Source organism: Bos taurus, chromosome 2 (genome assembly GCF_002263795.3).
Source record: "Bos taurus isolate L1 Dominette 01449 registration number 42190680 breed Hereford chromosome 2, ARS-UCD2.0, whole genome shotgun sequence".
In the NCBI taxonomy this organism is placed as follows: domain Eukaryota; kingdom Metazoa; phylum Chordata; class Mammalia; order Artiodactyla; family Bovidae; genus Bos; species Bos taurus.
Window position 1 is genome coordinate 135435416 of NC_037329.1, and position 111085 is coordinate 135546500.

The following is a 111085-nucleotide window of genomic DNA, read 5'->3' on the forward strand; positions in this document are numbered from 1 at the left end:
CTTCTTAAGCTGTCTTAGGAACACAAGGGCAGAGTCTGACTGAGCATGGAGCTGACGTTGAGGCTGCCTTGAGCAATTGTGAGCTGCTGGGTCAAGCCGCATCTGAAGGGTGAGCCTACCTCTGGCTTTTCAGTACCACGAGCCAACGAATTCCCTTTATCAGTGGAGTTGGGTTTTCTACAACTTGTAACTGCAGAAAAGTATCCTAACAACTGTAAACAGCTTCAGTAGTATCTCCACAATAAATGCGATGACTGCTTTTATAGGTCCTCATAATCCCGCTTGTTATCAAGGTGGACTGCAGGCGAGCAGGAAGCGGTATGAGGACTCTTCCTCCAGCTCCTTCCACACTTCTCTCCACAGTTTTGTTAGATAATGACCTCAAGGCTTTACCTCCAATGCAAATCTAGGGTGAAGCCCCAGAAGCTGTTACGTGAGTGTGCGCAGCAGAGGGCCGCAGGCTAGTCTGCCCAGCCCCACCTGGAAGGAGCCACAGGGCCCACGAGCAGGTCCTGTCTCTCCCGCAGCCTTGGTGGAAAGCTTGGGGGAAGATCCCCAGCTTTCCATGGGCAGTGGTGGTATTCACAGTCTCATCCTTCCAGCTCATCTTCCACTCTGTCCTCCACTGATCTTATCCACTGAGTAACTACCTTCTGAGATGTCATAGTTTCTCAAACGACTTATCAGTTTAGAAGTTCCCTGGGGCTTCCCTGGGGCTTCCCTGGTGATCCAGTGGTCAAGCCTTTGCCTCCCAATGTCAGGGGTGCAAGTTTGATCCATGGTCGGGAGCTAAGATCTCACGTGCGTCTTCAATAAAGACTTTAAAAGTGGTCCACATCCAAAAAAAAAAATTAAATTAAATTAAAGAAAAAAGAAGTTCCCTGAAACCTTCAAACAAACTTCACTGAGTCAAGAGGAGTTAGAACCAAGGCAGCAGCAGAGCCCAGTGACAGAGGCCACTGGGACGGGGCTTGCAGTTTGGGGTTTGGGTTCAAGTCCTGGCACTGCTGCTTCTGGGGTGCGTGGCTTTGGGAAGATCACATCACCCTCTTTGTGGGAGGCAAAATAACAGTCCCTCAAACATACCTGCATCCTAATCCCCCGGACCTATGAGGATGGCGAAAACTAGAGATGATGAGATTACCCTGGATTATCTAAGCGGGCTTTCCTGGTGGCTCAGATGGTAAAAAATCTGCCTACAACACGGAAGACCTAGGTTCAGTCCCTGGGTAGGGAAGATCCCCTGGAGAAGGAAATGGATACTGATGCCAGTATTCTTGCCTGGAAAACCCTATGGACAGAGGAGTCTGGTGGGCTATAGTCCATGGGGTCGCAAAGAGTCAGACACGACTGAACCACCAACACACACACACACCCCTAACCAAATCAGCCGTTAAAAGTGGAGAACTCTTCCAGGCTATGATCAGAGGGAGACGTGACTACAGAAGAAGGATCAGAAAGACACAGCATTGCTGGGACTTCCTGGTGGTCCCATGGCTCAGACTCCACGCTCCCAATGCAGGGAGCCTGGGTTCGATCCCTGGTCGGGGAACTAAACCCAACAGGCCACAACTAAACGACACATCACTGCCGACTTTGAGCTGAAGGAAGGAGGCTATGAGTCAACACAAGTGAGTGGCCTTGAGAAGCTGGACAAGGCAAGGAAACAGACGCTCCCCCAGAGCCTCCTGAGAAGAATGCAGCCCTGCCGACAGTTTAAATTCAGCCCAGCGAGACTCATGTCAGGACTCAGACCTCCAGAAGTCCACGAGGATCCGTGGGTGTTGCTCAGCTGCTGAGGTTGTGGCAATTCGCTACAGCAGCCACAGGACCCTAATGCAGACCCTGAGCCTCAGTTTGCTCATTTGGGACACAGGTAACAGCCCCGAACTCCACGGAAGCCTGGGAGAGCTAGAGGTTGAGAGCTCAGCCTCGAGATACCCAAGTCCTAGGTTCAAACCCAGACTGACGCAGGGGTCCAAACTCTCACCCCAAGTCGGACAGCCCTGGGAAAGCTGTTCCCCACCTCATGAGGCACCACCCCGACACTTCTGGACCTTGGATCTTGAGCTGTCTCACCGGGCCAGGCCGGGGGGGTGGGTAAGGATTAAGGGAGAGTCTTGGGTGGGGCAGGAAGTCCTGAGCAGGGCCGGGGTGCTGGCCCAGGTGTCAGGGGCCGCCTGGGAGTCGGCGGAGGGGAGCAACGCCCCGAGTCTCATCCCTCATGCCTTCCATCAGCCCTCACAGAACCTCTCTCCAGGGAATAAACAAAGGGGAGTCTGTCCCTCACCTCAACCGAGACCCAGGTCAGCCTCCCGTCTCCCCGGTTCTTTCACTAACCACTGCCCCCAGAGGCTTCATAAAGAGGGAACGGGGTCACACGTGGGGCAGAAAGATAAAACCAAACGCCAGGTTGGCCCCCTACTGGCTATGAGAACCCGAACCGAGGACTTTGTCTCTCTGAGCCTCCTCATTGTTCCTCATCAGAAAAACGGGGACAAGGACATCCCTGGTGGTCCCGCGGTGAAGGATTAGCCTGCCCCGGCTGCCTGGTTGGAGACGGGCGAGTCAAGCTCGTTACATTCAGGGCAGCGTGCTAATGACTTGTTCACTTTAATAAAGACAGATTTTGGTAATGTCAAAGAAAAAAAAAGAATCTGCCTTCCAACGTAAGGGACCCGGGTTCGATCCCTGGTCGGATAACTAAGGTCCCACAGGCCACGGAGCAATGAAGCTCATGCCCCACAAGTACTGAGACCGAGCGCCATGACGAAGAGAGGCCACGCACTGCGGCTACTGAGCCCCAAGCTCCAGAGCCGGGCACCGCAACTGGAGGAAGACCACGCACGGCAATGAAGACCCCGTGCAGCCAAAATTCAAAAAAAAAGGAAAGAAAAATGGAGATCAGAAGAGTACCTGGACAGCGTGTTAAACAGTGGAGACGTCACTTTGCTGATAAAGGTCCATCTGGTCAGAGCTACGATTTTTATCCTGACAGCCATGTACAGATGTGAGGGTTGACCATAAAGAAGGCGGAGCACCGAACAATTGATGCTTTTGAACTGTGGTGCTGGAGGAGATTCTTGACAGTCCCTTTGACTGCAAGGAGATCAAACCAGTCAGTTCTAAAGGAAATCAGGTCGGAATGTTCATTGGGAGGACTGTTGTTGAAGCTGAAGCTCCAATGCTTTGGCCACCTGAGGATAAGAGCCAACTCACTGGAAAAGACTCTGATGCTGGCAAAGATTGAAGGCGGCAGGAGAAGGGGACGACGGAGGATGAGATGGTTGGAGGGCATCGCGACTCAATGGACATGAACTGGAGCAAACTTCAGGAGACAGAGGAGGACTGAGGAGCCTGGCATGCTGCAGTCCACAGGGTCACAGTCAGACACAAGTTAGCGACTAAGCAACAGCAGCAACCTTACCACTCAAGTTGTCAGTTTAGCACTACGTGAATAGTCATGTAAAGTATTTAACAAGGATTAGAAACGTAGTAAGTGTTAAATAATGGTTCCCATTAAGTACCCACCCCCACACGCACACAAAGGAGAAAGACATAATTTCTAGGTCAGCACAGTCAGACCTGACAAGTGCTTATTAATGACCTATTCTGTTGTTGCTCAGTAGCCCAGTGGTGTCTGACTCCTTGTGACCCCATGCGCTGCAGCGCACCAGGCTTCCCTGCCCTTCACTATCTCCTAGAGTTTGCTCAGACTCACGTCCGTTGAGTGCCACCCAACCATCTCGTCCTCCCTTCTCCTCCTGCCCTCAATCTTTCCCAGCATCAGAGTCTTTTCCGATGACTAGCCTCGTCTTATCAAGTGGCCAAAGTACTGGAGCTTCAGCTTCAGCATCAGTCCTTCCAATGAGTATTCAGGATTGATTTCCTTTAGGATTAACTGCTTTGATCTCCTTGCTGTCAAGGGACACTCAAGAGTCTTCTCCAGCCCCACAGGTCCAAAGCATCAACATGACTGCAGGAAAAACCATAGCTTTGACTACACAGACCTTTTTGGCAAAGTGATGTCTCTGCTTTTTAATATGCTGTCTAGGCTTGTCATAGCTTTTCTTCCAAGGAGCAAGTCTTTTAATTCCATGGCTGCAGTCACCATCCACAGTGACTACGGGTAAGACCCAATCAAACCCTGACAGAAACTGGAAGACACACATCCTTTCCCTTCCGGGGGACTCGGCCTCAGGGAAAAGGGAGACCAGAATTCACAGCCCAGCGGGCCAGGGTTCAGGGCGGAGCTGCTTTCTGGGAAAAGACAGCAGATGGCAGCCAGCGGTCGCAGAGGGCAGCAAAGGTGGGACACGAGAGCCCCTCGTGCTTGGCAGCTGTTTATGGAGTTGATACTCTGTCCCAAACATGGTCCAGTTCTTAAACCTTTAGGTGGTATAATCCTCACAACAGCTCTTAGAAAGCACACTATTATTATACCCATTTCATAGACAAGGAAACTGTGCCCAGAGTAACCTTCCCAATCTTGGATGCTGGTAGGAGGCAGACAGGGTCTACGGGCGGGTCCTGGCACTCCAGTGCTTCTCAGACTTCAGCACACACTGGAGTCTTCTGGGGATCTTGTTAAAATGCGGTCTGGCTCAGCAGGGCTGGCCGGAGGTCCAGCCACCCTATTTCTAACAAGCTCCACAGATCATACTTGGAGCTTCTGGCTCTATACTGCCCCTTACTAAGTGTCACTGGAGACTTAAGAGATGTGGGCTCGATCCCTGGATCAGGAAGATCCCCTGGAGTAGGAAATGGCATGTCTGACTCTTAGTGACCCCATTAACTGTAGCTCACTAGGCTCCTCTGTGCATGGAATTCTCCAGGCAAGAATACTACAGTGGGTTGCCATTTCCTTCTCCAGGGGAATCTTTCCGACCCAGGGATCGAACCAGGGTCTCCTGCGTTGCAGGTGGATTATTTCCCGTCTGAGCCACTGAGGAAGTCCCAGGAAATGGCAACCCGCTACAACAGTCTTGCCTGGAAATTTCCATGGACAGAGGAGCCTGGCAGGCTGCAGTCCATGCAGCCGAGTGAGAGTGGAACATGGCAGCACAGCACACACGCACACGTTATTGTTAACAAGGGGTTTTGCTGTGGTTCCTGTAAGGGGAGTAGAGGCTTGGAGAGCTTCATTTGCCAAGGTCATGGAGCCAGCAAACAACAGATTTAGGACTTGAAGCCATGGCTCACGATCACATCAGTACACCAGGCTGACGTAAAACAGAAGGACGCCCGGGAGGAAGGGTGCCTGAACCCACCGACAAGAAGGGAGTCCTCGGGGGCCTGAGACCTCGGTTTGGCAACGCCAGATCTTGGTCCCGGGGTTGGGACCAACCTTGGTCCCTTGGTCCCGGGGGCTTTGTGGGGCTCCAGCAGGTCCGGAGAGGTGGGGGTGCCTAGTTTTCCAGACAGAGACGCAGCTGCCTTCAGCCAATCAGTTCTGGCTTTTCATTCTCATCCCGTGTGGTTGGAGGAGGGCACTCCCCACCCCACCTCCAATCACCCAAGGGCGCCTCCGCCACCCACCGCCAGTCCTTAGGGGCTGGGACACCTGGGGCGGTGGCTCCTGCCAGGAATCTGAGCTTAGTCACTAAGGCCCTTGCCGCCTGCACTCATCCTGCCTAATCTGTGCTGAACTCTGCTGCGGGCTCACTCCTGGCGTCGTGGATCCGGGCTTCATGGGGCACGCCTCTCTTGCCCTGCTCACACCACGTGCTTCGCGCTTCCCCGACCCCAGCCCCCCAGCAGCACCAGCCGACCCCCGCAGGGAGCACCAGAGAGGGCTCCAGCAGCTCTTCTTGCGCAGGCTGACAAACCCACGTCACAGATGGGAAAACTGAGGCCCAAGAGGAAGGAGCTTGCCTGGGGCCAGCAGAGCTGCACTCTGTGGAATTCTGTTGACTGCATCTCCTATTCCCGTCTAAACGCATGCTCTCACGCTTAGGCCAGGCCCTGGCGGGTAGGTGTTGAATGAACCTGGGCCTTTGGGATCATCTCAAACTGCACAATGAACAGGCGAAAAAGACAAGACTGTGGCTGAAAAGTTAGTGAGAGAAATGAAGGGGCAGAATATTCTGGAAAGCTCAGGGAAAAACAATAAAATGTGCCTTTTTATATGAAATGCACGCGTGCTAAGTCACTTCTGTCATGTCCGACTCTGTGTGACCCTATGGACTGTAGCCCGCCAAGCTCCTCTGTCCATGGTATTTTCTAGGTAAGAACACTGGAGTGGGTTGCCATGCCCTCCTCCAGAGGATCTTCCCGACCCAGGGATCCAACCTGCTTCTCTTACGCCCCCTGCATTGGCAGGCGGGTTCTCTACCACTAGCGCCACTTGGGAAGTCCGTTTTATATGAAAACCTGCTAGAAATACTGGTTGTTGGAACCAGAATGTGCCCGCTTTTCTTTGCTTTTGCTTTCACTTTTAAAAATGTAAACTCGCGGGGCTTCCCTGCTGGCCCAGTGGTTAAGGATCCACCTTGCAATGCAGGGGACATCAGTTCCATCCCCAGTTGGGGAAGATCCCACGTGCCACGGGGCAGCTAAGCCCGTGGCTACACGCACTGAGCCTGTGTCCCAGAGCCCTCGCTCCGTAACAAGAGGAGCCCCCCTCGGTGAGAAGCTGAGCTCCACAGCTGGAGACGAGCCCCCACTCTCCCCAGCCAGAGAAAGCCCGCCCAGCAAGGAAGATCTAGCACAGTCATAAACAAATTTTAAATAAATAAAATGTAAATTCGTATTTTCCATGTCAAGCTGCTGGCAGTTTGCTTGCATATTTCATCTAATCCTTTTAGCTGGAGATTATATTACCCTTGTCTTACAGATGCAGAAACTAATTGGAATCAGGTATCAGGTCACTTGTAGAGATCACACAGCTAGACACAGACTTAAGATTGAAACCCAGGTCTGTGCTTCCCCCCACCCCACAACTGAATTGAACTAACAGTGTGTTGAGAGCTTTCAGACCTGAAGTTCTGTGGCTCTGTTGGAACAGTTTATATTTTTGGATTGGTCTTCTTGCAAAATCCGCTCTTCTGCAGCCTGGTGCCTGAGCCTGTCCCTTGCCTCTTCCCAGGTCAGCCCATGGCTCCCAGGAGGAGGCACCACTCTGTTCCCCAGCCTCCTCTGGAGGCCGTTCCTTTGTGGGAAATCTCCCAGGAAACATGCGAGAGTCTGTGCACCAAGCAGCCACTTGTCCAGGTAGAGTAGAGAGAGCATGAAACTTGGGACTCGGGAGAACTGGGCTATTAATCTCATATAAATTAATCCCCTGGCGTTACAGGACAGATACTCTTCTGAGACCAGAGATAGAAAAACCAGTGAGACACTTCTGCTCTCTGCTCCTCAGTCCGCCCACCTGTAAAATGAGAGCCTTTGACTAGGTCAGAGGTGGCAGGAGGCACAGCACACCGGCCACTTCTCTCCATTCCAGCTCTCGTGGCAGACATTGCTAATCGATCCCGGAGTGCTTTCCTGCTGAAACACATCAGCCTCCGCTATATAAATGCCAACAGTCACCAAACACCAAGGAAAGAGGTGCCAGAGGAGATGAAATATTTAGCCTTCCCAGGACCAAGGCAGCTCAGCTTCTGCCCAGCTTCTGCCCAGCTCTGCCATTCAATCACTACCTTCCACTCCCCCCAGGGCCCTCAGCTGTGAGGTTTGTCTGCTCTAGGAAAGTGTTCTCCACCGTGATGAGTGAGACTGCTGGGCCAAACCAACAGCCACAGGGCAGGCTCCTCTGTCTCTTTCCTTGTGCTGACAGGAAGGACACTTAGTAAGCCCTCTGAAGACCTGCCCCCTGCAGCACTTCCTGGCAGGCCTGCTTTCAGGCTTGCCGCAGGGAGGCTTAGCCCTCCTGCAGTCAGACGTCATTCAGCTGCCCCCGAAGACCACACTGGCTCAGACCGAAGTTCAGAAAGGAAAGAAGTAGGAAGTTGGGGTGAGCCAGGGAGGAATCCCACAAAGCTGTAGCTTTCCCGTATCCATCAACTGCTGCATACCCCCAAGCTTTTGCACGCACAGTTCCCTCTATGCTGACCGCTCGGCCCCTTTGTCGGTCCGACGAGCTCCTGTTCATTCCTTGAAACCCTACTCAGATATCCTCTCCTTTGGAAAGCTTTCCTTGCCTCCCCTTCAGGCAGTCACCTACTTATTCTTGGGTATGATGTCTCTGTGTCGTGTACAAACTTATCCTTTCTTGGGGTCACTGTGTACACACTTCTCCTCTCTCGAGGTCACTGTGTACACACTTCTCCTCTCTCGAGGTCACTGTGTACACACTTCTCTCTCAAGGTCACTGTGTACACACTTCTCCTCTCTCGAGGTCACTGTGTACACACTTCTCGCTCGAGGTCACTGTGTACACACTTCTCCTCTCTCGAGGTCACTCTGTACACACTTCTCCTCTCTCGTGGTCACTGTGTACACACTTCTCCTCTCTCGTGGTCACTGTGTACACACATCTCCTCTCTCGTGGTCACTGTGTACACACGTCTCCTCTCTCGTGGTCACTGTGTACACACGTCTCCTCTCTCGAGGTCACTCTGTACACACGTCTCCTCTCTCGAGGTCACTCTGTACACACTTCTCCTCTCTCGTGGTCACTCTGTACACACTTCTCCTCTCTTGTGGTCACTGTGTACACACTTCTCTCTCGAGGTCACTGTGTACACACTTCTCGCTCGAGGTCACTGTGTACACACTTCTCGCTCGAGGTCACTGTGTACACACTTCTCTCTCGAGGTCACTGTGTACACACTTCTCCTCTCTCGAGGTCACTCTGTACACACTTCTCCTCTCTCGAGGTCACTGTGTACACACTTCTCACTCGAGGTCACTGTGTACACAATTCTCCTCTCTTGTGGTCACTGTGCACACACTTATCCTTTCTCAAGGTCACTCTGTACACACTTCTCTCTCGAGGTCACTGTAGTGCAGTTGCTTACTTGCCTATTACTCTCTTTAGACTGTAAACTCCTTGAAGGCAGAACTACGACTCATCAGTCAAGGGCTTGGTACCGAGCCAAACTCACTAAATATTGATCCAACCCCAAGCCCTACCCCCTGAGAAGTTTAAACTGTCTCAAGTTAATGAACCAGGAACAAGTATCATTATCCCCAATTTGCAAGTGACTCACTCAGGTCAAGAGGCATACCAAAATGTCACCTGTTCATGCCACTAACTAAGTCAGGGCGAGGATCTGGATGCCCGAGCTCACCAACATTCCAAGGAGGGGAAGCTGTCTCTCCTTTTGGTGCTGTGTAAGAGTGGACCAACCCTGAGCATCCGTTCGTGTTTTTCCATCATTTACAGGCTGAGGCTGCAGCCGTCACTCCAAGAGGTAGGAGCTACATGTGCATGCTACCATCGTCGAAAGTTTGCAGCATTTGTTTCGGCAAATGCCTTTTAAGAAATCAAAAACAAGGTGCTAACATCCTTGATAAACAAAGAGCTCTTACAAGTAAATAAAAGTAAAAGCTCAGTAGAAAACAGATAAAAGTCACAAACAGGCAAGCCGCAGAGTTTTAAACAATTCAGTGAGCTTCACTGAGCAACTGTATGCATCAGGCACTACCCAGACACTGCAGGTCCAGTGAGCAGGACGAGGCCCCTGCTCTCGCGGAGCAGCCTGGCGAGAAGGGGGCGACATAAGTAAAGAGCAAACATGTATCTCATACAGAAGGCAGGGTAAGTGCTGAGAGAGTCGATTCCTAGGCGTCCGGAGGTCCCCGAGGAGAGAGTGGTCTGGAGTTCTCAAGGAGGAGGAAAGGACAAACATCTGTTTTCTCTACATTCCTTAGTCTTAGTCACTTAAAACACTTTTTTCTTTAGGCCCGGAACTGATGATTACACCACAAACAACTCAGTTTAAACTCTGTTCTAAGGATTATAGAACAACAGTGTGTCTTGCTTGAGGACAGTTTCTCCTTGAAAACCTTCGGGCTAATCCTGTTATCTTAAAATGTAAACTATGGGAGTGGGTCTAGTGAGATCATTACAACCTTGAGACATTCTTTTGATTTATTGTAATAACTAATTTAAAAAGTATTTAACTCCCTTGCTAACACTAGCGAGGGGAACACTCTCCATCCCCCTTCTGAGTCTATGTCAGAAACTTTCTCTGTGACTTTTCTTACTTTAATCAAACTCTGCTACACAAAAGCTCTTGAGTGATCAAGGCTCGTCCCTGGTCCCAGAGCTAAGTCTTCTTCAGAGATCACAAATCAGACACATTCCCCATCAGCTCTTGGTTCTGCGTAGCAAAGTGAGAGAGGTGATGCGATGGCAGTGACAGAGCTAGAGTGGGTAGGCGGCCGGGAAGGATGTCTCACGAAGGCGGGAACGATTATAATGGTTAAGACGTGGAAGTGACACAGTGTCCATCAACACAACAGATGGATGGATGAAGAAGATGCGGTGTACATACTGACTGGCCCAAAAGTTCATTCAGCTTTATGCCGTCTTAATGGAAAACCCAAATGAACTTTTTGGCCAACCCAATACACACTGGAATACTACTTAGCCATACAAAAGGGTGAAATGATGCCATTTGCACCAACATGGATGGCCATAGAGATTATCAAGGTATTAAGTGGTGGTATTAAGTGCAGTAACACATATGATATAACTTGCATGTGGAATCTAAGAAATGATGCAAATGAACTTATTTACAAAACGGGAACAGACTGGGAATCCCCTGGTCCTTCAGTTGTTGGCCCTCCGTGCTTCCACCGCAGGGGGCAGAGGCTCAGTCTCTGGTCAGGGAACCACATCCCTCAAGTCATGCAGCACAGCGAAAAAGAAAAAAAACAGACTAACAGACACAGAAAACAAACCACATACGGTTACCCGAGCGCATGGGGAGGAGTACCCTAGGGCTCTGGGATTAACATCTACACACTGCTGTCTATGAAGTGAACAGCAGGGACCTACGCGGGGAACCATGGTCAATATCTTGTAATAACCCACAATGGAAAATAATCTGAAAAGGAATATATGTATGCACACAGATACATTTGCGTGCTCAGTCGCTCCAGTCGTGCCCAGCTCTTTGTGAACCTATGGACTATAGCCCGCCAGGCTCCTCTGTCCATGGAATTCTCCAGACAAGAATACTGGCATGGGTTGCCATGCCCTTCTCCAGGGGATCTTCCTGACCCAGGGACTGAACCCCAGTCTTCTGTGGCTCCTACAACGCAGGCAGATTTTTTACTACAGAACCAGCAGGGAAGCCCATGTATACATATATATATATATAAAATCTTATAAATGAATCGCTTTGCTATATAACATGACATTGTAGATCAACTATAATTTTTTAATGGTTAAGAAAAAAGGAACTGCTGATATGTGAATGACAAAACCACTCCTGAGGAGAGGCCAGTGAGGCAGGACAAGCTCTCTAAGGAGGAAGGAGCTCAGACTTTCAAGAAGCCAAAGGAAGGTGAGTGTGGCCAGAGAGGAGAGGGTGAGGAGGGGCGAGTGGACAGAGAGGAGGGGTGGGGAGGGCAAGTGGACAGAGAGGAGGGGTGGGGAGGGTGAGTGGACAGGGGGACAGAGGGGAGGGGTGAGGAGGCGGCATGTGGACAGAGAGGAGGGGTGAGGAGGGGCGAGTAGACAGAGAGGAGGGGTGAGGAGGGGCGTGTGGACAGGGGGCAGAGGGAAGGGGTGAGGAGGGGGCATGTGGACAGAGAGGAGGGGTGAGGAGGGGCGAGTGGACAGGGGGCAGAGGGAAGGGGTGAGGAGGGGGCATGTGGACAGAGAGGAGGGGTGAGGAAGGGCGAGTGGACAGAGAGGAGGGGTGAGGAAGGGCGAGTGGACAGAGAGGAGGGGTGAGAAGGGGCGTGTGGACAGAGAGGAGAGGTGAGGAGGGTGAGTGGACAGAGAGGAGGGGTGAGAAGGGGCGTGTGGACAGAGAGGAGAGGTGAGGAGGGTGAGTGGACAGAGAGGAGGGGTGAGGAAGGGCGAGTGGACAGAGAGGAGGGGTGAGAAGGGGCGTGTGGACAGAGAGGAGAGGTGAGGAAGGGCGAGTGGACAGAGAGGAGAGGTGAGGAGGGCGTGTGGACAGAGAGGAGAGGTGAGGAAGGGCGAGTGGACAGAGAAGAGGGGTGGGGAGGGGCAAGTGGACAGAGAAGAGGGGTGAGGAGGGCGAGTGGACAGAGAGGAGGGGTGAGGAGGGCGAGTGGACAGAGAGGAGGGGTGAGGAGGGTGAGTAGACACAAGGGCCCAGCGCACAGGGATGGGTGAGCTGGGGAGAGAGTTGAGACATGAGAGAGGCGGGAATCACCAGAAGCAGGAGAAGGACATGATCTGGTTGCGTTTTTTCATCACTTTGGCTGCTGAATGGGAAACCACAGAAGAGGGGCCAGAGGGAAGCAGGGAGTGCAGTCAGGAGGCACCTCATCTGTCCAGGGCAGACAGGACGAGGACTTGGACTGAGGGCGTGCCTGGGGTGGGAGTGTCAAGGTCTAGGGGAGTAAGTCACAGGATTTGCTGATGATGGACTGGATTTGGGGGGGAGGGGGAAAGGGGAGTCGAGGATACTGTATATATCTTGCCTGGGGCAGACGGTGGTACTTTTTCTTGGATGGGAAAAATGGGAGAAAGCAGGAGGGAAGGAGCTGGTTCAGACAGAAATTTGGATTTTAGTTTCCCAATCAGGGATGGAACCCACGCCCATTGCAGTAGAAGCATGGAGTCTTAACCACTGGACAGCCAGGGAAGTCCCTTTAAAACAATAACATTAGCTGACATCAGCTGAGCTGTTCCCCTGTGCCTGGCACACTTTCCATCACGGCTTTGAGGCCAGATAATTCTTTGTCACGGGGCGGTCCTGGACACTGTAGGATGTTTAGCAACATCCCTGGCCTCTGCCCACTAGATGCCAGGAGCACCTGTGTACACACACACACACACACACACACACTCAGTTGGACAATCAAAAATGTCTCCAGACAGTGCCTACTGACTCCCTGGGATAAAACCACTCCTGATTGCAAATGCTGCTCTTCATAGATGCTCTCTCATCTAATCCTTGCAAGCACCCTATGAATTCAGCCATCGTCAATTTACAGATGAGGCCCAGACTAGCTAAGCTCTTCTTTGGCCAGGTGACCGTCCATGCTGAGATACCTTGGAGTCGGGTGTGTGGCTGTGCCTGTGGCTCGCAGGGGCAGTTAGGGTGCCGAGCATGTTGCATTCAGTCGTCACTGGTGTCCCAGTGGGCTGACCCCATGGACTGGGGGAGGCCGTCCCACTGCTGCCCGCCTTGCAGGGTCAGTTCTCCAACCAGGGCCTGAGCCTGGGCTACAGCAGTGAAAGTCCCGAATCCTAACTACGGGGCTGCCAGGGAACCCCCGCTTTTCTTCTGAAGAACGTCATTCCTCCTGGTATCACTCCTGTTTCCTGAGTCAGTTTCTTTCTCTTCTGAATGTTCCCCGTGAGCAAACACAGGCAACGCCACCCTCCCTGTATCGCACTCCCCTCCAGCTCCCACCCCGTTTCTCCGCTCCCCTTCACAGCAGCCTTCCTGAAATAGCTGGCACAGGCTGTCTCTCGCAAACCTCACTTCCCATGCTCCCTGCCACCTTCTGTAATTCCTGGCCTCCATGCCGACTAAGCCCACCAGTCACTCCCCTGTCCCCGTTTCACTGGCCCTCTCAGCAGCCTTGGACACACCTGGCCTCCCTCCCTCTTGAAGCACCTTCTTTCCTGGCCATCTTTTGTTGTTGTGGTTTTATAAAGTTGCTAAGTTGTGTCCGACTCTTTGCAACCCCATGGACTGCAGCACACCAGGCTTCCCTGTCCATCACCAGCTCCCAGAGCTTGCTCAAACTCATGTCCATTGACTCAGTGATGCTATCCAACCATCTCATTCTCTGTTGCCCCCTTCTTTTGCCTTCAATCTTTCCCAGCATCAGAGTCTTCCAATGAGTCAGTTCTTTGCATCAGGTGGCCAAAGTATTGAAGCTTCAGCTTCAGCATCAGTCCTTCCAATGAATATTCAGGACTGATTTCCTTTAGGATGCACTGGTCGGATCTCCTTGCAGTCCAAGGGACTCTCAAGAGTCTTCTCCAACACTACAGTTCAAAAGCATCAATTCTTCAGCGCTCAGCCATCTTTAGGGTCTAACTCTAACATCCATACGTGATTAGTGGAAAGACCACAGCTTTGGCTACATGGACCTTTGTTGGCATCTTGACTTTCCTCAGCTCCTCTGTCCCTCCTCTAAACGTTAAAAGGGTCCAAAAGGGACTATCCTGGTGGTGCAGTGGCTAAGACTCTGCACTCCCAATGCAGGGGGCTCGGGTTCCATCCCTGGTCAGGGAACTACATCCCACACACCTCAACCAAGACTTCAAATGGTGCAACTGAAGATTCCACAAGTGCAGCCGACACCTGGGACAGCCACGTGAATAAACAAGTAACTCTTAACAAGTAAAGTACAAGCGTCCAGGGCCTGGGTCTGGGTCCCCTTCGCTTCCTACTTACACAAAAGAAGAAAACATACATGGCCAGTACACAAAGAAAAATGTGCTCAGCCCCAATGTAACAAAAAGAAATGTCCAATAAAACAGATGAGATATACTTTCAATTTATCACAATGTCAAAGACTCACAAGATGAATAATACTCAGTGTCAGTGTGGATGTGGGGAAAGAGGCATGTCCAGTCACCGCCGGTGAGAAAGATAAACGGGACCTTTTGTGGACGGCAGTTTTGCAATAGCTATCTGTAGACTCGTAAAACAGAACAGAATGGTCAGTCCTCTGCTTTGTCCTAAAATTGTTTTATTGACATAATTTAAGATTTACAGAAAAGTTGCGAGAATAAAACAAAGAGGGAATTCCCTGGTGGTCCAGTGGTTAGGACGCCACGCTTTCAGTGCTAAGGGCCCAGGTTCAATCCCTGGCCTGGGAAATGAGGTCCTGCAAGCCACACATACACAGCATGGCCAAAAAAGTGTAAAAAGTAATAAAGATAAATAAAAAAAGAACAAAGAGTTTGCAGATGCCAGGCTCTAGACCACCTAGAGTCCACAGATGATAACGTCTTACTACGTCGGTGCTCTCTCTCTCTCCCCCACTGTATGCATTTACTTATAGTTCACATGGACTTATATCCTGGGTATTTACAGTCCATGTATCACATGTCTGTTTCTTTCCCAAACCACTTTGTGGTGAGTTGCAGGCATGATGTTCTTTTTCTGTAAATATTTAAGTATGCATCTCCTAAAAGTACAGAATTCCCTTCCATAACCACAATACAATTATCAAAATCAGGAAATTAACACAGTGATACAACACTCTGCTCTAACCCATGGATCTCATTGCGATTTCACCAATTGTCAAAATAACATCCAATTCAGCAAAAGAAAATCCAAGATCATGTGTCACACCCAGCCATTGTATCTCTTTAGGGTCCTTAAATCTGGAGCAGCTCCTCAGACCTTCTTGGTATTTCACGAAATTGACCTTTTTGAAGAGTCCAGGCAATTTTTTTTCATAGAACGTCCCTTGGTTTAGGTTTGTCTAATGCCCCGGGGCTTGGCGAACTGCAGTTCACAGGCCAAATCTGGGGCCCACCTATCATTTTTCTACAACCCGTGAGCTAAGAATGGTTGTCGTGTTTTTAACTGGTGGGGATGCGAGCAAAAGACTAGTCCACGACACCTGAAAACTGAATGAAACTCGGGCTGCACGTCCACAGATAAAGGTTCCCTGGAACACGACCAGGCCTGTCCATCACGCTCTGCGTGGCGCTTCAGCCTGTGACTGAGTCCTTATGACACAGGCTTGTCCTCTCACCCCTTTGCCTGGCTGCTCAGAGCTCGACGGGTCACTGGCCCAGCTACACCGTGACAGCGTGCGTATCACCGTCACGTGGCTTTTTACTGTTACCAGTGCCCGTCCATCATGTCAAAACAAGAAGAGGCCACTGACTGGTCTACCTTTTTTTATTGTGGTAAAATACACAACATATAAAATTTGCCACTGTAGCCACCGTTCAGCGACCAGTTCAGGGGCTTTCAGCACAGCCCCGGGCTGCGTGGCCACCGCCCCCACCACCTCCAGAACGCTTCATCTTGCAGAAGTGAAACGCTGCCCCCATTAAGCAGTAACTCCCTGTTCCCCAGCTGCCAGTCCCCGGCAACCACCATTCTACTTTCTGTATCTATGAGTCTGACTACTCTAAGGATGACTTTTTCAAAAAATGCTTCAGGTATGTATTTGGCAGTGCCACGTCTTAGTTGCGCCACGTGGGATCTAGTTCCCTGACCAGGGATCAAAGCCAGTGCCCCCGCACTGGGAGCCCAGAGTCTCAGCCCCTGGGCCGCCATGGAAGTCTCCTGTAAGTACCTTCCCGACTGGCTTCTTTCCTTAACCTTCTCGAGATCCGTCCATGCTGCACCATGTGTCAGAACCCCCTTCCCGTTTGAGTACTTATTTACTTTTGGCTGCTCTGGGTCTTTGCTGCTGTGCACAGGGGCCTTTCTCAGCTGCGGAGAGCGGGGGCTGTCTCTAGGTGGGCGTGCGGGCTTCTCATCACAGTCTTGTCCCCTCTCTTGTTACGGAACATGGGCTCTAGGGCACATGGGCTTCAGTAGTTGCTGCAAGTGGGCTCAGGAGACGCGCCTCGTGGTCTCCAGAGCACAGACTTAGTAGCTAGAGCGCACGGGCTCAGTTGTCCCGCGGCATGTGGGATCTTCCCCAATCAGGGGTTGAACTGGTGTCCCCTGCACTGCAAGAGGGATTCGTAACCCCTGGACCAGGGCCGCCCTCCTTCCTTTTAAGGAAGAACACTCTGTTGTATGAATGAATCACATTTAGTTTATCCACGCATCCACTGGTGGGCAAGTGGTGTGCTTCTGAGGTCCGGTGGGCCGTGCAGTTTTTAGTCTAATGAGATGGCAAAGCGCTGTCCTTACTGTGCAATGACACTGCATCTGAGCTAAAAGAATCCACTGCGCCTAAAGCGTTCACTGTCAGTCATCCATGCGCACGCTGGCTGACCCTCGTTGCTCACCCTAGCTTCCCAGCAGCCCTGGGGCTTTCCTGCAGGTAGGACTCCACTGCACACCCGTGCTGGCATGGTTTCCACTTCAAATACAGGCTCATGTAGGATTCCACTGCACACCCGTGCTGGCATGGTTTCCACTTCAAATACAGGCTCAGGTGCTCAGCCTTTTTGTCCTCAACTCTGTACGGGTTTCCCACAGATGCTCTTGACTCTTTCCTCTCAACGGTGACCACACAAGCCCTGTACCTGGCCCCAAACCATCCCAGCCCCCGACTCCACCCCCAGCCAGCCCTGTTCTTTTTTACGCAGACGTCAATCATTTCTGCATTTCCTGATTCCTCTGCTGTACCCAGCCCTGGGGAAGTCAACACTGGAGGAAGGGAGGGGTGGGGGTGGGGTGGGGGAGTGCTGCTTAAGGACCAGAACTCTTCTTGCCTTCCCCACCCACACACCCAGCATTTTCCTGAAATTAATCATAGAATCTGCAAATTACAGGATCTGAGACACAGGGCTCCTCAGTATGTGTGAATTACAGAACTTCTGAGTTTTCTAGTTCTTGGGTTAATAGAAGTTGAGAATGCAAGAAATACAAGACCTTAGACCTGTAAAATGTTGGGGTTAAGGAATCTTAATGTGCTAAATTGTTAAAAAAAAAAAAAAAATTGGGCTTCCATGGTAGCTCAGTGGTAAAGAATCCACCTACCAATGCAGGAGACACGGGTTCGATCCCTGGTCCTGGAAGTTCTCACAAGCTGCAGAGCTACTAAACCCGTGCGCCCCAAGTACTGAGCCTGTGCTCTGGACCCAGGAGCCACTATGACTGAAGCCCGGGGGCCCAGAGCCTGTGGTCAGCAACCAGAGAAGCCACCACAATAAGGAGCCTGCCCGCCGCAACTGGAGAGGAGCCCCGACTCGGTGCAACCAGGAAAAGGCCAGGCTGCAGTGAAGACCCAGCACAGCCAACAGATAAATTATTTTTAAAAGTAAAATAAAAACCCTGAAACCTCCAAGCCCTGACCACATGGCCTCCCCTGCCCAGCTTGCCCGTCCCCTTTCTCCTCACCTCCCTACCTCTCCCCACTGACAGACTAACGCCACCCCCACTGGAGTGTACCCCGTCATTCCCCTGGGCAGAGGCCACAGCCCCTCTATACTCAGCTTCACTTCCAGACTACAAGGCACTTTAATTCTCAGAGCTTCAGTTTCCCATCTGGAAAATGGGGAAAAAAACGTGCCGCCTCTCAAAGGGTTGCTGTGGAGTGAAATCAGAGCACACAGGCAACGCTGAGCCCAGCGCAGGCCGCGAGAGCCGAGGCACTCCGGGCAGCGGGGGAGGGTGCTCCGGCTCCAGGGCCCTTGCTGAAGGCTCCGGGCACATGGCCGCCGGGGGCACGTGCAAAACCATTTGATCGTGGTGTTGAACCGGAGCCCAGGAAGAAGGAGGGTGTGCGCCTGGCAGGGAGGTGCGGCCAGCGGGTGGATTACCCTTAACTGGCCCCATTTAGATGATGGCGGAGGATGAGGGGCAAGGGTGGGGTGAGGTCAGCGTGTGATGTCAACCTGCGCCGAGGTGGCCGACTGGTCAGAGGGAGGGGCGAAGGGGGACGTCTGTCATGAGCCTGCTGGGGAGGGGTTAAGGTTTCAGCTCTGAAAGGACTCACCCTAGCAGGCAAGAAAAAGGAACAGTACACTTACTGAGCATTTGCTGTGGGCCTGGCTTCCCAGGCGGCGCTACTGGTAAAGAACCCGCCTGCCAAGGCAGGAGACCTAAGAGACTTGAAATTGATCCCCGGCTGGGGAAGATCCCTGGAGGAGGGCATGGCAACCCACTCTCGTATTCTTGCCTGGAGAGTCTCACGGACAGAGGAGCCTGGCGGGCTACAGTCCATGGGGCCACAAAGAGTCAGACACGACTGAGCGACTTAGCAGGGACACTGTGTGCCTGGTGCTGTGCTGAACATTTGATAGGGCTGGATTGGTCCTCACCAAGTCCCAGCGTGAGACTGAAAGTGTAGCAGGAGAGCCAGGGGGGTCTGGGTTCAAATCTCATCTCTGCTGCTTCACGGCTATGTGACATTGGGCAGGTCACAGCCTTTCTGAACCTGTTTCCTCATCTATAACACAGGGATAATGATATGAGGTTAAACTAAATAAATTGGTCAACATTTCACTGTTTTGACCTACAAAAATGGTCATTTCGTATGGTTCAAACTAAAATCTATCCTGGCAGGTTGCTGGGAAGATTAAATAAATTAATGCATCTAATATCATTGGCCCAGTGTCTGGCACCCAGTAAGTGCTTGCTTTTCTAATTGTCCCCAGAGAGCATACTAAAAAGCAAATATATCACTTTGCCAACAAAGGTCTGTATAGTTAAAGGTTTTTCCAGTGGTCACATACAGATGTGAGAGTTGGATCATAAAGAAGGCTGAGAGCTAAAGAATTGATGCTTTGAACTGTGACTGAAAGTTTAGCAGGAGAGCCAGGGGGGGTCTGGGTTCAAATCCCACCTCTGCTGCTTCACAGCTGTGTGACATTGGACAGGCGCTGGAGAACTCTTGAAAGTCCCCTGGACAGCAAGGAGATCAAACCAGTCAACCCTAAAAGAAATCAATCCTGAATACTCATTGGAAGGACTGGTGCTGAAGCTGAAACTCCAATCCTTTGGCCACCTGATGCGAAGAACTGACTCGATGGAAAAGACCCTGACGCTGGGAAAGATCAAGGTAGAAGAAGGCGACAACAGAGGATGAGATGGCTGGATGGCATCACCGACTCGATGGACATGGGTTTGGGTGGACTCCGGGAGTTGGTGATGGACAGGGAGGCCTGGCGTGCTGCAGTCCATGGGGTCGCAAAGAGTCGGACATGACCGAGAGACTGAGCAACAATAACAAGCAATAGGGGAAAACACGGAGGCTCGGAGACGTTAAGTGACTAGCCCAAGCTCACCTGGCTGGCAGGCAGCAGAAGGAAAGTGCTAACCCAGAGGAGAGCCCCCTCCTCTCTGGAGCCAGCAGGGTAGACTCGACGGCGCTGTTCTGGCTCGGCTTTCCTTCCAAGCTCAGGGGCAGGATCCCGCGAGCCGGAGCCCACGTTCCATTGACTGCCTCCTCCCGCCCCTCCGCCTGGGGCCTGAACCACAACCTCGGGAGAGACTGGCGGCCACTGCCGCCGTCCTGGGAGGGCAGGGGGGGCGGGAGACCCCCGCAAATGGCGGAGGGAGGAGGGGGCAGCGACAGTCAGAGGTACCTCAAGCTTTTCCTCGGACTCTGCTTCCTTTCCGGCACAAAACAGTGTGACTCGCAGCGCCGGGAGCGCGGGGCGTGCGTGAGCGTGTGCACGGGGTGGGCGGGGTGAGCGTGTGCACGAGGGTGGGCGGGGCGAGCGCGTGCGCGGGGGGCGGGGCGCGCTCACGCCCTGGGACGAGCCTCGAAGCCAAGGGTGTTGCTGGCGAGGGCGCGCGAGCCCTTGTTCCAGGACGCGGGTTCCTCACGCATGTTTCGTGTGTGTGTGTGTGTGTGTGTGTGTGTGTGTGTGTGTGTATGTGTGTATCTCCTGGAGTCGTGTAGGCGGTAGGGCCCCCAACAGATGGCTTAGCAGAGCTTCCGGAGCAGGAGGCCTGGGTCTGAACCCCAGCTCTGCCACTTGCTGTCTGACTTTGATTAAGTTTTGTTCAGTTCAGTTCAGTTCAGTCGCTCAGTCATGTGCGACTCTTTGCGACCCCATGAACCGCAGCACGCCAGGCCTCCCTGTCCATCACCAACTCCCGGAGTCCACCCAAACCCATGTCCATTGAGTCGGTGATGCCATCCAACCATCTCATCCTCTGTCGTCCCCTTCTCCTCCTGCCTTCAATCTTTCCCAGCATCAGGGTCTTTTCAAATCAGTCAGCTCTTCGCATCAGGTGGCCAAAGTATTGGAGTTTCAGCTTCAACATCAGTCCTACCAATGAACACCCAGGACTGATCTCCTTTAGAATGGACTGGTTGGATTTCCTTGCAGTCCAAGGGACTCTCAAGAGTCTTCTCCAACACCACAGTTCAAAAGCATCAATTCTTCGGCGCTCAGCTTTCTTCACAGTCCAACTCTCACATCCATACATGACCACTGGAAAAACCATAGCCTTGACTAGACAGACCTTTGTTGCCAAAGTAATGTCTCTGTTTTTTAATATGCTGTCTAGGTTGGTTATAACTTTCCTTCCAAGGAGTAAGCGTCTTTTAATTTCATGGCTCAGTCACCGTCTGCAGTGATTTTGGAGCCCAGAAAAATAAAGTCTAACACTGTTTCCACTGTTTCCCCATCTATTTGCCATGAAGTGATGGGACCAGGTGCCATGATCTTCGTTTTCTGAATGTTGAGCTTTAAGCCAACTTTTTCACTCTCCTCTTTCACTTTCATCAAGAGGCTCTTTAGTTCCTCTTCACTTTCTGCCATAAGAGTGGTGTCATCTGCATATCTGAGGTTATTGATATTTCTCCCGGAAACCTTGATTCCAGCTCGTGCTTCTTCCAGCCCAGCGTTTCTCATGATGTACTCTGCATGTAAATTAAATAAGCAGGGTGACAATATACAGCCTTGACGTACTCCTTTTCCTATTTGGAACCAGTCTGTTGTTCCATGTCCAGTTCTAACTGTTGCTTCCTGACCTGCATACAAATTTCTCAAGAGGCAGATCAGGTGGTCTAGTATTCCCATCTCTTTCAGAATTTTCCACACTTTGTTGTGATCCTCACAGTCAAAGGCTTTGGCATAGTCAATAAAACAGAAATAGATATTTTTCTGGAACTCTCTTCCCTTTTCCACGATACAGTGGATGTTGGGAATTTGATCTCTGGTTCCTCTGCCTTTTCTATAACCAGCTTGAACATTTGGAAGTTCACAGTTCACATATTGCTGAAGCCTGGCTTGGAGAATTTTGAGCATTACTTTACTAGCGTGTGAGATGAGTGCAATTGTGTGGTAGTTTGATCATTGTCTGGCATTACCTTTCTTTGGGATTGGAATGAAAACTGACCTTTTCCAGTTCTGTGGCCACTGCTGAGTTTTCCAAAGTTGCTGGCATATTGAGTGCAGCACTTTCACAGCATCATCTTCCAAGATTTGAAATAGCTCAACTGGAATTCCATCACCTCCACTAGCTTTGTTTATATTGATGCTTCCTAAGGCCCACTTGATTTCACATTCCGGATTTCTGGTTCAGGTGAGTGATCACACCATCATGACTCTCTGGGTCATGAAGATCTTTTTTGTACAGTTCTTCTGTGTATTCTTGCCACCTCTTCTTAATATCTTCTGCTACCATTTCTGTCCTTTATTGAGCCCATCTTTGCATGAAATGTTCCCTTTGTCCAGTAAAACCCAACAAATCCAGACTAAGAGCCTTCAAAGAAGAGGACTGTCTCAGGGCAGATGCCACTGCAGTGCGCATGGTGGGGCCTCTGGCGCCCTGGAAAATGCGCTGACTGTAAATGCTGCAAGCCGCTCGAGAACTGGGCAAAATGAGGTTTTCTTTTATAGCGAGGCGCAAACAAGGCTGCAAGGATCAGGGGTGGGAAAGTGAATAAAAAGGCTGGGGGGCGGGAAGGAGGGTCTGAGACTGTTCTATCCTGAGGCCGGCCTGTCCTCAGGAGGGGTGGAGGCCACAGCACGGGCCTAGACGGAGGAAAGAAGTTCAAGTTTGGGTAACGAGCATTTTGTTCTGATTGATCAGCAGAGGCAAGCTATTCAGCTCCTCATTTATCCAGTAAAGAATGGGAGTTCAGAGGGTCTCCTTGGCACGGAGAAACCAGGGGGGCATTCGTGAGTCTGTCATATGGGTGAGAGGAGGGCTTCCCGAGTGGCGCTAGTGGTGAAGAGCCCGCCTTCCAGTGCCAGTGACATAAGAGACGCAGATGCCATCCCTGGGTGGGGAAGATCCCCTGGAGGAGGGCCTGGCAACCCGCTCCAGTCTTCTTGCCTGGAGAACCCCATGGACAGGGGAGCCTGGAGGGCTACAGCCCATGGGGTCACAAAGAATCGGGCACGACTGAAGTGACTGAGCACAGCACGCACGCGTGCGGTGGGCGCACACACACACACACAAACACACACACACACATATACAAACACACACACACACACAAACACACACACATATACAAACACACACACACACACATGGGTAAGCGGGGCTCTGCCCAGCAAACCATTTTCTGAAAGAAGAGGGGAGGGGATTTCTTTCTCTGTTTTTGGGTACAAAGATCCTGCATGCTGCATGGCACCGCCAAAAAAAGAGAGAAGTTAACTTCTTCCACTTGGTAGGGGTTTCAGTATCTACAAAACAGCTCAAAGGACATGGCTCAGAATATTATATATATAGGCCATAAGGTGGAACTGAAGATCCTGAGTTTGTTTTATCTCTAAACTATTATTTTTCCTTGTTTGACTATTTTTCTTTAATTCTACTTTTTTTTTTTTCATTTCTCTGATTAAATTTGCTCTTTGGAACTCAGAGAAGGCCTAGGAGGCCAACGCTTTTCTACAAACAGGAGGCAGGGGACACAGCAGGGTCCTGCTCAGTCACCACACCTCTCTGGACTCCTGCATTCATTACGTCGCTCATTCATTCGTTGAGCACCCACCATGAGTTGCGTCCTGTCCTGGGGCCAGGAGCACAGCAGTGAGCGAGACAGAGACTGAGCCCTCCAGGACCACAGTGTAGTTGGGGGAAGGGTGCAGGCAGACAGTTACCAGCACACATCAGCAGGGCTGCCAGATAAACTGGAGAAGGCGATGGCACCCCACTCTACTCTTGCCTGGAAATCCCATGGATGGAGGAGACTGGAAGGCTGCAGTCCATGGGGTCGCTGAGGGTCGGACACGGCTGAGCGACTTCACTTTCACTTTTCACTTTCATGCTTTGGAGAAGGAAATGGCAACCCACTCCAGTGTTCTTGCCTGGAGAATCCCAGGGACAGGGGGAGCCTGGTGGGCTGCCGTCTGTGGGGTCGCACAGAGTTGGACACGACTGAAGTGACTTAGCAGCAATAGCTAGATAAACTACAGGACACCCAGTTGAACTTCAGATAAACAGTGAATAATTTTCCACATTCCAAGCACTGCTCTGGGGTAATTATCCATTGTTGATCTGAAATTCAAATTTAACTGCATGTCTTGGCTTTTTACATGCCTAGGTATTTTCCATTAGTAACAATCTGAGGAAACTGAGCTAGTGTGACTTTTGTGTTACAGAGTGCTGGGGGCTGGGGTCTGCCTTAGCCAGGTTGTCAGGGAGCTGAGACCTGAACTGGGGGGAGGCCCTCACCCCAAACTCCACCTCTAACCCATTCACCTCCGATTTCTTCGTTTCTTCAGCTGCATCCTGGCTTCTTAAGGTTAGATTCATCATCACTATTAAAAGAGAAATCTTACGGACTTCCCTGGTGGTCCAGTGGATAGAATTCACCTGCCAATGCATGAGACAGGGGTTCGATCCCTGGTCCGGGATCGAGAGCCCGTGAATCGCAACGAGAGAGGCCACTGCAGCGAGAACCCTGAGCTCTGCAACTGGAGAAAGCCTGCACGCAGAGACGAAGACCCAGCGCAGCCAAAAATTAATTAAAATTAAAAAAAAAAAACAAAAAACCCTTAGAATTCTTCCCAGGAGCCAGGCAAAAGCAGAGAGATTCAGTAACATCTTTTGGGTGGCCCCAAAAGAAAATCTTTGAACAAATTTCAGAACAGAATCAAGCAGTAAATTCATCAGCTGAACCCAAACCCATACACTGCAACTCAAATCTGACTTGAGAAATGGGGACTACATAAACTGAACTCACAGGAGCCAGGCTATATAATCACTCATGTTTTAGATGATGGGAAATCTTGTTCAAGAGATTATAAGTGGACTCATGTCCCAGCAAGGTCACGGGAAAAAGCCTATATCTAAGCCTGAGGTTTCTGTGGACATGAGAGAATCTTAGAGGAGAGGATTACCCCAGAATGGCTTGGGAAGTCAACCCCAAAATTTGCTTGGGGTGGCAAAATCTTTGACATATGAGCCCACATCCCTTAAGCATGATAAGAATTGAGTTAAAAAAAATACAGAATCAAAAATATAGAAGTTACATACTTGCGTTAAGAAATCACAGGTGCTGGCGCTTCCCTGGTGGCCCAGTGGCTGAGACTGTGTGCTCCCAGTGGAGGAGGCCCAGGGTCAGTTCCTGGTCAGGGAACTAGATCCCACATGCCCCAACTTGAGAGATCCCTCGTGCCGCAGCTAAGACCCAGTTCAGCCAAGTAAGTAATTAAAAATAAAGAAATATTTTTTTCAAAGAAATAATGGGTGCCAAAGTATATTAGACATGGCAAGGGCATGCCGAACTCTCTTAGAGACTTCATTTAACCTCATGTTAAATTGCTCAAGCTCCTAAGAAAACGAAAATCATGGCCAGATGTGAATATAATTATAATGGTACATTGCTTTCCAATCTTAGAGGCAAAAAATTTTAAAAGACTCATAATGAGATCAAATAAAACAAAGAGAGATAATGTCCAAGATTTAAAAAAAAAAGGTGCATGCTTGAAATTTAAATATTTGTAATATTTAAAAGAATATGCTCTATGGGAATAGCAGATTAGTCTTTAAGTTTCTAATTTAACATGCATAAATGAATCACTGATTGATTTAGACTTCTGATTTTCAAGTCAAAATCTTACTAAATTTGTCAACAGTACTAGGATAGCTATGAGAATTTAAATTCACCCCATTTATAAATGCAATTATTGGATTTCTAAGATCTATTTAAGTGCTTGAGTGAGTTTTGTTTGTCATTAAAGCAAGTGAAGTGTTTTGAAAAGAAACAATATGTTAAATTTACATGTAGTTTAAGATGTTTAAGCATATTTAATTAACCATTAATTATTTTTATAATTATAAACACTCATCTAATGTCCCCTTAAAATTATTTTCAAAGTTGCTATATTCATAAAAGAAGCTTTTTAACCTAACTCAAAGGCCGAACATGAGAGTGTTGGATTTATAATAAATTGAACATCATAAACTAATAATTTTTTTAAAGGAAAGGGGAGTCCGAAGACTTTTTTCTACTCAGAAGAGCTACCCTCAAGGGCACCAAAAGCTCACACTGACATTCATGTAACAATAACTATGGAAATTAAAACCAGGCCACCCACTCCCACTGTCCCAGTGACTGTCAGAGGTCCCCAGGCTGTCTGGAGGGACTGGACCCCTCAGCAAGGCCCGGGGCTCCGGATGCTCAGCTGCCTCCTACGGTCGAAGGTCCTCCGGGCCTCAGCCCTCCTGGGCAGTGCCCTGTCCAGTCCCTCCCACCAGGGGCAGCTGCAGTGACTCTGGGCCGGGGGCTCTAGGTGACTAATCTCCTCTCATCCTTTTAACAAACATGTGAAGAAGATACTTTCAATCGTCTGCATTTTCAGGTGGCAACGTGGAAAGGTCAGGACACAGGCAAAGCAGCACTAGGGTCCAACCAGGCGGCCCGACTCCAGGGTTCTCCCGGCTGCGACACGGCAAGCTCCCCCCTGGAGACAGCAACCCCTCCGATAACGGACTCAGAACGAGCCCCTTCCCTCTCTGAGTGCTAAGAGGTCACGGCAAGCTCCCCCCTGGAGACAGCAACCCCTCCGATAACTGCACAGAAGCGCTGAGAGGCTGAGGGCTTTGTGTGCTTGGCACCCCTGCCGGAAGCTGGACATATGGCACAGCCGTTCACAGCCACTCAGAAAAGCGCTCGCCTGAGATTTCTACCCAGGAGAGGGACAGAAAGATCCCCAAGCCCCACGGCTTCTAGAACTCACCCGGGAAAGTCTTTCGACCTCCAGCCTGCCCCCAAGGTCAGCTCCACTGTCCCACCTAGACGCTGGCCCCTTGCCACTTGGAGCACAGCCTCCCACCTGCTCTCGGGAGTCCCTCCCGCCTACCAGCACCTGCAGCAGAGAGTTCTACTTTGCATGGCTCACCACTGCCCAGGGAATCCAGCCAGAATTCTCTCTGGCCTGGCACTCGAGGCCTCCATAGCTTAGCCCTGGACAGTCTTCCTGGCCTAGTCCCCGAAACATCCCCCCATAGTTGACCCAGAGCTTCCACCTTCCCTTTCCGTGGCTGTGCTTGGCCTCCTGACAGAAAGGCCCCTCCCCCACCTCTGCTTGTCCAACTCCTACCCAACCTTCACAGGTGAGCGCAAAGGCCACCTCTTCCAGGAAGCCTTCCCTTCTTTCCTTAGCTTGAATTAACTTTTCCTTTCTCTGTTGAAGCAGAGGCTGTACATACCAGTCAGACTCCTAACAGCACTTGTACCTCTGCCTGGAGGTTTTCTTTATGAGCAGACAACAGACCAGGAGTGCTGGGAACTACCCCAGCCCCCACCCAGACACAGCCCTCTACCTGTGATTCAGTTGGAGGGTGGAGGATGAACACCCCAGCTCCCTCACCCCTCGCTGGAACAACTTTGAGTTGTTTTTCAGTCGCTCAGTCTGTCCGACTCTCTGTGACCCCATGGACTGCAGCACGCCAGGCTTCCCTGTCCTTCACCATGTCCCAGAGTTTGCTCAAGCTCATGTCCACTCAGTGTTACTGCTCCACAAGCTACAGTAGCCTGCCAAGGTAAATCAGCTTACCTTAAATTGCTACTGTCCTTATTAATTCCTTAACGTTTATGCATTCACTTCTCATTCTCCGACTGGTGCTTTCTGGGACTGCCTCTCAAACAAACAACCCGTGCTGAATTCCTGCCCCGGGATGTGCTTCCCAGGGACCCCTCGCTAGGCCGTCTGGGCATCCCCATTCTGGTGCTTAGCTGATGCCTTTGCTGCAGCCCTGCTCGGCAGGGGCCTTGTGTGACGACCGTTAAAGCCACAGGCGAGTGACTGACTTCCCTGGTGGTCCAGTGGTTAAGCCTCTGCGCTCGCAGTGCAGGGGGCCGGGGTTCCAGCCCTGGTCAGGCAGCTGGATCCCACGTGCCAACTAAGCAAGACCCAACACAGTCAAGTTAAACAAATAAATACATTAAAAAAGTTTTAATCACAGGCAAGATGAATCCAGCATTTTCTACTTTTCCTTAGCCCTACATATGTGTTATTTCATTTAAACCTCATGACAACCTGGGAAGTAGCGATTGTGGTTATCCCATTTCACAGATGAGAAAATCAAGACTCAAGTAAAATGACTTTTCCAAGGTCTCAAAAGCCAGCAAGTGTCAGAGCTGAGGCTTAAATCCAAGAGGACTGCCTCTAGAGATGGGCATTTAACCATCTCACGAGGTGGAGCGGGAATAATTACAGCACCCGTGTCCAGGTAGCTAGAAACGCCTATTCTTATAAGAGGGTGTGTGTGCATGCACCTTCTCCTGCCCAGCCCAATGCGTGGCACTTACTCAGTGACTACTTATCTCAGTGATTATTTATTAAGTGCTTGTCAGAGTGAATCAACAACTCAACAACCAAGGCCCCAGGACCAAGGCCTTATGACAAGAAGACCTGTGAAAAGGACGAAGCTCACGGGACCTGCTGTGCTCTCAGTAGGCTTGTGCAGGGCACTGCCGCTCTTTCGGCCTCACTCCCCCTTCTCTGGGTTCCCAGGTGGCTCAGTGGGTAAAGATTTGCCTGCAGTGCAGGAGACGCAGGCAGATGTAGGTTCCATCCTCACTTGCCCCTCTGTGGAAGAGAGGGCCCCCCTCTAAGGAGTCACACCGAATCCCTGAACCCTGACCCCAGCCCCCTGTGGGAGATAGGGTCCCAAAAGCTAGAGAAAGGAGCTGAGTGAGGCTGGGCCGAGGCAGGAGGCATCCTTGCGGGATCAGCTTCTTGCAGGCTAGGTGAGGAAGAAAAAACAAAAACACCTCCCTCCTTCCTGCTTCGAAAGTGGGGATCTGGCGCCACCTCGTGGGCACCACCTCTTCCACCCTCCACCTTTTCTGGTTTGCATCTTCTTACCATAGACTCCACTGATGCCCTCGGGAACTCCAGAGCAATTCCACTCTCCTCACCAAATATGTACCTACTGTGCCCAGGCACCGGGGCTCAGCCCAGGAGCGATGATCACAGACAAGGTACCAACAGTTCCTGCCTAACAGTTTAGAAGCGTCTGGACCAGCACTTCCCAGTAGAAATCTAATGCAACTCACAAGTTCATGCCTCGTGTACTTTTAAATTTTCTAGTAGCCACATTTCAAAATTGATGGGTGAAATTAATTTGAATAATATTTTATGTAATCCAATACATCCAAATTATAATCATTTCAACATGTAGTCAATATGTTTTTAATTACCTTTTCTTTTTCTTACAAACTGTTTGAAACCTGTGTATGTTACATTCACAGAGCACCTCAATTTGGACTAGCCAAATTTCAAGTGCTCAGTGGCCCTGGATGTCAGCAGCTACCTACCATGCTGGACAGCACAGGTCTGCACAGACCAGTCAGCCTCCTCTGGCCCTTGGCAGCTCTTCAGAGATTCGACCCATCTGCGTCTTCTTCAGGCCTACGTTTGTAGCTTTGCTTTAGAGGCGTGGAAGGAGTAAGAGGCCAGGTTCCTTCCTCCCACTGAGCTGGGTTTGAATCTCAGCGCTTAGGAACAGGACCACATGCAGGTCATTTCACCCTTTGAAATGTGGAGGAGGCTGCCTCTGGGGTTGTAGCAAGAATGCCTGGCCAGAAGGACATGACCCATAAATGGGATGCTGACCTCGGCACCAGAGCCTTAGCCACTTCTTGGCATGGTTGCAGGCATGCGTGCTCAGTCACTTCAGTCGTGTCCGACTCTTTGCAACCTCAGGGACTGTAGCCCACCAGGCTCCTCCGTCCATGGGATTCTCCAGGCAAGAATCCTGCCGTGGGTTGCCCTTTCCTTCTCCAGGAGATCTCCCCGACCCAGGGATTGAACCCATGTCTCTTATGTCTCCTGCATTGGCAGGCAGGTTCTTTACCACTAGTGCCATCTGGGAAGCCCTCTGGCATGGTTAATGATGGTTAATTTTACATGTCAATGTGGCTTGGCTTTGGCTCCCCAGTTGTCTAGTCAGACACAGACTAGGTGTTGCTGTGCAGGTCAGGAAGCAACAGTTAGAACTGGACATGGAACAACAGACTGGTTCCAAATAGGAAAAGGAGTACATCAAGGCTGTATATTGTCACCCTGTTTATTTAACTTATATACAGAGTACATCATGAGAAATGCTGGGCTGGAAGAAGCACAAGCTGGAATCAAGATTGCTGGGAAAAATATCAATAACCTCAGATATGCAGATGATACCACCCTTATGGCAGAAAGTGAAGAGGAACTAAAAAGCCTCTTGATGAAGGTGAAAGTGGAGAGTGAAAAAGTTGGCTTAAAGCTCAAGATTCAGAAAACGAAGATCATGGCATCTGGTCCCATCACTTCATGGCAAATAGATGGGGAAACAGTGGAAACAGTGTCAGACTTTATTTTTCTGGGCTCCAAAATCACCGCAGATGGTGATTGCAGCCATGAAATTAAAAGACGCTTACTCCTTGGATGGAAAGTTATGACCAACCTACATAGCATATTCAAAAGCAGAGACATTACTTTGCCAACAAAGGTTCGTCTAGTCAAGGCTATGGTTTTTCCTGTGGTCATGTATGGATGTGAGAGTTGGACTGTGAAGAAAGCTGAGCACCGAAGAATTGATGCTTTTGAACTGTGGTGTTGGAGAAGACTCTTGAGAGTCCCTTGGACTGCAAGGAGATCCAACCAGTCCATTCTGAAGGAGATCAGCCCTGGGATTTCTTTGGAAGGAATGATGCTACAGCTGAAACTCCAGTACTTTGGCCACCTCATGCGAAGAGTTGACTCATTGGAAAAGACTCTGATGCTGGGAGGGATTGGGTGCAGGAGGAGAAGGGGACGACAGAGGATGAGATGGCTGGATGGCATCACTGATTCGATGGACATGAGTCTCAGGGAACTCCGGGAGTAGGTGATGGACAGGGAGGCCTGGCATGCTGCGATTCGTGGGGTCGCAAAAAGTCGGACATGACTGAGCGACTGATCTGATCTGAACATTTAAATCCGTAGATTCTGTGTAAGGCAGGTTGCCCTCCCCACCACCACCACCTCATACTGTGGATGGGCTTCATCCAATCAGTTGAAGGCCTTATGAGCAAAGACTGAGGTTTCCGGAAAAAGAAGAAATTCTGCCTCAAGAATACATCACACAGGGACTTCCCTGGTGGTCCAGTGGCTAAGACTCCGTACTCCCAATGCAGGGGCCCAGGTACGACCCCTGGTCTGGGAACTGGATCCCACATACGACAACTGAAGATCCCGCGTACTGCAACCAAGACCCAGTGAAGCCAAACAAATATCTTTAAAGGCGGGGAGGAGGGGACTTCCTGGAGGTTCCATGATTCAGAGTCCACCTCCCAATGCCGGGCACACGGTCAGAGCCCTGGTAGGGCTCACATGCCACGGGGCTTCTAAGCCCTCACTCCACACTACTGAGCCCAGGCCACAGCTAGAGAGAAGCCTGTGCTCGTGGATGAAAGCACCTGCACACCACAGCAACTCAGACCCAACGCAGCCAAGTAAATAAATTAATTAAAAAAGAAGAAAACATCATAGAAACCCTGCCTGAATTTCCAGCCTGCAGATTTCAGACTCAAGAGTGCAGCATCAACTCTCCCCGAATTGCCAGCCAGCCTGCCTACTCGACAAACTTCAGAATGGCCAGCCCCGACCATGGCATGAAGCAATCCCTTAAAATAGACGTCTGTAGGTGACAGCAGCCCCGGAAGGCTTTGAAGGATGAGTATAGAGCAGGACACACGTCCCTCGTTCTGAATACCGATGGTATTAGCGGCTGAAGAACAGCCTTGCTCCAGCCGCTGGCATTAATAGTGCAACACCCCAGCCCTGTAACTGTGTTAGTTGCTCAGTCCTGTCTGACTCTTTGTGACTGCACGGACTGTAGCCCGCCAGGCTCCTCTGTCCATGGAACTTTCCAGGCAAGAATAGTGGAGTGGGTAGCCATTCCCTTCTCCAGGGGAGCTTCCTAACTCAGGGATCGAACCTGGATTTCCTGCATTGCAGGCAGATTCTTGACCATCTGATCCACCAGGGAAGCCCGAGCCCTGCTCTTCCCCTAAATGAAATATCCAGCAAGAGCAAGGGCTGGGACAGAAGGAGAATGACTCCCTCATCCCAGTGCCCGTCCTTCACTGGCTGGCCAGAGACCCCTCACAGGTGGGATGAGAGGGTGGGCTTGGCTGGGGAAAGGGCTATGAGGGCCCAAAGAGAGACCCAGGATGTGGGGAGCTGCTCTTGAGGGCAGAGCTGAGGGTGGAGGAGGTCCCTGGGCCCAGAGAAGCTGCCCTGGGGACAACGACCCAGGGCCCATCACCTCACCACTCTGGCCTCCTGTCAGAACTCCTGTTGAATTCAGCCCTGCGTGGCAGGCAGAGTGGCCTTTCTAAAGCATCCACCACGTCATCGCCGTGTTTCAGGGTCCTTCCTCGGCTCTCCTGTGACGGCCCAGGCCCATCACCTCACTGCTCTGGCTGGCCTCCCATCAGAACCTGTGGACTTCAGCTCACACGGCAGCCACAGTGATTTTCCTAAAGCACGTATCAGGTCATTGCCACGTTTCAAGGTCCTTCCCCAGCTTTCCTGTGACCTTGAGATAAAGTCAAAAGTCCTTTACGTGACATAAGATCAGCCCTGGTGTGACATGGCCATGGCAGGCCAGCCTCTCCCCACCCTCAGCCTGGCCAGATGGAACTCACCGCGCCCTTCCGTGTGTGCGTTTCCCTCTGTCACCAACACCTTTCCCGTCTTCCCCTCCCCATAGTCAGCCCACCCCTCCGGGACCACCCAGCTCCACGCCCTTGGTCTGCATGGTGCCTGCATCCCCTCCTCTGGACCCCCGGGGCCCTGCTCAGTGGCCCCGCCAGAGCTTCCGTATTTAAGGACTTTAGACACAGCCATCTGCTTGGGTGGCTTCAGGGGGGCCTGAAGATGATCACCGGGCCCCCCACCCCTGCCCTCCCCTCCCTTGAGGCCACAGCTGTACGGTGGCTGCTGTACCAGCTCTCGGACCACCTGGTACCCGGGACAGCCTGGCATACAGGGCTTCACTGAATCATGCCTGCTGCTCCCTACCCTGGGTCGCTCCATCTGCAGTCTGGCTGGGACACCCTGCACCCATCCTTATCTTCTCTGAGTCTCTTTAGCTTATTAGAACCCTGCTTTGGTTTGCAAACTATGAAGTCCTAGACATTGTGAACAGGGATTGATGCCAAAATCTTGGTTCCCTGTTCACCGACGCTGAAAAGAAATAAGGAGACAGATTGGAGGGAAAATAAAAAAGGAAGAGTGGTTTCATTCTTTGCCAGGCAAAGGGGACACCGGCTTGCTAGCGCCTCAAGAAACGTGCCCTCCTCCCTGGGGAATAGGGGAGCCTTCACATCCTCATGAAGGTACTGCTTTTTTTTTTCCTTTTGCAGAACTTCAAACCAGCCACAGCTGGCATCAGGTAACTCCGTAACTGGGGTTGGCCTTCTTTCTAAAATGAAGAACGCGTCTCCGGCCATATCAGCCTGAAGGCGCCCGATCTCGTCTGATCTCGGAAGCTAAAATGAAGAGCTCTGTGAGAGGCTTCGGGGTGGAGAACGCCAGGCGCAGAGTGTAGTTCAGCGGGTCGGGGCGTCGGTGGCTCGTGAAGGCGAGTCCGGCTACAGTCGTTTGTTAGCTGTTGTCGCCGTCGTTTCAGTTGCTGTTGTTTAGCCACTAAGTCGTGTCCAACTCTCTGTGACCCCATGGACTGTAGCCCGCCAGGCTTCTCTGTTCATGAGATTCCCCAGGCAGAAATACCGGAGTGAGGTGCCATTTTCTTCAGGGGATCTTCCTAAGCAGGCATCGAACCCGGTGAGCCACCAGAGAAGCCCAAAGAAGAACCAAGACTGCTTAACTCTCTCAGGCCTGCTTACGTTGTTTGCCTGGCCTGTTCATTATGTCCTTGTTTTCTTTGTTTATTAGAAAAGAAGGGCTTCCCAGGGGGCTCAGTGGTAAGAAATCCGCCTGCAATGCAGGACATGCGGGCTTGATGCAATGCATTAGATCCCTGGGTCTGGAAAATTCTGTGATGAAGGAAATGGCAACCCACTCCAATATTCTTGCCTGGGAAATCCCATCGACCGAGGGAGCTGGGCAGACAACAGTCCATGGAACTTAAAAAGAGTCAGACAACTTAACGACTAAACAAAATCCGAAAAGTCTCATTTTTGTTTGAGAAAAGTCACACTTCTGTGTTTGCTGCAGCAGAATGAATGCCTGCTTGGGACGCACTGCAGAGGTTCTTAAAGTGTGTCATTAAATAACACGTACAGTTCGAAGACAGTTTTTATAAAAACTTAACTGTATACAAGCGTAGAAAAGAATTACCATCTACTAGAACTTGAGTCTGTGGTCCTGATGTGCTAAGCATTTTGCTCGGTGTCTGCTGGTTATTCCTTACAACCCTGTGGGCTGGGTGCTGCTAGTATCTCCTGTACAGAGGAAGAAACCGAGGCCCAGGGAGGCCCCCTAGCTCCTGAGGCGCTGAACTGGACTTGACCCCAGGTTTGCCAAGTCCAAAAGCCAGGCATGCTCTCACCTCCAGGCCGATTGCTGCCTCTGTGCAAACTAGGGATATTATTAGCTCCCAGCTCATAGGGCTGTTCGAGGATTAAATGAGCTAAGAGGTGTCAAGCCCTAGAGAAGTTCCTGGCACAGCCCAAGGGCTCAGTAAGCATGATCGCTACAGCAGCATCTCACTGCCTCTGCGTGGGCCCGGTGAGATCACCCCCCACAATGTTCACAGTGGTCATCCCTCTCCTGGGGTCGTGGGGGACCTTTTATAAAACTTTTTCCAAAATGATCAGGTAGGGGAATTCCCTGGCAGTCCAGCGGTTAGGACTGCGAGCTTCCTGTGCAGGGGTCACCAGTTCGACCCCTTGTTGGGAAAGTAAGATCCTCAAAGTGGCAAGGCACAGTCAAGATAATATTTGACCGTAGCATATAATAAGAAATACATATTACTTATGTGTTTCTTTTTAAATTCTTGCCCGTGTGATGCCCTAAATGAACTTGAGAACAAGGCGGGCTTGTGAGATATCTGGGTCATCTCCCAGCTCCCCTCAAGGCCTGGCACAGATCGCCCCCCAGTATAGGGTCCCAGCAGGGAGCAGCTCAGATGGGCTTCTCCCAGCCCAGATTCTCCGGCCACTTGCGTGGCAGGAGCCAGAGTGAGTCGGGGGTGTGGGGTGCAGGTCGGAGCCAGAACTGGCCCCAGCTAAGCCTGTCCTTTGCTGGCCTTCCCCAAAAGGCACAATGAGGTGCCCCGTGGCTCTTCCTGGCCCCAGGGGAGCAGCCGTGATGGGTGAGACCTCCGGCCCTGAATCCACCAACAGCTGTGACCACTTCAGCTATTTTAAACCCTTGGGCACCCGGAGGCTCCTGTCCCACCAACCACGCGCTCTGACCCAGCATCACAGGCCCCAAGCCAGGGATGGGAGCCCTGTAGGTGGGTGTGCCAGGCCTGGGTGGGATTTTTTTTTTTTTTCCAGAAGAGGGAATTTGATTTCTTGAGTGCTCGTCTTGTACCAGAGACTGTGCTAATGTTTTCCATACATTGTCACATATCAAGTCATCTTTGTATCTAGGCTGAGAGATCACTTTGTTCACAGATCAGGTAAATGAGGAAAATGAGGTCCCAGGTCCCACAGAGGCACGACTGGGATTAGAGCTTGGGCTTCCTCGTCCGCCAGGCAGGGGCCAGCATCCCTCCCTGCTCTCACCCGCTTTGCCCCACCCCCACCTCACCCACACACACACCTGCACAGTTCCTTTCCTGGCTCTGTGCTCTTAGGCGCTACGAGACCGACCAAGGGCAAATTCTCGACCGCTTCTGTGGCTCAGTTTCTTCACCTGTAAAGTGGCGGGGTGATTGGGAGGGTATAATGATCTCATTCTAGTGCATGAAAATGCCGCTGGAGCAGCGCCCAGCACACGGAGGGCGCGTGCTCGGGGCCCGCTGCCCCTCCTTGTCTCCTGGCAGTCGCCACCTTCGCCTGGTTTTCTCTCTCCCCTGCACCTGTGATGACCCGCCCAGCCTCGGTGGGGGTGCGGTACTGTCCCCCCATTCTGGGCCCCAGCGGGTGACGTGAGGGTGCTGGATTCTATGACCCCCAGGAAGGTGGGTACCCTGGCATATGTCCCGTATCTGCCACATAGTAGGGGCTCGAAACTAATTTTGGTAAAGGACGCCCAGACAAGAGTCCACCCTGGGGGCCTCGGGGTTAGTTCTGAGCTGCACGAATACTGTACCATTTTGGCAGGGGGCCACCCTGCCTTCTGACCGGACGGTGCACTCAGCAACTGCGGGAGCCTGTCAGAAGTTACCAGGTTTTCCCAGGTGTGTGCACCTTGGGGGCAGATGCATGCCCCCAGCCCGACTCAGGCCTTCCCCCTTCCCCAGCTGTGTGCCTCCTAGATCTCAGCTACCCGGGAGCAGCTGGGCTCTTGGCCGTCTCCTAACGTGGGCCTCTCAAGGAGGCCGCTGGGGTCAGGCATCTGGGTGTGTCTCCGCTCTGAGCAGTTGTGAGCCTGAACCCTCTTACTCAGACGCACCCTGTCCCATGGCTCCCCTCCCCCAGCAGACTTACCCACTTCCCGTGTAAGCATCCTCTCCAGCCTGCACGTCCTTCTTACAACCTCTGCCCTCTCAGAAACACCCCACTTCCGGCCCCTTCTACCAAGGGCCACTCAGTCCTTTGTGAATTATTTGGCTTGGCTTCAGAGCTGGAAGGGTCTGGGATGGGGATCCCGCCCAATGCCATCGTGCACCTCCAGTGGGCCCACAAGTCACAGGCTGACCTCTGCAGGGGCAGCCTCTCTTGCCCAGGGCCCCAGTGATCGATCCCTCACTGTCCCTGCACGGGAACATCAATATTTCAGTCCACAAACACTGGTCAGATAATCCTCTCTCTCCAGAGCTCTCAACAGCCCAGCAGGGGTCTTTGTCGACCCTGCCCAGGACACCTCCTGGCACTCCATCCAGGACAGCCAGAAGGGCCTCCTTCAATTCTGCCCCCAGCCACTCCTCACTGAGGACCCGTGCCAGGGCTCTCATTGCCCACCCATCAATCAATGCCTTGGCTTGACATTCCAGCCTCACTGCCACCCCCCTCCCCACTTCCCATCTGTAATATTGACCTGATTGTTGGGGGGTTAATGGGGGCAGTCAGGCTGTATCTGGCTTCCCCATTTGGTCAGGAAGCTCCCTCTCTGCCCTTCCCTTCAGTCTGCAAACCCCCCCTTTTTTTTTTTAAAGTTATTTATTTTAATTGGAGGATAATTACTTTAAATCCTGTGATGGCTTTTGCCACACTTGAGTATGAATCGGCCATAGGTGCGCGTGTGTCCCCTCCACCCTGAGTCCTCCTCCCGCGTCCCTCCCCACCCTCTCCTCCAGGTCGTCACGGAGCACTGGCTCTGGGGCCCTGCTCCGCACAGCAAACTTGCCCTGGTTCGGGCAGAAGACCTAAACAGACGTTTCTCCAAAGAAGACACACAGATGGCTAAGAAACACAAGAAAAGATGCTCAACATCGCTCGTTATTCGAGAAATGCAAACCCTTCCTCCAAGAAGGCTCACTCCCCAGCCCTGGCTGGGTCAGCGCATCCACTCGCTCTGTCCCCGCCCCTGTGGCGTTTGCATTATCTGCCCGCGGGGCTGGAGTCGCCCAGAGGGGCAGCTGGCTCTGCGTCCTGGCGCCGGCAGCTGGGGGCCAGTGGAAAGTCTGTTGAAAGAAAGAATGAGCAACTCAACTGCTGACGTCACCCTGACCAAGCTGGGGGTGGGGCGTGGCCACGCTTGACGGACGGGCCCGCGGCCCATTGCGCGAGGAGGCCACGGGCTGCCCCGCCCACCGGCGGCCCGATAAAGGCGGGGCGCGGGCCGCGGGCGGACTGTTGCGAGGGGCTCACCTGCGGCAGGTGCTACGCCGAGCGGCCGGGCGAGGACGCGCGCGGGGCCGGGCGCTGCGCGACGATGCTGCGCGAGCGGACGGTGCGGCTGCAGTACGGCAGCCGCGTCGAGGCGGTGTACGTGCTGGGCACGCAGCTCTGGACCGACGTCTACAGGTGAGCCGGGCCACCGCGCCCCTCCGCCTGCTGGCTGGGCCCGAAATCTGGGCCCAGAAAACCCGAGACCCTCGCCGGACTCGGGGACACGAACAGGCTGCCTCCAGCCCGAGTCGCCCCTCGTCCGAGGCCCCCGCGCCCAGAAATCCTGAGAACCAGCACCCAAAACTTGTGTCAGACTCCCCCATATACAGAGACCCCCCCAGATATGCAGACACAGCATGGGAACCCCCACTACCCCTTACCAAGAACCCCCGCCGCTTCTCCCCAGACTTCCCGCCCCCGACCCTCTCCAGCCCTTCTCCAGGGACGACCTGGGCACCCCTCGGCTTCCCCAGCCTCTTCTCTTTCGCCTCCCCGCTCTGCCCTCAGCAGCGCCCTGAAGCCCCCAGACTCTCTGGCTCACCTCCCACCGCAGCCCAGACCCTCCCCCGACTCCCGAACCAGCTGAACTTCCTCCTGGATCCGCCTGGGGCATGGCCAGGGGGAACCTGGCCAAGGGGTGGCCTAGGCTCCAATTTCGCCCTGTGGGGGCTCCGGGTGATTGTCTGTCCCCAAGCACTGGCCAGGAGCACCCTGTCCCCAAATGCCTTCCCCTGACTTCACCCTGGGGTCAGGGAGGGGCCTTGTTCCACCAGAGGGAGGGTGTGGACGTGCGGGTTTTTGTCAGAAGAGCTCTCCTCATTCAGGACCCTGTTCCCACTGGCCCTGTTCTCCCGTCCTCAAAGTCTGGTGGGGTGCAGGATTCCTGGGACCGCAGGCCGTGGGATGGGGGAATGGAATTAAGCACCCTACTGCTCCCGCCCCCGCCAGGAAGCGGCCAAGTCCCAGACTGGTGCGAAGGAAGTGGTGGAGAGTCCCAGGTGGGACCCTGCAGCCCTCTGCTCCAGGTCCTTGAAGTGTTCCGCATTGCTGGCATGGGAGGGGCTCGGTGCTGAGAGGAGGGAGCAGGGAGGACTTGGGGTGGGGACCCCATGCTGATGCCTGTGGGCAAGTCCCCCGATCCACTCTGTGCTTTGAGTGGCTTACTGCTCCCAAGTCATTCTGTCATCGGGCACCCTGCCTCTCCCAGCCTCTCTGACACCCCATCCCTGTGTCTTCCCCCACACCCTCCCAGCGCATTCCCTCTGTCACCTCCAGTGGCCCTGCCAGGCCAGTCCCCTGCCCCCTTCCTCCTCAGCAGGCACTGGCCGACCCCGAGGGCAAAGAGCCGGTCACCCTGCAGACCTGGGGGCCCTGTCCAGCCGTGGCCCCTGCCTCCAGTCTCCGTGTGTGAACCTCAGGGTCACAACTCAGAAGTGCAGTGTGGTCCAGGCCTCAGTGGCCCTGGGGGCGCTCCCCTCCCTTCCCCACCCCTGTCCTAACTGGGCACTGCCAGCGAGTGGGCCAGGAGCCAGGACACTCAGGCCTCTAAGCCTCAGCTGTCACCATACCCGCCTGTTTGTCCACCGGGGCACTTTTAGTGCAGCCTGAGAGGCTGGCACGATGCCTCCGTTGGGGGTGGGGAGTCAAGAAGGGGTCAGGCTCAGGCCCACCCTCTGTCAGAGGGGGGCAGAGAGCGGGGAAGGAGGTGCTCATCCCCCTCTAGCAGGGCGCAGAGGTGTGACCATCCCCTCTGTGCTTTCTCAAGAAGCCAGTCACAGCCCCTGCGACCCTCACCTCCTACCTGCATTTGGCCCAAGACCCTCTCACACCCCCCGCAGAGAAGCAGTACACTCTAGACCCCTGTTGTCCAGTGGAAATAGAATGCAAGCCACAAAGAGAGCCTTAAGGTTAAAATAAGCAGGTAAAGTTAATTATAATAATATATGCATGTGTGTTAAGTCGCTTCAATTGTGTCTGACTCTTTGCGACCATATGGACTTGTAGCCCACCAGGCTTCTCGGTCCATGGGATTCTCCAGCCAAGAATACTTGAGCGGGTTGCCATGCCCTCCTCCAGGGGATCTTCCCGACCCAGGGCTGAAACCCATGTGTCTCACATCTCCTGCACTGGCAGGCGGGTTCTGCACCACTAGCGCAGCTGGGAAGCCCTAGTCGCTAAGTCGTGTCCGACCCTTGCGACCCCATGGACGATAGCCTGCCAGGCTCCTCTGTCCATGGGATTCTCCAGGCATTAATACTGGAGTGCGTTGCCATTTCCTTCTCCGTGGGATCTTCCCAAACCAGGAATGGAACCTGGGTCTCCTGCGTTACAGGCAGATTCTTTACTAACTGAGCTATGAATAGCTTATACTTTAACCTCAGTTCAATTCAGTTCAGTTCAGTTCAGTCTCTCAGTCGTGTCCGACTCTTTGCGACCCCATGAATTACAGCACTCCAGGCCTCCCTGTCCATCACCAACTCCCGGAGTTCACTCAAACTCATGTCCATCGAGTCAGTGATGCCATCCAGCCATCTCATCCTCTGTCATCCCCTTCTCCTCCTGCCCCCAATCCCTCCCAGCATCAGGGTCTTTTCCAGTGAGTCAACTCTTCCCATAAGGTGGCCAAAGTACTGGAGTTTCAGCTTTAGCATCAGTCCTTCCAAAGAAATCTGGTCTCCTTTAGGATGGACTGGTTGGATCTCCTTGCAGTCCAAGGGACTCTCAAGAGTCTTCTCCAACACCACAGTTCAAAAGCATCAATTCTTCGGTGCTCAGCTTTCTTCACAGTCCAACTCTCACATCCATACATGACTACTGGAAAAACCATAGCCTTGACTAGACGAACCTTTGTTGGCAAAGTAATGTCTCTGCTTTTGAATATGCTATCTAGGTTGGTCATAACTTTCCTTCCAAGGAGTAAGCGTCTTTTAATTTCATGGATGCAGTCACCATCTGCAGTGATTTTGGAGCCCAAAAAGATAAAGTCTGACACTGTTTCCACTGTTTCCCCATCTATTTGCCATGAAGTGATGGGACCAGATGCCATGATCTTCGTTTTCTGAATCTTGAGCTTTAAGCCAACTTTTTCACTCTCCTCTTTCATTTTCATCAAGAGGATTTTTAGTTCTTCTTCACTTTCTGCCATAAGGGTGGTGTCATCTGCATATCTGAGGTTATTGATATTTATCCCGGCAATCTTGATTCCAGCTTGTGCTTCTTCCAGCCCAGCGTTTCTCATGATGTACTCTGCATATAAGTTAAATAAGCAGGGTGACAATATACAGCCTTGGACGTACTCCTTTTCCTATTTGGAACCAGTCTGTTGTTCCATGTCCAGTTCTAACTGTTGCCTCCTGACCTGCATATAGGTTTCTCAAGAGGCAGGTCAGGTGGTCTGGTATCCCATCTCTTTCAGAATTTTCCACAGTTTATTGTGATCCTCACAGTCAAAGGCTTTGGCATAGTCAATGCAGCAGAAATAGATGTTTTTCTGGAACTCTCTTACTTTTTCGATGATCCAGTGGATGTTGGCAATTTGATTTTTGGTTCCTCTGTCTTTTCTAAAACCAGCTTGAACATCTGGAAATTCACGGTTCATGTACTGCTGATATTTTAACCTAATATATCCCAAATATTAGCATTTCAATATATAATCAGTATAAAAATTGTTCAGAGCTAGTTCGACATCCTCTTTTTCATACTAAGTATTGGAAACTCAGCGTGTGTTTCGTACTGTGCAGCACGCCTCGGTGCGGACTAACCGCATTTGAGGCACTCGATGGGCGCCGCTGGCCGTGACCACTGTGTGTCCTGCGCAGCACAGGTCTGGGCGACGCGCCTCAGCCTCGGCACCGCTGCGTTTGGGCCAGGATGGCTCGTTGCCACCAGGGGTGTCCTGGGCACTGTGCCATGTTTAGCAGCCTCCCTGGCTTCTCACCCCCCAGATGCCAGTGTGTGCTTAGTTGCGTGCTTAGTCACTCAGTCGTGTCCGACCCTCTGTGACCCCATGGACTGTAGCCCGCCAGGCTCCTCTGTCCATTGGATTCTCCAGGCCAGAATACTGGAGTGGGTTGCTGTGCCTTCCTGCAGGGGATCTTCTCAACCAGGGATCAAACTTGTGTCTCCTATGCCTCCTACAGTGGCAGGCAGTGCTTCTCCTACAGTGGGAAGCCCATGGATGCCAGTAGCAACCCCCACCTGTGACACCTAGAAACGACTCCAGATAACCCAGCCGCCCCTGGTAGGCCAAGTCGCCTCCAGCTAAGAACCGTTGGTCAGCGGAAGGAAGCCCCTCCCGATACCAAGGAGACTGAGCTGTTGTCACTCCTGATAGCTGTAATGATAAGAACATCTGTCAACATGGCAGAGGATAAGAGGTTAGACAGCATCACCAACTCAAGGGACATGAATTTGAGCAAACTGTGGGAGATAGTGGAGGACAGAGGAGTCTGGTGTGCTGCAGTCCCTGGGGTCGCAAAGAGTCATGACTTAGTGACTGAACAACAACATACCACGTGCATTATCTCCTCTTTTCCTCCCCACAGACCTTGGAGATTGTGCTTGGATCATCTCATTTCGTAGATGAGGGAAGTGAGGCTCAGGGAGGTGAAGCCATTTGCCTGATGTCACATAGGACTCAGGTCTAGTCCTGTCTGGCTCAGAACTCATGCCCTTAATCTCCTCTCTAACCTCTGTGTCCTCAGCCACTTAAATTGTGTACGACTCTTTGTGACCCCATGGACTGTAGCCCGCCGGGCTTCTCTGTCCATGGAATTCTCCAGGCAAGAATACTGGAGTGGGTAGCCATTCCCTTCTCCAGGGGATTTTCTGAACCCAAGGATCAAACTCGCATCTCTTGGGTCTCCTGCACTGCAGGCAGATTCTTTATCACTGAGTCACTGGGGAAGCCCCTCTAACCTGTGTCCCTCCCAGCCCCAACCAGGGCCATGAGACACTGCTCCCGGAGACTTCACCCACCCCCAACTGACCTTCCGCTTCCCTCCCCACCCAGACACAAGTCCTGACTCAACCCCTGCGTGATGCCCCAGGGTCTCCAGTCTCCAAGGAGGCACTGAGGGACAAGGTGGTGGGCCTTGGGCCCTGTCAGTGAGGGAGTGGTGTCTTGACCCCTCGGTCCTAAATCACAAAGATGAGTGAACAGACCGCAACACCCACCTGCTTTCCCAAGGGCTCTGGGTCCCCTCTCCTGAGATGCGCACAGACCTCCTTCACCTCCAGACACAATGCAGGGCCTCGCCCGCCCCTTCCTCGGCTGGCCCTGAGGGCCACCCACCCTCTCCCAGCAACACCGGTCCTTTGGGGATGATGACCTGACCCAGCGACATTCTGAGGGCTGGCCTGCAGCACGCTAAAAACAGATGCACAGAAAGAAGGAAGTAGGAAATGTTTTTGTAGAGATTTACTTCGGGATCCTTGTTAAAGACACTTGCTGTTTCCTCTCCCCTCCCTGCCCCCCCACGCAGCGCGCTTATCTGAGGTCTGGCGCGGGCCTCGTCTGCGCACCGGCCTCCTCTGCGCGGTCTCCCCCAGCAGTCCCTTCAGCCCGCAGCTGCTGCTTTGGTGGGCCGACCTGCGTCCACATCTGATTCTGACTTGTTGTTGGAGAGAAAGCGCTGCGTGAGTGGCACCCCCATGTCAATTTCATCCTGCTGCTCACCTCCGCCAGGTCCCCTGGGAGCCTGGAGAACGCACAGCCTTGGAATAAGGTGACAAGGCGGCTGCACTCTGCCTGACTCGTCCCCTGACCCACAAGCCCTGGGTTCATGCATCTGACCAGGAGGGGAACAGTGCTTGACTGGGTGGTGAGCTCTCTCCATACCCGTTTCCTGAGGTCTGCAGGAGCTTCCGGGCAGAGGTGATGTCATCGGTCGCCTCTTGCTTCTGTAGGGCTTTCTCTTGGCTGCATTTGACCTCATGATGAGCCCAGGAGGTTGGAAGTAGAGTGAGCCTGGGTTCCTTCCTCTGAGATTCCCCAAGGCAGAGGCTGGCCAGCCATTTCTCCCAGCAGGGCCTGGCCCGCCACCTTCCGACCGAAGACAGGAGAGGGGGTAGTAGGGAAGGAGTCCCAGACGTCAGTGCAGTAAAATGCTGGGCAAACAGGGTTCAGGGCAGTTGCACATCCTGCCTTGGGGGCACCTGTGTGCTCAGTCGCTAAGGCGGGTCCAACTCTCTGTGACCCCATGGACTGCAGCCCGCCAGGCCCCTCTGTCCGTGGGATTCTCAGGCAGGAATACTGGAGTGGGTTGCCATGCCCTCCTCCAGGGGGTCTTCCCAGAGACAGAACCTGTGTCTCCTGCAGGCTGAGCCACCTGGGAAGCCCCCAGCCTTGGAGGAGAACCTGCCAAAGCTAAATGCAACCCCACGTCACTCCCTCAACTCAACTCAGATCGCCCTCTCTCTGACTCTTTGTTGGTGTGAGTTTTTACAAAGTGTCCTTAGGACCCGATCGAAGGGCTAGGGCCTGCGGTGCCTGAGCGCCCCCCCACCGGGTGTCAGGCCCCCCCCTCCTGCTGACCCACCTGCCTCCACTCCAGCCTCGCCGGTTCTGTGGACGCTGCTCTTGGCCCCTGACTGCAGCTCCTCCTCCCTGCTTCCGGGCCTCTGCAGGTGCTGTTCCCTTTGCCTGGCACGTGGCCCCCAGACCTCTGCAAGCCTGGCAAGACTCAACTCCTGTCACCTCCTCCCAACTTTCTGAACTCCTCCCCACCCAGCCCGCATTTCGCGGTGCTGACCCCAAGCCCCAGGCGCTCCCCACCTCAGGACTGCTGCTTTTCTTTGTAGATCTTATTATTTACTTAATATTGCTAGCTAACTTATTCTGTACCAGGCAGCCTTATGGGCACTTTGTACATTCATGACATATGCATTTCATAATTTGAGTTCAGTTGCTCAGTCGTGTCTGCCTCTTTGCAGTCTCATGGACAGTAGCCTGGCAGGCTCCTCTGCCCAGGAAAAAATACCAGAGTGGGGTGCCATTTCTTACTCCAGGGATTTGACAATTTATTTGTGTTTAAACCTCACAGCGGGCTTCCCAGGTAGCTCAATGGTAAAGAATCCACCTGCCAATGTAGGAGACACAGGTTGGATCCCTGGGTCGGGAAGATTCCCCTGGAGAAGGAAATGGCAACCCACTCCAGTATTCTTGCCCAGGGAGTCCCATGGACAGAGGAGCCTGGCGGGCGACAGTCCCTGGGGTCGCAGAGAGTCGGAATGACTTAGTGACTGAACAGCAGCAACAAAACCCGCAGCAGCGTCGTGAGCAGGTGCTGTTACGGGGAAACGCACTGGGGGAGCTTGTCCACGGTGGCGAAGCTGCATGATGGCGGCGGCGCGGAGCCCACGCCTGTGGCCGCCCTGCCAGGCCATCTTCTGGGACGGGTGTTGTAGGCGCGTCTTCCCCCTGCTCGATGCCTCCCTCGTTCCTGTGAGCCTCCTGCCCTCAGGTCATTGATGGCTCCTTGGTTGGCTGGATGGATGGATGGATGTGGCCAGGGGCGCACATAGACTGGATTGTCACCAGGCTCCACCACCAGCCTCAGGGATGGGCACCGCTGGACGGAACGGCGGAAGGCCAAGGGCATGTGGCCGAGCTTGGCCAGGGCAGCGTTGCCCCTGAGAGAATGACAGAGGTGGAATTCAGGCCAGGCCAGGTGGCCCCATAAATTAGAACAACACCCAGGGCCCTCAACTCTTACAAACAAGGAAAGGCTCTGGTTCCAGGCTAGTCCCCAGGGAGTGGCAGCTCCCTGTGGTCGAGCCCATCGCTCCCTGCACGGCTGGGGTCCCCCGGATCTTCTGTCCCTAGCCACAGGGCCTGAGTCGGGTGGGAGCACAGTGGCAAGGACTCACCCCAGTGCCCATCCCCAGCTGGACAGGCACGTGGTTCAGCTTCGGGGGAGGCCAGTTTTTGGTGGCAGCTTTGTCCTGCCCAGCAGTGCCCGGCCCCATGCCCAGGACACTGACAGCTTGCCTTGGTCACTTATCCTAAGACCCAGGGTAGGATGCCAGCTTTTGGTGTCCACTCTCTGGACTGATGCCCACCTGCAAAATAAGTGGGGGCTTCTCGTTTGATCCTTTCCTGACCCAGGCCTGGCACTCCCCCTCCTTCACCAGGTGCCCCTACCCAGATGATTTTTAGGGAGGACTGGAACCCCTGGATCTCTCCCAGGACAGGAGCAGCCAGGCCTGGAGCTCAGAGAGCTTCAGTTTCCCCACATCCTGCCTGTCTCTGTCCCTGAGACTCAGAGCAAATGCTTGCCCTCGGTGGGCCTCAGTGTGCTCATCTATAAAACGGGATGACATTAACACGGGTCTCGTGGGGTTGTCAGAAGGATAGACTGAGATTACGTGGGCTTAGGACTTAAAACAGTGTCCAGCACGCAGTCAGTCGTAGTTTTCGTGAATTAGTATTGGGTTTTGTGCATGCTGAATCGACTCTCTGTGACCCCATGGACTGTAGCCCACCAGGCTCCTCTGTCCATGGGATTCTCCTCCAGTCAAGAACACCGGAGTGCTTGCTGTATCTTCCCCCGGGGGATCTCCCACCCAGGGATTGAACCTGTATCTCCTGCGTCTCCTGCGTTGGCAGGCAGGTTCTTTACCGCTACTGCCACCCAGGAAGCCCGTTGGGTTTATTATATTATTAAGACAGATAACAATGAACTGTGGCCTCAAAACGCTTAGAATGTTCACGGGAGAGAAACGTTGAAGACGTGTTAAGTATTGTTTGAAGCACCAGCACAGGGAGGGAGAGGTGGGTCCTGGCTGATAGGATCGGGGAGGACTTCCTGGAGGGGGTGGCAACCCAGCTGGAGGATGGACGGGGGTTCACAGTGTGACCCGGACAGGCATGCAGGAGCAAGGTGCCTGGCAGGAAAGTAGGGACACTGGGGGGCAGAAAGGGCGTAGTTTCTGTAGCCTGGAGTGTAAGACTAGAGAGTGGGCTCGTTTAAACCTGGGCTTTGAACGCTGGGATCAGGCATTAACCTTGGATCTGCAGGGAGTGGTTGCAGGTGTCTGGGGAGGGAGTGACCATGGATTAGATTGTTTCTTCCCTAAGGAGAGGGCCCCTGGGCAACTGGAGGCCCCAGTGCCTAGTGAGAGACGCTGCTGAGCCCACCAGGCACAGAAGAGGGCTGGCTAAAAACAAGAGTCACGGTCTGCCTTCACGGATCCCAGTCCAGACCAGCTGCCCACTCCAGGGCTCCAGCTGCCTCCCCCTCAGAAGGCTCCGGGAGGGTGCTCGCCATGGGGCTGCACGCCAGGCTGGCACCCACAAACCCCCTCAGATTCCTGCAAAGACCTGGGGACAGGATGTCACACCCAGGCTGCCAGGAGCTGGGTTCACAGTGGAGTAAGCCCTGCTGGTGTTAACGAGGCCCAGGGCAGGTGGACAAGCTAGGAGGGCCAGATGCCAGCAAGCTGCAGGCACGTCCTGCCCTCAAGTCTGGGGCAGAGGGAGCGTCCCAGCCCTGCGAGGCCAAGCTGGCCCTCCCCATTGACTACGGGAGGACCACAGAGGCTGATGGCTCCCTCGAGGTCACACGGCATCTGTGGGGCTGAGCAGATGTTAGGTTGCAGCCCCAAGAATCCCCTTGGGCCAGGCACAGTAAACACGCCTCTTCTTCATCTGACACTGCTTTCCAGTCTTGCTCACAGTTCCTTTGTTTGATGCCTGCTGACTGGCCGTGTCCCTCCATTTCCCCGGCCAACACCCCGCCCCATGCCACCGCCAGAGCTCCCTTGGACAGCTGCGGCCACCTTCCCACTGGTCCCCGGCCCCAACGCTCTCCTGACTCTGCCTCCCACCCTGCGCCCTGGAGGAGCTGTCTGTCCCTGCGCAGCGGCCTCGGGGCCTGCAGGGGAGCGGCCGGCTCCTCACCATCGCCTGGGTCCTCTCCCCGCTGCTCTCCCTCTGTCGTGCTCACAGACTCCAGCCACGTTAACCTTCTTCCAGTTTCTCGAACATGCTGGGCTGACGTCCACCTCAGGCCAGCACCCACGCTGTCCTTGCTGCCTGGAAATCTCTGCTCCTCTTCCTCTCATCGCTTTGGGCAAATTCAGCGGTTCCCACACTGGTCCCTGGACCAACAGCTTCACCTGGGAGTTTGTTAGCAATGCGGTTGTCTCTCACAGTATGTGTATCACATCTTCCATTTATACTCTTTCAGTTCAGTTCAGTTCAGTCGCTCAGTCGTGTCGGACTCTTTGCGACCCCATGAATCGCAGCACGCCAGGCCTCCCTGTCCATCACCAATTCCCGGAGTTCACTCAGACTCACGTCCATCGAGTCAGTGATGCCATCCAGCCATCTCATCCTCTGTCGTCCCCTTCTCCTCCTGCACCCAATCCCTCCCGGCATCAGTCTTTTCCAATGAGTCAACTCTTCGCATGAGGTGGCCAAAGTACTAGAGTTTCAGCTTTAGCATCAGTCCTTCCAAAGAAATCCCAGGGTTGATCTCCTTCAAAATGGACTGGTTGGATCTCCTTGCAGTCCAAGGGACTCTCAAGAGTCTTCTCCAACACCACAGTTCAAAAGCATCAATTCTTCGGTGCTCAGCTTTCTTCACAGTCCAACTCTCACATCCATACATGACTACTGGAAAAACCATAGCCTTGACTAGATGGACCTTTGTTGGCAAAGTAATGTCTCTGCTTTTCAATATGCTATCTAGGTTGGTCATAACTTTCCTTCCAAGGAGTAAGCGTCTTTTAATTTCATGGCTGCAGTCACCATCTGCAGTGATTTTGGAGCCCAGAAAAATAAAGTCTGACACTGTTTCCACTGTTTCCCCATCTATTTCCCATGAAGTGATGGGACCAGATGCCATGGTCTTCGTTTTCTGAATCTTGAGCTTTAAGCCAACTTTTTCACTCTTCACTTTCACTTTCATCAAGAGGCTTTTGAGTTCCTCTTCACTTGCTGCCATAAGGGTGGTATCATCTGCATATCTGAGGTTTTTGATATTTCTCCTGGCAATCTTGATTCCAGCTTGTGCTTCTTCCAGCCCAGCGTTTCTCATGATGTACTCTGCATAAAAGTTAAATAAGCAGGGTGACAATATACAGCCTTGACATACTCCTTTTCCTATTTGGAACCAGTCTGTTGTTCCATGTCCAGTTCTAACTGTTGCTTTCTGATCTGCATCCAGGTTTCTCAAGAGGCAGGTCATATGGTCTGGTATTCCCATCTCTTTCAGAATTTTCCACAGTTTATTGTGATCCTCACAGTCAAAGGCTTTGGCATAGTCAATACAGCAGAAATAGATGTTTTTCTGGAACTCTCTTGCTTTTTCGATGATCCATGCAATTCTATTTGTCAGTTCTCCAATAAAGTTGCGGGGAAGAAATGCATGTTCCTCAATCTGCTGAGTCAGAAACCCTGGGGTAGCCTGACAATCTGCATTTTAACAGGCTTTGCAGGTGTGGCCAGTGCAATTCAAATTTAAGAACCACTGATCTAACAAACTCCAAGCTATAATTTAGAGTGTAAAATTAAAACTTCAACTCAAATGCCACGTCTTCCAGGAATCCTTTCTCGACCTCCAGACCAGGACCTCGTGGAACCCCATACTTTTCCTTTAGAGCAGTTTTCACAGCTGTCATCAAAACTGTGCAATCCATCAAGAGCCTTTTTCTCTTCCACTAGAGTATTTGCTCTATGGCCCCAGGAGCATATTTTCTATTTTGCTCTATCCCAGGACCTGCTGCTGCTGCTAAGTTGCTTCAGTCATGTCCGACTCTTCGCGACCCCATGGACTGCAGCCCACCAGGCTCCTCCATCCATGGGATTTTCCAGGCAAGAGCACTGGAGTGGGGTGCCTAGCACACGCCTGACACATAAAAAGTCCTCAATAAATTCTGTCACATGAATGGCCACATATGCAAGTCCCCTCTTCCAGCCCTTCCTGGGGCGAACATTGACTGACCGCATGCCTGTGCTAAGCTAGGTGCTGAAAGTGAAAGAAAATACACTCTCTGCCTCCAAGAAGATGAGCTGCCACCAGGGAGAATAAACATGGATGGAGCCAAATCAGTTGAGTTGAGTCATCCGGGAAGGATGAGTTGCCAGGCAGAGAAGCCGGGGGAAAGGGTTACAGGTGGAAGGGCCAGCACATGCAACGCGCGTGGCAAGATGAGACAGCGCCGGGAGTCGGGACGGTGGGGCGTTGCAGGCGGTGAGGCGGGCAGTCAGTTTGGGATGCGGTGGCTGAGTACCACTGGGTGAGTATCAGGCCCCAGAGTCTGAATTTTACTGTTTGGTGGTCACTGAAGAGCCACTGAGTATTTTCCAGCAGGCAAGTAACCTGATTTCTTTCCCTTTTTTTCAATCACTCTGATAATACAGTTTGGAAAACCAAGAAGGGTGGGTCCATTCATTCATTTATTCCTGAAATACATACATTGAGTGTGGCCGTGTCCTGGGTGCTGGGATATGATGGGCGGTGCAGATGTGGCCCCCGCCTGTCCTTCTGTCCATGTATCTTTAGCCTCTTTCCCGTAAGCCGGAGGTCATGGCCACCGTGATCCCAGCTCTGTCCCCTCCATAACTGTCCCCCTGAGCCCCTCCCTGCAGCCTCCAGGGAGAAGCGAGATGCCCACAGCCCCTGGCTCTTGGGTTTCTGCAGGGGATTCTAAGAGGTTCTTCCTGGGGAGGGAGGCAGCCAGCAGGCTCCACAGGGAACAATGGGTGCCTTTGTTGCTTCTGCCAGGGCCACTCCATGAATAGCTGTTTGCTCAGTTCAGAGCAGGGCTGGGACGGGAGGCTGTGGGGCTCTAGAGCTCCAGTGTAGGTGAGGTGTTAACCCCCAAGCCTCTGGGGCCTCCTCTAGTTTCTCACTGGCTCCGAGGGATGAAGGAGGTGGGGAGCATCACTCAGAGCGACCATTGTCAGAGTCGGGCCCTAAAAGATCATCCTGCCCTGTGAGTTTACAAAGCAATTTTTGAATAGAGTTGTATGCAGAAACCCAACATATAAAACAAGATGAAATAGCAGTGGCTCTGGTTAAAGGGGGTGGGTGTCTAGCAGAGGGATCCCCGCCTGATCAGCACCTCTTCGCCACCCCTTTGTCCAGACCTGCCCCTCTGCGCTCCCCAGACTCCAGCCAGCCTTGTCCTGGTCCCATCCTTTCCCTTTACTCTTGAAACAGAGAGGACAAGTGCTTCGGCCAAGGCCACCCAGCAGCTTTATGGTCAAACCCAGGGCTTGCACTAGAGTGATATCTCCTAGACCTGAGCGCACAGCTACCCAGACTCCCATGATTTTTACCAAAAGCATATTCTAACTCTAGTATCATTGACTTAAAATTTTCTTTAAACCATCTCTTATTTTTCTTATAACTTTAAGTGGAGATCTTATATCATTACCATAAATGCCAAGCCTTTATCGATTTCCATAAAAGATAACACGTTTAATGAATACCTATCTTCTTTTAAATTATGCATCCGTGTGCCACCTAAAAGTATCTCATGGGTACCCACATCTCCTTTTGGGATTTCCAGCCTGGCATGTCTAAAAGGTTCACTTCTGTCCTGCTCAGAACATGTGAAAATGTTAGTCACTCAGTCATGTCCAACTCTTTGTGACCCCATATACTGTAGCCCACCAGGTTCCTCTCTCCATGGAATTTTCCAGGCAAGGATACTGGAGTGGGTTGCCATTTCCTTCGCCAGGGGATCTTCCTGACCCAGGGATCAAACCCAGGTCTCCTGCATTGCAGTTGGATTCTTTACCATCTGAGTGACCAGGGAAGTCTGTCCTGCTCAGCTCCACCCCCTCTGCTGAGTGGGTGTGATGTGCTCAGCCCTGTGCTAGGCTCTGGAGGAGAACAGACCTTGCCCTCAGGGCCTTACAATCCAGAGGAGACAGATTGGCATCCCGTGGCAACAGGAGACGTACCCCGCCCCAGGGAGGAAAAGACAAGGCCTGTAGGATAGGAGGGATGGGTGGTCATTCTTCATCTTATGGGTTGACAAGTGGACACTCAGAAGGTGCAAGAGACACACTCAAGTCCCCCTCAGCATGTCAGTGGCAAAAGGGGTTGAACCCAGATTTTTGGCACATATCCCCCCAAGCCAGGGTTTCTGCCTTCTGCCCAGACTCTGTGCCACAGCACACCACAGCCAAGTGTCCCCATGATGGGCTGAGTGGTTTGGAAGAAGACAGACAAGAAACAGAGTGATTCTGAAACCTTTTTTCACAATCTCCTTTTCCAGCCCTGGGCATGGGGCTGCCCAGCCCTTGCTGCTCTCTCCTGACAGTGCCCGGGAACGCAGTAGTCTTCACCAGTAACTCTCACCGTCTGTGGCCTGGATCAACGAGGCCCCGCCTGGTGGTCTGTTTGCCTGGTGGTCTCGGCAGACTCCCACTCACGGCCTTGGCCACCTGTCCCAGGACTCTAAGCACCAGAGTGCAGTGCTGCACGTCTAGACCAGTGGCTCTCGAGCTGTGGTCCGTGGAGCAGCAGGACCAACAGTTCCCAGAAACATGATAGAAATGCAGCTTCTCAGGCCCCACTTCAGGCCTCGTGTTCAGTTGCTAAGTTGTGTAACTGAGTCCTTGCGATCTCCTGGACTAAAGCATGGCGGGCTTCTCTGTTCTTTGCTACCTCCCAGAATTTGCTCAAATTCCACTGAGTCAGTCCCACTATCTACCCATCTCATCCTCTTTCGTCCCCTTCTCCTCCTGCCCTCAATCTTTCCCAGCATCAGGGTCTTTTCCAATTAGCTCTTCATATCAGGTGGCCAAAGTACTAGAATTTCAGCTTCAGCATCAGTCCCTCCAATGAATATTCAGGGTTGATTTCCTTTAGGATTGACTGGTTTGATCTCCTTGCTGCCCAAGGGACTCTCAAGAGTCTTCTCCAATGCCACAGTTCAAAAGCATCAATCCTTCAGCACTCAGCTTTCTTAATGGTCCAGCTCTCACATCCATACATGGCCACTGGAAAAACCATAGCTTTGACTAGACAGACCTTTGTCAGCAAAGTCATATCTCTGGTTTTTAATACGCTGTCTAGGTTCGTCATAGCTTTCGTTCCCAGAAGCAAGCATCTTTGAATTTCATAGCTGCAGTCACCATCTGCAGTGATTTTGGAGCCCAGAAAATAAAGTCAGCTACTGTTTCCACTGTTTCCCTTTCTATTTGCCATGAAGTGATGGAACCGGATACCATGATCTTCATTTTTTGAATGTTGAGTTTTAAGCCAGCCTTTTCACTCTCCTCTTTCACCCTCATCAAGAGGCTCTTTAGTTCCTCTTCGCTTTTTGCAGTTAGCGTGGTATCATCTGCATATCTGAGGTTGTTGATATTTCTCCCTGTAATCTTGATTCCAGCTTGTGCTTCATCCAATCCGGCATTTTGCATGATGTACTCTGCATATAAGTTAAATATGCAGAGTGACAGTATACAGGCTTCTTTCCCAATTTTGAACCAATCTGTTGTTCCATGTCCAGTTCTAACTGTTGCTTCTTGACCTGCATACAGGTTTCTCAGAAGAAAGATAGGATGGGCTGGTATTCCCATCTTTTAAAGAATTTTCCACAGTTTATTGTGATCCTTGCAGTTAAAGGCTTTCATGTAGTCAATGAGGCAGATGTAGATGTTCTTCTGGAAATTCCTTGCTTTCTCCATGATCCAGTGACTGTTGGCAATTTGATCTCTGGTTCCTCTGCCTCTTTGAAAACCAGAATCGGAAATGCTAAGAAGGGGCCAGATAACCCATGCTTTGACGAGCCCTCCAGGTAATGGTTCTGCTGCTGCAGCTGCTGCTCCTGAACTCTGAGGACCGCTGTCCCGAAGCTCGCATTCATCCCTGGCCACTGCCCCAGGCGCACTTCCGTCATGCCAGCCGGACTCTCTGAAAATGGCACCCACAAATCTGTAGCCGCTAAAAACAAGAAAGTGAAGGTTTAAACAGTACCCGCTAATGATTCTGATGCCCGATCATAGTGGAGAACTCTTTGGAAGCCCGAGAGCATCAGGCCTTCGAGACAGCAGCTGTGCCTCTGAGGCAGACACTTGCACCTATATCTTCGTCCTAAACCCCACGAGAATCCGCTTAAATCCCTCTGAGCCCTCTTGAGCTTTTGGGAACCTTCAGACCGTGGGCTGGAGATTTAGCAAAACCGTCAACCCTGGGCGCCTTCCTCCTCTGTCTCCTAGTCCTTCCTGTTATCGCCCTGTAAGTCGGAGTGTTAATCTGCTTGAACTGCCGAAACAAAATACCACGGGCTCAGTGGCTTAAAAACAAACATTTATCTCTCCCAGGTCCGTCGGCTGGAGTCTGAGATCAGAGCACCAGCCTGGCTGTCCCCCTGGTCTGCACCCAGGGCCTTCCGGCTGTGGGCTCACATGGCCCCCCCTCGGTGCCCATGGAGGAAGACCGCACTCTGTCTGCCTCTTCTTACGAGGAGACAAGCCCTATCACTTAGACCTTACTCTCCTGACTTCATCTAATGTTCAACGATGATCACACTGGGGGTTAGAGCTTCAATGTGTGAATTTGGGAAGACTCAAACATCTAGTCCACAGCAACCAGCTCAAACCAGTTATTTTCCAGCCCCGAAATCTTGATGGCTTCTCAAGAATTCTATTTCCCATTCAGTAGAAAACTCCTCCAGAACCCCGAGGAATGACTCTCAAATAGGAGAATTCCAAGCCGTGAAAGCTGCAGCGAAAAGGAGGTGTCTTTGTGCAGAGCCCACCCACCCCTGCCCGTTAAGCTCCTAGTTCATGGCTCCGTCTGTGTGCAAACCCAGCACCTGGAAGCCTGCCTCCTCGCCGGCAGCCGAGCTCCCCTGGTCTTCAGCTCAGACACTGAACAGGGCTTGGGAGACAAGAGTTCTAGGCCCAGCCAACTGTCTTTGCTGCAAATTCGGTCTTCTGTCTGAGCCTCAGACCTCTACCCTTAGAGTAGCAGGTGGCTTCCAAGCTGGTTGCCCATCAGAAATACAAGGAATCTTGTTAAGGACTCAGGTCCCCAGGAGGGATGACTAGGTGGAGCACAGGGGATTTCTAAGGCAGAGAAATTATTTTGTACAATACTATGAACGTGTATACTTGACACTGTGCATTTGACAAAGCTCCTAAGACTACAATGCAGAGTAAACTCTGGACTCTAGTTAATAATAGTACATCAATATTGCTTCATTAGTTATAACAAATGTATCACACGAATGCAAGATATTCATAATATGGGAAACTGCATAGAGGAGAAGGGGTATATGGGAACTCTCTGTACTATCCAATCAACTGTTCTGTAAACCTAATACTGCTTTAAAAACAAAGCCTACTAATTTAAAAAATAAAAGCAGATTCCCCAGGCCCCAACCTGGAACATTCTGAATCAGTGGGTACAAGATTAGCCCAGGGAATCCGTATGTTTCTTCTAACTTATTTATTTTTGGCAGTGATGGGTCTTCATCGCTGCTTGGGCTCTTCTCTAGCTGCGGCGAGTGGGGGCCACTCTTCGCCGAGGCGGATGGGCTTCTCACCGCAGCGCTTCTCTTGCTGTGGAGCACAGGCTCTGGGCGCGAGGGCTCAGTAGTTTGGCTCCCGCTCCTGGAGCCCAGGCTCAGCAGTCGCGGTGCACGGCCTTAGTTGCTCCTTGGCGTATGGGATCTTCCCAGATCAGGGGTCGAGTCCATGTCCCCTGCATTGGAAGGTGGGCTCTTCACCACTAGCACCACCTGGAAGCCATACACATACAGACTCTTTTTCAGATTCTTTTCCTTCAGTCCAGTCGCTCAGTTGTGTCTGACTCTTTGCGACCCCACGAACCACAGCAGGCCAGGCCTCCCTCTCCATCGTCAACTCCTGGAGTCCACCCAAACCCATGTCCATTGAGTCGGTGATGCCATCCAGCCATCTCATCCTCTGTTGTCCCCTTCTCCTCCTGCCCTCAATCTTTCCCAGCATCAGGGTCTTTTCAAATCAGTCAGTTCTTCGCATCAGGTGGCCAAAGTATTGGAGTTTCAGCTTCAGCATCAGTCCCTCCAATGAATATTCAGGACTGATTTCCTTTAGGATGGACTGATTGGATCTCCTTGCAGTCCAAGGGACTCTCAAGAGTCTTCTCTAACACCACAGTTCAAAAGCATCAATTCTTCGGCTCTCAGCCTTCTTCACGGTCCAACTCTCACATCCATACATGACCACTGGAAAAACCATAGCCTTGACTAGACGGACCTTTGTTGGCAAAGTAATGTCTCTGCTTTTCAATATGCTGTCTAGGTTCATAACTTTCCTTCCAAGGAGTAAGCATCTTTTAATTTCATGGCTGCAATCACCATCTGCAGTGATCTTGGAGCCCAGAAAAATAAAGTCTGACACTGTTTCCACTGTTTCCCCATCTATTTGCCATGAAGTGATGGGACCAGATGCCATGATCTTCATTTTCTGAATCTTGAGCTTTAAGCCAACTTTTTCACTCTCCTCTTTCATTTTCATCAAGAGGCTCTTTAGTTCTTCTTCACTTTCTGCCATAAGGGTGGTGTCATCTGCATATCTGAGGTTATTGATATTTCTCCTGGCAATCTTGATTCCAGCTTGTGCTTCTTCCAGCCCAGCGTTTCTCATGATGTACTCTGCATATAAGTTCAATAAGCAGGGTGACAATACACAGCCTTGACATACTCCTTTTCCCATTTGGAACCAGTCTGTTGTTCCATGTCCAGTTCTAACTGTTGCTTCCTGACCTGCATACAGGTTTCTCAAGAGGCAGGTCAGGTGAATTTTCCACAGTTTCTTGTGATCCACACAGTCAAAGGCGTTGGCATAGTCAATGCAGCAGAAATAGATGTTTTTCTGGAGCTCTCTTGCGTTTTCGATGGTCCAGTGGGTGCTGGATTTCCATTACAGGCTCCTGCTGTTCCCTGTGCTCCTCAGTAGGTCCTTGTTTATCCGTTTGATGTATAGCAGTCTGTATCAGTTCATCTCAACCTCCTAATTTATCCCTCCCACACTGAAGGAACCTGTATTTTTAGCCAGTGCCCTCTTCACTACCGGGTGATTACCTTACAGCTGAGTCCTCTGGGAGACCCGGCCGCCTGGGGAGCCCTGCAGCCTTGCCCCCCAGGGGTCTCTTCCTGAAGGCCCTGGCCCCTCCCACCCAGCGGTCCCTGTGACGCCGCCTCCTCTCTCCCTCCAGCGCGGCCCCTGCGGGGGCCCAGACCTTCGGCCTGAAGCACTCGGAGCGCGTGCGGGTGGAGGTGGTGCGCGACGGGCAGGCCGAGGAGGTGGCCACCAACGGCAAGCAGCGCTGGCCCCTGTCGCCCAGCACCACGCTGCGGCTCACCATGAGCCAGGCAAGCCCCGAGGCCAGCAGCGACAAGGTACCGTGGGCGGGGCGGTGCTCCTGCGCGGGCCTGGGGGCCGGGGGCCAGGCCGGTATCTGGACGGGCCGGATCCGCGCGGGCAGGAAAAGCCGAGCATGGGCCACACATGTCGGTTTCAGTTTTCTCACAACCACATTAAAAGAGCAAAAAGAGAGACCTCCCCGGTAGTCCGGTGGTTGGGACTCCACACGGTCTCTGCAGGGCTCATGGGCGCGATCCCTGGTCAGGGAACTGTTAATAAGGTTCCCCTATACTGGGCGGGATGGCTGATAAGTAAGTAAGTAAAAGAGCAAAAAGAAATAGATGGACTTAATTTTGATGATTTTTTTTACTTAACTCCATATATCCAGATACTGTCATTTCAACGTGATATCAATATAAAAAACAAGACCAAGGTTTTCTCCACGCCGAGTCTAAATCTTCTGTGCATTTCACACCTGTAGCCCATCTCAGTTCAAACCAACCACTTTTTAAGAGCTCAGTAAATCAGCTCATGGCTACAGCCACAGAAGGATGAATTCATGGCAGGTTAATGTCACGGGACTCTTAGCACAGACTCTTAGACTACTGGAAGCGACGGCCACGAACGTCCTTGGTTTCATTGTGTATCAGATGGGATGCTGGGCGCCCATGCCCAAGAGATAGAGCCGAGACCAGACCCTTTGTTCCCTGGGTTCTCTAATTATTAACATGAACGTCACACGTGTCCCGTGTCAGAGATGGCACTGGGCGTCGTCCAGTGAGAACAGCCTAAGCTCCATTGTTGCTGAGTGGGAGCTAGATACACACCCCAGTAGAAGTGGGGGCCGGCAGCAGGACGCACAGGGGGGCAAGTAGCAGACAACACCCTGGATGCCCTCTGAGAGAGGGGAGCCCCCTGTCTACTTAGATATTCTGAGAGAAACAGCCCACCAAGCCAGGAGCACTTCCTGGAGGAGAGGGTCCAGCTGGTTAGAGCGGATTGGCTTGACAGACTGTGAGGTGGTCCCTGCGGGTGTGCCTGCCTGTGACCTGTCACCTCTGTTCTCTCCCTCCCCCTGTGCCCCTCCCCCACCCCCATCAAGGTCACCGTCAGCTACTATGAGGAGGAGGGGATCACGCCCGTCGACCAGGCTGGGCTCTTCCTCACGGCCATCGGTGAGTCTGCGTGGCTCCGGCCTGGGCGCCTTTGTTCCCCAGGGGCTGCCACTGCTGCCCTTCCCAGGCGCTTGGACTGTTCTCAGTGCTGCCCGCCTGGCACTCGGAGCTTCCTCTAATAATGCAGGCCTGGGGGGTGCTGCGGGGGGAGGTGTGCCTTGGTCCTCCAGCAACTCAGCTGGCTGTCACAGTCCCTGTCACAGGCTCTGTGGACCGTGGGGAGAAGGAGCCAAGGCTGCTCCTCCCCCGTCTCTGCCCTGCAGCCCGGAGAAGAGCTCGCTTGTCAGAGGAGAATGGCCTGTCTACAAAGCCTGCACTGTCCTTCCCAGCCCCAGCTGCACCCCTGCCTTCCCCAGACCCAGCCCTCAGGGTGCAAAGATGCAACCTGGGTCCTTAACCCACCTCGTCCTAGCCCTTCATTTGATTCACAAGGACACTGAGGCCCAGAGAGGCTAGGGACCTGGTTCAAAGTCACGCAGCAACACGGTGCCGGTTGGGGCCAGAGCTCAGGCTCACTCCTTTGCGGGTTCTTCTGTTTGCGCCGCGCTCCCCTCCCCTGGATGCCAGGGCACGTGGAATGCGAGCTTCCAGGGCTTCACCCCATGGGCTCTTCTGCAGTGAAGGTATTGCTTGTCCTTTCCATTTAGCTCCTGTAATGTTCAAGCCAGGGGGACATTTCAGTGAGTCCTTAGTTTAACATTGACAGAGTGGCGACAGGTCAGGGGAAGGTAAGCTACCTGTTCCTGAGCATCAACTATGTCCTGAGGGCGTTGAAGATAACAGTGATGTCTATTTGCTGAACAGCTGCTCTGTGTCCAGGACTTTGGTGTGGAGGTGGCGATTACTGAGCACTGACAGTGTTTCAGGCTGCAGCGTGAGGTGGTTTAGCTATCATGAGCTCAGTCTATTCTCACATCTATTCTAAGAAGACAAGCTATTATAGTCCCCATTTTACAGATGAGAAAACCAAGGTTTGCCTGGGGCCACACAGCAGAACGTGGTCTATGGGACACCCAGCCGTTTCAATTATGTCATATTCTCCCGGGGCGTGGGGGGGGGGGAGTGGGGGCGCGTAGGGGGGATATAGGGGGGTGTAGGGGAGGTGAGGGGGTGGGCTCAGAAATCCCCCCACAAAACAACTAGCTCCCAAGCCAGCCTTTCCTTCTCCAACCCTGTGCTTTTAGCCCAAACAGGCTCAGTAGTATTGCTCTCCCACTTCTGAGCTGATTCCCAAACGGGCTTGACTGCCGGTCACTTGCCCCTCTTTCCGCACTGAGGGAGTGAGTGCCCGGTCTCTGGGGGCCAGTCCTCAGGACTACGTGGCGGGAAGGGACCTTGGGAGAGTAAACCAAAGCTTCCGGCGCTGCAGCTGAGGGCTGGCACGTGTGAGCCTCACGGGTACACGGTGCCCCAGGCTGTCTCAGGTGACCGTCCCTAGGAAACCCAACCCCACAGAGGCAAGGACACTTGAGGACATCAGCGGGACGGGCAGCAGCCCAAAGCCTGGCAGAGGAGGGAGCTCCCAGGGGGCTAACAATACCACTGACGATACTCCCGCAAAACGCAGCGGCCCCGGACGGGCGGCGCAGTGACACTGAGGAGGCCGGTGCGGGCCCAGGACGGATGGCGCAGTGACACTGTGAGGAGGCAGGAGCGGGCCCAGGACGGATGGTGTAGTAACACTGTGAGGAGGCAGGCACGGGCCCAGGACGGACAGCGCAGTGACACTGTGAGGAAGCAGGCGCGGGCCCAGGACAGATGGTGTAGTAACACCGTGAGGAGGCAGGCATGGGCCCAGGACAGATGGTGTAGTAATACTGTGAGGAGGCCGGTGCGGGCCTAGAACGGATGGTGCAGTGACACTGTGAGGAGGCCGGCGCGGACCCAGGACTGACGACATAGTAACACTGTGAGGAGGCCGGCGTGGGCCCAGGACAGACCGCGCAGTGGCACTGTGAGGAGGCTGGCTTGGGCCCAGGACGCATGGTGTAGTAACACTGTGAGGAGGCCGGCGCAGGCCCAGGACGGACGGTGCAGTGACACTGTAGGGAGGGAGGCGCGGGCCCAGGACGGATGGTATAGTAACACTGTGAGGAGGCAGGAGTGGCTTCCCTGGTCTTTCAGGGGCAGAGAGTCCGCCTCCCAATGCAGTCGACATGGGTTCGGTCCCTGGGTTGTTGGGAAGATCTCCTGGAGGAGGAAATGGCAACCCACTCCAGTATGCTTGCCTGGGAAACCCATGGACAGGGAAGGCTGGGGGGGGGGAGCTACAGTCCATTGGATCACAGCATCAGACTGACTTAGCGACTACACAATAGCCAGGAGGCAAGCGAGGGTGCCATAGGGCTGAGACTGGGCAGAAGATACCGAATACATGATGAAGGACCAGGCTTGTCCTGGGGTGCTGACACTTTCACTGAAGAGTTATTTCTGTAACTGCCACAAGTTCCAGATATTTAGGCTCCATGGTTCAGTAAAATGTCCCCTCCCCTCCCCACCAAATTAGTAGACCTAACGATTTTGAAGGTTGGCCGAAAAGAAACAAAGACATTAATAAAGTAATTTACCATCAATTATTACCATCTTGTTAACATGTTAGCACCTAAAAAGTAGGCAGGGCATGATCTCAAACTACCCCACAATTGCACTCATCTCACACACTAGTAAAGTAATGCTCAAAATTCTCCAAGCCAGGCTTCAGCAATACGTGAACTGTGAACTTCCAGATGTTCAAGCTGGTTTTAGAAAAGGCAGAGGAACCAAAAATCAAATTGCCAACATCCGCTGGATCATCGAAAAAGCAAGAGAGTTCCAGAAAAACATCTATTTCTGCTGTATTGACTATGCCAAAGCCTTTGACTGTGTGGACCACAATAAACTGTGGAAAATTCTGAAAGAGATGGGAATACCAGACCACCTGACCTGCCTCTTGAGAAACCTGGATGCAGGTCAGGAAGCAACAGTTAGAACTGGACATGGAACAACAGACTGGCTCCAAATAGGAAAAGGAGTATGTCAAGGCTGTATATTGTCACCCTGCTTATTTAACTTATATGCAGAGTACATCGTGAGAAACACTGGGCTGGAAGAAGCACAAGCTGGAATCAAGATTGCCGGGAGAAATATCAATAACCTCAGATATGCAGATGACACCACCCTTATGGCAGAAAGTGAAGAGGAACTAAAAAGCCTCTTGATGAGAGTCAAAGTGGAGAGTGAAAAAGTTGGCTTAAAGCTCAAGATTCAGAAAATGAAGATCATGGCATCTGGTCCCATCACTTCATGGCAAATAGATGGGGAAACAGTGGAAACAGTGTCAGACTTTATCTTTTTGGGCTCCAAAATCATTGCAGATGGTGATTGCAGCCATGAAATTAAAAGACTCTTACTCCTTGAAAGGAAAGTTATGACCAATCTAGATAGCATATTAAAAACCAGAGACATTACTTTGCCAACAAAGGTCCATCTAGTCAAGGCTATGGTTTTTCCAGTGGTCGTGTATGGATGTGAGAGTTGGACTGTGAAGAAAGCTGAGTGCTGAAGAATTGATGCTTTTGAACTGTGGTGCTGGAGAAGACTCTTGAGAGTCCCTTGGACTGCAAGGAGATCCAACCAGTCAATTCTAAAGATCAGTCCTGGGTGTTTATTGGAAGGACTGTTGCTAAAGCTGAAACTCCAATACTTTGGCCACCTCACGCAAAGAGTTGACTCACTGGAAAAGACTATGATGCTGGGAGGGATTGGGGGCAGGAGGAAAAGGGGACGACAGGGGATGAGATGGCTGGATGGCATCACGGACTCGATGGACATGAGTTTGAGTGAACTCCGGGAGTTGGTAATGGACAGGGAGGCCTGGCATGCTGTGATTCATGGGGTCGCAAAGAGTCGGACACGACTGAGCGACTGAACTGAACTGAACTGAATCTCAAAACAGAAGACAGTCGTTCACATTGCAGAAATAATGCTTTATGAAAAACTCACCCCCACTGAATTTATGTTTCACCAGGAAGCCTGGTGAAAACTAGGTTTCCCTTGGGACCCATCCACTGGTCTGTCTGACCCATCTGGGTCTTGTCTTCCCTCAGGGATCTACCCCAGGAGCCCCACAGCCTAAGTGATCATTTGAGGGTGGCGGCTCAGAGGCAAGAATGCCTTGAATGACCCATGATGGTGGGACTGTCCCCCAGGGATGTATTAGTGTCCATCTCACCCTACTTCTGTCCTGAGTCCACACTGGGTAGAAAGAACACTGGCTTCAGAGTGCACGGAAATACAGTAGGTCTAAGTTCTGGCTCTCCCCTCTCCAGCCACATTAAGACCACCATTCCACTGAGCCTCAGTTTCCTCATCTGTAAAATGGGTTTCCAGTGTGCTCTTGCACAGTGCTTATAGGGGTTCAGTGGGATGGGGCATCCCCAGGCCTGGCAGGGGCTAGGTGCTGAGGTAATGCTCTTTGCTTTTGTCGCTTCCTCTTGGGGCACGGGGCAGCCCATTTTCTCTCTGCCTATGTGACGCTGAAGAACCTTATTGTGCTTCAGTCCTCCTCCTGGTATCAAGAACAAAATCATGATGCCCTTGGTCAAATCAGGCTGTGGTTCTCGGTCCTAGTCTTGCCAAAAACCTGTGATATGCCCTCTCCCTGTAGACCTCACTTTTTTTTTTTTTTTTTTTGAGGGGGGGGACTGTGCCATTTGGCTTGTGGGGCTTTAGTTCCCCAACCAGGGATCAAACCCAGGCCCTTGGCCATGAAAGCACAAAGTCCTAACCACTGGCCCACCAGGGAGTTCCCTGGACCTCACTTTTTCGAGGCTATAAAGTGAGTTTCGAGCTCATTGATCCCGGAGAGCCTCCGAGCCCCTGGGTAGGGCTGATTCGCAACTTCCTCGCTGTTAAGGGGGTTTGAGGGGAAGATGGTGGAGAGAGGCGTAGCCTCACCCTCTTTGCTGAGGTCCTGCAAAGGGAGGAGCACGTGGACGGGACCCTGGAGGATTTTTTGCATCAACCTAAGGCCCTCGTTCCTTGTACCCTGTCCCAGACCCAGGATAACCGCCCTCAGTGACTGTCGGGGAGAGTCCCCTGCCCACCACACCCCAAGCTGCCCCGTCAGGCAAGAAGGCCTGGTGCCCCGCCACCATCCAGGGGCTGGCAGCCGCCAAAGCGCTCGTGCGGAAGCTGAGGCCAGTGTCTTGATTCCCCAGGGCAGGCTGCCTTGAGCCCAGTCCTGGTGACATTTCCAGTTAATCTATCTCACACCCTGGGTGCCACCTGACACCTTGGGGCTATTCTGGGGAGCTGAGGCAGGATTTGGAGCCTCCGGGAAATGTCTGGAGCCCAGAGGCCCTGAAACAGATGTCGCCTCCCCCTCCCCAGGGAGGACAGAGCGGCTCCGGGAGGCAGAGCCCTGGGCAGGCCACAAGCCTGCTCCCATCCCCTCAGGAGCATCCCATAGGAATTCAGTTAAACTGGACCTTGAGGGAAGCTTTGAAGGGGAGAAGTCCTCGAGGAATACCTTGTAACTTGGGGGAGTCTCCGAGGGAGGGCGGCAGGGTGAGGAGGCCGTTCCAACTGACCATAAAGTTTTGTCAAGAGTCACAAGAGAGAAGGTGTCAAGCACCGTGGGATGTCAGGAGGTGGATGATAAGGGAGCCCGATTATGTGATTTCATGGGAAGTCAGTGAAATTTGTCCCAATTGAATAAACCGAAGAAAAAATAATAGGCATGTTATTCGGTATTATAGAGCTTCCCTCAGGCAGTGAGGGGACAGGCTAAACAAAGAACCCCTGGGTTTATTTAGAAGCTGTTTGGTACTCTCTTTGGTTTTTTTTTGTTTGTTTGTTTGGTTTTTTGTTTTTGTTTTCTTTTTTCACTTGTGCAAATATTACATTGATAACAAAAATTTAATGTAAGAAATTCATAATGGGGAGTTCCTTGGCATTCTGGTTAGGACTTGGTGCACACCACAGGTTCCGTCCCTGGTCAGGGAACTAAGAGCTCGCAAGCCACATGGTGCAGCCCAGAATAACGAAAAGTTCATAATGAAGTACAGGGAAATGCTCCTGATTTCTCTCCTGTGACCACTGCTTTCACGGACCACAGGAGCCGTGATGCAGTGGCGCCTTGCAGCCTAGAGACCAAAGCCACAGGGTCACCAGGGTGGGGAGTTGGCCCCTCCTCTGGGAACGACCTCTAGAGGAGTGAGTCCTGGGTCTTGGAAGGTGGGCTTTGGTTTTGGAAACAACCCAGGGCGGAGGTCAGCCTGAGACTGTGGAGAAAACAGCCAAGGGCAGGGGTCTGGAGTCCAAGACCTGAGGGCGACCCCTGGCCCTGCACTTTTCGGGGTCTTCATGGTCATTGCCCTGCTGGGAGCCTTGCTTCCTCCTATTTATGGCAGGATGGCCAGGGTGGTGACTGAGGGAAAACACCCATGGGAAGTGCGCTCCTGTCCACAAAGAACTGTACACCCAGGAGAGATTGTTATCTTGAAAAGCAAAGAGTCATTCCTGGAGAGGGCTGGGTCTGCAGCAGGTCCCCTGGGAGAAGCTTCAGGAAGGCAACCTCCCCAAACAGCAGCATTCCCTGGGGAGTGTCCCGATGGAAAGTCCGTGGCAGTCTGGGAGCCAGCATCAATATTGGTGCTTCTAAGCCTTCCGTCTCTAACAGTAGCTGGTGGGGCTGCCTTCTCCACTCTGTCCCTGGGAGTCTTATCCCGCACCAGCCCCCCAGATCATCAGCCCAGTGTGCTGACAAGTGACATCTCCAAGTCTGAGTTTGCTCGCCTATAAAGTGGGAACAATAATATTTATCTCATAGGACTTTCCCTGGGTGCTCAGACGGTAAAGAATCCACCTGTCGATGCGGGAGATCCGGGTTTGATCCCTGGGTCAGGAAGATCCCCTGGCGAAGGGATAGGCTGCCCACTCCAGTATTCTTGTCTGGAGAATCCCACGGACAGAGGAGGCTGTGGTGTACAGTCCATGGGGTCGCAGAGTTGGACACGAATAAACGGCCAACCACACACAGAAAAGACTGGGGGCTCCTTGAGAGCAGGCACTGTGGGCCGATTGCCCACCCCGCTCCCCATGTGTGGGGCCTAGAGGCAGTCGATGCTCAGTAGTGATTTGCTGTGTGAATGGGATCAATGGGAGGAGTTTATATAATTATTTCCTACAGCACCTAATGTGGGGCGCAGAAGTGGGGATACTGCCTCCCTCTCCCAAGGACTCGGTGCCCTTAGAACCACCCTCCTACCTCCTTCCAGACCTGGAAGAGCCGCATTCAGAGTGAGGAGGGAACTGGGCTGTGGGCAAAGGGAGGCCCTCCGTATAATCCCTGACTTAAGAGAGAGGAGGCACGCCACCCCTCCAGGGAGACAGCTCAGCTGCCAGCAGGACCGACCAGGAACCCGGTGTTCTCACCCAGCTCCGACCTCCGTCCAAGTCATGCTCAGCCCAAGGCCGAGCCCACAGGCTGTCTGCGACCTGGACCCAGCTCGCCCCACTCCGCGTGTCGCTCCCACCACCTTCCCAACATTTCCCCTGCCTCACCCTCTTGGTCTCTAACTCAGGGGGCCATGTTGCCCCTGGGGGACCTTTGGCAATATCTGGAGACCTTTTGGTTGTCTCAGCTGGGGGAATGTTATGGGCACCCAGGGGGTAGAAGCCAGGGATGTGGCTAAACACCCTGCAATGCACAGGGTAGACCCACAACAACAGCAGCAGCAACAATCTGGCTCAAAACGTCAGCAGCGCCTACCGTTGCAATTAGGACAACTCATCTAATGGGAAAGCGCCTCATTTTTCAGGTAGAGCGACTGGGGCTCAGAGAAGCTGTCTAAGCCACCCAGCACCACACAGCTTACAAGCCGCAACCACGGTTCAAGCTCAGTCCTGTCTAATGCTGAACTTTGGGCTCATTTCATTGCCCCACGAAGTCCCCACAGCAGGCCTACGAACAAAGAAGGTCCCTCCCCCAGAGGAGGGACAGCGAGGACCCCATCCTGGATCCTCTATCTGGCGGCTTGGCCTCTTGGGCACAGTCAGATCAAGAGGAGCTGACAGTGCAGTTTCCCACCCAAAGTAAAACCCTCGGTCCTTAGGTGTGGGGTCTAGACACCCTGGAGTTCTGGAAGAGAAACACACAGACGCATATGTGTACACACCCCCAGGACAGGCCAGGAAGGCAGGTAGGGAGTCCCGTGAAAGTTTCCAACATCTGAGCTTTGATTCACACGAAATGCGGTGTATGCTTCAGATCTCCTTGTGTGACCCTGTGACCTTGTGCCCTGGGCACGCGCCTTGACCTCTCTGAACTCCCAGATCTGCCCAGTGCGGCTCATCCCGCCCACCACCCAGAGCTGTAGAGGAGCAGCAAGGGGGCGGGAGACCCCAGACCCACCTGGCAGCACCTTCGTGAGTTTCGCAATCTGCACGGTATCCGCTCGTGTCTCCATCCAGCAGTGTGGTGTTGAGGCAGGGGGTTGGCTAAGGTGACCTCAGCACAGCTCTTCCCTCGGGTGAGCTGCACCGTAACCCCGTAGGTCCCCCTCCTGCCCCCTCCCCACCCTCTCTGGCCAGCCCAGCAGCTCACCCACCTGTCTGTCCCCAGAGATCTCCCTGGATGTGGATGCAGACCGCGACGGCGTGGTGGAGAAGAACAACCCAAGAAAGGTACCTCACTCCCAGGGCAGGCGGCCCTGAATGGGGGGCTTCCAGGGCCAGAGCCCCAGCCTGGGGCCTACAGGCAGCCGGTCCTCCCAGCAAACTCTCACTTTACAGATGAGAAGACAAGTTCCCAGACACACACACCATTGACAGAGCCCACCGAGGAGCAAGCTCCTTAGAGGAACAGCCACAGAGCTGGTCCCCAAGTCTCAGTGGCCCATCCAGAGGGTGGGGACACCCAGGTCATGCAGTTGGTGTAAAGGATGAACGTCCTGCCACAGAGGAAGTGCCGCCAAAGCATTTGCTCTTACAGTTTTGCCTTTTTGGGGTTTTTTTTGGCCATCTGGAGCAGAAGATTGCAGTAATCATTCCCAATTCAAGGCGTGTCATCTCTAATGATGCATACACACCCTCTTCCTGGTTTTGTGTATTCATTTATTTGTTCATCCGGTCTTCCCTGGGGGCTCAGACGGTAAAGAATCCGCCTGCAATGTGGGAGACCTGGGTTTGATCTCTGGGTTGGGAAGATCCCCTGGAGGAGAGCATGGCAACCCACTCCAGTATTCTTGCCTGGAGAATCCCATGGACAGAGGAGCCTGGTGGGCTACAGTCATGGGGTCACAGAGTCGGACGCGACTGAGCACATTTGTTCATTCATCATTCACTCATTTGTTCATTCATTCATTCTCCCCAGTCCTACATTCCTTCACTCCCACTCTGCTCCCCTGCAAAGGGCCACGTGGATGATTTTAATGGGTCACTTTCCGTTCTTGTGATTCTTGTGAAACATGCAGTGTGGTTAGGGTGTGTGTATTTTTAACTTGTGTAGGCGGCATTGTGTTCTCCAAGTCGTCTTCCTCACCCCCGTTTTATCTATTTTTAATTGAAGGATAGTGGCTTTACAGTAATGTGTTGGCTTCTGCCATACATCAACATGAGTCAGCCACAGGTATAGATATATCCCCTCCCTCTAGAACCTCCCTCCCACCTCCCACCCCATCCCACCTCTCTAGCCCTGGTTAAAGTTCCCGGAGTCGTACAGCAAACCCCCACTGGCTGTCTAGTTTATATATGGTAGTGTGAATCTCAACCCCATTTTTAAGTTCCGCTGGTTTTGCTCTGTGCACATCCTGGCTTCTATTTTCCATTTTCTGCTCTTCTAGAGCACTTAGATGTTTGCCATGGGCATACACTACTTTTATAACAACAACCTGTGTGCTGGTTTAAATTATATGGAGATGGGTACTTTAAAAAGTAATTAAATACAGCCCAGTGAGAAGCCTGGGGCCTGGCAGCCAGCTCCAAACTCTTGACGTGCCTCTGGGGGTTCCTCGGGGCTGTAGGGGAGCTGGCTCCCCGAGGTTCCCAAGGAGGGGCGTCCGCCCAGCCCTGCCTTCCTGAGGCCGAGTCAGCCCCACAGATCTGTGCTCAGTGTCTGCGGCCACATGAAGGCAGGCCCCAGGGCGGCCCCTGAGGCGTCCTGATTCCCCCGAGGAGCTGGGGGCTCACCCAGCCCCTGTGGGCCTGGACTTGCCCTGACTTCCTTCATCTGGGCCAGTGCAGTTTAATGTGATCTTCATTCATCTCATAAATATTTTTAACTTCATTGAAGTATGGCTGATTTACAGTGTTGTGTTAATTTCTGCTATGCAGCAAAGTAACTCAGCTCCACCTGTGCATTATTTTTCATGTTCTCTTCCATTACGGCTCATCACAGGACATGAACACAGCTCCCTGTGCTAACCAGTAGGGCCTTGCTGTTCAGCCATCCTGTATGTACTAGTACGTCCGCAAATCCCAGGCCCCCGGTCCTCCCCCGCCACCGCCTGGGCAACCACAAGTCTGCTCTCTATATCTGGGAGTCTATTTTTGTTTTGTAGATGTGTTCATTTGTGGCGTATTTTAGATTCCACGTGTAAATGCTGTCACTGCTATTTGTCTGTTTCTGACTTATTTCCCTTCGTATGACACCTCCTAAGTCATCCATGTTACTGCAGACGGCGTGTACCATTCATTTTGGTGGCTGAGTCCTATTCCATCATACCCATATGCCGTCGTGCGCACGCTCCACGCCCATGTGCCGGCGTGCGCACGCACCACGCCCATAGGCCGTCGTGCGCGCGCTCCACAGCCTCTCCGTTCGTCGTCGATGGACACGGAGGTTGTTTCCGTGTCTTGGCGACGGTGCCTAGTGCCGCAGTGAACGTGGTGGAGCATGTATCTTTTCATATTATGCTTTGTCTGGGAATATCTCCAAGTATGCGATTGCTGGATCATGCGGCAACTCTGTTTTCAGTTATTTGAGGAACCTCCGTACTTTTCTCCACAGCGGCTGCATCAGTTCACATTCCCACCAACAGTTCCCTTTCATCCACACCCTCTCCTGCATCTATTATTTGCAGACTTTTTAATGATGGCCGTTCTAACCAGTGTGAGGTACCAGTGTGTGTTGTTGTTTTGATTTATCCCATAAATATTTTTTCAGCGTCTCTTATGTTTCACGACTGGGTCAGGCCTGGGGGATGGCGAGAGCAGGACAGACAGCAGCCCCTGCCACCGGGGCCCGCAGTCCAGGGGGCATGGGGGCCACGGTGAAGGAAGACTGGCGGCGGTTTCGGCACAGTTGTCCTGAGTCCGCCCCAGAAGGAGCGCGTGAACCCAGGGAAAGCTGCTTTGGTCCAGAATATCAGAGAGGCTTCCAGGAGGAAGAGGGTTATGCTCTGGGACCGGAAGGAGGGGTGGACTTGGCGAGGTGAAGCGGGGCAGGGCCGCTTTCCAGGTAGAGGGGGCAGCGCGCGAAGGCCCGAGCTTGGAGTCTTCTGGGAGCCGGGCGGCGGCCAGCGAGGGGGAGGCGGACGGAAAGGGGCCGAGGCGGGCAGGTCTCGCGGGGCCCCACGGCCCGAGTCAACAGGGGGCCCTGACAAGGCGTGAAGCAGGGAAGCAACGCGATCCGGTTGGAGTTTGTCCTAATATCGCTCTGGCTTCAGTCTTGAAAAGGAATCACCTTACAGGTCCCACTTGGAGCACTCAGAGCAAGTTTGAAAATGGCCGGGTGTCCGTTCACCCGAGAGCCCTGAGCCCCTCTGGGTGCCTCTTCTTCCCTCCAGTGTTACGGAGATATAATTGACGTATATCAGCGTGTATGTTTAAGGTACCGCAGAATGGCTTTGTTTATTGATTTGGGCTGCGTCGGGTCTTGGCTGCAGCACTCGGGGTCTCTGTTACACCGTGCGGGATCTTTCGTTACAGCGCGTGGACTCTCTAGCTGTGGTGCGTGGGCGCAGTAGTTGCCGCAGCGAATCCAGAGCACACGGGGCTCAGTGGTGGTGGCCTGTGGCTTCAGTTGCTCTGTGGCACACAGCCTGGTGATTGGACTCACATCATGAAATGGTCACCGCACTCAGTTCAGTGTAAATCCATCATCCCATATAGGTACAGAGTTGTTGCTCAGTCACTCAGCCGTGTCCGACTCCTTGCGACCCCGTGGACTGCAGCGTGCCAGGCCTCCCTGTCCTCCACCAACTCCTGGGGTTTCTTCAAACTCACGTCGTTGTGTGGGTGATGCCATCCAACCAGCTCATCCTCTGGCGCCACCTTCTCCTCCTGCCCTCAATCTTTAGAAATAGAAAAAAAGAAAGTTTTCCTTCCGATGAAAACACTTAACATTTACTGTCTTCACAGCTTTCATTTATAGTACATGGCAGTACTTGTCTCTCTCTGACTTACTTCACTTAGGTTCATCCATGTTGTTGCAAATGGCAAGATTTCTTTTTTTTTTGTAGCTGAATACTATTCCATTGTGTATGTGTACTGCATCTTCATTATCCAGTCTTTTTTTTTTTTTTCTCACTATGTGCCAGGCACTTTTTTTTTTTAACTTTACAATATTGTATTGGTTTTGCCATACGTCAACATGAATCCACCACGGGTGTACACGTGCTCCCATATCTATTCATTATTGATGGGCACTTAAATTCCTTCCATATCTTGGCTATTGTAAATAATAATGCAGTAACATGGGAATACATATGTCTTTTCTAATTTGTGTTTTTATTTTCTTCAGATAAAGACCCAAGAGTGGAATTTCTGGATCATACGAAAGTTCTATTTTTAATTCTTTGGAGGAATCTCCATACTTTTTTCCATAGTAGCTGCACCAACTTATATTCCTACCAGCAGTGCGCAAGGGCTCCCTGTACTCCCCATCCTCGCCAGTGCTTATTATTCGTTGTCTTTTTTGTGGTAGCCGTTCTGACAGGCGTGAGGCATTTCATTGTGGTTTTCATTTGTATTTCCCTGTTGATTAGAGATGTTGAGCGTCTTTTCACATATCTGCCCCCCTTTGTATGTCTTCTTTGGAAAGAATGTCTGTTCAGCTTTGCTGTCCATTTTTAAAATCAGGTTGTTTTCTGACCTTGAGTTGTATGAGTCCTTTGTATATTTGGGGTATTAACCCTGATCAGATATATCTGTTACAAACGTCTTTTCCCATTCAGTAAGCAGCTCTTTTATTTTGTTGATAGTCTCCTTTGTCGAGCACAAGCTCTCTAGTTTCATGTGATCCTGTTTGTTTTCGCTTGTGTTGCACTTGCCTGAGGACATAGATCCCAAAAAACTGTTTCTAAGACTGATGTCAAAGAGCACACTGCTTGTGTTTTCTTCTAGAAGTTTTATGGTTTCAGAGCTCACATTTACGTCTTTATTCTACGTTTATGCTTGTGTGTGGCATTTGTAAGAAAGAAGCCCAGTTTGGTTCTTTGGGCGTGGCTGTCGGGGTTTGCCCAACACTGTCTGTTGAAGAAGCTGTCTTGCCCGGGGTAGGCTTGCCCCTTGTCGTGGGCTGACGGCCCCGTAAGTGTGCTTCCTCTCCAGCTCTGTCCGCGCCGGTCGTCTGTGTGTCTGTCTCTGTGCCCTCACCTTGCTGCTTTGACTGCTGCAGCTTTGTGGTTTGGTCTGCAGTCAGGCCCCATGTTGCCTTCCCTCTGCCTTGGAGCCCGTCATAAAATGTCTGCCTGTCCATTTCTCTGGGCCCTGCCTCCCCACCCCACTCCAGGCAGTGGGGCACCAGATGTGAGGCTCGTGATGCCCGAGCCAGCCTTCTGTATCTGTCTCTCTGCCTGTCTGTCCCCACCCTGAGCCTGCCTTGGCGCTAACCCTGGCTCTCTCCAGGCATCAGACGAAGGACTCGTGCTTGCCAGGTCACAGCTGCCCCCGTGGCTGCTCTTGAGTCTCACCCTGGGCCGTCTCCCCAGTGTCCTGTGGGGTCTGCTCTGAGGCTGGGAACATCTGCAGAAGTAGAGACAACAGCGTTGCCCTCTCTCCTCGCCGACGCAGGCATCCTGGACCTGGGGCCCTGAGGGCCAGGGCGCCATCCTGCTGGTGAACTGTGACCGAGACACACCCTGGTTGCCCCAGGAGGACTGCAGTGATGAGAAGGTCTACAGCAAGGAAGGTGCGAGGGCTCAGCACTCGGGGCTGCGAGGAGGGCAGGGAGGGGCAGTGGGGACATTCGGGCCAAGTCTTGGGCAAAGCGGGAGGCGGGTGTGACCTTGGCTCTCCTGAGAACTGGACTCAGGTATCCACTCTTGCTAAGAACAGATGGCGAAACTATCAATACTGCTCGGTTGGATTGGAACCACGCTCTTTACGAAGCTGCACCTATGTTAAAAAAGGAGCAGAAGGATGTTCCAGAAGTGTTATGGGAGGTCATCTGTGGTGTTGGAGATAGCAACTAGTTCTTACACTTTTCATAATATATACGTTTCCATAATATATACGTTTGGGGTTTGCTTTGTCCTGCTTGTAAAAGTAACAGGCCAACATTCCAGCCACAGTTCCCCTTTTTCTTTTTTAATTGAGATATGATTGACATACAGCAGTATGTGAGTTTAAGGCACACAGCACAGTGATTTGATTCCCATACATCATAAAGTGAGTATCTCAAGAAGTTTAGTAAACATCCATCATCTCATATAGGTACACAATTAAAGAAATAGAAAAAAAAATCCTTGAGAGGAGACCTCTTAGGATTGACTTTCTTAACGACTTTCACGTGAGACGTGCAGCAGTGTCTGAGATCAGTCGTGTTGTTCCTCGCATCCCGAGGATAACTGGAAGTTGGTACCTCCCAAGTACCTTCATCCAGTCCCCCCGCACCTCGGACCCCTGCAGCCCAGAGCGGTTCTCTCAGTTCCAGCCTCCTCTTGCCTCTGCCCGCAGACCTGAAGGACATGTCCCAGATGATCCTGCGGACCAAAGGCCCTGAGCACCTCCCTGCCGGCTACGAGATCGTCCTCTACATCTCCATGTCGGACTCGGACAAAGTGGGCGTGTTCTGCGTGGAGAGTGAGTGTCCCCTGCCCACCCTCCAGTGGCTTCTGCCCTCGGGGAGCGTGCTTCACCCTCTAAGGCTCCCCAGGGCCCCCTTAGTCATCACAGGGGCAGGTGGCTGGAGAGGTCCAGGACTGGCCTCTTGGTAATGGACCAGCCATCATCCAGGGCCACCTCGGCCCTGTGAAGTCAGGGCCCCAAGGGCGCGGCCTCTCCGCCCTCAAGGAGTCAGCGGTGACAGTCACGGGCTTTGTGAGTCATCCTCCCCAGACTCATGTCGCCTTCATGACGCCTGAGGCAGGGACCCACCCTCTCCCTGGCCGGTGTTTCTCCTCTCCGACTTTCTGAAAATGAAAAACTGCCCCGACTTTTTTTTTTTTGGCATGCCGGGTCTTCATTGCAGCATGGGGGATGGTTAGTTATGGCACGTGGGCTCATGTGGGCTCACGTGGCCTCTGGTTCCCTGACCAGGGATCGATCCTGGGCCCCCTGCAGTGGGAGCGTGGGGTCTCAGCCACTGGACCACCCAGGGAAGTCCCCCGCCCCGACTTTGAAAGAGCCCCTGATGATGCTGTGTGCACCCTCGAGGAGTAGACCCCTAGTTCATCTTGCCAAGGACAGGGCATCCGGGGCCCCCTGTGTGGGAAACATGCTTTGCAAGGGGCTAATGCCCACAGCTGCCCGCTCAGTCTCATGCCTTCTGTGGTTGGCTGTTGAGCCCCTCCATGCCGGGTGCTGGGTCTCAGCACCAGGATCCCTGGGTCAGCACCCTGCCCTCAGGGAGGGGACAGCCTGTGAGGGAGACGTCACGGGGAGCTTGACAAGGCAAGGACACAAAGCAAGTCGTAGGGGACAGCAGGTGGAGGCGGGAGCCACTGGCATAGAGGGTCGGGGGGCCTCTCCAAGGGGGGCGACGTCTGAGTCGAGACCCAAACCAGCCATGAGAAGTGCTGAGTGCTCAGTCGCTCAGTCGTGTCCGGCTCCCTGCAACCCCACAGACTGCAGCCTGCCAGGCTCCTCCGTCCATGGGGTTTTCCCAGGCAAGAATACTGGAGTGGTTTACCATGCCCTCCTCCAGGGGATCTTCCCAACCCAGGGATCGAGCCCAGGTCTCCCGACAGTGAGAAAGAACCAGCCGTTCCCGAGCTGAGGGAAGAGTGTTGCAAGCGGAGGGAACCGGTTTGGAGCACTAGGGGAGCAGGCAGCACACCGCAGCAAGGGATGTGTTGGAGTCAAGGTCGGCGGACTGGGCAGGGGCCAGGGCAGAGAGAGGGCTTGGATTGACTCTAAGCGCAGCCAAAAGCCATTAGAGGCTTTTAAGCAAGCGACTGTCAAGCTCTGATTTATGTGTTAAAAAGCTCTCTCAGCAAAATAGTTCGCTTTGCGATTTGCCGTGGTGCGGGGTGGAGCTGCCCTGCGTGCCTGTCCCTCCAGGAGCCTGGGGTCTCCTAGCTCTGGAACCCACCTCACAGAACAGGCCCACTCAGAACCGGGGCAGGTCCCGGTGACCCCGGGCCCTCGCCTCCAGGAGGGGTTCCGCCAGGACCACAGTGGACAGCTGTCACCTGAAGCCCGTCCTCCTGCTGATCCACCCCGGGATCGGGCAGTGACTGCCGAGGGCTGAAAGGTCCCCAGTCAGGCCGGCTCCACTGCCCCAGGGGGCCCGAGCCGTTGCTGTTTACCCCATCCAGGCCGGGATTAACACGGCGGGTGGGGCTGCTGGCCGGGCCGGAGGGGTACGGGCAGCCCCCGAGGTCACATTGTGACGCTCGGCCTGCTGCTCCCGGCAGCCCCCAGCCGTGACCTGGAGGCCTTTCCGAGGGTGGCGGTAGCCTGAGGTGTGGCTCGGGATTACATCCGTCCCCCGCCCAGCCTTCCGCGCTGGGCCCCGAGCAGACGGGAGCCGAGCAGACGGGAGCCGCCGCTGGAAGCGCTTTGCTGCGCCATCCCCAGGCTGTTATCGGGTTGCCATCCCGTGGAGGGGCACGGCCTCACTGACGCAGCGATGAGCCCGGGAGAGTCCGTGTCCCCCAGAACCGAAGCCCCGGGTGAACACTCGGCACCAAAGAGCAGGCTGAGAGGGATTTTGTCGATGGTGCGGTTTCCTTTTCTTCCTTTTTGCGACATTTTGAGGTCTCTGCCAAACTCCAGGTGTACCGTGGGTGAGGCTGTGTGGTGTTACACGAATGTCACGTGCCACTCGTACCCAGCGGCCAGGGGCTGGGCTGGGGGCTCAGGGGCCCTGAGATGCCGTTCTGGAGCCCAGGGGCTTCACATCCCGGGCATGGGCAAGTCTCAGCAGGCCAGCCCTTGGGTACCTCGTGTGGGATGTCACTCGTGGCTAAGGAGAGGCCTGACTGTCCCCCTGGCGACAGAGATCAAATAAGAAACATGTCAGCACTCAGCAGCTGGTCCGTGGAACGCTCCCTGTGGATGACACTGCTTCTCAGGGGGCTGTTATTGTGATCGTTGATTATAGTCAGTGACGTGGACAGGCGTCCCCAGTGCTGTTAGGAAGGCCCAGGTGTGTGTACCCCAGCCTCGGATTCTGCCCTCGGGTCTCAGAGGTCAGCTCCTGACCTTTCTCTGCAGGGGTCGGCTTCTGACCTTTCTCTGCAGGGGTCGGCTCCTGACCTTTCTCTGCGGGGCTGTGGTGACTGGCTTGCACCAGTTTTCCCAGGACTGTCCTGGTTTTTGCACTAAAAATCCCTCATTCTGAAAAGCCCCTCAATCTCGGGCAAACCAGGACAGTTGCTCACACTCTCAGAGTCTCCTTGGGAGGTGGAATGACTCCACCCTGACCGGAAGGGTGATGTCACGTGCCAGCCTGCGGGCCAACGCCTAGGGCTAAGGGGAGGTCAGGGTGGCTGGCGGGGCCAGCCCGAGGCACGTGGGCCGCGCCATAGAGGGGCATTGTTGGTTCCTGCAGGGGGAGCTGGCCACGCGGAGGCAGGCCCGCATCCAGTTGGGGATGGGAGACAGGGGAAGGAGGCTCCGGGGACAGTGGCTGATTGTTCCACCGAGTGATCGATCTGCCCCGAGCTGGCCCGAGATACTGTGGGCCACAGACAGAAAAGACTACACACAGATGGGCCAAAACGAGTCCTCGTACCCCACCCAGCTCCCTTGCCAGAGCCCCACCCTCCCAGGCCCAGGGGGAGCCCACACGCACACACATCCCACCTAGCTGCCCTGAGCTGTGGGAAAGTTCTGGAGCTTTCTGGAAAGACAAGTCAGCTTTGTGGCCTGAGATCACTTTCCCAGCATCAGTTCAAGTGCAGCCTGAGACACGTGGTCATGGGAGGCCCTGGGTCCCTGGGGGAGAATTTTCCTTAACGATGCAGAGCCATCTGGACCTCCTTGGTGGTTGGGACACAGGACACGTATCTTTTCTGCATGAGGAGGATGTCACCTTTTGCACTGACCTGGGACAAACCCCTTGGGGAGCCGTCTGGACCTCCTCGGTGGTTGGGACACAGGACACGTGTCTTTTCTGCATGAGCAGGATGTCACCTTTTGCGCTGACCTGTGACAAACCCCTTGGGACACGCAGTGTTTCGGTCTGTCTTCCTCATTTCTTGGGCCCACCCACAGAAAGGGAGGTGAGGTATTTTTTTCTTTGCCTTCTATTCCTAAACCATTCAACGAGAAAGTCGTGTTTTTCAGTAAAGGGTCTGCCGATACATTCACAGGTTCTCATAACAGTAATACCAGCGGGTCCCAGCTGTGTTACCGGTCGTCACCCTTGGTTACCAAGCTTACCTCGGTTCCTGATTTTATCTTGCAAGCACCTTGTGGCATGAGTGTTACTGTCTCCCATTTAACAGATGAATAAACGAGGCTCGGGAAGGTTAAGTGAATTCCCTGGGGTTTTGCAGCTTGAAAGCCAAAGAGGCATCTCTCTGACTCTGGAAGTCATAGCCACTCAGGTAACCCACCCTCAGGGAGCTGTATTTATAACCAAGATCTAATTGAGCACCTTCTCCTATGTGAGGTGCCATCCCGAGCCCAGGCCTCGCTGGTTCCTCTGTTCATTTTGTACACGTTTGTAGCCCTCGGGCGCCTGCTCATTAATCGTTCCCTTTGTTGTTGACGACAGCACTAAGCTGAGCCTTACTCTGCCCTTCCAGCTCTGCAGGGCATAAAGAAACTTCTCCTGGAACTGCCTAGGGTCCTACCTCCATGCGTTTGGCAATGCAAGTATTGCATCTTCTCGCTGTGCCCACCTCTGCCACCCCCAAGGGCATCTCAAAGGCTGCCTTTCTTCGCTCAAACTCCTCCCATCCCGCTCCCTTCCTCTGCCTCCCAGTAACCCCTCCAGCTCACTCACCGCAGAGCTCTACTGTGACGCTTCCCTCACCTGTGCGTTCTTACCACCAGCTGAGCCTTGCGAGGGGCCACTTCTTGACCCTCTCTGTCTCGCGCAGAGGTCCTTGCCCATGTGGTCAGAGAGCAGTAACTCAGTATATGCACTCTCAATTGGCCTGAAAGTGCTCCCATATGGTGACATGGGCGCACTGGTGCATTCAGCAGATGTTTATCAAACCCAACCTGCGCTGGGCCTGGCCGGGCCTGTCTCAGCCATCATGCAGGTGACAGGCTCTGGGGGCCAACAGCTGAACACTGAGATCATGTCCGTTTGGGCTGGGACAGGGAAGGACAGGGGTGCAGACGCTGCAGACAGAGCCCCTAGCTTGGTCTCTGGGGGATCTGGGCGCAGTTCAGAAGCCTGAAGGTGGGAGACAAGCCTTCTAAGCAGAGGGAACAGCACTGCGAGGAGCCAGGAGATTTCAGTGGCCTAGGAGTGCGGGAGAAACCGGCCTTTCCTCCCAGCTGCAAACGTGTGCAACCAGGAAAAAAAAATGCACAGCGAGAGACCCACATGCTGATACGGCTTCCACTGTACAGAGGGGAATTGAGGGCATAAGTGGGTGTTTTCTTTATATAAAGGGGAGCAGAGATTGGGGTTCAGAATTAGGGATTTGATTGCCAGCTCAGCTACGTACTGGCTATATGACACCAGACAAGCCATTTTCCCTTCTGGGACTCAGTTTCCTCCTCTGTAAAATGCGAACAATAATTCCCTTCTTCGCCACCACTGGCTGCCCAGTCCTCAGCTTCTCTCATCTCTGTCTCCTTCCTGGGGAGAGCTCACTCACTCTATAGCCGAGGAAGCTGGAAGCTGGGAGGGCGTCTGGTCCGGGGCCACAGGGCTAGGGCCCAGCAGGGCTGGGACGGTGACCGGGCCGCGGCCCTTCCGGTGGCGTTGGCCGCTCGTGCTTTCCCTGTGTGTAGAGGACAAGGGGCTTTGCTGTCGCGCCCCCATCAGCGAGCCCGCCCCACGGTCGGCTGGGGGAGCGGGGCCTGAGCTGGGTCCTTCTTCCTCCAGACCCCTTTTTCGGCCAGCGTTACGTCCACATCCTGGGCCGGCGGAAGCTCTACCACGTGGTCAAGTACTCGGGCGGCTCTGAGGAGCTGCTATTCTTCGTGGAAGGCCTGCGTTTTCCCGACGAGGGCTTCGCGGGCCTGGTCTCCATCCACGTCAGCCTGCTGGAGTACATGGCCGAGGTGAGGGCCTTCGCCGGGAGGGGCTCCCGGGGGCGGAGCGGGCTCCCCTTGGAGGAAGCCCAGGTTTGGAGATCTAAGTGCTCCCATCACCTGCACACATCCGCCAGGGCCTCCGAGCCCCGCCCTGGGGGTCCTCCTCACTGTACCTCCTCCCCAGGATGCTCTTCGGGTGTGTCTCTGACCTCACGCCTGTCCCCAGGTCTGCCTGCTCCCTGGAGAGTGTGTGTGTGTGTGTGTGTGTGTGTGTGTGTGCGCGCGCGCTCAATCACTCAGTTGCATCTGGCTCTTTGCAACCCCGTGGACTGTAACGAGGTGCCCAGAGCAGAAACAGGAAGGCTGAGCCTGGCCCGATTATCATGTGAGCTGACTTCAGGAAGAAAACTTCGATGCAGCGAGATCAGACATTACTTGAGGAGCCAGGCTCCTCTGTCCATGCAATCTCCCAGGCGAGAATATCTGAAGTGGGTTACCATTTCCTTCTCCAGTGGTTCTTCCTGACCCAGGGATCCAGCGTGCGTCTTCTGCGTTGGCAGGCAGGTTCTTTACCGCTGCGCCAGCTGGGAAGCCCCCATCCATGTGCAGGGTGGGTGTAGTTCTGGGCACAGGGAACCATTGGTTGGCACGAGGAGCAAACTAAGCCATGTGCGTGTGCCCTGCTCTTCCCTCCCTAACGGGCCCTGCACCCTCGCCGTGGGAGCTGCCGAATCACAATCCTGAACCACGTCCCCCCGCTGCGGCCGGACATCTTGCGCACGTGCGCTCCTGGTTTGCAGAAAGTGAGCGGGGAGGCGAGTACTCGCCCCCTAGGGGAGCGGTGCCCCCAGCTGAGGCTGCTTCCCACCCATAAGGACCTCTTACCAAAACTGCAGCCCCGGAGCCCTGGCTCTCAGGCCCCCTTCGCTCAGATAGAGGGAGGGCCCGGCTGCCCCCTCAGACACGGGCTTGCTCCTCTGCTTCGCCTCTAGACCACTTCAAGGCGAGATGCCATGGGCTCGGCCGCAGGTGAAGCTGGGCCTCAGGGCTATGAGAAGGAGCTCGAGTCAGACTGCCCGGGTCTGAGCCCACGAGACACTGGGCAAGTGAACTGGCCCCGTGCGCCTTGGTTTCCCCACGTGGAAAATAGAAATGACACATGCTTCTGCTTCCTGGGGTGATTGTGAGCATCCAAGCTTGGAGCAGCTCATTCACAACGTGCTCTCGAGTCCCTGGGAGGAGGGAAAGGCAGAAAAAACGGAGATAACGAGATGGGGTGGGGAGGGGCTGCTCCTGCACCCGCAGTGCATCAGGGTCTCAGAGCGGCCCCTCCAGCGGACACCAGCGGAAGGCAGACCCATGCGGGAAAGGCCACCCCCATGCTCCCCACCAAGGGCGGGACGCAGCTTCCTGTAGCTTTCCAAAGCCAGCCATGCAACGAAATCTTACCTCATCTTCCCTCAGGTTCCGGGCAAGCTTCCCGAACCTTTCCTTAAAAAAAAATCTGGACAGAGCAAAATTTCGCCCGATAACATTAAAATGTTCACACGTAGAAAAGAGCAAGGTACCCAGAGCAAAAACTGAGGAAGGCTGGGTCTGACTCAGTCATCGTGTGAGCCGATTTCAGGAAAAGAACTTGGATGCAATGAGATCAGATAGCAGTTGAGATTGAGCTCAACAGTCTGGGTTTAAATACAGGCTCACCCACTTACTGATCACTTGACCTTGGACAGCTTTGTACAGTTTGTGAATCAGAGGTCTGTGACTCAGTTTTCCGATCTACAAAACAAGGATTAAAATAGTATGTACCCCTGAGTATGGCAGAAGTGAAATCTCACCTGTCACAATAGGACCTGGCATACAGTAAGTGCTCAATAATGTACTACCATTGGGAAAGACTGAGGCAGAAGGAGAAGGGGACGACAGAGGGTGAGATGGCTGGATGGCATCGCCGACTCGATGGACGGGAGTCTGAGTGAACTCCGGGAGTTCGTGATGGACCGGGAGGCCTGGCGTGCTGCAGTCCATGGGGTCACAAAGAGTCGGACACGACTGCACGACTGAACAGCAGTTATTGGTCTCACCTACTTTGTTAGACAGGAGTGAAAAGCACCCTGACAAGACCTCCTGATCTCTCCCACGCCCAGGAGATCCCTCTGACGCCCGTCTTCACGGACACCGTGACGTTCCGCATCGCTCCGTGGATCATGACCCCCAACATCCTGCCTCCAGTGTCGGTGTTTGTGTGCTGGTAAGCGGTAGGCACAGTGCAGACAGGCCAGGCGGCTGGAGCTGGGGCTTCAGGAGGTGAGAGACCTGGGTCAGGTCACGCTCGTTGCTTCTCGGCTGCGTGACCTTGAGCACTAACGTGACCTCTCTGTGCCTCTGTTTCTCTGAGATGGTGACATCTCAGAGTCTCTGCGAGGATTAAGTGGGGTGAAGCAGGCAAAGCATTTGTCAAGGTCCTGGAGCAGTTTTTGTGCTCTAAAAGCGATAGCTGCGTTTTCTTTCCCACATCTTTTGGGCCTGTGCTGTCCATGTCCTGAGCCCATCCCCTGCCTCCGGGTTAGGTTAGCTGTTTCTTGGAAATCTGGGAGTCAGAGGTGGAAGGCTTTCAGGAGGCGGGGTGAGAATTCCCCTCCTCGCTTTGTTCATGACCGTGGCAGACACTGCAGGAAGGGCTGAGTTTGCACGGCCCTTGACTCCAGCAGCCTCTGCACAGGTGAGCACAGAGGGGCTTCACCTGCCCAGCAGGGCCCAGCCCAGGGGCCCGCTGCCGCGCCTCCCCCATGGCGGGCCTGTGCCTCCTCACGCTCCCTCCTGGTCTCTCCCTCTTGCCCACGCTTCTCAGCATGAAGGACAACTACCTGTTCCTGAAAGAGGTGAAGAACCTGGTGGAGAAAACCAACTGCGAACTGAAGGTCTGCTTCCAGTACATGAACCGGGGGGACCGCTGGATCCAGGTGAGGCCCCCAGGCTGGGAAGGACGCGGCTCAGGACTCAGGCAAGAGGGGCAGCTTAGTGTCAGCACCCTGGCAGCAGCTGCTCCGCACGTGTGAATTCTATGTCAGATCACGCGTGTGCGTGTGCACAGGGACATAAACGCACCAGGCGGCTCACTGCAGCTTCTTAGAGGGGCGGAGACTGAAGCAACGGAGACATCCGTCCGTGGGGAGGGGCGACTGCGTGACCGGTTGCCTCTCGGTGGAGCACCCTACAACAGCCAAAGAGGAGCCCATCTGTGAATACAGCATGGCTCTCGAGTTAAGGTGTTCCTTGCAGGAAGATGCACACAGGATGTTACCGGCTTTTTACAGCGGGGTCAGTGAGTGCAAGCACACCAGGGGCCTGCAGAGCCTCTGAGGAAGGCTGCATAAGAAACTCCTGCCGTCGTATGCGAGGGACCGGGGAGGCAGCTGGAGTTCCCTGGAGGCCCCCTGGGCTCACTGGATGGCTCTTCCCACTGTCCCCACAGGATGAAATCGAGTTTGGCTACATCGAGGCCCCGCACAAAGGCTTCCCCGTGGTGCTGGACTCCCCCAGAGACGGAAACCTGAAGGATTTCCCGGTGAAGCAGCTCCTGGTGAGAGGCTGAGGGCCGCCTTGCCGGATGGGGTCGGGGTGCAGCCCGGGGCTGCAGGGCAGAGCAGTGGGGAGGCCTCGGGCACCCCTCTGTCCCCGGGAGTCTCAGGCAAGAACCCCGGAACGGGTTGCCGTTCCTTCTCCAGGGAATCTTACGGACCCAGGGATTGAACCCGGGTCTCCTGTGTTGCAGGCGGACTCTTTACCGTCTGAGACACCGGGAAGCCCCTTGGCAAATTAGTCTGTTGCTTCCATCTTCTCATCTGCAGAATGGGTCATTGGGATAGTAACCTCCAACATCCCTTCCTGCTCTCATAACTGATTCTATGGGAGACAGAGATCTGCCCCTGCCCCCACCTCCAACTTGCAACAAAATACATTTCAAGGAGGAAACTTATAAGCAGTTGTTGGAAAGCCTGGTTCCAACTTCAAAGCTCAGTAAGGCTGTGATTTTTTAGTTCATGAGTTTTTAAAAAAGCAATCTAACCCCCACCCTTGATCCTAGAGGTCATTACCACTCTCTTTTTATGCCCTCAACAACCAATTGGATGAGGACAGAACCCAACTCAGTCTTCCTTGTCCTGACCTTCTGCCCTGAATAGGCAAGGAGAGCTTGGCTGGAGCATAAAATGTAGGTTAGGGGTCTTTCCCAAAGTAACATGCAGGACAGCCTCCCTGAGACATCAGAGCTGCTCAGAGGCAGCCCTTAGCCAAGTCCGCACCTGCTGCTTGAGAACACTCACTAACCTTGTCCCTCATCACAGGAGATGGCAGGGCCATGAGCACACGGCTCTGGAACGCCAGATGGAGCTGGCCTCGAGTCCCAGTTCCGCCCCTTAGCAGCAGCGTGGCCTTGGGCAAGCAACTTAACCTCCTCAGGCCTCAGTGTGCTCGTCTGTGAAACGGGGATTGGAATGGCATCCGTCTCACAGACTTGCTGCAAAGACCGAAGGCGTGATCTAAGACTCCCATGCTGCTCCGACACAAGGACTATTATTAGCTGCTGTTCTGGTTCTCATTCCCCAGCCCTGGACACCGTCCTCAGTATGGACTGTCCACTTCCTCCAACACGAGGGGCAGTCACACCGTTCAGCAGTTGCCACAGGCCTGAGAGCTGAGGCCTCAGATCCTGTTCTCACTTTCTTCCTGGGTCGCCACTGCCTGCAGTGTTCTCGGCTGGCCTGGTACCAGTGCCCTGGGCTGCGTTGTTCCTGGAGGCCCGGGCCAAGCCCGGCTCTGTGCTGCGTGCCTGCCCCCCGCCCCCTGTGTGAGGCTATAAAAGCCCAGCTGCCCCAGCCTCTGGCAGATCACACCTTGCCGTCTGGGGCTCCCAGGAGAGAAAGCGCTAAGCTGCAGCCATTCACCCCTCTGGGCACAGCTGTCCCTTGAGCCTCTGAGCTGGGCCAGAATAAGCCACGTCTTCTCACTCTATGATTTTTATTAGCAAGGATGTCTGTTGGACAAGCTTCGTTCCAGCCCCAGTGCAAGCTCTGAAGCAAGATCCCTACCTTTTTACCAAAAAAAAAAAAAATCATGAAAGGAAACTTAAAATTCAGGGAGTCACAGGGGCTTTACCATACTCATTATGGGGGTTGTATCATGTAATTCCAGTCTGTTAGAGCTCTGTGCTAAGAAGGAGTCTGAGGCTGCATCTGGGCTCAGTGAACACACATGGTTGGTTGGGGCTAGATTGAAATTGTATGTTACTTATCTGACGTTCTTGCATGTTTGGCCAGCTTTCACTTGGTAAGATCATAGTAACAAACAGCCCCCATCCGTCAATAGCTAACATCAGCAAAGGTCCGTTGCTTGCTCACATCAGCAGAGGAACAGGGATGTCAATGGCACAAAACAAGGACCAATCATGAAATCACCAGTATTTCTCTGTGTTTAAGAAATAGAGACGGATGTAGAGACACAGATGTGCACGCATGCACACACACACACACACACACACACACACACACACACGCTCATACCGACGTGCTCACAGCCTCCCCATGCCGGGTTCCTGCTCTTCAGCGGGAGTAACAAGCAAATGGGCAACCCCCAGAAGCTAAGTGCTCTCAGGGCCATACCAAAGGTGGTGAAAAGTGGTCCTCAGAGGGTGGCTGGGCTGGGACTGAGGGCTCCTGGCCACGGGGGACTAACCACAGGTGTGTGCCCCCTGCCCAGGGCCCAGACTTTGGCTATGTAACCCGGGAGCCACTCTTTGAGACTGTCACCAGCCTGGATTCCTTCGGGAACCTGGAGGTCAGTCCACCAGTGACCGTGGATGGCAAGACATACCCGCTGGGCCGGATCCTCATCGGGAGCAGCTTCCCTCTGTAAGAGAAGCCAGGGAGGGGCTGGTGGGGTGGGGGGGGGTTGGGGGGTAGCGGTTGTTTCTGTCGGAGCAGACTGGGTTGCTCCAACATGGAGTGATTGGCTGGGAGAATTAACCTGCCCATGACTGACAAGATATAGACATTCTTGGAAAGAAAATCAAGTTAGCCTTTACATCTTAGTGTGAATTAGGATCTAACATGAAGTGAAGTGAAGTCGCTCAGTCTTGTCTGACTCTTTGCGACCCCATGGACTGTAGCCTACCAGGCTCCTCTGTCCATGGGATTTTCCAGGCACGAATACTGGAGTGGGTTGCCATTTCCTCCTTCAAGAGATTTTCCCGACCCAGGAATCGAACCCAGGTCTCCCGCATGGTAGGCAGACGCCTTACCGTCTGAGCCACCAGGAAAGAAACTAAGTAAATGACCCTCTTCCCCAAATGGGAGGGTATATGATGAGATTATAAATAAGGTGGGGAAGGGGTGCAGGAGTTGGAGGATGAGTGGGGGTCTCGGCAATATAGAAAACAAACGTGGGAGCAAGCAGCCAAGTGAGATACTTCTGGGTGCTAACATGCAGTGAGGAAGATAAAGCAGGTACAGACAGAACAAGGAAGAGTAAGGTGAAGTAGGAGACATAGACGGGCCCAGATCAAAAACGAATCTTCCAGCCACTGTAAAGATCTTGGGTTATAGTGTAAGGGTAATGGGCAGATTGAAGACCTCAGGGAGTGTAGAAGTCAAGAAGGGCTTCCTGGAAGAGGCGTCACTTGATGGAAGACTGAAAGTGAGATGTTACTCGCAAAGAGGGACATAGGCAGGGGCAGATTGTGCAACGTTGCCTGAGCCTTAGCCCCTCCAGCAGTCCAAGAAGGACCCCTGGGCACAGAAGCTGGCCTCCCTGTACCCACTGACACCCTCAGGGCCTAAAGGCCAGGCTCCATGCCCTTCACACACACCGTGGCTGCAGCTGACACTTCCTTATTCCCCCCTGGACTCAACTGCCTTTCTGGCTGGGCAGTGTCTCTGCAACTCAGGTTCCTTCTCATGACTTTTCTGCTGATGCCACGCTGGATCCAGGCTGGGTTCCAGGGGCTGAACTCCTGCAAGCCCTCTGGCGAGACAGGCACCACGGGCAACCTTCTGAAGAACTGCCCCCTCCCAACCCCACCCAGGTCCGGTGGTCGGAGGATGACCAGGGTGGTGCGGGACTTCCTGCAGGCCCAGCAGGTCCAGGTGCCCGTGGAGCTCTACTCAGACTGGCTGACCGTGGGCCACGTGGATGAGTTCGTGACCTTCGTCCCCATCCCAGGCACCAAGGTGAGCTGACCTCTGAGGCTGGAGCGGGGAGGCTGGTGCGGAACCCCTGTACTACCAGCTGTTGTCAGCAGCGGGGTATCTAGTAGAAATGGACTGTACAGAGGAAGGAGGAAGGAGGCTGAAGCTGGTTTGTATGTTGTTGCTGTGGCCAGTAAATGTTTAACCCAATAAATCTGAAATTTTAGCATTTCAACATGTAATCATTATAAAAATTAATAATGAGAGGTTTTACGTTCTTTTTTCATACCAAGCATTCAGAATCTGGTGTATGCTTTATTCCTCACACATCTCCACTAAGACCAGCAGCACTTGAAGTGTCCAATAACCCCACAGGGCTGGCGGCCACGGTACTGGCCGTAATGCCCTGGAGAGCAATGGCCTATGGGCCTGGGGCCCTAGAGAGAGTCTTTCGTTTTCTGAAATGCAAAGAAATGTCTGCAACTTAATAACCCTGTAAATCTGGAGCAAATGGCCGGGCCTCTTGGCCCCTTGGAGATGCTCTCCCTCTCTGTCCAAGGTCACCTTTTACTCTGAGCTTCGACTCGACGGCGTTGCTGAGGCAGGAAAATTTCTGTGGCAGGAAGGGTGAAAATACTCCTCTGAAATAGAGAAATCCTGCCAGGCAGCCTTCGCCACTCGGTGTGGGTGGCTGAGACAATGTGCAGGCAGGGCCCCGGGTCTTCAGGGCGGGAGCCCCCCACGCAGCTCGGCCACCTGCCCTCTGCTGACCGGCCGGCCGGACGGTCTCTCGCAGAAATTCCGGATGCTCATGGCCAGCACCTCAGCCTGCTACAAGCTCTTCAGAGAGAAGCAGAAGGAGGGCCACGGGGAGGCCATCATGTTCAAAGGTGAGTGCCCACGGGGCCCTGGCAGCGAGCCAGGCCCCCAGGGGGCCTTTGGGAGGATGGGGCTGGTAAGCGCTTTGTCCCGGACAGCCAGCTCCACTTCCGGTCGTCCAGCCCGCTCTGAGGCCGTGGGGTCATCCTGGTGGGAGGCGGCCCTGGCCTCTGTGGGCCTCGCGGTCGTCACCCCCACCTCAAGCCGCCCACCACCCCTTATGACCCTCGACAGTGGCCTGTGGTTCTTCGGGACATGGTGTGGGACACTTCAAATGGCACCAGCCCCGAGGAGAGTTAAATGGTTCAAAACCAAAGTGCCATCTGCACTCGGGGACCTTGCGCTTTGGAAACGAAGCTAGAGAAGAGCGTACATCCTGCAGTTTAGGGGCAGGAAGAAGAGCAGAGCTGACGACGCAATGCAGGACGGCTTCACCACGAGTCCCGGAGCGAGAAACCGTCTGCTTAATTCAGACACGTAATTGAGACAGACAGACTGGGAGGAGCTTTGCTCTTAAATTAACCGTGGAAACAAAGGGAGCTGATCAGGTGGATTCAGTGAGGCGCCATGACAGTTTCTTAAGTGTTTTTCGTAAATTAGTTGTTGTCACTTTTCAGGTTGGCATCTCTAATCCACCTGATGCCAAGAGTGTATCCCTCAGACTGGTTGATACTTAGTTACATGACCACCCTCCATGTCCAAAGGCAGCGTTCCTGATGGTGACTAGTGTCTGGGACAGACAAGATAAGACCACTATCCTTTTTTAATTCCCACCGATAGGAACTTTTTAGGTTGGCAGGCATGAGTCTCAACTTTCTGAAAGCTTCTTTCTATATTAACCCCTCAAAGCCCCCCATAGGGCACAGGAGCTGTTATCTCTGTACAGATGCGTCCAAGGGGTTGGAGACCGCTCAGCAGCAGCCCCCATCTGTTTGCCACTAACAAGCTGCACAACTAGGAAACGCAGTGGACCAGCATCAGACACGGAAGAAAGGAGTCAATAGCTGGGCTCTGCAGTCTGGCTTCCTGGTCTGCTTACGGGCTCAGCCACCAGCTGTAAGGCCTCGGATGAGTCAGGGAGCGTCTCTGTGCCTCCGCTTCTTCATCTTTAATGCTGGAAGCTACCTGATAGAGATGGGGGGAGACTATTGAGCTACTGCGGTGAATTTCCAGACGGCTCCCTGCTACATAGCGGGTGCTCCCTAAGCGTTGGGGGTCACCAATCAGAAACCACACAGGCCCCCACGAGCGGACAGGAGATAGATGCAGGCCCAGCACAGCACGGGGGCAGGCGTGAGGCGGGCCTGAAACAGGAGGGCATCGCTGCCTGGCCCCCTGCTTCTGCCACCCTCCCCCTGGCCCGCTTCTCATCCTTGGAAGGAGGTCGCTTCTGCCACCCGCCCCCTGGCCTGCTTCTCATCCTTGGAAGGAGGTCGCTTCTGCCACCCCCCCCCCCCTGGCCCGCTGCTCGTCCTTGGAAGGAGGTCGCTTCTGCCACCCTCCCCCTGGCCCGCTGCTCGTCCTTGGAAGCAGGCCTCTTGTGCCACCCCACCCTCGGGCCAGAGAGAGAGCAAGGCAGCGGCCCCCCTCTTCCCTGGCCCTAGTGACATGGCCAGCCCTGGGGAAAGAAGCGTCCGCAGGGGCTGCCCTCCCACGCTCCTGCCTGTTCCTGCTCCATCGGCCTCGTCCTGAGAGAGCCCAGAAGCTGAGAGTCTTGGCAAAGAAGAGCACGAGGCAGGACATAGACCATCCCCTGTCCTCTCACCCCCACAGGCCTGGGCGGGATGAGCAGCAAGCGCATCACCATCAACAAGATTCTGTCCAATGAGAGCCTCGTGCAGGAGAACCAGTACTTCCAGGTGAGCGCGGGCTGGGCCTTGTGGGAGGGAAGAGGCTGCGCCTGTCACAGCCTTGGGGCCGCCCTAGGGGATGGCGGCCCGCCTGCCTGACTTACTCCCTACTGGAAGCTGAGTGTGTGACAGCGGTGGGAGGTGCAGGCCAGCAGAGGCCAGAAGCAGACAGGAGACCTGGGAAGGAAGATGTACCAAGCGGTGCTCAAGAGCCGAAGTTTCTGTAAGGCTAGAGCCCACAACATTTGGGGGAGACCCACAGACACCAAAATACGAAAACTACAGACCTACTTCCAGGAAAACTCTTATATGAAGATATGCCCTGAAGTTTTATTTTTTAGGGGTCACAGATTCCTGAAGTTTTCTCTCTATGGATGAATCCTACTTTCTGAATTCCTAAATCTCAAAATTATATCCAGAAGTAGAAACCAGTCAACAGGGTCCTATTTAGTTGAATTAGATCTCTGTTTGCATGGGCATATTTAAAGCACCAAGTTTAAAAAAAAACTCGGACATATTGAGACAAAAGGGCACGATTGGCTCATACAAGTGGAAAGTTCGACAGTGGCGTGGATTTCAGGCGTAGGCTCATCAGGGCTCTGGCTCCATCCCTGCACTTCTTGGGCTCTGCAGGCACCCTCCTGGCAGAAGCTTAGTTGCAGCAGTTCAAGGTGGTCCATCCACCCCCCATACCTCCACAAAGAGAGAGGTCTTACATGCCGCCAACAATTACACAAAAGCTTTGCATTTCACTCTGCGCCAACCTGAACCGATTCTTATAGCCAGAGGAATTTCATATGCTGACTGCCTCAATCCTAGTTTATTGCCCTTGAACTGACCCCTGGAACAAAGAGGCAGGGACACCAGCCGTCTCAAGGAGGCGACAGCTCAACCCAGCGACTGGCTGCTGCATTTCAAGGGGAGGGGTGGAGGGATGCTGGAGAAGCAACCCCAAGTTTCCCAAAGGTCCCCAAACGTCTCACGGCCGGTTGAAAGTTGACTTTATCACAACCCCTCTCTGTTTCACTTTTTGGCATCAGGTAGATCTGAGGTCAGACCACGACCCCTCGCTTTCCGCACTGGGACTCTGGGCCGCTCACTAAGGACTCTGTCTTAGCTTCCCTCGTCTCTAATACTCGAGATGTGTGTGCTCAGTCGCTCAGTTGTGTTCGGCTCTTTGTGACCCATGGACTGTAGTGCAACAGCTTCTCTGTCCATGCGATTTCCCAGGCAAGAGTGCTGGAGTAGGTTGCCGTTTCCTTCTCCAGGGATCTTCCCGACCTGGAGACTGAACCTGAGTCTTGTTAGGCAGATTCTTCACCACCGAGCCACCTGGTCTCCAATAAGGGGATACTAACAGTGTCCACCTCACGAGACTGAGGTTGAGACAAGGAACGTACGTACAGCACTCAGAACCGTACACTTAGGGTGCTCGTACATGTTAGTTTTATTATTATTAATCAAGACCATCGTCACTGTTACTCTTTCCACCTGGGGTGGCCTGAGGATTCAGTGGGACGCTGCATGGCAAGCGCTTAGGGTCTGACTCGTAGTTGGTGATCAGTAAATGAGTGCTGAGTGTCATCGCTGTGAGCTCCTGGTACGAATTCTGTAACTTTCTCGCTTCTCCATTACTCCCAGTGCGGGTGGGAGGGGCATGGGAGAGGTGCCCCGTGCTGGAGGAGCCCTGCACGCTCCCTGGAGTGCTGGGGCCCCGGGTCTGATGCCTCAGGCAGGGCTGAGGTGGACAGAGGTGTCGGGGTGCCCCTCACTCGCCCGCCCTCCCTTCTTCCCCGTCACCCAGCGCTGCCTGGACTGGAACCGTGACATCCTCAAGAAGGAGCTGGGACTGACGGAGCAGGACATCATCGACCTGCCCGCCCTGTTCAAGATGGACAAGAACCACCAGGCCAGGGCCTTCTTCCCAAACATGGTGAGGTGTTGTGGGCTCCGGACCTCACCCAAACTGTCAGTAGGGGCGGGCCAGACTTGGAGGGACCCCTTGCTGAGGCTGGCCGAACGGGAGGCCCAGACCCCAGGCCCGGCTGAGCTGCCGTGTGGCCTCCCACCCCAGCACTCACCCTGCCTGGAGGACTGCTCCTTCTGGTTGCCCCTTGGGATCCTGGGGGAGGCTTCAGCTTAACACAGTGGAAAGTGCTTTGTAAATTCAAAGGCCTTTATAGACGAGAGAGATTCTTGTTATCATAGAGGAGAGTCTTCTAGAGCTAGAAAGAGGTTAAAACACTCACACACAAGAAACACAGCTGCGTGTATACGCACATGAAAACACGCGTTCACGCGTGCAGTGCACACACCGATGCACATGCAGCCGCATGCACACGTGTGTCCACACACACACACGGGGCGGTTGCTAGGCTTTCCATGTAGCTCTGCCATGTATGGAGTGCTGAGCCCCCTCTGAGCCTCCGCTTCCTCATCTGTAAAGTGGGGATACTCACAGTCCCGGATCGCAGGGCTGTTGGACGGCTTGGAGCAGGGCGGGCAGAGCAGGCGCTCAGTGACGGTGACTGCCGCCCCCCTGCCCGTCCCAGGTGAACATGATCGTACTCGACAAGGACCTGGGGATCCCCAAGCCGTTCGGGCCGCAGGTGGAGGAGGTGTGCTGCCTGGAGACGCACGTGCGCTGCCTGCTGGAGCCCCTGGGCCTCTGCTGCACCTTCGTGGACGACATCTCCGCCTACCACAAGTTCCTGGGCGAGGTGCACTGCGGCACCAACGTGCGCCGGAAGCCCTTCGCCTTCAAGTGGTGGCACATGGAGCCCTGACCTGCCCGGGGCTGCTGTGAGCGGGCCGCAGCCCCACGGCTGCCGTGCTGGTGCCGGACCAGCCTCTGTGGTTCTTAGTGTGACTGCAGGATGCCCTTCAGCGATAGCCATCAGGGAACTTGGGGAAAACGTTTGTACTTTCAATTTCACTTTACTTACAGGACCCGGAAGTTGCCTGGCACACTGGGCCACACAGCAAGGTCGTGGGGAAAGAGAGCCCAGGAAACTGGGCCTCTGCTTGCATGCGAGTTGAGGGTGGGGGTCTGGTTTTTCGAGGGCTTTCTCTTTCTTGGTGAATTTTAAATGGGAGAGTGGAAATTTAAAGCGAGGGAAGAGGGGGGAAAAAAGGTAGCCCCAATTGTCAGTTATCAGAATCAACTAAGATCTCTAGAAGAAAGGGCCTCAGTGAGGGGAGGCGGCCTGGCTCCTTACCTGGTCACGTAGCTGGCAGTGTGTTCACTCAAGGTCACCATGTTTGAAGTGAGTACTCAGCAACCAAAGCCGAGTCAGGCGCTTGTATGACAAAAAGGAGGAAACCCAGCTGTCGGGGCTGACACCACAGGGGCCCGGGTGCCCCCGCCCTCCCTGACTTCTCCAGACTCTTCGTACCCCCAGAGCACCCCCTGCCTGGACTGGACTGCGGGCCGCCCCTGAGGGGCCTTCCAGCACTGGGGAGGGGTGTGGGGTATCCGTGCCTTGCCTCCCTCAGAAGGGCCTCAGCACCCACAATGTCATCTCCCCCCGTGACCCTCCACGTGGACCGTCCTGAAAGTAGCTGAACGTTTGGCCAGAGTCTGTGTAGCCCTGATGTGAAAAGCAAGCCAAAAACCCCAGGACCCAGAACCTTCCCCAGTCTTTAGTCTGTTGTCCAAAGCGGAATGAGAGGAGACGGGAAGAGGCTCTGGGACGGCCAGTTTGCCCAGCAGCCGTGCCCCGAGGGCCAAGGCAGCCGGCATGAGGGGATTCTGGGATCCAGGTGTACCTAGAACTGCCGTCATCCTTTGAAATCCACTGCTGTTTGTCCAGGGGGCCACCCCATTTATTCATTCCTTTCCAGGCTGCCAGCAGATCCCCTTGCTTGCCCTCTGCAGTGTAGACACCACTGGCAGCTCCCCACTCCCCGAGGGTCCAATCATCGAGCTTAGACCCTTCGCTGGCAGCAGATTTTATCAGCACAGCCTTCTCCATTTCTGAGATGCTCCTTCTGCCTCATCTTTCTCATGGACCCAGGCTCTCCCAGATGTTTGGGAGTTCCCCACCCCCCGCCCCGACCCCAGCATCCTCATGGCCCCAGAGTTCCATGTGCAAAGATGCCCCAGGGTGAGCTGTGTTACCCATCTTCTCTGCTGGGTTCTTGATTCTCTGGCCGCCCCTGACCCATCTCCTCTCATGGCCTCCACTTCCTGCTCTGATGCCGTCTCTCCAGGCAGCTAGACAAGGACTTCTTCCCCACCAGCCACACTCAGACCTCCCCGCCACAAGACACAATTAAAGACCCACCTCTCCTCTCCAGATGTCAGGCACAAGACATAAAGACCCTGCCCTAACCTCCAGCCCCAACAGCCAGTTCTGGGCCAGATACTGGCCTTAGAGATGGACCGATGATCCCCACTGAAGTTTATTAGTACATGCTGAAAATCCTCTCATTTGGACATAATCAGATTCATTCTCTGGCTCCCACTGAAAAGACTTAGTTTCAGCTTTAAAATTTCCTTTAAGGCCAGCTGACTTCAGAGAATAAGTGAATTATAATTCCACTTCGAGAGTTAAAAAGGAACTGATTTATAACCAATGAAAAGGTTGTAAATTTGGATTCCTGAAGAATGAGATCTTGGATTATTCACTCATTCAGCAAACCTGTATTGTGTGTCTGAGTGCCGGGCACAGTGGTGGGCTCTGAGGGTACAGGGCCCGGTAGCAAGCAGGTTCTGGCCCTTGCCCGTGCCTCCAGGAGGCAGCCACCCACATTTAAATGTCCGCATCTGCCCTTTCAGTGATGCACTCTTTAGAAATACCAGTTCACTATATTCAGGGAATGCACAGGGTGCAGAGCTTCCACAAGTTGCTGTTGCAGTGAAATGAGAGGGGTGGGTCTTCTTTAAACAAGCCTCCTGCCCGTCCAGCTGGGGCCAGTGCCCCCCAGCAGATGGGGCCCCAGTGCCTTCAGAAGCTGCTGTTCCCGCTTTGGGAACAGCGGCTCCTGCCTTTGGGGCCCAAGCCCCAGGTTTCTCCAATCCCAGAGCTGAAGACACCAAGTGCCTATTTGTGAATGTTTATCTGGAGACTTAGAGTTTGCTGTGTGTTTTTGTGCTTGGTTAATGTGTGTGTGGGGCTTTCATTTTTTCTTTTTTAGTCTGCCTTAAGGGGAAGCGCGCACTTCCCGTGTGGAGACGGTGTGTATTTCTGGATTTTTCTAAGGCTCTCCCCATCAGTAAGTTAGCAGTTGCTGATGACTCTGAAGCCCCCAGGCCTCAGACGGCCTTCCCCGTCTTGCTTGCCCACCCGTGTGACTGCCCTTGCCGTGGATATCCCCCCAGCATCCCTGGGCTTGTGATTCTTTCCCACCCACCACCTTCTATAAACATAGGCCTAGAATACACTCCCGTGTTGCAAAACTCAGCCAAGGTCCTGTTTCGATCTTTACTTTGAAATCTTTTAAATAAGAGAGCAGAGGGTATTGTGAAGATGACGAGAGGCGGGGCATGGTTTCAACTTTCTGGACGAGAGGCGATGCTGGAGATGGCGACATGTTGGGAAAGAGCCTGATTAAGCAGCAACAAAATAAATGGTCGGAGGGAAGTCCTGTGGCTGCTGGTGTGATGTTCATGGTTGCTTCATGGCCACACACGGGCCCTCTCCTGGCCCTGTGGTCGCTGCCCTTCTACACACACAACCAGGGGTCTCAGGAAGGGTACCCCGAGGGTTTGGAATCCCACACAGTCGATGGATGTGTAGTACCTGGCCACCACCCAAGGTCAAGACCAACACCCACAATAAAGTCTGACTGTTTTCTGGTGGGTTCCCCAGAAGGAAAGCCAAAGGTGAGCTTTTGGGAACAAGTGACTTATTAAGGAAATGCCTCCCTGAGAAACCAGGAAGGGAGCGCAGGGAGCAGGACCAGAAAAGGGAAGAGGCCAAGAGTGTGATTTCAGATGTAGCCTCAGCCTGGTCACAGGAGGGCTCTGAGCAGAAGTGGCAGCTCAGTCATTCCATCTGGGGCCAAGTCTCACAACCTACACCAGTCAGTCACTGGCCGTGGGGACTTGAACTCTGAACGGGCAAGGGGGTCCCTGGAGCCCACCGGCAATCATCTGAAGGGGGTCACAGCTGTAGTTTTGTGTTTTGCCATGCCTCTCGGCTTGCGGGATCTTAGTTCCCTGACCAGAGATTGAACCCGCACCCCCAGTGGCTGTAAAAGCATAGGGTCCCAACCCCTGGATGGCCAGGGAATTGCCCACAGCTTGTGCTTTTTAGCAGAGGAGTCCCAGGAGCTGGGGGATGGGTTCCCAGAACAAGAAAGGGATCTGGGCAAAGCGCCAGTGTGCCCACTGCTCTGAGTGATAACATATTCTCATAATGTGGAGTTGTCGCACAGGATGTACGATTTAACCCATGGCATAAAACCCATAGGCTTCCCTGGTGGCTCAGACAGTAAAGAATCTTCCTGCAAGGGGGGAGGCCTGGGTTCGATCCCTGGGTTGGGAAGATCCCCTGGAGGAGGGCATGGCCACTCACTCCAGTATTCTTGCCTGAAGAATCCCATGAACAGAGAAGCCTGGCAGGCTACAGTCTGTGGGGTTGCAAAGAGTCAGACATGACTGAGCGACTAAGCACACACACATAAATCCATAGCCATGATCAACAAGGTCTTTGTGAGTAAGTTCCTAAGGCCCTAAAATAGGATCACCTAGTTGGTTGCTGAAACTGGAAGCCACTTGCAAGCTCTTTGGGATGCACCTGGGGGCTTCTTACCTCTCAGCCCCATCTTGGGTTTCTGGACAGATGTTCTGGTGCAAAATTAAAATCTCCAGCTCTCTTATTCCTGGACTTCACCCACAGGTCCAGCCCTCTGAGGTCATTCTTCTCCTTTGTACCCAACTAGCATTGCTGGAGCCCATCCTCGACGGGGGTTTCCTGACTCACCTATGTCGGGAACTCCCCAAGGGACGCTAGTGTACTGAATCCATCCTGCTGGTGTCTTCACATCTTGGCCACTCACTCACCTCAGAATTTCTGAAAGTCATCCGGAGACTTCCAATAGAAACAGTGCAAGCCACATATGTAATTTTAAGTTTCCTGGTAGCCACATTTTTAAAAGTGAAAAACAGGTGCAGTTAATTTAATAATGTCTTCTTTATAGCAGTATATCCAAATTACTATCATTTCAATAGGTAATCAAATTTTTAAAATATTAGTGAAATATTTCACGTTCTCTTTTTTGGTAGTAAGTCCTTGAAAGCTAAAATATATTTTATGTTTAAATCACATCTCTCTTAAGACTAGCCACATTTTAAGCATTCAGTAGCCACAAGTGGCTACCATATTGGGCTTCCTTGGTAGCTGGGGGTAAAGAGTCTGCCTGCAATGCAAGAGATGCGGATTTGATCCCTAGATGGGGAAGATCCCCTGGAGGAGGGCATGGCAACCCACTCCATTATTCTTGCCAGGAAAATCCCATGGATAGAGGAGCGTGGTGGGCTACAGTCAGGTTTGCAAAGGGTCGTACATGACTGAAGTGACTGAGTGCAAGCTTGGGCACAGCTACCATATAGGATGGCAGAGTTATAGAATCATCTCTACCAGGCTGAGTCCCAGTTGTAGAAATAGGTACATTCCTTAAACCCTCAGAATCCAGCTAGACTGACTGCAATGGCTAACAAAAGTTGATTGTATAATACCAAAAAGAGAAATAGAAGATAGATATCAGCCCTCCTTGGCCCTCATGTGCAGCATCTCGCCCCTACAGAAGGTTCTCTTGCCTGGATCATGGCTGCTGCGATGTTGCCAGGACTGGCCTCTCGACAAAGGGAGTGCCCTTGGCCAAGTCCCCTCTTCTCACGTCAGGAAGAGAATCCCCACCAGCACTGTGGAAAGGGAAAACCTAACTCCCTCACCTCCAGCCTCCTTCCTGTCACCATTCTCTGGGATACAACCTGATTCTGCATTTTAATATGTCTTCTGTTCCCAGGTAAGGGGCATTGGGGTCGTCATTATATCAGCCTCTTCATTCCAGATGGGATCTCATCCACACCCTGGCATAGCCAGAAGCCTGTGGAAGTGGAATCCCTCCTCCCCAAGCAAAAGAGCAGCCAGGGATAAACTCTGCCTGCCCAGGAGGACTTATCCAGGATCCTCGTCCAAGGGGCCTCAGCTCCAAGGGGCTGATGGCAGTGTTACTGATAATACAGTGTGGTGATACCAAATGACGGCATGTGGTATCTCTCCTCCAGCTGGACAACCAGATAAAAGACATATTCATGCAGAAAGCCCAGCTCTGCAGCCTTGTCTCAAGCCTGGATGATGTGAGCAATGTGATTTTCACCTGTGGCTCACTCCCCAGCCAACTGGGTTCCTGTTCAGCCCTGACCTTGTGCGCACCAGGACCCAGAGACCCCACAGAGACGGAGACAGAACTGTGTGTGAGTGTCTCCTGAGGAGGTACAGGTCAGCAGTGGCCTGCTGCAGGGACAGGGGCTCTGGGTGCAGCAGACCTGGGTGTGGCACAAGCCCTCTTGGAGGAGGTCGCCAGTAACCCCATCATAGAGCTGCCAGAACTTACACAGGACTGGGGACACAGACTCTTGGAGGGCACACACAGAACCTTGTGCAAACCAGGACCCAGGAGAAAGCAGCAGGGACCCCACAAGAGACTGACCCAGACTTGCCCATGAGCATCCAGGAGTCGCTGGTGGAGGCGTGGGTGGCGGTGGCTGCTGCAGGGTCGGGGGCCCTGAGTGCAGCAGTGTCTGCATGGGGCGTTTTGAAGGAGGTCGCCATTGTCTTCATTATCTCCACCATAGTTTGGCCCCAGGTAAATAACAGGGAGGGAACACAGAAAATTGGATTAGATTTACTGAGCATGGCCTCACCCATCAGAACAAGACGCAGTTTCCCCCTCAGTCAGTCTCTCCCATCAGGAAGCTTCCTTAAGCTTATCCTTCTCCATCAGAGGGTGTCCCTACATGGCATGGCTCATAGTTTCAGTGAGTTAGACAAGGCTGTGGTCCATGCGATGAGATTGCTTAGTTTTCTGTGATTGTGGTTTTCATTCTGTCTGCCCACCAAGGTTGTGTGGAGATGCCCCCGGGGTAGACCTGATGGCATCCCAGACTGACTTAGTTCCATAACACCAGGACCTTGGTTTGATTTGCCCTCTTCTTCTGATGCCTCCCGAGGTGGAGGAGAGTAGCTTTCCCAGAATGTTTCCCAAGCTAGGACTCCTAGGGGAAGTGTGTGAGTTGTAAAGGGACGAACAACAACCAGGATGTCCCTCTTGACTGTCGCCACGCCGGTGTATGTGAGAGCAAAGAGGTGGTGGAGGGCTGGCCAGCGAAGGAAAAGTGGTTTTTGTTCTCGAACTATTAGGGCCATTCCTTCCAGTTCATTTCGACAGATTCCACGAAAGGAATATCTAAGGAGTTGAGACAAAAGCCATCAGAGAGCCTCCTCTGGCCCGCTAAGAGCTAGCGCTACCAAAGGAGGAAGCCTGTTGCACTTCCAGCCTGACCAGACCCTGCAGTTCCCAACCTATGTCCTCAGAAGGCCTCACGGGCTCCAGCAGTGCTTCTCTCCACATAGACAGGAGGCACGGCTGTGACAAAGCCTCCCTTTCAGGTCGCTGACCCCTGGGGCAGGCAGCCAGGAGGGTGACATCTAGCCTGAGAGACGTTCCTGGAGCCAGAGCTCCTCCTCACTCCGTACGCGCTCCTGCAACTTTGGGCTCCTAGCAAGGCCAGGCGCTTCCATACACGGGGTCTAAGTAAAAGTGCATAATAACAGCCTGGATCACAATTCCCGTGAAAGTCTGTGATCCGACAGATTAGGTTAGTAGCTCTAATTCCCCACACAATTACAGAATGGTCAAAGAGATCAGGAAAAGCTGACCGAGAAAGTTCAGTCCACGCGCTTTTCCCATCTCTGCTGCTCCCCTAGCAGGGACCTTGGGTGTCTCTTGGCCTTGGCGGGTTGGCATGAACCCCCAACAAGGCTCCCCTTTTGGGGGCTGCCTTCAGTCATTATGAGGCACCACAAAACTGCATAGCAGGGCTCATCACCTGCTTCACACAGGGCATGTCACTCACTCACACAAGGACACCGAAGAGCTAAAAAGTAAAGCAGACCATGTGTGTACTGAGAAAGCAGGGAGGCTAGAGCTCTGTGTATTCTTACCTTGTCCTGAAGATCCCGGACGAGCCCCCAAGAGGGTAGCTTACGGTGGACAGTGTCGGATCCGTGACCTCCAAAGAAGATTCAACTTCGGGACCAGGGACCAGGTTTGATCACTCAGGAGCTTTTGTGTAGCAGAGTTTTATTAAAGTAAGAAAATGGACAGAGGAAGCTTCTGACAGACATCAGAAGGGGATGGAGAGTGCCCCCCTAACCAGTGTCAGCAAGGGAGCTGTATGCTTTTAAATTAGGTATTAAAATAAATCAAAAGAATGTTTCAAGTTTGTGACAATTTTACGAGACTCACTCCCACAATTTACATTTTAGGATAACAGGATTAGAACTTAACAACAGAAAGATCCTACCAGACCCACTCCCATAATATACATTCTAAGATAACAGGGTTAACTCCAAGGCTTTCAGGAAGGAGAAACTGTCCTCAAGCATTGTTGTTATATAATCCCTAGTACAGAGTTTAAACTGAGTTGTGTAATCATCAGTTCCAGACTTAAAGAAAAAAAAGGTTTTATGTGGCTAAGACTAAGGAATGTAGAGAAAAAAAAAGTTTATCCTTTCCTCCTCCTTGAGAATTCCAGACCCCTATCTCCTCCTGGAGAACCACAGGCCCCTTTTGCCTCCTTGGGGACCCCAGACTTCTTATCAACCTGCCTAGGAATTGACTCTCTCACTCTCACATCCATACCTGACCACAGGAAAACCCATGGCTTTGACTAGATGGACCTTTGTCAGCGAAGTAATGTCTCTGCTTTTTAACATGCTGTCTAGGTTTGTCATAGCTTCTCTTCCAAGGAGCAAGTGTCTCTTAATAGTCAGTTCTCAGAAAATGTTTTGAATGAAAGAATAAAATGCCTGTTCAGTTAGGCCACGGAAGCCGAAATATCAATCCAATCAGATTGATACCGATCAGGGCTCTTGACCTTCTCCAATCAATAGAAATTGAGTAAAGGTCAGATGAGAAATTCAGGCAAGGCTTTACCGAGATGCTTGTGCTGACTGCAGCAGGGAGTGAACAGAAGCAACTTGCTTGCTCCCCAAGGGGGCAAGGTCCTCCTTGCACAGCGGGGTGAGGATAGGGTGTGTCCAGGGGTGGGAAAAGGAGTACGTCAAGGCTGTGTATTGTCACCCTGCTTATTTAACTTATATGCAGAGTACATCATGAGAAACGCTGGGCTGGAAGAAGCACAAGCTGGAATCAAGATTGCCGGGAGAAATATCAATAACCTCAGATATGCAGATGACACCACCCTTATGGCAGAAAGTGAAGAGGAACTAAAAAGCCTCTTGATGCAGGTGAAAGAGGAGAGTGAAAAAGTTGGCTTAAAACTCAACATTCAGAAAACGAAGATCATGGCATCTGGTCCCATAAATTCATGGGAAATAGATAGGGAAACAGTGGAAACAGTGAGAGACTTTATTTTGGGGGGCTCCAAAATCACTGCAGATGGTGACTGCATCCATGAAATTAAAACACGCTTACTCCTTGGAAGGAAAGTTATAACCAACCTAGATAGCATATTGAAAAGCAGAGACATTACTTTGCCAACAAAGGTCCATCTAGTCAAGGCTAAGGTTTTTCCAGTGGTCATGTATGGATGTGAGAGTTGGACTGTGAAGAAGGCTGAGCGCCAAAGAATTGATGGTTTTGAACTGTGGTGTTGGAGAAGACTCTTGAGAGTCCCTTGGACTACAAGGAGATCCAACTAGTCCATTCTGAAGGAGATCAGCCCTGGGATTTCTTTGGAAGGAATGATGTTAAAGCTGAAACTCCAGTACTTTGGCCACCTCATGCGAAGAGTTGACTCATTGGAAAAGACTCTGATGTTGGGAGGGATTGGGGGCAGGAGGAGAAGGGGACGACAGAGGATGAGATGGCTGGAGGGCATCACTGACTCGATGGACGTGAGTCTGAGTGAACTCCGGGAGTTGGTGGTGGACAGGGAGGCCTGGCGTGCTGCAATTCATGGGGTCACAGAGTTGGACACGACTGAGCGACTGAACTGAACTGAGGGGTGGGCCGGGGGCGTGGCTTAGGTGGCTTGCCCACCCCTTCGTGGCGTTGGGTTGGGGGCATGCTCAGTACCCTGCTTTGGTTCCCAACACTCAGCTTCTCTTCCTTGCTCTTCAGAAATGGCAGCTGGGTTTTTTGGGGGGTTGTATCTTTTGGTACAGAATTTCCCCCGGCTGCACGTGCACACAATTTTTAGTTCCATCCCGTTTCTTCGTATTTTATAACTGGAAGAGAGCTGTGCCCAGTGCAAGCTTTACAGCAAAGGGTCCCAGGCCCCAGGCTTGCAGTATTAGCCACCACGTCTCAAATGCTGATTGCCTGCCAGGCACCTGCCATGTTAAACTGTGTGACGTGCCATTTTAGAGCTGATGAGGGTCAAACAGAGATGGTTTCCTATGGTTCAGCCTAACAGTTCACACTCACTACCTCATCTAATTCTGACAACAAAGCTGTGAGGTTGATGCCAGAATCTTGGTTCCCTGTCCACCGCTGCCAAACAGAAACACAGAGACGGAGTTCGGAGGAAGGAACAATAGTAACTTTATTCTTTTCCAGGCAAAAGGGAAACACAACCGGCTCACGCCTCAGTGACTCTGCCCCCACTTCCTGGTTTCATATCCCCATGAAGGTCTTGCATTTTTTTTTCTTTTGCAAAATTTCAAAACAGCCATGGTTGGCATCAGGCAACTTGGTAACTGGAGTTGGTCTTTTCTGCAGTTAGCGGCCTGTGGTCTTCTTTCTGAAGTGAAGCCTGCTACAAGAGAGCGCAGGCAGAGAGGAACGTCAGGGGCAGAGCACAGTTCAGATGGGGTCAGAGTGACTGGCTCTGGGAGGGCGAGCCCAGCAGTGAGTGTTAGTTAGTCGCTGTTGTTCAGTCATCCAATCACGTGCAACTCCATGTGACCCCACGGCTGCAGCGCACCGGGCTTCCCTGTCCTTCACTATCTCCTGGAATCTGCTCAAACTCATGTTCATTAAGTTGATGAAGCCATTCAACCATCTCATCCTCTGAGGCCCCCTTCTCCCTTGCCTTCAATCTTTCCCAGCATCAGGGTCTTTTCCAATGGGTTGGCTCTTTACATCAGGAGGCCAAAGTACTGGAGCTTCAGCTTCCGTATCCGTCCTTCCAATGAGCATTCAGGACTGCTCTGCTCTAGGACTGGCTGGTTGGATCCCCTGTTGCCAGCAGCAGCTGAAGAATAACCAAGATCGCCTGACTCTCGGGCCTGTTTGTGTTGCTTCCCCAGCCGGTTCATTGTGTCCTCATTTAAATAAAAGCCTCATTTCTATTTGTGCTGCAGCAAGGTTATTATCCCCACTTTACAGACAAGGAAACTGAGGCTCAGCAAAGAAGTGACTTGTTCCAGTTTACACAGCAGGAAGCAGCCGAATCCTGATGCACTCAGGTGTCTGACTCCAGAGCCCACAGGCTGAACTGCTGTTCTTGACTATCATATCTTAGGAGCAACTTTCTAACTGAAGTTCAATGAGTCATGCTTTAAAAAAAAAAAAAAACTTTTTTATTTTGTATTGGGGTAGAGCCAAGTAACAATGTTGTGATGATTTCAAGTAAACAGTGAAGGGATTCTGCCGTACATATGCACGCATCCATTTCTCCCCAAACTCCCCTCCCATCCAGGCTGCCACGTGCCACTGAGCAGAGCTCCATCTGCTGTACAGCAGTCCTTGTTGGTTATCCATTTTATAGATAGCAGTGTATACATGACCATCACAAACTCCCTAACTATCCCTTCCCCCACCCTGACAACCATAAGTTCGTTCTCTAAGCCTGTGAGTCTCCTTCTGTTTAGTAGGTAAGTTCATCTGTCTCATTTCTTTTTGGATCCCACATAAGGGATGTCATACAATATTTCTCACCCTCTGTCTGACTTACTTCACTCAGTAGCATCACCATCCTTTTAATTAATAGACATTGCCTTTGCACCCGTCATTTTTCAGCATACTAGAGAAACTATTAGAATCTTATAACAAGAACACCTGCAAACAAGTGTCTGCAGATAATAGGATTCCTAGATGGTATCACTGACTCAGTGGACATGAGTTTGAGCAAGCTCCGGGAGTTGGTGATGGACAGGGAAGCCTGGCGTGCTGCAGTGCATGGGGTCGCAAAGAGTTGGACACGACTGAGTGACTCAACAATGACAAAACCCTTCAAAGACAGCAGAGTCCGGAGTGAAATAACCTCTATGTAATACAGAATGTATCATGGTCCATGTAGTCAAGGCCATTGTCTTCCCGGTGGTCACACACAGTTGGGAGAGCTGGACCATAAAGAAGGCAGAGCACTGAAGAACTGATGCCTTTGAACTGTGGTGCTGGAGACGACTCCTGAGAGTCCCTTGGACTGCAAGGAGATCCAACCAGTCAGTCTTAAGGGAAATCAACCCTGAATACTCATGGAAGGACTGATGCTGAAGCTGAAACTCTAATATTTTGATCATCTGATGGGAACAGCTGACTCACTGGAAAAGCCCCTGATGCTGGGAAAGATCAAGGGCAGAAGGAGAAGAGGGCATCAGAGGATGAGATGGTCGGACGGCATCATCGATGCAATGGACATGAACTTGGGCAGACTCTGGGAGATGGGGCAGGACAGAGAGGCCTGGCGTGCTGCAGTCCACGGGGTCGCAATGACAGCTGGGAGACTGAACGGTGCAGAATGCACCCTCAGGTCTTCCGCTCAGTTGAGTGGCACCTCAAAATCACGAAAAACAAATTATATTCATTCATCCACTCATTCATTTCTTTGTTGATATTGACTGTATGCATCTATCGTGTGTAAAACTAGAGAGATCAGAAAGTTTTTCATCTAAACCAGAATGACAGTTGGACCATAAAGAATACCAAGTGCTGAAGAACTGAGGCTTTCAAATTGTGGTGCTGGAGAAGACTCTTGAGAATCCCTTGGACTGAGAGGAGATCAAACCAGTCAATTCTGAGTATTCACTGGGAGATCTGTGGCTGAAGCTGAAGCTCCAATACTTTGGCTGCCTGATTCAAAGAGCGGACTCGATGGAAAAGACCCTGGTGCTGGGAAAGGTTGAAGGCAAAAGGAGAAGGGGGTGGCAGAGGATGAGATGGTTAGATAGCATCGCTAACTCACTGGACATGGATTTGAGCAAATTCCAGGAGACAGTGGAGGACAGAGGAGGCTGGCGTGCTGCAGTCCACGGGGTGGCAAAGAGTCAGACACAAGGTAGCGGCTGAACAGCAATATAATAATCCTACCAGTTTAACAGGTGAAAGTTGGAACCATGCTGAGCAAACCAGAATGTCTGTTCCCCCTGGAAACCCTGTGTCTGAGACATGATCTCATCCCTCAAGGAAGTGAGAGAGTCAGGGAAGACAGCAGAGCAAAGAGACAAAATGATAGACACTTGATAAATACTTGCTGGATGGAGGAATGAAGAAGGCACACAAGCTGTGGAATCACATACACACATACTCACACTCACAGTTATTTCCAGCTGGGGAAGTGACCGAGGGCAGCCCTGACGTTCATCTGAGCTGAATGAGTGAATGTAGGGCGGGAGGACTGGGCAGAGAAGGAAGGGAAGGCCGCCAAGCTGGACAGGAACACAAGGGTGGAGGGGATGAGGTTTAAGAAGCGGTGATCACAGAGCATGGCAGAGATACAGACTGAAGTCACCCTGGAGATACTAGGCTTTGAGCAATGGGAGCCCCCTGAAACTTTGGGGCAGCTGCGGTCACTAGACCGACTCTGTATTCCAGGAAGAATACAGTAACGTATATATCTTCATTGCTATTAAGAAACTTCCTGAGGAATGATCAAACCATTGTACATCCCCACATTTACATATTTTGCAGCACTTAAAATGAGTACTATGCATACTGACAAGGAAAGAGCTCCAAGACAGCACACTTGATGTTGGTATTTAAAAAAAAAAAAAGTCTGGGACTCTCCTGGTGGTCCAGGAGTTGAGAATCCACCTGCCAAAGCAGGGGACACAGGTTCGATCCCTGGTCTGGAACTAAGGTCCCACGCGCTGCGGGGCAGGTAAGCCTGGGCGCCGCAACCACTGAAGCCCACACGACCTGGAGGCTGTGTTCTGCAAAAGAAAAACAGGAACAAAGAAGAAGCCACCGCGATGAGCAGCCCACACACCGCGACTAGACGGTGGCCCCCGCTCGCCACATCTGAGAGAGCGCATACACTGCAACGAAGACCGAGCCCAGGCAAAAATAAATACATAGGTATGTTTTTTCAAAGTCAAGCAAAGCCATGATTTCTGTAGAAACATAGATATGTATATACATGAAAGAAAAAGACATGGGAGCAATCCCATGAAACTGACGAGAGTAATCACTTCTGGGAGAAAGAAGTGTGGCAGACGGGATTCAAACTTGATCTATGCTGCTTGAAACTCTTACATACTGAGAATTTAACTACATAGGTGTTTTTAGATATTTCTAAAGCTGCCTAAAACCCTTGGCATCTTGTTTATGCTGAAATCTTCCCATCCTGACTAGTGATGTCTTCCCCCTAATAATTCACAGCTTAACATTTTTCTGCCCCACAAGCTGGGCTTCCCACCACCAGTTTAAGACTGATGGCTCCTTACTGGTACTAATTCATTTACTCTCCTCCCTGTGAGGAGAGTATTATTCTTACGTCCATTTTGCACAATAGGAAACGTCTGCACAGAGAGGTTAGGTAACCTGCTGAAGGTCACATAATGATGTCCGACACAACAGGAGCTGAATCTCCCAAAGGCCTTCACATGTAACCATGTCATCAGCTGCCTTCCTGCTTGTCTTGCTTTTTTTTTTTTTTTCTGGCCACATCGCACAGCATGTGGGCAGTTCCACCACCAGGGATCAAACCCATACTCCCTGCATTTGGAGCAGAGTCTTAACCACTGGACTACCAGGAATTCGCTCAACTTACTTTTAACATTCTGCATTCTTCTGATTTGATTTGCTTTCAGCAAGCCACAGCACACGCATATTCACCACTATCCCTTTTTTTGCGTTTCAATTACTTGGCGCTGTCTCTGTGCCATGTAAGGGGTGTTCAAAATTCAGATTCAGCTGGAAAGGGAGTTTTATCATATACCATGTTTAAAAAGCACACGCCCACACACATCCAGAGGATCAAGTTCACGGCTAATTTGAGAGTATGCAGGTGATGTGGCAGGCAGATGAGAGCGAGACTGAGGTAGCAGAGTAAAGGAGCTCTCATTGTGTGCCTGTGCGTGTGTGTGTGCGCCTGTGCGTGTGTGTGTGCGCCTGTGCACGCGCGCACGTGTGGTGCAGCAGGGCCCAGCAACGTGACAGTCCCCAGAAGCCCTCGGGCCACTTGCTAAGTCCAGCAGCTGAGCTGACTTCAGCTGTGCAAAACACAGCCCCATCTGGAGTGGCGATGGCTCGTGACTTTTGCTCCGGGAGGTCCATAGAGTCTGCTCATGAAACTGGAGAAGTCTGTAGCATATAATTGTCGCCATCCCACTCAGAGAGAATATTTTGAGAAGGCTAATTACACCGTGAGGGTTGAAGGGAAGAGGGCTGAGATGAGCCCTTTCTAAGGGCAGACTGGAGGGGGCTGGGCGTGGGGGCCGGGCGGGGGGGCGAGGCGGGGGGCAGCCCTGGGCTGGTCTGTGTGACAGGAGCGCCCTCTGCAGGTCAATCAGAGGGCTGCAACCGCTGGGCTCCCGAGGGCCGTGGGGGCAAGTCCACAGCCCACCCAGCTCCCAACAGAAGATGCTCGCCTCCTAGCTGTATGACTCAGGGTGAGTTGGTGACCCTCTCTGGGATTCAGCTGCCTCGACTGTTTAGGACAAAAATTCCTACATCATGATCAAAGAGAGAGAACGCTCCTGACTGCTCTATAAAGGACCTGGGACGCAGCCAAGTCCTCTGCGGCAGCGACGGTCAGCAGCGGCGGCAGCAGCAGCCCCCTCATCGCCGTCCCTGGCATCCTGAGCCGCAGTGAGGATGACCCCTGAATGAGCTGGCGGAGGGAGAAGGGCTCCTCGGAGAGTAAGCGCAGGCAGGCAGGGGCAGGGGCTGGAGATTGGGGCCAGGTGGCCAACAGCATTTTTTTTTTTTTAATGTTAACCATCATTTGAGCCTTCAGTGAATCGTAATCCTTTCTAATTTTATTTTTAAATTTTTATTTGTCTACTTGTCTGCGTTGTCTCCGTTGCGGCACACGGGCTCTTGAGCTGCGGCGCGCAGGCTCAGCAGCTGCATCGCGCAGGCTTAGTTGCTCCGGGCGCATGGGATCTTAGTTCCCCAACAACAGATCGCACCGCACCCCCCGCATTGGAAGCAGGTCCTGAGCCGCTGGATCGCTGGGGAAGTGCCCCCGATAGCATTTGGTTTTCCCTACTATGTCTATTCCACTTCTGGGGGACGACTTTTGCCTCTTCTTCTCCTCAGAGCCCCACAGTGACAAATTAAGCTGCTTCCTGGAAGAAAAAAAGCCCAGGCAGAGCGCTGGGGTATATTTGGAGGAGCCCAGAGGTTTGCAAGTCTCAATGGTGGCAGGCCTGCTGGCCGGGCTCCAGGGGAGGGACCCCTTCCTCAGCTGAAGGGAACGGAGGCAACACTCTCCTACCGTCTCAGCCCCAGCCTCTCTGTAAGGCTGTCCCGCTGGCCCCGGGCACCCAACGGCTCCCTGTAGACGAGACAGCCGGACCAGCTGAAGGCCTGGGCTGTGATCACCACCACCACTTTCTGCCCCCGTTCCTGCCCACCCAGGCCCACTCCTTCCTTCACCCTGGTCCCTGAAAAAGCACCCAACAGCCTTGATGCCTCCTAAAAGTTCTCTGATGCTAACCGCAAGGAAACAAACAGGGGTCGGCAAGACTAAGACACGATGGAGAAGTTACTGAAAATAAGTCGAGAAAGAGTGGTCTCTGGTCTTCACCAGGGCAAAAAGGAACCAGGGTGACTTGCTCCCAGCTCCCTTGACTGACTCAGTTCACTAGTTTTTCTTGAAGAATGCTGTCTGTACTTAAAATGTTGATGTTTCAGTCATGACATTTTTGCATTTTTAATAGTGCATTAAAATATATCATAATGACTGAGTTGTTTTGGTTTTGTTTTTTCTTACCACCTTAAATGCCATGCACTCACTTTGCCCGAGTCCTGGCTCAGAGATGAAATCTGCCTGGGTCTCCAGGGGGCTCCTTCCTCCCCCGGCCACCCACCTCAACCCCAGCCTCCCTTTGCACCTTCTATGAAGAGCAGGGACAGCTCATCCTAAGTTTTTATTTACTTCTTCATTCAGCCAATACTGACTGCATATCTACTGTGTGCTAGGCCCCAAGCCAGGCACTTCAGAAACAAAGACAAATGTGTTCATTCACTGAATGCTCACTGGCCACCATGTGGGTACCAGCCACTGTGCCGGACTCTGGGGACATCACAGTGAACAAGAAAGACGTGGTTCCTGACCCCTGGCATAAGAAGCTGAGATGGTAAATATATTCAAAAGAATCAAAAACAAACTTGCAGATAGCAAGCAGTCCTACAAAGAAAATAAAGTGAATGGTCCAGGCCCTCAGGATGCCCACAGTTTGGGGAGACAGACATGTAAGTGGGTAATTGTGAAACCAGGAGTGATGTGCCTGGATGGCAGATGCAAGGGATGTTTTGACGGGGGTGGTCAAGAGGTGATTTCCTAGAAAGGAGACAGTTGAAGCTGAACATTAAATTGGCCACGTGGAAAAGGAAGAAAGATCTATCTGATCCCAGCATAGAGGTGAGCGAAGGCATGGAGGTGAGGGGCAAGGAAGGGACAGAGCTGGTTTTATCACAGGGATGAGGCAGGAGAGGACAGTCTTGGAGGCCACTGGACCCCAGGTGGAGATGTTTCGAAGATGGCTAGAAACGGGAAAGGGTCCGCCAGACAGACGGAAGACAAAGGCTGATTGGTCAAAGATAAAGAAAACCCTGAATTTTGGATGAGAAGGCCCCTGAGTCCCACCACACGGGTCTATTGGGATGAAGTGAGTTTCTCTCTGAGGCAGATAGATCTCCCAGGCGATAAAATCATCAGGCTTTTCCCCGCTAAATCCAACCTTCCTTAGCCTCTGCCTGGCGGGGTGGGCAGTCAGGTTGTCTGTCCTAAATCACAGGACACTCAAAATACAGTTGAGTATACAAATGACAATTGATTCTAGGCTTCTTGGTTTAAATTTTTAATTTCCAACTCTTGGAGAAGAAAGAGGTCCTAAAGCAAGATTCACACCCAGGATTGCTCAAGCTTTTTCATTATCCAAAGACTAAAGTCTGTAAAATGGAGTTAGTCATGCCAACCCCAAAGGGTTGTTACCAGGAGTAAGGGAGACTGCTCATGTAAACATATTTGTGAGTGAGAAGATTCAGAATAAGCATAAAGCATCTAGCTGACTGGCAAAAAGCAACACTTCACTAGCTAGACAAGTGGAAACAGGCCAAGAAACTCTGGGTCTTATCACAAAGACACCTTGGGAAGATACGTCAGGAGCAGGCCATGAAAACCTCTCCTGCAGCTGTGCCTTCCTGGAATCCCAAAGTTCAGGGCGGAGGTACAGCTGCCCAGGAATTTATTTCTCCATAAATTTGAGCTCCCCAAATCCCTGTGAAGCCCAGGAATGACGTGACTGCAGGGCACGTGTGCCCACTGGCACCAAGAGCCCCTCCATAAATCAAGGTCTCACGGCCGCCGGCCTCAGACTGCTCTGTCCAAGGTGACCCGGGCAAAGTCAAAGGGTAGTCACTGACCTAGGCGTAGCATCTGCATTCGAGATGAGAGAACCTACAAATGCCTATGGGGTCAGTTCCCTGGAAACATATCCCTAGGAGGCAGAGGTAACTCTTCCTTCATCTCAGAAGGTAAGGCCGCCTGGAGGACTTCACGGGAAAGTGACAATGTTTCCACGATGTCATCCAATTTGCACAGCCCCTTGGGGCAGACATGGAGGAGCTCTATTTCAATGCTGGGTCAGCCCCAGTGAAAAGCCAAGTGACCTCAGCCCTGTGACCTGCTACCCTGAGGCCAGCCCCTCAAAGCAGCCCTCGAGGCAGCCATGTGACTCACAGAATCCTAAATCAGCTTGCCCAACACGCTGATGATACAGGCAAGGGAGGCCAGAGATGGGGTGGGAAGACTAGTCCAGGGTCACGCGGCCTCCGGTGGAAGAGTCAAGGTTAGACCAGTCCTGGTTATTCCTTGTGGCCCCACTACACGCCGCCTCTAATGAGGCCGTGTGGTAGTTCCAGCCTGAGCTGCTCTGCCAAGTGGCTTCACTTGTATCCGACTTTTTGCAACCCTCTGGACCACAGCCTGCCAGGCTCCTCTGTCCATGGGATTCTCCAGGCAAGAATAGTGGAATGGATTGCCGCGCCCTCCTCCAGGGGATCTTCCTGACCCAGGGATTGAACCCAGGTCTCTTACATCTCCTGTATTGGCAGGCGAGTTCTTTACCACCAGCACCGCCCGGGAAGCCCAGGACTCCACAAACTAAGCCTCATCCACCAATTCATTTGACCATCTTAATTTCTCCAGTAGCATTTAAATTATGTGAACGTGGAAGCCAAAGACTATAAAATGGTGCCTTTCACAAGGGTAGGGGATTAAGGGGTACAAACTACAAAGTAAAAAAAATAAGATACAAGGATGTGAGCACAACAGAGGGAATACACCCAGTGTTTTGTAATCACTACAAATGACACATAGCCTTTAGATTTTGTGAATCACTATGTCATACACCCGAAACTTATATAATAAATTATAACTTTGATTTTTTTTTTTTTTCTTTTGGCAGTACCATGCAGCTTGCAGGATCTCAGTTCCCTGACCAGGGGCTGAACCCCAGCCTCTGTGGTGAAAGTGCCAAATCCTGGCTCTAGGCCACCAGG

At 52.7% G+C, this 111085-nt stretch overlaps 1 protein-coding gene across 6 annotated transcripts; it reads left to right on the top strand.

Annotated features, from left to right (window-relative positions):
* Positions 1–37960: 37960 nt before the first annotated feature.
* PADI2 (peptidyl arginine deiminase 2) lies at positions 37961–94586 on the top strand. 6 transcript variants are annotated; one of them, NM_001430719.1, is made up of 17 exons: positions 37961–38190; positions 57225–57408; positions 58476–58548; positions 67154–67215; positions 72544–72661; positions 73429–73554; positions 77670–77735; positions 78929–79107; positions 81177–81331; positions 81932–82043; positions 82556–82663; positions 84838–84989; positions 86162–86306; positions 87061–87154; positions 88917–89002; positions 90798–90926; positions 91546–94586. In NM_001430719.1, the coding sequence occupies exons 1-17, from the start codon at positions 38099–38101 to the stop codon at positions 91777–91779; spliced, it is 2115 nt and encodes a 704-aa protein (NP_001417648.1). In that variant the 5' UTR covers positions 37961–38098; the 3' UTR covers positions 91780–94586. The 6 variants fall into 6 exon arrangements, with proteins under 6 accessions (NP_001417648.1, NP_001417649.1, NP_001417650.1 ...); NM_001430720.1 differs by having other exon boundaries at positions 81228–81331; NM_001430721.1 differs by lacking the exon at positions 77670–77735.
* The last annotated feature ends 16499 nt before the right edge of the window (positions 94587–111085 follow it).

Excerpts from the sequence above, each read along its gene's own strand:
- PADI2 (NM_001430719.1), top strand. The coding sequence starts at position 38,099 with ATGCTGCGCGAGCGGACGGTGCGGCTGCAGTACGGCAGCCGCGTCGAG. Across the intron at positions 57,409-58,475 it reads CCGAGGCCAGCAGCGACAAG|GTCACCGTCAGCTACTATGA; the intron begins GTACCGTGGGCG and ends ACCCCCATCAAG. Across the intron at positions 77,736-78,928 it reads ACCTCCATGCGTTTGGCAAT|ACCCCTTTTTCGGCCAGCGT; the intron begins GCAAGTATTGCA and ends TTCTTCCTCCAG.